The 121,896-nt window shown below is 51.3% G+C and overlaps 4 protein-coding genes across 6 annotated transcripts; 2 read left to right on the top strand and 2 right to left on the bottom strand.

Annotated features, from left to right (window-relative positions):
• Positions 1 to 16,467: 16,467 nt before the first annotated feature.
• On the top strand, positions 16,468 to 26,772 carry HSP90AB1 (heat shock protein 90 alpha family class B member 1). Its single transcript, XM_075925053.1, has 12 exons — positions 16,468 to 16,604; positions 16,771 to 16,917; positions 17,397 to 17,603; positions 17,937 to 18,096; positions 18,558 to 18,691; positions 19,328 to 19,636; positions 20,561 to 20,726; positions 20,978 to 21,168; positions 21,580 to 21,727; positions 24,234 to 24,502; positions 24,940 to 25,273; positions 26,223 to 26,772. Exons 2-12 carry the CDS (start codon positions 16,771 to 16,773, stop codon positions 26,330 to 26,332), a joined length of 2,175 nt encoding a protein of 724 aa, XP_075781168.1. The 5' UTR covers positions 16,468 to 16,604; the 3' UTR covers positions 26,333 to 26,772.
• A 7,467-nt stretch (positions 26,773 to 34,239) lies between these two features.
• SLC35B2 (solute carrier family 35 member B2) lies at positions 34,240 to 44,933 on the bottom strand. Its single transcript, XM_075925054.1, has 4 exons — positions 44,778 to 44,933; positions 38,922 to 39,115; positions 38,181 to 38,341; positions 34,240 to 36,430 (listed from the first exon to the last, which is right to left on the bottom strand). Exons 1-4 carry the CDS (start codon positions 44,828 to 44,830, stop codon positions 35,492 to 35,494), a joined length of 1,347 nt encoding a protein of 448 aa, XP_075781169.1. The 5' UTR covers positions 44,831 to 44,933; the 3' UTR covers positions 34,240 to 35,491.
• Positions 44,934 to 54,815: 9,882 nt separating this feature from the next.
• NFKBIE (NFKB inhibitor epsilon) lies at positions 54,816 to 72,045 on the bottom strand. Its single transcript, XM_006126550.2, has 6 exons — positions 71,218 to 72,045; positions 59,197 to 59,299; positions 58,581 to 58,806; positions 58,268 to 58,356; positions 57,561 to 57,809; positions 54,816 to 57,220 (listed from the first exon to the last, which is right to left on the bottom strand). The coding sequence occupies exons 1-6, from the start codon at positions 71,586 to 71,588 to the stop codon at positions 57,155 to 57,157; spliced, it is 1,104 nt and encodes a 367-aa protein (XP_006126612.2). The 5' UTR covers positions 71,589 to 72,045; the 3' UTR covers positions 54,816 to 57,154.
• A 19,611-nt stretch (positions 72,046 to 91,656) lies between these two features.
• On the top strand, positions 91,657 to 119,736 carry TMEM151B (transmembrane protein 151B). Of its 3 annotated transcripts, none has more exons than XM_075925058.1 (3): positions 91,657 to 92,249; positions 104,489 to 106,616; positions 112,019 to 119,736. In XM_075925058.1, exons 1-2 carry the CDS (start codon positions 92,160 to 92,162, stop codon positions 105,923 to 105,925), a joined length of 1,527 nt encoding a protein of 508 aa, XP_075781173.1. In that variant the 5' UTR covers positions 91,657 to 92,159; the 3' UTR covers positions 105,926 to 106,616; positions 112,019 to 119,736. The 3 variants fall into 3 exon arrangements, with proteins under 3 accessions (XP_075781173.1, XP_075781174.1, XP_075781175.1); XM_075925059.1 differs by lacking the exon at positions 112,019 to 119,736 and adding an exon at positions 111,258 to 112,012; XM_075925060.1 differs by having other exon boundaries at positions 92,246 to 92,385.
• The last annotated feature ends 2,160 nt before the right edge of the window (positions 119,737 to 121,896 follow it).

Genomic DNA, 121,896 nt, shown 5'->3' on the forward strand with positions numbered 1-121,896 from the left:
ACAAGAATACTTGCGCAAGAGGGCCAGTGTAGACAGGCACCTTAATTTTTTGCGCAAGAAAGCCCGATGGCTAAAATAGCCATCGGAGCTTTCTTGCGCAAAAGCGCGTCTATACTGGGCACGGATGCTTTTGCTCTAGACGCTCTTTTGAGGAAATACTTTTAACGGAAAAACTTTTCCGTTAAAAGTATTTCCGCAAAATCATGCCAGTCTAGACGTAGCCATAGCCTAAAAGAAATTGTTGCTGATCATAATTTCACAATCTAGTCCTTATTTCAGGTAAAGTCCTTCTCAGGTCAAAGCTGTTCTTTCTGCCCTGGGCCCAGCAGCTCTTCTCCACCCGTGCTGTTAGAGTGCTTTTGTTGCCAGGTGTTTTCATGTATCCTCTGGGGATAACAAGCAATTTGTGAAGCCAGCTAAAGACCATCATTGTTAACTTCCTCTCCTCTTACATAGATTTCCCTAGGATGAGAAGACTTTGTTCAATTCCCAATGCCCCTGTGGAAAAGTACAAATGTCAAGATGGATTCCAGCACCAGGAGGCTGGCCACAGTTCAGGCTTACAGGCAAACAAGACCATTTGCAGATCATTGTCTTGAGTACCGAGCCCTTAAGTTCCTTGAGTACTGCTAATGGCCTTCACTAGCACATCTGTTTATATATCTATACTTCATAGTTCTAACTTCAGATACAGGAATGACACAGATATATACATTCAGGGGATTACAAGTGCTACAATGGTAGGTTACATGCCATATTTTGCATAAAGCATATTCAAGTTAGGCACATGCATATTCAAACACTTATTTCCATTAAGAATATGGAGGTGCAATTTCACATGGCAAATGACACTTGTTACAATAGGGGTTTATGAAGTTCACCCTGACTGCATGATTCCCAGAGGCTACCAACTAGCCACATAATAGGACTTGCATTAATAAGGCTACGTCTACACTGGCCCCTTTTCCGGAAGGGGCATGTAAATTTCACCTATCGTAGTAGGGAAATCCGCGGGGGATTTAAATATCCCCCACGGCATTTAAATAAAAATGTCCGCCGCTTTTTTCCGGCTTTTAAAAAAGCCGGAAAAGAGCGTCTACACTGGCCCCGATCCTCCGGAAAAAGTGCCCTTTTCCGGAGGATCTTATTCCTACTTTGAAGTAGGAATAAGATCCTCCGGAAAAAGGCACTTTTCCCGGAGGATCGGGGCCAGTGTAGACGCTCTTTTCCGGCTTTTTTAAAAGCCGGAAAAAAGCGGCGGACATTTTTATTTAAATGCCGCGGGGGATATTTAAATCCCCCGCGGATTTCCCTACTACGATAGGTGAAATTTACATGCCCCTTCCGGAAAAGGGGCCAGTGTAGACGTAGCCTAAATGTCCTCAGCTGCTATTCTGCTCACACAGTGCTGTCCATGACCCTGACTCCTGACCTGCAGCCCCCTACCCTTCCAGCCCTGGGGTCCCTCTCCCACAGCTTGTCAGTGCCCTTTACATCAGACCTGGAGTCTGTCCCCTCTGTGCTCTGCATATCCCTGTGTGCATCTGGCACAGCACAGAGCTCGTGCCCATGGCAACAGCCATGTTATCCAGTCATTCTACTCAGGGCCTTGAGTCTTGGAAGACCTGCTGTCTCCCTAAGGCCAGATACCCAGGGCCCTTGTTTTGAGGGGGAGGGGTATACTAGACAGCATACCCCACTAGATAGACCCATTTCCCTTCCAGACCAGGCATCCCATTCCCACCCCTCCCCACCCACCTGTCTCAGGTCACTAGGCACTGTAACCAGGCATTCCATCTGGCGATGGGGTAGCTGAGCTGACAGAGGACCCTCCCAGAGGACTGGCTATGCCCAGGGGTGGGGATGGCTGGGATGTGCTGGCATCAGCCAGGTTCAAATGAGGTTCTCTCTTGGCGGCCAGATGACAGAAGCACCAGGGAGCATCCATTCCAGACGAATGAGGTCACCTCCAACCTGGCCTGCCTTCCCCCCCCAAAAAAACATGCTTATGGTGAGAGAGCTGGGGCGACCCCCCCCCCCACCCGAACAGTAGGGGACTCAGGCTTCCTCACAGACATTTGCTGTATGATTCCAAAGGGCTTGGAGCCCAAATGAAGATCATGTGTGCTCCAATTCCACCCCACTACCTACTGCCTGTTTAGTAAGCTGCACCAGAGCAGCACCTGCCCAATTGCAGAACAGAAACATGGAGGAAAAGGCAGGGGACAGCCATTGGGAGAGACCAAAACCTGAGATGCATGGGGCCTCCCTAACTAAACTCTTTCTCAACTCTCTTTTGGGTTCCTGGAAGAGCCATCACTCCCCACCCCCACAATGGAGTCTCAATCCAGGGGGAGGTTCTCCAGTTTTCCACATCTGAAGGGTCCCACCATCCCTAATCAAAAGCGCTTCCTTCATTCTCTAGGGCTACGTCTAGACTACATCCCTTTTTCGGAAAAGGGATGTAAATTAGACGTATCGCAATTGCTAATGAAGCAGGGATTTAAATCTCCTGCGCTTCATTAGCATAAAAATGGCTGCCGCTTTTTTTCGGCACGGAGCTTTGCCGGAGAAAAGTGCCAGTCTAGACGCTGATCTTTCGGAAAATAAAGCCTTTTCTGAAAGATCCCTTATATCTCTTCAAATGTCCAGTGAGGGTTTGAAGGGGTACAACAGAGCAATGCGTGCCCAGTCATGGGGACCATGGATCTGTCACATTGGGGATTGCATGGTGACTGAAGTGGCTCCCACAATGTGGCCCAGTCAGTGTGGTTGGACCCAAACTGAGTCACAATGGGATCAATCCCTGCCTGGGCTGATCATGGTTACTGTAGTAAGATGAGGGTCTGAGACAGAAGCCCATGTGTTACAGGCCTGGTGTGAAGCCTGAGGCCTACCTAACACTGGTCAAGACTTTGCTAATATAAAGCAAAGCTGTGAGTAAGAAGCAGGTCCCTGCTCACAGAACTTGGCTCAAACAGGGCTGATAGTGTAAAACACTTAATTGGTACAGGGCACAGGTTTAAAGCACATTCCAGAGGGATGGTAACAATGCCTTGTTAAGACACACCTTGTACCCACACACTCCCCAAAGATAACAGGGACATACCAACCCAGATTCAGGACAGGGTCTAAACTGGCAGCATGACAGATAGAGGTTTTGATCGAATCACCTGGTGATTAGTTAACTATCACCCTTCACATTAGTTAACTAATGTCAGAGGCTGGCAATCTGACACATCAGGAGTGATGTGTAACTTGTTTGTACTTGTGTATAAAGCTGTATTGGAGAAGCTATCTCTGTCCAGCATTGGGGGCAGTGGAACCTCCCAATGACTGAGCTGGTCCATTGTCAGGAGGTACATATACGTAGTGGTTCAGTAGAGTCTGCTGACAACAGTACTTCATTTGACAATAAATCTGGCCTGATGCCTCTGATCTTTATCTGATTGTGTAGTTTTTGGGGGCTCTCAGAGTCTGCTGTGTTGACTACTTGTGCAAAGTCAACACAGCACACAGGAGGAGCACATGCATGCCTAGCCGTATCAATCTTGTCAACTGCATGCATTCCTCCCCTTGCTGCCTCTGTATCAGAGGCAGCAGGGGGAGGGACAAGCAGGAGCCAGTGCTGGGGGGAGCTGGTTTAAAAAACGGTTCCCCCAAGCACTGGCTCTGTGGTGCTACTCCCCCATCCCATGCTGTTGTCTCAAAGGGAGGCTGCCACAAAGCTGCAGTCTCTCAGCCCCCCTCCAGCCGCCAGAGGGAGGCCAGGGCAATGTAGACTGTGGTCTCTCAGCCCTGCTCTGTCTCACAACCCTCCCCTGCTGGAGGAGGGCCAAGGCCGAGCCAGCTCCCCTGGTTGCTGGGGAGGGAAGGGGAGAGCTGGCCAGGCCAGGGCAGTAGTGCCCAGGCTGGGAGTGGGTGGGGTTTGTTCCTGTGGACACAAAGTGAAGTGATTATGTCACTCTGTTGTCCCACAGAAAAAGATTTTTCATATGTAGAGAGAGAAACCAAGATTAAGCGGGATAACAAGAATTTTATTGATGCATGAATACATAGAGCTGCCCAAACAAACAAACAAACAAACAAAGTTAACTGCAGCATTTTAGAGCACTTCCTGCAATCCGTTTGGCATATAGACAAGAACAAACTCAGTTTTTACAAGAGCAGGTAACTACCCCCACTCTCCTCTCAGAGCCAGGATAAAAACCTGGTTTATGGGCTCCCAACAGTTTTGACCCATGAAACTACACTCTGCGCTTAGCCAAAAATACACCCTTCTTTCTCAAATATTTTTACATACCAGTATGTTTTCTTTTATATTCTCAGTTTGCTTAAATTGCTTCTGCTGCCTGTACCTTAAAACAACTGTGAGAGTTAATCTCTCTTGGCTCAGGTCTTCCTCAGTTGCTCTTCACCCTCCTTCCCCCACCTGTCCTCACTTTGACTGTCTTTCTGTGTTAAAAGTTATAGTTTTTACAGAACCCTCCAGAAGAGAAAGCAATTGAAAACAAAACCAGAACAAGAAAGAGAAAACAAGGTTAAAACTTTCCTTTAAATAAATTCAATAAATTACTTTAGCCCTTCAAGAATGCAACAATTGGTATTATTCCTAACTTTCTTGAAGATATGGTTGCTAAGAAACAGAAATGCAGACTCTGCTTCTAATCCTAACCACTAACTAATATTTGAAACATGTCCTTTTTTTATCAAATAGAATTTTGAAACAAAGTTAAAGTAACAAAAAACACCTTATGTTACTAAATTAATGCAGCACATTTGGCAAATATGTTTTATTAAAAGTTTTAAATATGTAAAAGGTTGCTCACTTAAATGTTTATTTTTGTTTGCCTCATTTTGATTAATTATGAATAGAATTCTGGCACCATTTGTTTTTTATTATAAGTTTTCCTATATGTCATGTATGTCGTGTCACATGACTACTTTTTATTATTTTTATTTTGTTGCAACAAAAAAGCCAATTTTATACCCTTTTTGGAAAAACAATGTGGTACCACACTATTTTACTATCAATCACATTTGAGGTGTAATCACATTGTTAATACTATTTTTCCTGCAAAGTTCAAAAACATCTTAATTATAAATATGCGTACATATATTTTTGCCTTGATAAATAATGCAACTGCAAACAAAAAGAAATCTCTTAATAATCACAATTTTGTTTTATTTTTTAATTCAAATAAAAATTATAAGGGAAACCTCCATATTAAGGTTAAGGTAATGTTAACAAAATGTCAATTTCTTTCATGCATTTTTATAAACTTGTTTTTATTTTTAAATGTAGTTATAAAAATGGCATAGTAATAATGTTTTGAAATAACCATTTATGCAGCATAAAGCTAATCTATTTCAATGGGTTTCCACTTTGGACTCCCAAACACAACAAAGCATCATGAAAGATTAAATATCCTCAAGGGATTTGTATAGACCTATATTTACGATTGTATTTTAGTTTAATTGTATACTTGGTTTAATTGTATACACTTTATTATGTTATGTTAAAGAGAAGTAGTAGTTGTTAACGTTTGTGCTTCTGAACAGTTAAAAGTGGAAATAATATCACAAGCAAATTAATTCTAAAAAGCTAGGTAAAAATGTTACTAACTCTTATGCTCAAACAGTGTTCAGCAAGGGAAAGCAACATACATACACATGGAAGATTGTGAGCATCTGTTTTAGCAGGTGAGCATGACATCTAATATAAAATATTAGTAATGCATCGCAAGTAAAAATTAATGTCTATACAACAATTGCAAAGGTATGGCTTGTGTTATAAAACACTTGGTCTCTATTACATTATAAACAAACTAAATTAATCTGTGTATTAAGTGTAGGTTACTAAAAACAAGAGAAATGTAAAAAAAAAAAAAAAAACCTCTTTATTAGGCTTACCAATTTAAGCTGTTTAAGTTTGCATCCCACAGACCAAAGACACCAGAAGGTATCACACCACAAAGATACCAGATGATAACAGTATATAGCGAAGAAATGCCCAAGTGTCAGGAAAAGAAAAATGAAGTGCTTTATAAATAAGATACTGGTCAAATATACCTCAATCTGCCATATATGGACAATTAAATTGGCAATCAGCTAGAAATCACTGTTAGTTCTTAAACTTGGCTACCATGTAAAACCAACTGTAGTATTGCTGTATCGTTGTATTATTGCTATATACCATTTACAATCTGCAAAACTTTGCTAAACTGTTCAACCAACACAGGTTAAAAAAAAAAATCAGCACACGAATGGCAGCAAGTAACATTAAGACCAAAAAAAAAAAAAATAGTTACACAGTAACTACAAATTGGGTAAACAAATCCCCTGTCAGTATCAGTCATAATTTTGGTCAGTGACACTGTATCCTAATTTAGGCACATGTCACTCAAAACAATCTTATTTAGTATCTGGATACCAAAACTAAATCCTGACATAACAATATTTGAAAAATTCATCCCTGTCCATTCAGTATCTTATCTGGAAGACAGCATCTATTAAAAAAACAAAACAAAAAAAACACTGGATGTATGTCAGTTACTGGCACTGCAACCAATGGAACAGAGAAGCTAGCCATTCCTGTTTCCTTCCCAGCAAAGCTTATCCCAGAGGGGGACAACCAGAAATAAAGATAACCTATAACATGAATGGACAGTATTGGGTAGTAATTAATTACAAGTCAATTATATATCAAGGCCTCATTTGCAATGTCACTACTCCAGATTTGTTTTATTTTTTATATACATAATTCTGTGGGACACATTGTAACAATGCCTATTCCAGTCCTATTTCAAAACATTCAGCTCACTACCAATAACAATACAGGTAATAACTGTAATGGTTTTAATAGGAGTATGTTGCTATCTGCAGTACCACAAGGGCCAAATCACAACACCAAATTAGAAATTAAATAGTTATAAGGTTGTGTCATATGTACACGTACATACTATTCATTGCGGTCAATCGGGGGGGGTCCTCCCGATGAATTTATGACAGGCTCCGTCAATTATGATAATCGAAAGGCTGCTTGACTGTGTGTTTAATGATGTGTGCCGTATTGACTTATTCAGCAGACTCCAAGAGAGCGCCCCCAAAGACCACAAATTAGATAAGGATTGAAGGTGCCTGGTCAGGTTTATTGTTAAGCAAAGTACAGTAATAGTTAGTAGACTCTACCGAACCACTACACACATGTTCTTGTAACAATGGCCTGAGTTCAACCAGTAGGAAATTCCCACTGCCCCCCGTCTGGACAAAAACTGTCCCCCCAAGACACCACTTTATATACAGGTACAAACAAGTTACACATCACTCCTGGGCTGCGTCTAGACTGGCAAGTTTTTCCGCAAAATCAGCCGCTTTTGCGGAATAACTTGCCAGCTGTCTACACTGGCCGCTTGAATTTCCGCAAAAGCACTGACGATCTCATGTAAGATTGTCAGTGTTTTTGCGGAAATACTATGCTGCTCCCGTTTGGGCAAAAGTCTTTTTCCGAAAAAACTTTTGTGCAAAAGGGCCAGTGTAGACAGCAGAGATTTGTTTTCCGCAAAAAAAGCCCCGATCGCGAAAATGGCGATCGGGGCTTTTTTGCGGAAAAGCACGTCTAGATTGGCCACGGACACTTTTCCGCAAAAAGTGCTTTTGTGGAAAAGCGTCCTGCCAATCTAGATGCGCTTTTCCGAAAATGCTTTTAACAGAAAAGTTTTCCGTTAAAAGCATTTCCAGAAAATCATGCCAGTGTAGACGTAGCCCTGATGTTAAGTTACTACCCTTTGATGTTGTCAGGTTACCACCCATTACCCAGCATCTTGTGGTTTGATTAGATTTTTTTTATTTGGTATGATGTTATTTTAGACCCTTTTCTGAACCTGAGTTTGTATCTGTGGGGAGTGTGGGTACCAAGATTTTTTTAATGAGCTGGTGTTGCCATGTGCTTTCAAGTTATGATGAGTACCAATTACTGTTTTACAGTTTGGTACCTAGCACCAATTACTGTTCTACACCTGGGCCTATTACCAATTAGTGTTTTGCACTCTCAGCCTTGTTTGTGCCAAGTTCTATGAGCTGGGGCCTGCCGCTTGCTCACAGCTTTGCTTTGCTTTATGTTATCCATGTTTTGTTCATTGTTAGCTAGGCCTCAGGCCTCAAACCAGGCCTGTCCTACATGGGCTTATATTTTAGGCCAGTGTTTCTCAACTAGTGGTACGAGTACCTTTAGGGGTACTCGAGAGAAGTCTGGGGGGTACATCAACACAACTGATATTTGGAGGAAACTTAATTTTTGTTTTAAGTTTTACAGCACTTTATTATTTTTGTACTTTTTACACCCAATATTTCATTGCTCGCCCGGCTAGGATTAAGCTGTTTAAACAAATGTGTTGCAATGGTAGAAAATTTTTGTGTGCCTGAAAACTGTAGGTACTGGGGGTACATATAATTTTTTTAAAAAAAGGGTACTCTATAAAAAAAAAGGTGGCGAAACACTGTTTTAGGCCTTCATCTTACTACATACACATATGCCCATATACACTACAAATATATACATCATATCCATATTCATAGATATTGTTTGGGAGGGCTTCTACAGCTCAATTTTAAAAATACATTCCTCAGGCATGGTCCTGGGCCTAACAGTCCCAGGCCCCATAAGGGATTAAACACAATTGGCAAATAAAATCTGTCCCATCAGTCGTACAAAAGAATGTGCAGACTAAGGGACAAATGGGACATGAATCTATGGATAGCAAGGTAAGGTGGTCACATAACAGAGTTTAGCTCACTGGGTCACCTTCAGTCCATATATTATGATTTTCTGGGATGATAGGAAAACATCCTTCTCTGTGATTTCTGACACCCACAATTGCACCCACATCATCCACAGTAGTCAGGCGCCACTGGGTAAAGGCATCTCCACCCACAGTGGAGATGCCTTTACTCAATTGACAGTGTGCAGGAGTGGGGGGACAGAGCAACACCCAGAGATCCCCAGGGCAACCCAATTGCAGGGGCATTGATTGTGTTTCCACTAGCTCATGTACACTCGAACTGGGCTGGCAACACAGCGACTATTAGTGTCCCCTAATGCAAATACCTGTCATAATGGAGATGGGGCACTAAGTCAGGGGTCACAAATTTTTGTGGTCACATTCATATGTTTTTTCCTCAAAAGACTTCATTAGCTTTAGGAAAAGTAAATAAATATGCACATATACATGTACAAATTATATATTCATTGCTACTCATAAATCTGCTGTGAAAAGTCTTATTAACAAACATGCGAGTATCACTTTTCACAGCAGATTTACTCAGCCCGGGCAAGCCTGGGAACAAATTAAACCCTGGATGTGGGTTAGGGAAGGCAGCGAAGATATGGGGTACTGGAGCTGGCTGCTGGAAGAGGCAGTGGGAGGGTAGAGCTGGAAGCCCTATGGCCAAATCCCCAAGGTATGGGGTCTGGGGAGAGCCCAAAACAGTGGCTGAAGAACAAGGCCTGCTACAACATAGCCAGGACCCAGTGCTAGAACCCAAAGCCCCTTGGCCAGAGCTTGCTACACCAGGGCAGAAGCCCAAAGCCAGAGTTTCACCACCCCTGGGAAGGTAGGGAACGCAGCAGCTGACTTCTCCCCCAGTATTGTGCCCCAGATGTTTCAAGAGGAGAAAGGCCCTATTCATTGCTGCTTAGAAATGTGAAAAATTCATCCCCCTGAACAAGCTAAGTTGAGCCAAACCCTGGTGTAGGCAGGGCTAGAATTCCAAAGTCCTCTTCCACATGTGGATTTTCTAGGCCCAAATGGAGACCCCCAATGTCACACATCAAGGGCTGGTCTATTCTCTATTTTTGCACCAATTTAATAAAATCTTCAGAACTTTATACTACTAAAACATTTATATTGGAATAAACGATATTTTCACAACAGATTTCATGGGCTAATACTAGAGGGTTACATTATTTAACAACACTGAATTTTCTTCTGATTTAAGGTTCAAACTATGGGTGTTGTCAACTCAGAAAGATGTAAGTGTATTAGCTTTGACCAGTCTAATGCTCTAACAATAGATGCACTTCCCCAGTGGCACAGATGGTGGGACACAGTCGCTGCCCCAAGTACAATCCTGCCCAGGACTCTTGGTCCATAAGTCGAGGGGCTAACCCATCCCACTGCCAATGCCATGACAACAGTTCTGTTAAGACTGCTGGCATCATCAAAGCTAGCGCACATATCCTACCTCAGAGGATATACCCCCAGTTCCAAGTGTAAGCATATCCCTAATTACATTACTATAAAAGTGAAGTTTCATGGAGCCCTGGGACAGGTTTGCTAACATAGACCAGCCACTCACTTCTCTCAAGAGGAGTAGATAACAGAAAGTCCAACAGCTGAGGTTTAGTTTGTATAACAGGAGAGAGCCCCCTAGGGATGTTAGCGAGTAGTCGACTACCCAATAAACAAGCTTATACGGTAGTCCACTGGAGTATCAACTGCTCATCCCCCCCACCCCACTGCCTCTGAGGCAGCAAGTGGGGAAAAACAAAATCCAGTTCCCCACAGCATTGTCTCTGAAGTGCCATCTGCCCCATCTCTGCTGCCTCTATCAGAGGCAGCATGGGAGGAAGGGAGATAGGGGAGGCTGCTGTGAACCAGCCCCTCTCCACAGGTGTCCCATGGACAGAGGCTGCTGCTGCCAAGCAACTCATGTTCATGCCAAAAAGGAGTGGCCACCACGAACAGGGGCTGCTGGACTCAACACAAGCTGGGACCAAGCAGTCCGGGCTTATGCTGATCTGGGACACTGCGTCTCTGCATTTTAAATGTAGTAAGAGCTTGGCAGCTCTTACTATATTTAAAATGCAAAGCTGCAGTGGCAGGTGGCTCCTGGAGCCAGCACAAACGGGGTCTGCTCAGTCTTGACTGACCACGCAGCCGGTGTAGACGGGCAGCAAGTTTTTGCACAAGAGTGGCCGCTTTTGCGCAAGATCACACCAGTTTAGACACAGCCATGGAGCGTGGCTCAGTGAGAGGGAGAAGGGTAATGGAGAGTTCGGCTCTTCCTTAGCACCATAAAGGACTGAGGGGCTGTTAAGGAAGCAGACAACCCAGTAGTCTGTGTCATGGGTAAATACAGGCATCAGGATGGGGTTGTGCTATGTGCTTGGCTTCAGATACCTGGCTGGGGCATGACCCCCTGTACATTCATCATTCCTGTCCCATTCAGGTGGCAAGCTGCTTTGCAGCATTAAGCTGACTCTCCTGCCCCACTCTGTTTCCCAGGGTGCGATGCAACTGTCCCCCTGCCCCTCGCGCTTGTGTTGAGCTCTGAGAGGTATGAGATGTTCCTGCCTCCCAGCTCACCCCCTGCCGCAGCACGCAGCGTGGGGCCCACCCGCGGTTCCCACTTTAAGCAGCAGGCAGCGTGCAGGCGGCGAAGGGCCCTGCCGGGATCTTTGCAGCCCAGGCTCTCCCGGGGGCTGCTCCCCACAGGCGCGGCCGGAGGGGAGGGGAGGGGAGGGGAGGGGAGGCTGCGAGCGCGCGCCCGGGGGGCTCAGAGACCCGGCTCGGGCTGGGCAGCTTGTGGGGGAGGCTCCCCATTAACTCCCCACCTGGGGCCGCTCGCGGAGGCGGGGGAGCTACCGGCGCCTCCCCGGGGAACCCGATCCCCGCCTGCGGAAGGCGCCTGGGATCCTTCCTCCGCCGCCAGCAGCGCGCTGAGCGGGACGGGCCAGGGGCGCGTGGGGAAACTGAGGCACGGAGCCGCCGGGAGGGGGGGGGGGCGCGAGGCCAGGCCATGCCAGGCGTAGGACGCGGCGCGCGGACGGCAGCGGCGTCCCCTCCCCCGCTTCCGCCCCGCCCCAGGATGTGCAGCGTCACCGCCGCGTGAGTGGGCCGGAGGGGAGGCGCAGCCGCGCCACGTGCCGCCCGAGTGGAGGAGCCGGCGGGACTATTTCCCGAGCTGCTGTGGGAGGTGGCGGAGGGGCACTGGCTGCGCCGCAACTTTCTTCCAGTCGTTTCTACGCAGCGCCGCCCCAGCACGCCCCGCGGCGCTCGCCCCACCCCCGCGGGGAGTCTCCCCTCGCGGCCCGCTCCCTCCGCAGCCACCCCCGGCCCGGGCCTGCCGGGTTCCGGCTCTGCCCCCTGCCGCTGGGCGGGGCGTCTCCCCTTCTGCGCCGCGCGCCTCTTGCTAAAGCACGGAGCGGGGGTGCGCGCCGCTCGAGCCGCCGCCGCCTGGCGCGCGCTGGGTGAAGCGTGGCCCCGCGGGGGGCTGCCCCCTTGCAGGGCCTTGATTCCGAGAGGGGGGAAAAGCCCAGAGCTTCCCCCAGAAAGTGCTGCATAAGCACAGACCCAGCCGTCCTGAGGCCCGCCAGCAGCCCGCCGTGTGCTTGCAGCCTGCCCGTCTCTTTCCCTCATCCCCTCTTTGTTTGCAATCGCCTTAAGCGCCTGTTTCCAAAACAAACAAGAGAAAGGGAGGAGGGGAAAATGAGGCTGATGTCGATCAGCTACCTGACTCCATAAAAACCTCTGGTCCCAGCTCCTTGATGAACCCGTTTGGACCTCTCAGGGTGGCTTGGTGTAAGGGTTGTCTCAGAGCTCTGACTTCCTCCCTCTTTGCCAGCAATACTGCAGGGATCTCCCTCCGGCACCTGATTATAGTTTGTCATGGAATTAAGTTTCATTGGATGCATTGCCTGCAGCTCTGTCCTCCACCCCATGGCACCACTTAGGGCAAATGTGTCCACCAGGGGTTTTTTCTTGTGGCCCCAGCCTCCTGGGCTGGGCTGGAGAGGAAGTGGCTTCTCCCAGTTGCTCCTGGATGTATTGCTTTGGTGTTTGATGGAACCTAGGTCAACCTAACGTTTTAGTGTGGAGCAGGCCCAGTTTGAGCATGAATTACAGTGGTTTACATTACATGTAGCTGCATGAGGGGTTTCCCCAGGTTACCTACCAATTGGTTAGTTATACTGGTGCAAAAAGCCCATGCCTAGGCCATCCCTAAGGCTGCATCTTGGAAATGGGGTGTTGAGAACAATAGGCATTTCCCAGGGCTTCCCCCATTTTAAAACTGTCCCCCATCCTCCCCAGCCCCTGCTGGATAATGGGGAGCAAGAAGATAATGGTGGGTGGAAAGCAGGTGGGTACTGTGAGCTTGCAAACCTACCATAAGCCAAGGGCAAGAAGGCTTTTTTTCTTGCTTCTACTCTGTTTATAATGTTGTCCACGTTAGAAAGGTTGCTCTGATTAAACTCTGTTGGTTTCTAAACCAATAAGATGACAGCAATACAAAAACCCCACAGAGACCAGTCCTAAGTATTATCCCTCAACACAAGCAGGGAGAGTGTGGCTGCTCCCCCCCAAAACATGATAGGGCAATTTGATCCCTTGCATCACTCTGGAATTTCTCTCACTACATGAGTTTCCATGGGGTAAATGCCTGAGAGCTGCCAAGGGCAGGGGAGGGAAAGAACATGGGACAATCATTTCATGGGGTCCGTCCAAACTCTTTTGGGACAATTGCCGCAAGACTTCACAGGTGCAAGGTGGGAGTCCATGGACCAAGTAGGCAACTCTAAAGCTTCATTGTGTAGAAATATTCGCTTAGGCACAGAACTCTTCAGTATTTGTTTTTAATATTAGTCTCTGCCTTTTCCCCAGAACTGTTCACTTAAAAACAAATTGAATGGCTAAAATAAAAAAAAACCACAATGTTATAAATATGCTGCTATTGATTGTTTACCTACCAGGACTTTTTTTTTTCTTTCCTTTCCTTATTTAAAATAAAGACATTTCCAAAACACTCTCATTTTACACTATTTTTTTCTCTGTTATTTCTCCTTTCATCTAGTTTAAAACAAAACACAGCAAAACCCAGATATTTTCCTTTTAAGAGGTAGAAATTAATGGTTCACCCAGTCTGGCATCCTGCCTCTGGCAGTGGCTAATTCCAGATGAGTAAGAAAAAGGTGACAAATTTTCATCAGACCTATGGTTAAGGAAGGTCTCAACATGCAAAGGGACATCAATCTGATTGTGTGAGCAAAGAAATCTGTGCTGGCAGAACTGGGGCCTAAGTATCCCAGCAACAGCAACCAGCCTGGCCACCACACGGCCACAGCCCTGACTCCCGGTGGCAGCAACCCGCCCGCCTGCAGCTCTGATGGCGTAGCAACCCACCTGTCCATGGCCCCAGCCCTTGATAGCAGTAATCCACCCAGCCATGGCCCCAACCCCGGAGGCAGCAAACCATCGACCCACAGAGCTCTAACCCCCAGCGCAGCAACACACCCGTGGTTCTGACCCCTAGAGCAGCAACCCACCCACCTTGTGGCCTTGGCTCTGGCAGCAGCCACCCTCTGATACAGCCCAGGGCCTACCCTGCCACGGGGGCCCCGGTTCTGGGAGCAGCCACACCACTCACCTTCCAGATTCAGCAGGAAGGTGAGTGCTGCTGTACTGCTCTGTGAAGGAGGTGGGTTGGGTTAGAATTGTTTGTGTGCGGTCATGCACTTTAGAGGGAACACTGGTCCAGAGTTACAAATAAATAGCAGAAAAAGAGGGGCTGGGGAGGGAAAGGAAAGGGGGGGAATTATCAATTACAGTGTCTGTGCTAAATGAGGCTAATTGAGTGGGCTATAAATGCCCAATACTTAACTTGTAATGTCATTAGGGTGTTGAATGTAGTGCCCCATCCAAGTAACGTCTTTGTTCAGACCTTGGTTAAAGGTGTCAAAGTTGCAGATGAAGGTGATTTCTGCAGCTTCTCTTTCCAGCTGGTTTTTTAAATTGCTTTGTAACAGGATGGTCACTTTGAGATCTATTAGTGACTGCCTGGTCAGGAAAAAATGTTCCCCAACGGGTTTCTGTATGTTTCCATTTTGAGTATCTGATTCGTGTCCATTAATCCTTTGTCATAGAGACTGTCCAGTTTGGCTAATGTACATGGCAGACAGGCATTGCTGACACAAATCACATTAGTGGATGTGCAGTTGTATGAGCCTCTGATGTGGTGGCTTATGTGGTTAGGTCCTGTGATGATGTTGCTTATCATAGAATCATAGAACCATAGAGCTGGAAGAGACCTCAGAAGGTCAAGTCCACCCCCCTGGTCTAGACAGGACCAATCCCAACTAAATCAACCCAGCCAGGGCTTTGTCAAGCCTTAAACACCTCTAGGGATGGAGACTCCACTACTTCCCTAGGTAAGCCATTCCAGCACTTCACCACTCTCCTAGTGAAATAGTTTTTCCTAATATCCAACCTGGATCTCTCCCACCATAACTTGAGATCATTGCTTCTTGTTCTGCCACCTGTCACTAATGAGAACAGCCTCTCTCCATCCTCTTTGGAACCTCCCTTCAGGAAGTTGAAGGCTGTTATCAAATCCCCCCTCACTCTTCACTTCTGCAGACTAAACAGACCCAACTCCTTCAGCCTCTCCTTATAGGTCATATGCTCCAGCCTCCTAATCATTTTGGTTGCCCTCCGCTGGACCCTCTCCAATGCGTCCACATCCTTTTCGTAGTGGGGGGTCCAGAACTGGACACAATACTCCAGATATGGCTTCACCAGAGCTGAATAAAGGGGAATAATCACATCTCTGGATCTGCTGGCTTGCATAGATGTGTGGACAGAGCTGGCGCTGGAGTTGATTGCAGGGGTGCATTCCTGGATGAGTATGATGGAGGTGTGCTGCGTGGTTACAGGAGAGAATTTGTTTGAGGTTAGGGGGTTGTCTATATTTGAGGACTGGCTTATCCCCCAAGGCCTGTGAGAGTGAGGGGTCATTTTCCAGGATAGGTTGTAGATGGTTGATGATGCGTTGGAGGGGTTTAAGTTGGGGTCTATGGTTTAAATGGTGTCTTGTTTTCTTTGTTGGGTCTATCTTGAAGAAGCCGATGCCTGAGTACTTGTCTGGCTCTGTCAATCTGTTTTTTTCATTTCCCTGGTGGGTATTTCAGTTTTAAGAATGCCTGATAGAGACTCTGTAGGTGTTTGTCTCTGTCTGTGAGATTGGAGCAAATCCAGCTTTATCGTAGGGCCTGGCTGTAAACAGTTGATTGAGAAATGTGTCTTGCATGGAAGTTAGCCTGGTTTAGCAGGACACTCTAATTGACAATTTTCCCCCTTCTCTTTCCCTCCCCATCACCTCTTTTTCTGCTATTTATTTGTACCTCTGGACCCCTTGCTCCATCCATCTGAAGAACTGGGCTGTGCCCACAGCTCCTCTGCATGGTTTGTTAGTCTCTAAGTGCTGCAGGACTATTTGTTGTTTTTTAATTTTTTTCAATAGTGGGATGACATGGTAGCAGGAGATAGCTCAAAAGTAGGGTGACAGAGTAGCGGGGTATAAGGAGCTTCCCGGGTATTGAGGGAACTGGGGAGTATGAGCGCGGTGGGAAAAGAGAAAGTACCAGGATCCACAGCAATCATGGGCCCCGCAAGACCCAGCGTGGCCCTTTTAAGGCGGAGGGATCCAGGGGCCGGGCTCAGCCCCTATATAAGGCTGGCGGAGGGGGTGCCGGCTTCTTTCTCCCGGCCGCACCGCAGCGCCAGTAGCAGGGACTGAGCTCGCTCCTGCCCGAACCCCAGCCCATCACGGTAAAGGCGGGGCGGGCGGGCTCGGCTGGGGAGGGGGGGGGGGCACGTGGCGCCGCCGGGCGCTGCCATGTTGAGCGCGGCGGGGGGGCGGCTCGCGGGGCCGGGCCGCGCGGCCGGTGCCGTTGACCGGTCGGGCGCGCGCTGATGCGGGCTGTCCGCGTTGCAGATGCCGGAAGCCGCGCAGCATGGCGAGGAGGAAGTGGAGACCTTCGCCTTCCAGGCCGAGATCGCGCAGCTCATGTCGCTCATCATCAACACCTTCTACTCCAACAAGGAGATCTTCCTGCGCGAGCTCGTCTCCAACGCCTCCGACGTGAGCCCCCCCCCCCCCCCCCCCCCCGCCTGCCCTTGGGCCAGCCCGGGCCGCGCGCGCTAACGGCCTTCGCCAGCGGCGCCCGCCCTTGGGAATCCCCTCGGCGTCCCTCCCCCGCCAGCCTCCCTGGCGCAGGGGAGCCACAGCCCAGGGCGGGTTTGCCCCGCTGCCCTTGGGGGAGCGGGCATGGAGGCGGCATCCAGCGTCACCCGTTGGTCTGCAGGGATTCTCTCTTCCTGGGGGTGGGGTGGGGTGAGCCCATCTCTGGCCTGTGTGTTGCTCCGATGGGGTATCCACAGTGCTGCTCTCATGCAGGGCCTTGTGTTTTACCCCTTGGAGGGGTTTGAGTGAGCCCAGGCCCTTTGTTGGGGGTGTGTGTCATGCTCCCCTTCCTCTCCAGAGCAGGCAGAGGACGAGATCCAAGGAGCAGGTAGGTGAATAGTAACTGGGCCTTGCAAACCTTCACTCTTCTCCTCCAGGCCCTGGACAAGATCCGTTATGAGAGCCTGACAGATCCCTCAAAGCTAGACAGTGGCAAAGAGCTAAAAATTGACATCATCCCAAACCCCCGGGACCGCACCCTGACTCTGGTAGACACAGGCATCGGTATGACAAAGGCCGACCTCATCAACAACCTGGGCACCATTGCCAAGTCTGGTACTAAAGCCTTCATGGAAGCCCTTCAGGTGAGTAGTCTTGAGTCCGGGCACAAGAGCGTGTGGGCCTGGGCACCTCCTGGGCTCGTGTCCTTCATAGGGCCTTACAGCTTCAACACTCAGTGTTTGCTGGAGGGACAGTCGCCTTCTGGGTCCGCATCCTCCCAGGGAGCAGCATAGAGTGCTCTTGGCTTGCCCACGTGTTTCCCTGCTCCCTCCTGCACATAGAGAAGGTGGCGGGGCCCTGCCCTATCCCTGTCTCTACTGTGCATTGGCCCAGTTCCCTGCTACTGGAACACACCTGACAGACATCGCCGATTTCTGGTGTCCTGATCTTCTCATTCTGTCTCCTTCCCTCTGCAGGCTGGTGCTGACATCTCCATGATTGGGCAGTTTGGTGTGGGCTTCTACTCCGCCTATCTGGTGGCTGAAAAGGTGGTGGTCATCTCCAAGCACAATGATGATGAGCAGTATGCCTGGGAGTCATCAGCTGGGGGCTCCTTCACTGTTAAAACTGATCATGGTATGTACTGTGGAGATGGGGCTTGCAAGGAACCAGCTGCCCCTCTCCTCTCTATCTTCCATGGGGTCCCATGGCTTTGAGAGGGTCGATGATATGGGGGGGGGGGTGAGGTGTTGTAGCCTTAACTGCTACTGGTGGTGAAACAATCACGGGGGGAGAAGGTCGCAGGGTTGTGTGTGAAGGTGAAAGTAACCTGTCATCTTGGGTTAGGTCTCAGGGCTATCCTGTAGGTGCAAGAGGAGAAGGCTACTCTCAATGCTAACCAAAGCCATGGTTTAAGCTTGGTGCAGGCTCAGTACTAGCAGTGCATCTGCCCTACTTTCTCATGACCTTGGCTCCCATTAGAAACACTGTGATGATCCTCCCTTTAGTTTAGCGGTGGGCTGCACCTGCCATTGACATGAGATCTCCAGTGAGCTCTGTCCAGCGGTAATGCCACAGCCTCTCTCCTGGTGCCACAGGTGAGCCCATCGGGCGCGGCACCAAGGTGATCCTGTACTTGAAGGAGGATCAGACAGAGTACCTGGAGGAACGGCGGGTCAAGGAGGTGGTGAAGAAGCACTCACAGTTCATTGGCTACCCCATCACCCTTTACGTACGTATGTGAGATGGCAGGACCCATGAGAAGGACAGATAGAACATGGGAGAGGCCCAGGCTGAGACTGGGGAGAGATTGGTACATTCTGCCTTGAGCCTTCCTATCCCCCCGTGTGTGTATGTAAGAGACTGTGATGGGTGAAGGCAAGAGCTGGGCACTCATCCTGCTGCTAAGGAGTTGGCCAGAAGAATGGTACGAGTGGAAACTAGCTCACTGCCTCTAGGGGGAGGGTATCACAGAAGGGGTATACTGTTCTATCAAACTCACATCCCTAAAATCCATGCCGGTGCTTTGGGCCAGCACCTCCCCTACCTGGTGAGGGGGTGGGGCTGGAATTCCAGCCCTCTGTCTCCTCTTGTTTGGGCCTCTAGTGCATGAGCTATGGGAGGTCTCAACCAGCTGGGGGTGGCCATGGTTCCTTATCCTCTTGGTTGTCCCAGCCACTGAAAGGCACCATTTGCAAAATGTGAACCAGTGCTTTATGTGCCGTGCATCACGGCAATGTTTAGCTTAGTAGGACACCTACCTCCCTTGGGGCTATGGTGTTTGTCACTGCCCTGATCTTCTGCAAATAGGAGGCCCTGAGTAAGCTAGTTGTCTTTGCCACGGCCGTCTTTCTACCTCTTCCTACAGCTGGAGAAAGAGCGGGAAAAGGAAATCAGTGACGATGAGGAAGAGAAGGAGGAGAAAGAGGATGAGGACACAGCCCCCAAGGATGAGAAGCCCAAGATAGAGGACGTGGGCTCAGATGAGGAGGAAGAGGAGGGTGGTAAGGGCAAGAAGAAGAAGACCAAGAAGATCAAGGAGAAATACATTGACCAGGAGGAGCTGAACAAGACAAAGCCCATCTGGACCCGCAACCCTGACGACATCACCCAGGAGGAGTACGGAGAGTTCTACAAGAGCCTCACCAATGATTGGGAGGACCACCTGGCTGTAAAGGTGAATGCAGGGGCTGGCCACACCGCTAGTGGCCAAGGGGCTCCTCCATCTCACAAAGCAGAACAGATTAGCGTATAGGCTCCCCCTTTCTTCATCATGGGTATACTCTAGTATAGAAAGAGAGGGACCCCCCAAAATGTTTCATTAGACTCTGAGATGTGACTGAATTGTAGTTACAGGTTGGACCTCCCTGGCCTGGCACCTTTGGGACCGGTCCTAAACAAGGGGATTTGTCAGGCCAGGAGAGGTCCCCTGTCATTGGCCTCTGAAACCCCTCCCTACTGCTGGCTGCTTTTGGCCCACCCTGCTGGGTTCTTTTCCCTGTCCTGCTGCACTCCTGAGTCGCTGGCCCACCTGCCACACTCCCAGCCTTGCTGGGCTCTGGCCCCTATCCCTCACCCCACTGCCATGGGGCTCCTGCCAAGTTGCCAGCCCCACTGACACACTCCTAGCCTCGCCACCAGATATCCCTCCCCCTGGCCTCAGAGCTGAGCCCATTTGACATACTGCTGTTGGTCCTGAACATGGAGCCTCTCCCCTAGGTGTGGTGCAGGTTTGCTGGCCCTTTCATCAGCATGACCCTCACTCCCAATTCCCTGCTTCATCTAGGTGTGCAGAGGCCATGGCTGCTGCTCTCTGGCATGAGCAAATGGGGATGGGAACTGCTGCTGTGGGGGCCTTAGACCCTGCCCAGCAATCACTGGGGCGTGGGGATGAAGAATCCCAAGTGCTAGGTGTGCTGTCCCACCTGCCTGTCCATTGCATTGTTGTGCGCTTTGCTCCAAGGTAGCCATTCTGCCCCCACCCAATTCCCTCTGGGTGCTCCTGCAGCTGGGCCAAAAGGAAGGGCTCTTTCCCAGGGGAGGGCTAGAGGAACAAAGTCATGGTAGTTTGGTCGTCTCATTCTCGTGTCTCAACGTGCAGCACTTCTCTGTGGAGGGGCAGCTGGAATTCCGAGCTCTGCTCTTCATCCCGCGCCGCGCCCCCTTCGACCTCTTTGAGAACAAGAAGAAGAAGAACAACATCAAGCTGTACGTGAGGCGTGTCTTCATTATGGACAGCTGTGATGAGCTCATCCCAGAGTACCTAAGTAAGAGCCCCCTGTGTTACCCCTCGCCCTTGGGCAGAACTCCCACTCTAACTGGTTTCTGGTTTCTTCCCTGCCGTGTTAGCTGCTTCTTCAAGTTGCACTGCTGCAATACATAACGCTGCCTCGCGGTACTGCTAGGAGGGATACACCGGGGCTTTCTGCTTTGCACTTGTGTGCTCCTGTGTGGAGGAGCATCTCCTGGCTGTTCTCACTCTCTCTGGGTCGTCTTTTCTTCTACCTTCTTTCCTCAGATTTCATCCGGGGCGTGGTGGATTCTGAGGACCTGCCTTTGAACATCTCCCGAGAGATGCTGCAGCAAAGCAAAATCCTCAAGGTGATCCGCAAGAACATCGTCAAGAAGTGCCTGGAGCTCTTCACAGAGCTGGCCGAGGACAAGGAGAACTACAAGAAATTCTATGAAGCCTTTTCCAAGAACCTCAAGGTAGGAGCCTGCCAGCCAGCCCCCCCCATCTGGGAGCAAAGAGGCCGCTACTTTGCCTCGTCTGCCTGTGGATCTTGGAACCTGAAGAGCCAGGCCTATTCTATGACCATAACTTCTCTGGGCTGGGCTTCTGGTTTATACTGCTCTTACTGGCCGGGCTCTGAAGCAGAAGAGCCAAACCATCTGTCATCATAGCTGCCAAGAAGGGCAAGTGCTGCTGATGCAGCTAACTCTGCCCCCCCCTCCCCCGTGCTTGAAATGGAATGCTTCCCTGACTGCCTGTCCCCCCCCACCCTTCCGTGTGGGTGGGGTATTTGCAGGGAGGGTTAGATTTCCAGCTCATGAGGACAGGAGAGTGTTAGTGAAATTCCTCCTGGATCCTGCCTATAAACCCCTTCTCCTACCCCCCAGCTCGGGATCCACGAGGACTCAACCAACCGGAAGCGCCTGTCGGAGCTGCTGCGCTACCACACATCGCAGTCTGGTGATGAGATGGCCTCACTCTCAGAGTATGTCTCCCGCATGAAGGAGACACAGAAGAGCATCTACTACATCACAGGTGAGGGCTGTCAGACAGGAAGGGCCAAACATCTCTCCCATCTCATCACCTGGGCATGATGACTGCTTGGTGGACCTAATCTCCCTCACTGTGCCCCTCCATACTCCCCAGGGAAGGGATTGTCCCTCCAAATGGGAAACAAGAAGACTTTTTATAAATACATTAGAAGCAAGAGGAAGACCAAGGAGAGGGTAGGCCCACTGGTCAGGGAGGAGGGAGAAACAGTACCAGGAAACTTGGAAATGGCAGAGATGCTCAATGACTTTGTTTCGTTCTTCACCGAGAAGTCTGAAGGAATGCCTAACATAGTGAATGCTAGTGGGAAGGGGGTAGTTTTAGGAGGTAACATTAAAAAAACAAGTTAAAAATCACCTAGAAAAGTTAGATGCCTGCAAGTCACCAGGGCCTGATGAAATGCATCCTAGAATACACAAGGAGCTGATAGAGGAGGTATCTGAGCCTCTAGCTATCATCTTTGGAAAATCATGGGAGACAGGAGAGATTCCAGCAGACTGGAAAAGGGCAAATATAGTGCCCATCTAAAAAAGGGGAATAAGAACAACCCAGGAAACTACAGACCAGTCAGTTTAACTTCTGTGCAAGGGAAGATAATGGAGCGAGTAATTAAGGAAATAATCTGTAAACACTTGGAAAGTAGCAAGGTGATAGATAACAGCCAGCATGGATTTGTAAAGAATAAATCATGTCAAACCAATCTAATAGCTTTAATAGGATAATGAGCCTTGTGGATAAGGGAGAAGTGGTAGATTGGTATATCTAGACTTTACTAAGGCATTTGATACAATCTCGCATGATATTCTTATCAATAAACTAGGTAAATACAACTTAGATGGGGCTACTATAAGGTGGGTGCATAACCGGCTGGAAAACCGTACTCAGAGTAGTTATTAATGGTTCACAATCCTGCTGGAAAGGCATAACAAGTGGGGTTCCACAGGGGGTCTGTTTTGGGACCGGCTCTGTTCAATATCTTCAATTTAGATATTGGTATAGAAAGTATGCTTATTAAGTTTGCAGATGATACCAAGCTGGGAGGGGTTGCAACTAATCTGGAGGATAGGGTCATAATTCAAAATGACCTGGACAAATTGGAGAAATGGTCTGAGGTAAAGAGGATGAAGTTTAATTAATAAAGACAAATGTAAAGTGCTCCATTTAAGAAGGAACAATCAGTTTCATACATACAGAATGGGAAGCGACTGGGAAGGAGTACAGCAGAAAGGGATCTAGGGGTTATAGTGGACCACAAGTTGAATATGAGTCAGCAGTGTGACACTGTTGCAAAGAAAGCAAACATGATTCTGGGATGCATTAACAGGTGTGTTGTGAGCAAGACACGAGAAGTCATTCTTCTGCTCTACTCTGCCCTTGTTAGGCCTTAATTGGAATATTGTGTTCAGTTCTGGGTACCACATTTCAAGAAACATGTGGAGAAATTGGAGAGGATCCAGAGAAGAGCAACAAGAATGATTAAAGGTCTAGAGAACATGACCTATGAGGGAAGGCTGAAGGAATTAGATTTCTTTAGTTTAGAAAAGAGAAGATTGAGGAGGGACATGAGAGCAGTTTTCAGATATCTAAAAGGGTGTCATAAGGAGGAGGGCGAAAACTTGTTCTTCTTGGCCTCTGGGGCTAGAACAAGAAGCAATGGGCTTAAACTGCAGCAAGGGAGGTTTAGGTTGGACATTAGGAAAAAGTTCTTAACTGTCAGGGTAATCAAACACTGGAATAAATTGCCCAGGGAGGTTGTAGAATCTCCAACTGTGGAGATATTTAAGAGCAGGTTAGATAAATGTCTCAGGGATGGTCTAGACAGTATTTGTTCCTGCCATGAGGGCAGGGGACTGGACTCGATGACCTCTCGAGGTTCCTTCTAGTCCTAGTACTCTTGATTCTATGATTCCCCAACCTACTGGGTTTGGTACTGCTAATCCAATGTAAAGAGTTAGATTCCAGAATGGGAGTCTTTCACTTGGTTCCTACCTGACTCATCAGGTTGCTGGTGTAATCTGGGGACTTCTGCCAGCTTGCTGCCCCCATATGTCCCTTCTTCTCATGGGATAGGCAGGCTTCACTGAGGGGCCGAGCTGGGTCACTTCCTAAGGGAGCATGAAGCTGGGAGGATTGTGTGGAAAGGTGAGCCTTCTCCCCAGAAAGTCTAACATACATGCATTGTATGACAACATGTTATCATGCTGGACTCCAGCCTAAAATAGGGCCGTTTCCCTACTTCTTCATGTCAGTCAGCACTCTGGGATCCTTGGCTGGGAGGTGTGTGCGCAAGTTCTGTGCTGTCCATTCTCTAAGGGACTGGCCAGGTCTGTGTTTGGCACCATGGGTCTAGCAGATCCTTCTCATCCGATTCTGGTTGAGACGTTGCCCCTAAAGGGGCAGGGGCATGTTGAGGTCTAGCTGGTGCCTACCAGGGGACCCCAGAGCACAGCCAGCTCCGAGCTTTGGTGACCTTTTGTTTCCACTAGCACAGGTGAGAGCAAGGAGCAGGTGGCTAACTCTGCCTTCGTGGAGCGTGTGCGGAAGCGCGGGTTCGAGGTGGTGTACATGACAGAGCCCATCGATGAGTACTGCGTGCAGCAGCTCAAGGAGTTTGATGGCAAGAGCCTGGTGTCGGTCACTAAGGAGGGGCTGGAGCTGCCAGAGGATGAGGATGAGAAGAAGAAGATGGAGGAAAGCAAGGCCAAGTTTGAGAGCCTCTGCAAGCTCATGAAGGAAATCCTGGATAAGAAGGTTGAGAAGGTAAAAGGGAGTAGGGTGAGGATTCCAGCCCAGCCCAGGGCTCAGTGGGGCCCCACTCAATGCAGAGAAGGGTTGGACCCTTGTCTCCATCAGCTGATTCTCTGCTGCAGACTACAGGTCCCAGCATGCATTGCCGCATCTTGCTCTAAACAGCTGGGCTGCAGATGAGGCACACAGACCTTTCTAGGGGGTAGTGCTGTGGGAATGTTCATGGGGCACCAAGAGGTTGGATGAGCTGCCAGTGCTGTCCCAGCTGTGGTCCTGAAGCTGGCTAGGAGAAGTGGAAGTGCGATGGCCAAGGCATGGGAGAGATGCTGTGCTGCAGAGGGCATCCGTGCCCTTCCTGCAGCCAGGGCTCCACTGCTCAGGCTCCATCAAAGCACATTAGACCCTGCTCTGCTTTTGCCTGGTCTGTTAACCCTCTGGTGCCTCCCCAGGTGACCATCTCAAATCGGCTGGTCTCGTCACCATGCTGCATCGTCACCAGCACCTATGGCTGGACAGCCAACATGGAACGTATCATGAAGGCCCAAGCGCTGCGGGACAACTCCACCATGGGCTACATGATGGCCAAGAAGCACCTGGAGATCAACCCTGACCACCCCATTGTGGAGACCCTGCGCCAGAAGGCTGAGGCTGATAAGAACGACAAGGCAGTCAAGGACCTGGTGGTGCTGCTCTTTGAGACGGCCCTGCTCTCCTCCGGCTTCTCCCTGGAAGACCCCCAGACCCACTCCAATCGCATCTACAGGATGATCAAGCTGGGGTTGGGTAAGTGTCCCAGGTGACTGGAAGTCACAAAGTTGGCTTCTGAGCATAGACTCTGGGGAAAGAGCTTTCTCCAGTTGATCAGTGCCAGCAACTCTGCTGCATGGTTGCATACCCTGAAAGTTAGAAGTCAAGCTGCTTCTTTGGCTTGAGCACATAGCAGGCACCTTGCCCCAGTCCAAGGAAAGGAGCACTAACCCCTCAATCCTGGCTTATTCTTTCCTCAGTTCAAGGAAGGAGTAGCCCTAAAGCAAGGCCTGACCAGGCTTGCAGCAGGAAGTGCAGTGAGGGAGGAGAGCTGCAGGAGGTACTGTCTCCTGGCATGAAGCATATCTTGCTCTTATGTAGCAACAGGCGGGTGTAAGATGCCTTATCCTGTGCAAGCTTAGAGTGGTGTGCAACCTATACACCATGCTGGGGCCTGTGCACTAGCCAGCATGTGAGAGGCAAGTGGTGAGTGCTAGCAGCCTGTGGGAGGAGACCAGCTTAGAAGACAGGTTTGAGAACTGTCTCCCACTATGCTCCACTCCCCATTAGCACCTGTGGAGCATCATGGGGTAGGTAATCCCTGGGTGAGTTTGGCCCCGGGAGGAGGATAGGGGCAGGAGAGGACCCCTCCCGGCTGCATTTCTGAACTGAAAGGTGTTTTTAGGCAATGGCTTCTTGACAGTATGTGTTGTGCAGCGAAAGCAGCCATGCTTTGGCACAGAAAAGAGCCTTGATGGAAAGCTGGGTTTCTGCTTTAACTTGATTTGCTGAAAATGTTTTGCCCACCCTCTATGAGAAGGCCTGGGTTTTCTGCTCTTTTTGCTGAGTAGAGGCCTCTTCCTGCCCTCCAAGCGTGCTGCTCTTGGGGCTGCTCTGGCCTCTTTGGAACTCCCCTCACTGCCATGCTAAGTGTGGTCCTGGAAGTGGGCCTCAGTGTGACCCACCTGCATGTCTCCTTCCCCAGGTATTGATGAGGATGAGGTGACCACAGAGGAGCCCAGCGCTGCTGTCCCTGAAGAGATCCCCCCACTAGAGGGAGAGGAAGATGCTTCCCGCATGGAGGAGGTGGACTAAGAAGGGGAGCCATTCCTCATCTCATCTCCAGCACTCTCTCCACCTGGGAAGAGCGGGGCTTGGCCCCTGCAATTGCTACTGACTCCTGGACTCCCCTAGTGTCAATTTTCTCCCTACTTGTTTCCCTGCTGTCAGTAGTGGATGGGATTGCAGGGTCCCAGCCCTGTGTGCTCCATCTTTCTTTCTGCTTGTGTTGAACCAGGTGCTTGAGGAGGTGGGTTGTGCTGATGGGTCTGATTCCTCCTCCCCACCCCCCCATGTAGGGGTTTTGTGCTGCTGGGCACCAAGCACTCACCTCTCTCTCCAAGCACAGCAGGGAGTCCAGTCCCCACCCTGTGGCTGCTGCCTGCATCCTAGGGTAGGATGTTGTATTTTGTTGGCCGTTTGGTTTTTGTTCTACTGGAATTACAGTATCAAATAGAGAATGCGACTTACATGGAGTAGCTGCCTTGTCTGTGCCAGCTCCACATAATGGAGGGAGAGGGGGTGAAGAATTGGAGGCTGGTATTTCCTGTATTCCTAACGGGTGGTGTCCCTGAGAGGCCTAGTGGTGTGCTAGAGGGAGTGCAGGGGAGGCTGTGGCAATAAGCAGTGCTTAGTGGGAAGAGTGCTGCATTCAAAACATTATGATGTTGGCCCTGCTTGCTCTCAAGCAGAACTGTTCCTTTCAGTGGCACCCACACCCACTCAGAGCCAGCACCCTGTGGGGCAGCTTAATGAAAGGCCTGGGGCTTGTGCTACTGTTACCTGCCAAGCAGGGGCATCTGGCTGCTACAGTAGCAATTGCAGGAACCAGGCTGTGCTGCATGCACAGAACTAGACTTGTCCCTTGGAAGGGAAGGGAAGGCAGGGCTGGGGCTACTGTTCTATACTCCTGCTCATTGCCTACCTTCCAGCTCCCACATGGAGGTACCACACCTCTGCCTCTTTCAGTAGAGGGTAAGGCAGTGGTCACCAACCAGTAGATCTTGGAGCCTCTGATAGGTGATCCTGACTGATGTGGCCAGGAACCTATCAAGCGCTGGCCCTTAAGTTGCCCTCCACCCCATCATGCTGCTCTAGCCCTTTGCCTTGGAGCTGCCTCCAAGGCAAACCTCTTGCTTTCTGTGCAGGTTGTGGGAGGAAGAGGAGAGATACTGATGTCAGCGTGTCCTTTCTCTCCCCACTTCTGTACCCATCTCCACACAGAGAAGGGGATGGAGGGAGCTTGGCAATGCAAATCTGTCACTCTCACACTGTTTGTGTCTGTCATTCCCACAAACACACAGGCTGTGTCTACATTAGCATCCCTTTTCCGGAAAAGGGTGCCAATGAGACCAGTCAGAATTGCAAATGCCGTGGGGGATTTAATATCCCCCACAGCATTTGCATGAAGATGGCTGCCGCTTTTTTCCGGTTCGGGGCTTTGCCAGAGAAAAGCACCAGTCTAGATGGGATCTTTTGGAAAATAAAGCTTTTTCCGGAAGATCTTATTCCTCTTAAAATCAGGAATAAGGGATCTTCTGGAAAAGGCTTTATTTTCTGAAAGATCCCGTCTAGAGTGGCGCTTTTCTCCTGCAAAGCCCCGAGCCGGAAAAAAGCGGCAGCCATGTTCATGCAAATGCTGTGGGGGATATTAAATCCCCCACGGCATTTGCAATTCTGACTGGTCTCATTGGCACCCTTTTCTGAAAAAGGGATGCTAATGTAGACACAGCCACACTGTCCTTCCCTCTCATCTCCTGACCCAATACATAGATGGGGGGGTTGTTACTACTTTTACTGCTTGCAACGTGGGTTATTTCATAATTTTCATTTGGCTCTTAACACATTTAATTCTTTGAGTAGTGAGTTCTAAAATACCTAACGTGTTGTGGCTGGAGTAATTAGCCCTGTGGCCATTGCTGCTCCTGGCCTTGGCTGCTATGTCCCTGCAGCCCCTGAAAAGGTAGAGCAGGGGGTCTTACATGCTGTCCTTGCGTACAGATACCACTCTTGCAGCTCCCATTGATCAGTAATGGGGAACTGTGGGCTCAGTGCCTGTAGATGAGGGCAGCACATGGCGCCATGGCTGTCCATGCCAGCTGCTTTCAGGAGTGATGCAGGGCCAGGGCAGGAGTAAGCCTGCCTTAACCCTAGTGCTCCATCACCAGGAAGCCATCTCAGTTAAACAATGCCTTGCCAGAGCCTGCTTCCTGAACCCTTGTCCCAGCCCTGAACTTCTTCCTGCACCCAACCTCCTGCCCCAGATGTGAGGCCCCCTGCAGCCAAATGCCTTCCTAGAGCTTGCACCCTGAAACTCCTCCCAGACCCTGATCCTTGGCCCTGGGCTAAGCCCAGGGCCCCACTCACACTCCAAACTCCTTGGACCAGAGCTTGCACTATGTAGCCCCTACCCCAGCCTGGTGAAAGCAAATGAGATTCAGGGAGGACAGGGAATGGAGTGAGCAGGCTGAGGCCTCAGAAGGGGTGGAGCAAGGGCAGGTCCTCGGGTATGTGGGTTGGAGGTAGCTCTTACATTGCACTTAAAAATGATCTTGTGGTTAAGAAGGTTGGAGACCACTGGGGTAAGGGGTAGCTGCACCACTGTTTTGTGAGGCTAAGGCAGAGTCTTGCTCTGCTGGTGTGTGCCTTACCTCAACAGCTCTAGTTTATGCTGCCCTAGTACCTCCCCTCTACCACAACCTGTGCCCTCAGCTTTCTTGCTCTTGGAGCTTTCACAGGCTCCAATTGCAGTTAGTTTGCACAGTCTGTGGGCAGTGCACAAATGGGGATGTCCTTAAGAGAGCTTTCCTATTGGGCTCTGGGCTGACCAGCATCCCTGAGGTAATGGCTGAGCAGTTACCTCTGCAACTAGTGCCTGTTCTCTCCTGGGCTATCTTGGTTCTGGAACACACGGCACTGGAGAGAAGAGCCAGCTCTGATGTGACTTGCTTCCTGCAGGAGGCCTAGCAGAGTCAGAGTGTGAAGAGTTCAGCCTTTCCCTCCCAGACTTGGCTCAGCTGCCCCTTCCCTCTTATTTTTTTCCCTTCATGTGCAGAATATACTTATGTGCACCCAGGCATGCAGATGTGTATCACTAATAGAAGCACATACTGGGGCCACTGCTAATTAGAGAGGCATTTGAATCTCTGGGGTGCTGCCCCAGTGCACAGCTTACAGGGAGTACTGCTGCTGGGCCACATGGAAGGGGGGAGAGCCGGTCCTGGAGCTGGAGTGTCCCAGTGCTTCTCGGAGGGTAGAAGTGTAGGACTCTCATCTTGCCACAAGGTGGCATATTCCAGCCACTCAAGGCCCATGGAAGCCAGCATGCTACTGGGACATGCAGCTGCTTGCTGTACAGCTGGGCTTTGGTTGCACCACCATGAGCCAGAGCTCTTGCGCAACTGGGGCGGCAGGGCAGGGAGGGGAGGCTAGACCAAGACAGGACCTGAATGCAGAGGGAGGGGGGTGCTCCAGTAGGAGCAGAGCCAGCTTGTTGAAGGTTGGTGGCACATGTTCTGGCCTCCCATGGCTGCTAGCTTAGCATCCTTGGGGCTGCTGGGGAGCAGAGGGTGGTTGTGATAGGCTAATTGTTGCTGCTTGTGCTAAGAAGGGGGACAGCCCTACCCTGCATGGAAGGGGTAGGAGAAGAAGCTTGGCTCATGGCTGGAGGTCACCTGCTCCTCCCATTTCTGTGGCTCTGCTCTCTCTGGCCCAGCTCCCCAGCCAGGTACCACATGCTGTATCTCCAGCACCTATTTGCACCCCACAACCCTCCCCAACATTTTTTCTGGGTTAGGCTCTGATGGCTGTGCTGTACACAGCTGCTGCACTGCCTGCCCTCAGCTTCCTCGGGTGGAAGTCAGGGTGCAATGACCTGTGCTCGGCAGGGAGCTCATCTCATGGATGGTGGGTAAAAGTAGGGATGAGAGGCAAGCCCCCCCCCCCTCATAGCCCTTTGAGAGACAGACCTGCCCCTCACTCAAAGCACAGGGGGCCCACAGCCTTCCCTAGCCATGACACCCCTACCTTCCCAGAGCATGGTCAGCCTTATCCCCTTCTCTGCCCCCATCCCAGCACCAGACACAGAGCAGCCAGTGCAGTGCTGAAACCCAGGTAGCACCAGGAGACTGGGGAAGCCACCCTAAATGGGGGTGGAGGGGGGCAGCCAGGCATTGCTTTCCCATGCCTCTTTTACCTGCTGCCCATGGATGATCCTCAGGGGAGATGGGTGCATGGAAAGGAAATGGAGGTTGGCTACAGCTTCCTACAGGTGTGTTGGAAATGAGCAGGAGTGACCAGGATGTTTCCACCAGGCACTTCTATGGGCCTCTGTGCCCTTATACCCCCATTACAATCCCTACGCTCCTCTAGCAGCCCCATCCATAGGGCTGGAGCATCTGGATCAAATGCTGTGGTGGTTACATGCCCAAAGCTATAGCCTATGATGCACAAGCTCCATTTTCAATGCAAAGGGGCAAAGCCTATACCTCCCAGCATTCCCATGACTGGGGCTTATGAACTGCACTGAATGCTGGGATTTGTAGTTCTGCTTCTGCATGGAGCATGTTCAGACTTTTCCAGGCATGTGCTGAACAGTGCCCCTGGCTGCAGCAAAACAATATGTTGAAACCAAAATTCTTACTTTCTCATTGGGGGAGGGGGGAAATGAAAAATCAAGTGTCACGCTTCCTCTCCGTCTTTCATTTTTGCACCAAGATGGGCAAACCTCACCTCTGTGATTAACTGGTCTCTTGATAGAGAGGACCTGGGGCAGGTAAGTCATTCTCATCTGCACACTCCAAAGACAAGGAAGTGGGATGACATGACAGGCTGAGGAGGAATGCCTCACCTAGCTTCTGGAGGCCATGCTTGGTCTCTCTAGGCATTTCTGCAATAGCACAGTTGTACCTTGCAATCCTTTGCACGCAGTATCTCCCAACCTTCTTGGATCATGCTGGTCACTCAGTTCTGACACCCTCTCATGTTGCTTCATTCTTTGGGAGAACATGTGACTACAAGAGAGCACAGTACCTTAGGGCTACGTCTACATTGGCATGATCTTGCACAAGAACTCTTGCAGAAGAGTTCTTGTGCAAAAACTCCCAGAAGAGAGCGTCTACACTGGCATGTGCTTTTGCGCAAGAGATGTGCTTTTGCACAAGAGCATCCATGCCAGGGTAGATGCGCTCTTGTGCAAGAAAGCTCTGATGGCCATTTTAGCCATAGGACTTTCTTGTACAAGGAATTCATGTTGCCTGTCTACACTGGCCTCTTGCACAAGAACAGTTGTGCAAAAGGGCTTATTCCTGAGCGGGAGTGTCAGTTCTGGCACAAGAAGCCCTGATTTCATACATTAGAACATCAGTTTACTTGTGCAAGAACATGCGGCCAGTGCAGACATGCAGCAAGTTTTTGCACAAGAGCGGCCGCTTTTGCACAAGTTCGCGCCAGTGTAGACACAGCCTAGGAGAAGCACAGCCAAGTACTTTAGGGAACAGCATTCACATATGGGTGGTGGGTGTAATCCTCACTCTCCAGTCCAATGGTTAGGATACTTGCCTGGGTTGTAGGAGATCCTAGTTCAAACCACCAGCTGTCTGTTGAGCAGGATATGCACAGGTTATTTCCTGCTTCCTAGGTAACCATCCTTTGCGGGCAGACCTCCTCGCAGAGCCCCAGCTACACAATTCCTATTTCTGTGTACAGATGGTGGAGTCCCCCCTCAGTGCACCAGAGGTTGCTGCTGGCAGAAGTCAGACCTCTTGGGCTGACTGAGTAGATCCTCTGGCACTTGGCCCAGAGCATGGGGCTCTCCACCCTTCATACTCCCCGGCACGTACTTCAGGAGATGGACACTTTGGTACCTGCTGCTCAGGTTTACCTCACTCAGGTCCTGCAAGAGGGTACACCCTGCCCACCCATCACCTCTGGACCTCCGGACATCTCCACTGGGAGATGGTCCCGTGTGCTTTCCTGACTGCCTCCCCCTCATCACCCAAGCTAGCTGCACGCATTGCAACTGGTTCCCTGTCAAACTGCATCAAAAAATCATCTGTACACACTCCTGCTATGCATCACTTCCCCCCCCCCCCTTGTGTCCAACCCAGATGATAAATGGTGGGACCTCTTATCTCCAAGAGGGTGGGGAGCCCCAGTGGGCCAGCCTTTATGCCACCTTGGTTCCAGGGCCCCCAGCTGGCAAATCCTCCACAGTGCTGTGTACACAGCCGTGTACTTGGCATGGCTCACCCGTTCCTGACACTTGCCCCTTCTGTGGTGTGAGGCCGACCCTGGCCCTCTTTCAGCGCCTCCAGACTCTTTTGTTGAAGTTCTGGCTGCACTTCTCCCTTCACCTATTAATTTATGCGCACCCCATTCATGTCATCACAAAGTGGCAGGATCTCCTGGCTATGCCCAAGATGGCTATTTACAAGACCAGGGAGCAGAGGTTGGCTGAAGGAGGGGGCCTATTTCTGCACCTGTGGCCAGTCACATCCAGACAGCGTCCGCTGGCTCTCTCCAAGCCTTTGAGGAGCAGTGAGCGCTAGCTGGGGTTCTCTGCTCAGTGTCCCCATCCGGCTCCTTTGTTTTAGCCCTTTGACCTGCACCCCTGTCCCTGCTTTCTCTTTATTTGTCCCCCATAATCACTTAACATTCTGGGCTCTGTGGACCCTCCCTGTAGGCCGTGGGGAGGTTCTGTAGCTGTGGACTGGCTTAGCCCCACCCACCTCCCAGAAGCCAATCCCACAGGAATCCATCCTTTGCAGTGAGCCATCCTTGTCCAAACCCCTTCTCTTTCTCCAGAGGCCATTTCCTCTTGTTATGGGGAGGGATTGCAACAGAGCCCTCTCCCCAGGAGGTGGGAGCCCCCAATTCACACCCTTTAAAGGAGCAGGGGCATGCCCTGGGGTCTGCCCCAACCTGCACCCAATGAATATGCACTGCAAGCGGAGCTGCTTCAGCAGACAAGAATACTGAGTTAATACACTATTGACAGAACAGCACGGGCAGTGGGTACTGTAGGCAGGGGGAGGCTGAGCAGCCCCACACAGCCTATTGCAACCCCTCACCTAGGCCAGTGTAGCTCCCGCAGGGAGTCAGGGTTGGACACTGCCTGCCCTGAGCCCTAAGCCTGCGGGCGCTAAAGTTGTGGCACATCAGAGTTGAGGCCTTGCCTCCCTGCCCTCAGCTGAGCAGTGCTAGGTTGTGGCCTGCGGTGGGCACGTTTGGGCTCCTTAGGGGGTGAAGGGGATAGAACAGGAGGGCCACGGGGGGGGGGGGGGAGAGTGGGGCCTGAGACTAGCCTCCCCAGGTGGCCAGGTCACCGGCCATCCATGAGCCTTAGCCTTGAAGGGAGCCTATGCCCTAGTGCTGCTTCAAATAGCTTCCCAGCCTGCCTGTGACGGACCATGCTCGCTACACCCTGCTCTAGGGGGGATGTTATGAAGCTGGGGTTTGGCGCAGGACTTCACCCCTCACGGGCTGTTCCAGCCATGGAGGCTCTGGGTGGCAGGCCTGAGGGTAGCCCCCACCCAGCTTTGGATGGCAGAGGCCCTGGTAGAACTGGCAGGAGGGCTGCCCACAAACAAGATCTATTTACACAGCCAGACCCAGGGCTAACAGCTGCCCTCCCACCCCCACAGAACCCTGCACCAGGAACACAGGGACAGTGACCAGCCAGCAGGAGCAGAGGGCTCAGGCTGGAACACAGTCTGGCCCAATGCCCCGGCCGCGCTGGGCCTACAGCAGCAATATGGCCCTCTGGGTGACCTCAGGCAGCTCCCTGGGGTGCAAAGTGGCCAGTAATGCTCTCCTGTGCGGCCATAAAGTCAGTGTTAGTGTCAGTCAGTCCCAAGGGCAAAGTCCCTAGGCAGAGAGCTCCCGGGTGCCAGGGTCCTTCCCCTCCCCCAAGCACATTCAGATCCCAACATACTGGCCCAGGGCACTGTTTGCAGCATCTTTTTAATTTAATAAAAAGAGAAAAGTAAAAGTACTCGAGCCATTCCCCTAGCAGTTGGGGACAGTTCTGTTCAGTGATGAAAGGGTCACTGGGCCCAACCCGGGCTCCAGAAGCAGAGCCAGGGCAAGTGGCTCCCAGGTCTCCACATCTAGTTTGAGAGCAGCCACATGCAGGGAAAAGGACCGGGGGCTGGGCTTTGTGTCCTGTCCCCAGGACCACTGCATACCACACAGCCCTGCCCAGGCTGCCCCTCCTGCTGGCAGGAAAAGGAGAACCAAGGAGGGATATTTCAGGAACGGGATCTTTGTGCTTTTCTAAACTGTGGGAGCCAATTACAAATCCCTGGAGCCACCGAGCGGAGATCATCTTTAGGTCCTGGGAGTTGCAGTTCAGTCCTACGACGAGGAAATGAAAAGCAGCACGGAACGCGAATGTCAGCCCAGGTGTGTCTCAGCACAGGGGCCAGAAATGGAGAAGGCTCCCAGCAGTGAGTGTAGCGAATGGACCTGCCAAGCCAGTAAGGACACAAAGAAGCACCTGCCACCAGCCCTGCCGGTTACAATGTAGCTCTTTTACTAGCCCTGGAATGGGATGTTCCCCATAGCACCTCCTGCTGGGAAAGGCTGGGACGGGTGGCTCCTGCCATGCTCCCTAAAACACCTCCCACTGGAAGAGGCTGGAGCAGCTGAGATCTTGTCCCCCAGCCTGCGCTCCTGTCCCCGCTCCCTACACCACCTGATACAGGGGCAGACAGAGTGGAGCTTCCCTTGCCACGGTGCATACTTGAAAAGACAAATGAAAAGTAGTGTTTTCTTCCAGGCCTTGTTATCGGCTCTGCAGTGAGGAAAGAAACGGGGAGTGCAGCTGGAGACAAAGGGCCAGGGAAGAAAACTCCCCTGCTCATAAATAATCTTCATGTGGCGCCCCAAATACCAGATGGAGCTAGGGCAGGAGTTAATCCCCTTGCATGCCTGGAAACGAGATCTGCCCCCTGCTCCCTTCTTGGGGCCATCTCAGGAAATTGAAATACTTAGACCTATTAAGGCAATAGGAGAAAGGTGTGGGGCAGCCGGGAAAGCACCGTGCTTCCTCGCTCCAGCTCCTTGTCCAGGAAAAGCAGCTGGCAAAGGGAGTCATCGTGTCTCCCCTCCTCTCTTCCGTAGGTTCAAGGAGAGAAATAAAGTAAGTGCTCTGCAGTGGAAGTGGGGACAAGGGCACAGTCTGTCCCACGGTCCCTAAACCTTCTGCACCGAGGCCTCGCCAACAGGTGGCTTCTTGCTGCGCTTCTTCATGCGGCTGCGGGCATAGACACGCAGGAAGAGTGCCACAAAGACCACGGCCACACCCAGCCCGCCCACCACGGTGATGGCGTGCCCGTAGATGAGACAGGAGAGTAGGATGGCAAAAGCCTGGCGCAGCGTCATGATGATGGTGAAGACGGCCGCCCCAAACTGGTTGATGGTGTAGAAGATGAAGAGCTGGCCGAAGGCGGAGCAGATTGACAGCAGCATGGCGTGGGCGGCGAACTCAGAGTGGCGGGCCATGAAGTGGGCAGACTCCAGCAGGGCGCCCTGCTCCAGCAGCGAGCACATTGTGAAGAGGCAGGAGAAGACATTCACTCCAAACATCATCTGCACCGGGGACATCTTGTACATGAAGAGGGCGTCCTGCCAGTTGGAAGTGAAGCTGTCGAAGACGATGTAGCCAGCCAGGAGGACCACACCAGAGAAGGTGGTGACAGTGGAGAGGTGCTTGTTGGGGGTGCTGGAGAGCAGGAACATGCTGACGCCCACCGAGATGAGCACCGCTGTCAGGTACTCCCAGTACTCGTAGCTCTTGCGCGACACCAGCTTGCCCATCAGCATGACTGGGATCACCTTGGAGGCCTTGGCCAGCACCTGGGTGGGGAAACTGATGTATTTGAGTGCCTCATATTGGCACCAGCTGCTGAGGATGTTGGAGAGCGAGGCAAAGGAATACTTGTACATGGGGGCGCCATGGCGTGGCTGCTTGGTCAGGGCACAGTACAGGCCAGCTACAGTGAAGGCCAGGATCCGGTTCATGAAAACCAGGAACTGGGAGTCTTTGAACTTCTCGCCAGGATCAGTCTCGGTGGCCCCATACGTACGGGTCATGACACGCTCCTGGAGGACACCCCAGGTCAGGTAGGAAGCCTGCAGGGCACAAAGAGCAGAGGGCGAGGGCGGAGTGGAGTTGGCAGCTGGCAAGGAAGAACAGGACTGACTGTGCACCTCTTCACCTAATTGGGATCCAGCACTCTCCTCCCCTGCATACCCCATGTGCCCAGCAAGGTGGGGGTGCCTGCAAGGTGGGAGCAACACACAGGCCTGTCTGGCTACGTCAGCCTCACCCCCTTGGTTCCCAGCAGAGAGGCGGGGAGAAGCCAGTCCCCTGGGCAGCGCTTCATTACTCAAAGACCTGGCGAACACGCTCCACCTGGATGCAGCTCCTCCTCTAGTTAAGGCTGTAAGTACCCAACCAACAATGTGGTCTGGCTCCTGAGATTACAGCCACAGACATCACAGGAAGTGGCAAAGCAAGTGCCCCAGCGCTTGCACTAACTCTGCCCGTGTACGCCCTGTGCAATACAAACAGTTCTACACTCAGCTGCCTGGACAACCAGAAAAACCAGACTAAGCAGCATGACAGAGCCATGACCAAGACCCTGGTGCCAGCAGGAGCTACACGCTGCTGCCCTTTCACTCTGCAGCCATAATGGGGCATTAACACAGTGTTTTGCATTTAGTGTCCGAGGTCATTTCTTAAATTGAAAAAAAACCCCACATTTTAATTGCAAACCCAGAAGAGGAATCCACCCTCTGTGAGGACTGTCGTCTTTGCATCAAGGTTGGGGTGGGGAGCCTCAGGCCCAAGGGCCAGATGCAGCCCCCAACTTGCCTGGATCCAGCCCCCAAGGCTCATGCCCCTCCCTCTAGCATTGGGGAGCCCACACTGGTACTCCAACCCCCCTGATATCTCCCTGGATCACAGCAGGGCTGGAGCTCACAAAATCTACTAGGCTGGGCCGCACCCCAGGCTCTGGTATGCGAGGGGAATGTGGGGAGTGTCTTTCTCCTTCTCAGGTGGGCACCACGTCACTGATGATTTGGTTTTGGTTTTTTGTTTCTCACTTGTGTGTAGCTCACAACTGATTTTTCTGTGGGTGGGTGGCCCCTCGACTCAAAAAAGGTTCCCCACCCTGATCTAGGGTTACATGGCCCTGCTGCTCCTCACAGATATAATGGAGTCATTCTCCTACCTCCCACTGTACCACTGGGAAACTGCCATCCCGAGAGATAAAGCCACCTGTCCTAAATCACATTGCGAGCCTATGACAGAACCAGGAACTGAATGCTGATCTCCTGAATCCCCATCCAGTGCCTTCACTACAAGGCGCCCTTCCTCTCATTGTTCAGGCTGCACTTTGGGCATGTTTCCTGCAGCGGTGACTCAAAGAAGCAGGATCGGTTTCCTCTTTACCTCAGATTAACTTAAACACTGGAAAGATTTTTTTCAATTTCCTAATAAAACCTATGCTCAGGCTCTGCCCATAGGTAGGACATTCCAGCCCCAGAGGGGAGAACATAGGATTAAACTATATACTACTCACGCATGAAGCACAGTGCGGAGGGGTGAGGGACAGACAGACAGTATCTTCCAGCTCACCGGACACTGGCTCACCAAGCCACTCAATGGACCACGCTGGCAACCAGACTGGAGCCAACAAAACGGAGAGAGCCCAGAGACAACATGCCCCTGCATGCAGTGCGACCAGGCAAAACTCCAAGAGAACACTGGATGCTGGGACTCAGTCTTTCAAGGCCTCCAACTGGCAACCTGCATCAGGGCCTCTCTCCATCTCTGCCCCATGGCAGCATGGCTAGGAACACATTGAGGCTCTACCTGGAGGCCAGCAGCACAGAAGAGAAGCTTGAAAACCTGACGGGCTGTTGAAGACTCCATGGTTTCATTCCGGGATGCCAGGGAGCTGTCATCTGGGTGCGCAGACTTGGCCTCGCTGCCAAAGATGCAGGACTTGATGACAGGGAAGCAAATGCCGCGGCCTGGGGGATTGAGAGAACCAGGGAGGCCACATTAACTCAGGAGGGAGTGTTTCTTTTCTCCTAAGCCCCTCTGCCAGTGCTAACCCACCCAACAACCTCCCTGGGCTGCAGGAAGGGAAAGCCTGAGACCTTCTTGTATGGGCTGTATCTATAAATCACTTTCAACTGGCTCATTCACACGCTGCCCAGCCACATTCCCCATCCCCCTTTGCCAACAGGGCCCCTCCCAGCTAAGAACAGAGTAGGCAGGCTCCCAGCGCCAAAAGTTCACCCGTTTGCAGATGCGAGGGGCTCTGCACATTACCCACAGTGCCCTATATCTAAAGGAAACAGTCACAGCGGTCGCAGCTGAGATAAAGCTCTGGAGATGAGCTAGATGAGTTTGGCTGTCTCTGGGTAGCCCTTAGCTGGCTCTGAAACAGCCAGAGAGTTCTGCCAGGGGCTTAGGGCTGGAGCAGCAGAGTGGTAGAGGAGCCGGGGGATGGAACTGAGGCATGATAGTGGAAGTGTGAGGGGAGCCAACACTGAAATAGCCCAAGGGGATGGAGGTTGGAACTGAGGTGCATTGGTTTCCTCTTACCAGTCTCCAGGTAATTCTTTCTCTTGAAGTATTGAATGAGCAGAAACCCTGGCACCATGATGCTTGCATAGCCTGCAGCATTGATGAAGAAACGGAAGAGCCAGAAGTCCCCCCATGAGTCCTGCAGGGCAGCCAATACCTCTTCGCTGGCAGCCATGGCGGGGAGAGCAGCCAGCACGGCTGCCAGGCACCACCTGCCAAGAGATGACGTTCCACCTGATGAGCTACAGGGCGGCTACTAGCCCAGCCAGTAACATCAGGGACGTGCCACAGGACATGGAGCCCGTGGCAGATTTCCCCACCCCTCACACAGCTCTGGAGCCACTGGGCACACTGACAAACGGAGGGAGCAGCTCAGATTTGAGAACATTCCTTCCACTGACTCTCATCCTTCCCAGTCACCAAGTCAGCTGCAAGCTGGGAGAGGAAGATCCCCTCCCCTTTCTTTGGGTGGGAGTTGCTCAGGTGCATCTGCAACATGTGACCCCGAGCAACAGGTGGGCCCAAATGGAACATTGGCGGAAGTTACCAGGGAACGGGAAAATCTCGCAGCCGTTTGAGCTGTGTCCTGGCTAAATTCCATTCAGCCTCCCCACCTCCAACTGGGTCCTGGCATCTTCTTCCCGTCTCCTCCAGTGTTGCTGTCAAGCAGCTATTGCGTCATGCCCTGGAGGTGGCTCTTTGGGGAGTAGGTGAAACAATTCCAGTGCATGGAGCACTTGGAGGTCAATGGCACAAGGGCCACGCATGTTGTCGTCTCTGGTTTTAGGAGCTGGGGTGTTTGCAGCTCTCACCATCCCGACTGCATCAGAATACAGTACTAACGACACAACTCCACACACACCAGCTCCAAATACTTTTCCTCTTTGGTACTCTCACTAGCACGAGTTTAATTTTCAGCCAAAACTTCTAGGGGCGGGGCACAAAGTGGAAGCAGCAGCTCTCACCCTGCGGCTATTTCAGCTCCTTCCTGAAAAGCAAACAGCAGCTGTGGCCCAGGGGAGGGGAAGGGCCCAGCTGGGAACTCCCCCTCAGACATCCTGCTGCAGCAGGAAAAGGGCAGCACAGGGAAGTGGCCATGTGGGGAAAAGGGGAGAGTGGGCGGAGACCTCACCACATGGGGACCAGACCCACGCAGCTTAGAACATGTGAGGCCACTAACCAGAGCTGAGAGGAAATGACCACGGCTCACCCTCAAGGCCGGAGACAGCCTCTGGCTTAGGAAGGAACTTCCCCACAGGCCTATGGGGTGAGGATTTTACCACCGCCCTGTTTTGGAGTATCCAGCCCACTGCTCTGCCAGCATTAACTCAGCATGGGTCCACAAGGACTGACTGGTGTTCTCCCCCCATGGGATAGGCCCAATATCGCCCTGAAGATGCCAAGACCCAACTGGAGGTGGGGAGGCTGAATGGAATTTCACCAGGACACACCTCAAACTGCGGCGAGATTTTCCCGTTCCCTGGTAACTTACGCCAACGTGACATCTCGTATCCTGAGGCAGCCTTACATTACCAGAACTGGAACAAGACCTGTGTGCCAGGTGGGGGTCTGGATCAGCAGATGCTGGGGTTGCTGCAGCCCCAAAATCACTACTTCCTACATAGGCACTCACCCATGGGTCAGAGCCACTTGCTATGTTAGATCAGAACACTGAGGCTGTCAGGATCCCTGGGGGTCTATTCCTGGCAGCCATTGACTTGCTTTGGGCAAGTCCCTTCACCAGCTGGTGCCTCGGTTTCTCTGGATGATGATCTCCTACTGGGGCTGAAAGGTTGAATTAATGTCTCAAGTGCTGTGGGGCCCTTGCATGGAAGGGGTCAGGAAGGGTAAAAGTGTTCATTATAACAAAGGTGTGTCGATGGCCTTTCTAGGGCTGAGGTGTCCAACAAGTTTGGAAGTATAGCCACAACAGTAGCAACGGCTCTAGCCAACTAGCCACACTCAACCGGCCAAATAGCCACATGTGGCTAATGGCTAGCACGCTGGACACCACAGCTCAAGGGGGCCTTCATAGGGGGACCCTGTAGTATCAGGGCTATGCTGATCACGTAACCTGTAGCAGCCTAGAGGCTGTATCAGTAAGGCTGTGTCTACACTGGCAAGTTATTCCGGAAAATCAGCCGCTTTTCCGGAAAAACTTGCCAGCTGTCTACACTGGCCGCTTGAATTTCCGGAAAAGCACTGACAATCTAATGTAAAATCATCAGTGCTTTTCTGGAAAAACTATGCTGCTCCCGTTCGGGCAAAAGTCTTTTTCCAGAAAACTGTTCCGGAAAAGGGCCAGTGTAGACAGCACAGTAGTGTTTTCTGCAAAAAAGCCCCAATCGCGAAAATGACAATCGGAGCCTTTTTGCGGAAAAGCGCGTCTAGATTGGCCACGGACGCTTTTCCGGAAAATGTGCTTTTCCAGAAAAGCATCCTGCCAATCTAGACGTGCTTTTCCGGAAATACTTTTAACGGAAAACCTTTTCCGTTAAAAGCATTTCCGGAAAATCACGCCAGTGTAGATGTAGCCTAACAGGGCATTAAAGACAGGAAAGAAAGTTGCCTTCGGCCACCCCACAACTTCCCTTCCTTCTTGGGGAAAGGTCTGGGGGGCACTTCCCTTTTCCAGACAGCCTTAGGAGGAGACTCCCAAAGGACCTGTTCAAGACAGACACTTCCATCTCTGCAGGAAATTCCCTGATTACCACCAGAAATTCCCAACCGTGAGAGAAGTTCAACTGCTGCTCCTTTCTGGGGAAGAGTCTGAGCCTGGTTTATACGCATGAGCACATGCTGCAACACTGGTGCAGAGGTAGCAGAGGGATGGTTCATTTACCCTGGCTTACCTAAGGAAGAGGCAACATTTCTGTGTAGGCTGGGGTCTTGCTAGCAACATTTAGGGCATCACTGACTTAACTCCATTCCACAGAAATGCCACTTCTGCTCCCTTCATCAGACTCTCTTGCAGCACAGGACACATGCTTGTGTGGTAACCCTTAGGCCCAACCGTAGGTACCGGGGTGAAATGGCAAACACACCCACGCCTGAACTGTCACTGCCCCTCATTCAGAATTCAATCCTCATTTATCACAATGACCTGGTATCCTGGGCTCCAGGGTGAGGGCAGCAGAAGTGCCCCCAGCTTCACTGAGGTCAGATTTTAACTAGCTGTAACTGCAGGAGCAGGCCAGGGCGTGCAGTCATGGTCTATCCCTCCCACCTGATACTTGGACCCACAACTGTGCTGAGAGGAAGCACTGAGGCTAGCCTCCACCTCTGATCATCCCTAGGGCTGGGGAGATTTCAGAGGGACAGAGTGGAGAATGGTTTAGTTATGGAGAGGTGTCTTCTGATGCTTCCCTGGCTTCAGCTGAGCCCCGGTAGGATGAGCAAAATCTCTAGTATCCCAGGCCCACAGCGAAGGGAGGTGGGGTGGGGGGGAGCTGTGCAGCTGGACAAAGGCTGGCTCTGTCCCTGCTGCTAGCAGGCTTGGCCAGACAGTTCCCTGCATCAGGTCCCTCCCCTCTCCAACAGGGCAGCTAGTGTTACAGGTAGCACCATGAAACCACAGCAGTCACCAGGCATGAAAGGAGCTTTCACAGGCTCAGGCCAAGAGGGTATCCAGGAAACGGAGAGGACAAACTCAGCTGCTGATCCTCTTCACAGAGAAGGGGGAAATTTCTGACACACAATCCCTGAGCCAGGGCAGGATGGAGCCCCTGACCCCACCCCCCCTGCAATTTCTAATTTAGCCTTTCTGGCATCTCAGCACTTGATCCCGCACCAAGGGGTCAGGAAAGACCCCTCTGTACAGAGAAAGACCCAGCCCACCTAGCTCAGCTCTAAGATCACAGGGAAGGGGAGAGAGGAACAAACATGGGATCTTCTCGCAGCAATGCTGCTGCTCGGTCTCATCCTGCAGAATCCCCCCCCCCCCGCTATTCTACGCCTGGGTTTCCTCTAACCCGGGCTCTGCCAATGCCCCATAATCCCAACCCACAACCCACTCTGCCCCAGGCTCCCCACAAACAGCTCCACCCATGCCCCTTACTCCTGTCCTGACCTCTCCCTGCCCAACACAGCGGCTGGTGCTATTTAAAGAGACCAAACTAGACGCCAGTCCCAGTTGCAGTGACTTTTCAATTCTTTGGGGAGTGGGATATTACACAACCGGCTATGTTCATCTGCCCAGCGGAAGTTCCCATCCCACCCAATACATGTGCTATGGCTCGTGGATTCTGACAGTACACTGGCCTTAGCACTGCCTGATCTATTACCAGAGTGAGGGGGATGCATGGAATGCACAGGGCTCCAAGTCTCTTCCTCAGCAGCCTTCAGGGCCAGGGTGACCTTGGCAAACCTTATCTAGCCCCATGGGCAGAGTATTACCAGCAGCACGCTACGGGTGTGTGTATGTGTGTGTGTACTGGCTAATTGCAACGTGGAACAGAGGATGTTGACATCGCTCAGTCAACAAGGGAAGGGCCTAGCTCCTGGGGGCTGGGACTTCTCTGGCCCAGGAGAGGGCACTCTGATCTGGGGGGAAGTATTTCTTGCTTCAAAGGTGTTAGGGGCTTGGGGCCCCTTCACCCAGAGCTAACAGCATTCTGTCTTTTTTTATTTGTTTGTTAGATTTTCCGAGAAAGCTCAGTGGGCACCAACAAAGGGCTAGATTTCCAAGAGAACTCAGTGCCCTAGGGAAACTCTGGCTACAAGCATCACAGTGGGAATGGAATGCTACAGAAAGTACACTCCTGACTGGTGCCTCAGCAGGAGCAGAACACATCCCCCTCCTATATAAGCATGCTGAGCTCTTTTGAAAAGAGCTGCCCCTCTGCAGTGACCAGGCCTGGGAGAGTCCTGACCAGTCTAGGGGGACTCTGGGGAACACCCTAGAGAAGAGGAAAAGCTTGGAGACATTAGCTGTGACTGGAAGTGGAGCCCAGGGAAATCTACGTCCAGCTAGCCTGCATCTAGATGTCGCACGCTGTTCTCGGGGGATTCCCTGAATTACTTCTTCCTCCTTCCCAACCTTTTTCTTTCTGAGCCCCCCGCCAACATGCTATAAAAACTCCACAGCCACCTGTGCCTCAGGAGCTGTTTTTCTGCATATAAAAACCAGAACTGGTGTTGGGGGATAGCAAGCAAGGCCATTGCCTGGAGCCCAATACCATAAGGGCATCACAAAGCTAAGGTGCTCAGACTTCAGCTTTAACCCGGGGTAGTGAGGCTTAGGGCCCTGGGATGAAGTCCTGTGTAGTGGGGCTTTGGTTTTCAGCCCTGGATCCTAGCAAGTCCAACTGGCCTCCCTTGGTGGATCCCATAAACTCTACCTGTAGCCCCCCCAAGGGGCCCCAGAGCCCTGGCTGAAAATCACTGCTCCAGCATAGAGACGCCAATTCGTCCAGTGAGAGCCAGACCCTGCAGGCCACACAGCCACCAAACAGCCCTAGAAACATGGCACCTACACCACACAGCCCACAGTGACCGGCCACAGGCAACTGCCGGCGAGGAACCCGTCACTGGCTCGCCCCACCCGCCCCCGGGGGCTCTAGCCCGGCTCGGCCGAAGGCGCCCGCAGGCCAGAGGCAGGCCCCGTGCTGCTTGCAGCATGGCCAGGTCATCACTCAGCTGCCCACTTCCCCTGCGGGCCGGGCTCCAGGAGCGGCCCTGCGCGGCCTCCCGCTGCTTCCCTGTCGGTGCCCGGGCAGGACTCAGCGCGCGCCCGCCCGGCCCCGGGGCTGCACGGCCCCGCCCGCCCCGCCGGCTGGGGACGGGCCGAGCCCCCGCGCCCCCTCTGCCCGCAGCCCACGGGCGGCCCCGGCAGCAGAGGGGAAAGCGGCGGGATCCGCGCTCCGCGGCGCCCACCTGCGGCCCCGGCTGCCGGCCGGGCCGGTGCGCGCGCCTCCGCGCCCACCCATCTGCTGCTCCCCGCGGCGCCTCTATCCCGGCCCCGCGCGGCGCAGACACCGGCCCCGCCAGCCCGCCCCGCGCAGCCGCGCCGCGCCCCACAGCGCCCCCGGCGGCCGGGAGGGGCCCGCAGAGCGCTCCCGCCCCCGAGAGGAGACAGCTGGGCGTGGGGTCCGGTGTATAGGCAAAAAGTGCAGCTCTCCAGTTTTGCGACCGTTGCAGTTTCTGTCATGCACACATGACATTCGGTGTTACTGCTCGGGACTTGCTACCTTCGCTGGCTGCTTGCAAATTCAGAGGCAATGGGGGTTTTGGTCGAAAAAACTCTCAATTTGCTACCTCCTTGCTAACGGACTCAGGGGATAACGGACTCGGGATGCTTCCGTTTTTCCTGTTAATTTGCATTATATATACACAATGCAAATTCTGATAACTATCATTCATATTTTAAAAATTTATTATTTCATAGTATCAACATCTATTTACATATTTTGTCATCTTTATGAAGTAGAACTGCACTATGAACATTTTTGGCACTTGTACTCTGTCTTCTCATCAGTCATCATTCTCATCATTCAAAGACCATGAGCGGTGAGCCCTCTCTGCAGAGGGAGTGAAATGGCACTTTCTCTGGGAGTCCAGTGCAGTGCAGCGAACATCTCTTGTGCTGCCCATTCTGACCAGTGGTGTCTGCATATACTACTCGGTGATGGTGACTCTCAGGGAATTCAGCACTCCTGACTGTGCTGTCATTCAGGCTACATTATCTCTGTTGAAAGGCCTTGTCAATTATGTACTTGATCTTAATGTTCTCATGTACAGTCAACAGTGGGGAAACTTCCTTGATGATGAACTACACAGGAGAAGTGGGTTAGTGAAAGTATCAGAGGTTACGTCTACACTACAGAGCTAATTCGAACTAACTTACTTCAAATTAGTTAATTCGAAGTAAGCTAATTCGAACTAGCGCGTTTAGACTTAAAAACTAGTTCTAAGTAGCGTTTTGCTAATTCGAACTAGCAAGTCCACAAAAAGTACTTCTCCACAAAGCAAATAGTCAACCTGTGGAACTCATTGCTGCTAGAGGCTGTGAAGGCTAGAACTAGGACAGAGTTTAAAGAGAAGGTAGATCAATTCATGGAGGTTGGGTCCATGGAGTGCTATTAGCCAGGGGGTAGGAGTGGTGTCCCTGCCCTAAGTTTGTGGAAGGCTGGAGAGGGATGGCACGAGACAAATGGCTTGGTCATTGTCTTCGGTCCATCCCCTCCAGGGTCCCTAGTGTTGGCCGCTGTCGGCAGACAGGCTACTGGACTAGATGGACCTTTGGTCTGACCCAGTACGGCCATTCTAAGCTCAGGGATGAGGGTCTGGGGTCTCAGTGGACCACCCTGATTTTCATGCAAACCATCTCCTGGTTGGCCAGGCTGGCAGCTATCCTGCCCTAGACAGCCACTTTCCTGTGCCTAGTGTGGAGGTCGTGGATGAGGTCCACGATGTCTGCACTAGACCAGGCAGGCGCCCGCCTCTTGCGGACCTGGGCAGGCTCACGGGAGCTACCAGCCTGGTCACAGGAAGAGGCAGAGGGCTGGCTGGCAGCAGATGGCTGGCTTGAGCCGTGCCAGGTGCAGGGTCTGCTAGCTGGGTGCTGGCAGGCTTGCACCTTTCACGGGCACCGCAGCCAGCCCATGCCCCTGTAAGGTATCCGGGGCCGGGAGGGGGACAGAAGAGTTTCCCTGGTGGTGCACAGAATGGCCAACAGGGCAAGCTGGGGAGGGCTAGCCTCCCACTAGTTCCAATTAAGTGTCTACACAGCCATTAATTCGAACTAGTTAATTCAAACTAGGCGTTAGTCCTCGTAAAATGAGGTTTACGAATTAAGTGCTCCGCTAGTTCAAATTAAGTTCGAACTAGCGGCTCGCGTGTGTAGCGCCTCTCAGAGTTAATTCGAATTAACGTCTCTTAGTTAGGGTACGTCTACACTACAAAGTTATTTCTAAGTCCTTCTTCACACTTAATTTTCCCAGAGAGAAGGTCAGTGTTCTTGTGCAAATACTCAAGGCCAGATAAGAAAAGGGGCGAGATTTTCTGAAAGAGGGGATGCTTTGGAGCAAAATATTGCCAATCTAGAGACTGCTAAATTTTTTTAATTTTTATTAGAACTGTGAAAAGCTCAAAGGAAAATAAAAATGCACTAGAAGGCACATGGTGGGATATCACAACCAGTGTATGAGGAATGCAAGGGAAGTTATTTCTGTTCATCACAAGTCACAGGCCCCATCTCAGGACCTGGCTGTAGTGCGGACATGTTGTGGCTCAGACACGTGTTCTGGCGATGGAAAAATCCTCTCATGCTGCAGCTGGCCTCTTGCCTGAGGGAATCTCACTACACTAGGACCACTGCCCAGTGTCCCCCTGAATGAAACTGGCTCCAGATGGTTCCAGCTCCACCCCTATGACTCATCTCCAGTTTCACTGTTCCTTAGAAATGATTCTAATCTGCGTCTAGTTCCCAGGGATGATTGTCTGGCCACCCTGGCTCTGATTGTTGCAGCTTTGAATACAGCACAAGTATCCTCTGTGGCCTGATTCTGTGACTCTGCTACGAACACTGACATGCTTCCTGTGCTGATTTTGTGGCACCACTCAGATCCACAGCTCATCTCTGAGAAATGCTCTATGTAGGGTTCCCAGGTGTACAGTTTTGAACAGACAGGCAGTCCATTATTTTAACTTTCTATTTTCGAAAACAATTTATAAAGTATTATTGATTCTATAGCACTGTCTTCAGCATGTGTTCAGGACGATGGAATGTCCATTGTGACGTAATGGGAAGTGTGCGCAGTATTGGTGAAAACATGTGGCAAGACTAGCTCTATGCTAAGCTGGGGCCAAATGTGTCTGAACAAGGGTAATCAAGCACACACAGAGGACAGGAAACTAATGGCATCCTTGCTCCATGATTAGCTTGAACACCCTGTTAATGTGGATAGCCTAGACGATTGGACTCTAACCGTTTTTCAAGGCAATGATTTCAGCTTCAACCCTCCACTTTCTGTTGGTGTTGTGAAATAGCCAAGCCAAACACCACAACTGAGTTTTATTAAGGGAAATACAATGGCACTGTGGCAGCAGGCACAGTAACACAGCTGGGTCTGGACCCTCGCCTGTTATCAAGGCTTGGTATTGTGGACAGTGGCCTGGTGAGGTGGTGGGAAGTGAAGGGGGGATGTGCAGTGGGGGAGATAGATCTATGGATGTCAGTGCGCTGTGAAGCGTGGGGGGTCTGAGGAGCACTGCAGTTGTGCTGGTGGGAATATGGGGGGGAACTGAACAGTTAATGAATATGGGCGGGGGATTACGGGGGGGCACAGGGCATAGCGGTCTGTGGGAGGGCAATAGGCATAGTAATTTGTGGGGGTCTCTGGGTGCTGTGGCACTGGGTCTAGGGGGTTAGAGGGGTGCTAGGCAGGGTAGCACAGTGTGGCATGGGCCTGCCCACAATAAGAAGAAGCATGATGGCATCAGCTCAGTGCCAGGAGGGCCACCGTATGTCAGTTTGTAAGCAGTGCCCTTGTACGAGGCTGGGTGGAGCAGGGCTGTACCTGCAGTGACATGACACATTGACCCTGGACAGACAGTCGCTCTGAGGCAGTGGTCACCAACTAGTAGCTAGGGATATACTGGTATATCTTGTAGCCTCTGTCAGGTGATCCTGACTGGTGTGGGCAAGAGGATATAAAGTGCCAGCACTTACATGCCCCTCCCCCCACTGATGTGGATGTCCTGCACTTTGCCGTGCAGCTGATACCACGCCTGGGAGTCTGCTGCTTTTAGTGCACGGCAGGGAAGGAAAAAGAGGGGTGCTGATGTCAGGGTTCAACATATACCATTCTGTATCCTTTCAACACAGGACCAGGGATGGAGTTTTCTTGCAGCTTTAGGGAGTGTTATAGGGCAAGGGCATGGGTGAGCCTGCCTTAGGCACACTCCACCACCATCTAGGAGTCAACAGCAGTGACAAAATGGAGCATACATCACTAACTCCTACCCCTGGCATGAACCCAGTCCTGTATCCAAGCCCTCATCATCGCTCTGAGCACCCATGCATCCAAATACCCTGCCAAAGCCTGCACCTAGAACACCACAGTAAATGCATGCTCCAAGAGCTGCTCAGAGCCCTTCTCACACTCCAGATCCCTTAAGCAAAGATCAGAGCATGCGCACCCAACCGTCTGTCCCAGGCTGATGAAAGAGACTGAGGATGGGCAAGAGAGGGAAGATAGAGGGTGCAGGATCTGGGACTTGGAGAAGGGGTAGGAAGAAAGCGGGAAAAGGATATTTATATATAAGGTACATATTGGATTGCACTTTCAAAACGTTGGAGCCCCCTGCTCTGAGCTCTCTGACCCATGTCCCCATTGACAATGGGAGGAATCACTAAAGTTTCACTTGGCCATGTTGGCGAGGAGTCCTGTGGCACCTTATAGACGAACTGAAGATAGTGCCACAGGACTCCTCAACGATTCTTCAGATTCAGACTAACACGGCTACCCCTCCGATACTTGCCCATGTTTGGTGATCAGGATCTGGGACGGAGTTTGGGTGCATGAGGGGTGCTTGCTAGGGGAAGTTTGGGAGACAGGTGCGGGCTCTGCCATGGGTCAGGGGATTGCAGTACAGGAGAGGGTGTGGATGGGAGGGACTTTAGCACATCAGCATAGTACACAAGAGAAAGGAGATACAGTGACTTCTGATAGACAGAGAAATGAAGAGAAAAATATTAAATACTAAAAAAGTGAGAGGCAGAGTTTGAGACAGGAACTCATCTACACTGGCCCCTTTTCCGGAAGGGGCATGTAAATTTCACCAGTCGTCGTAGGGAAATCCGCGGGTGATTTAAATATCCCCCGCGGCATTTAAATAAAAATGTCTGCCGCTTTTTTCCGGCTTTTTTCCTACTTTGAAGTAGGAATAAGACCCTCCGGAAAAGGGCACTTTTTCCGGAGGATCGGGGCCAGTCTAGACGCTCTTTTCCGGCTTTTTTAAAAGCCGGAAAAAAGCGGCGGACATTTTTATTTAAATGCCGCGGGGGATATTTAAATCCCCCGCGGATTTCCCTACGACGACTGGTGAAATTTACATGCCCCTTCCGGAAAAGGGGCCAGTGTAGACGTAGCCTGTATGTATAATATTTCACACTTGTACACATACAGAGGAACGGTGGTGTCTAAGCATTGACCGTCTAGGAATTGGGAGGCCTGTGCCTTTAAGAACTCAAGCCCAGGAGCCTGCCCCCTGCTCGGGGGCTGACAGGCAGTGTCCAGGGAAAATAAAGAAAAAAAAGACTTTGCAACCATGGAAAACAGATATTTACAAGGACATCAAGTGGCTTGTCCCGCTGGGTGACTGTTCCCACCTTTCCCCCTCCGTAAACGGGGTTTTTGTCAGCGTACAGGGTCTGGCAGTGTGCCCCCGCCTGGGCTTAACCAAGGCTACCACCCCCCATCCCCCGATTTTTCAAATTTCGCCCCTCTTCTGCAGCTAAAAAAAGATCCATGCCTCCAGCCGGTAAATTTCTGCCCCATGCTCAGAACCTGACACCCCCCCCACTGCAATTTGCCCCCTTCATCATTTTAAACATCTCCAAAGAGGAGGAAGCAAATCTGACGAGGCAGTGAGGGCAGAGAGAGGGCAGCGGCCTCAGCAAGGGCTACTGAGTTTGCTCACTTCGGGTGCGCATGCTCAGTGCACCCAAAGTCGCAAATTCAGAGAAGTTTAGTGTTTCTGTCGCTGCACCGGCCTAAGGGACATGGGGGCAGAGCGGGTAGCACAGGGCTGGGGGTGGGGACTGAGGATAGGAGGGACATGGGGGTCAGAGTGGGTAGCAGGGGGCTGCGGGTGGGGACTGAGGAGGGTAGGAGGGTAGGAGGGACATGGGGGGCAGAGCAGGTAGTAGAGGGCTGGGGACTGAGGGGGACAGGAGGGACATGGGGGGCAGAGTAGGTAGCAGAGGGCTGGGGGCTGAGGGAGGGTTGGGGGGCAGAGCAGGTAGTGAAGGGGTGGGGGTGGGGAGTGAGGGGGACAGGACGTACATGGGGGCAGAGCGGGTAGCAGAGGGCTGTGGGTGGGGACTGAGGGGGACAGGAGGGACATGGGGGGCAGAGTGGGTAGCAGGGGGCTGCGGGTGGGGACTGAGGGGGATAGGAGGGACATGGGGGGGCAGAGTGGGTAGCAGAGGACTGGGGACTGAGGGGGACAGGAGGGACGGGGGGGCAGAGCGGGTAGCAGAGGACGGAGCAGAGGCAGATTACAATTAGGGATGTGAAGACTAGTTGAGTAGCCAACTATCTGATAATCAATTGCTTATCCCATAGTGAACACACCACTTGTCTTCCCCCCCCCCTTTACTATCAAAAAGAGGCAGGAAGTGGGGGGAAAGATGAGGGGAATGCTTCAAAATGGCAGCACCATGTGGCACCTGGGGCCAGACGCTGGGCTCCACACAGCGCTACCCCTTTCAAACACCATGTGCACACAGGGCAAGCTGGGGAGTCCATTTCAAAGCAGCAGTACCACATGGAGCCTGGGATCAGTTGGAGACTCCCCTGCTGACTCTGTACGTTGCTGCTGCTTTGAAATGCCGCAGGAGCAAGGGGCGAGTGGGGGATTGCCCCCCCCACTGGCCCCGTGCTCCCTGCAGCACTTTTGCCTTTGAAGTGTAGCAACAGCCTAGGGCTGTTGCTATACTTCAAAGGCGGGGGGAAGGGCACCCTTATAGACTAATTGAATAGTCAATGCAAATTGCATCAACTATTCAATTAGTCAGTTAATCTAAATTTAACATCCCTAATTACAATGTATTGGGCACAAAGAACATCTGAGCATTAATCTGCCCCTGCATAACAACTTGCATACCTGCCCTTTTCTCCCTCTGGGGACCAGCTTCAGGAAAAGCCTCCTGTTGCCACTCAGCTCCTTCCCCCATTTTGGGGTGGGACATTTGGTGCTGCAGGCACTTGGGGCTGGCTAGTGCTGGAGGCCTTACCTCAAGCCCATGTCAGAAGCTGTTGTAGTCAGGCCAAAAGATTGTCACCAGTGTTCCCTGTAAGCCATTCACTTGTGCAGCCACTCACGAGAGATTTAAATAACACCCGACTGATTAGCAGAGCACCCACAGCCAGATTTTGTTTTTCTCTTGGTGGTGCACATTAACATTTATTCCACACACGAATAGACAAGATTAGTGGGACCATTGGCTGTCCCCCTCCCCCGCCCCCTCTTCACTGGCTTTAATACCTTTGCAGCCAAAGTGATCCCTCACGGGCAGAGACTGCTAGTGCCTTCTTTCCCTAGGCCCTCCAGGCAGCACTGAGCCATGCAGGGAACAAGGCGGTATGGTTCAGTCCAGTACCTCCTGCATCAGCCCTGCCCTGAGATTCAGGCTGCAGTTTTCACTGCAGTTCCCTTGGGTCACTTGCAATGGAAACCAAGCCTGGGGCAGGGAGCAGCTCTTGGCTCAGTCAGAGGGCTTCGCCAAGGAGCGGAGCTGCAGGTAATGCTGCACTCCCTCTAGATGGGCTGCCCTCTGCCCTCCAGAAGGCATATGAAACCTTACCCTGGGTACTGCATGGCCTGCACCCAACTTTGGCCCAACAGCCCAGGGCCAATAGATTCAGTAAAGCCACACATTGAAGTAGATTTGCTGTACAGGCAGTCCCCGGGTTACGTACAAGATAGGGACTGTAGGTTTGTTCTTAAGTTGAATTTGTATGTAAGTCGGAACTGGTACATATTGTAGGGGAAACTCTAGCCAAACATTTCTCCAGAGCTCAGTTTTATTCTCCCACACCTCACTTCCCTCAGTCCTTTATTCTCAAGCTGAGGTGTCTGCTGAGAAAAGCCGCTCCGCGTCTCCCTGGTCTGCTGGGGGGGGGGGGGGGGCGCTAGCTTCGCGTCTCCCTGGTCTGCTGGGGGGGGGGGGGGCGCTAGCTTCGCGTCTCCCTGGTCTGCTGGGGGGGCGCAGCTAGTGCAGGGTTGCCTCACCCCATTTGTAAGTAGGGATCCGATGTAAGTCGGATCCATGTAATCCGGGGACTGCCTGTATTTAGAAAGGCACGGGGATCCCTCCCTTCACATGCCAATAGCTCCCTCCACAGCCTAGTGGAACCACTCCCTAAGGGGCAGTCCCAGTCTCTTAGGGGAACAAAGCAAGGTTGCCAGGAATTTGTATCCCACCACTTGCTCCCTCCTCATCCCAGGGCAGAACAGTCCACAATCCACACACACACAACTCATTCTCCCCAGCCCTTCCCCATGGGGGAGAGGGGCCACTCCGCTCCTGGCCTCACTACTGATGCCACCTGTAAGGCGGCGGCCTTTTCTGTCACCATATTGGAAGGCCTAAAGGCCAAGGCCTTCATCTGTAGCCAGACGGAAAGACCAGCAGCCATTAGCTGTAAAGCAGGCAGTCAAGACTCTTTCATTCAATCTAAATTGCATTAAAATAGTGTCATACCAGCCTGTTTAGGAGATAGTGGCACCTACTGTCACCAGATAAAGAAACAGATCTCAAGATGGTTAAAGAAAATGTAAATCAACTAAGGTGGTGGGTACGATTGATTAGGTAGTTCTGATACTGTATGTTACAACTGTAGTAAAATTTTAGTACAATAATTAAGGTACAGCAAAGCAGAATACAAGTGTCACTATAAAAACTGGGGTCTAAGAAGGAGACCAGCAGAAAGGAAAAGCAGGACCAGAAAGGAGGAGGAAAGACCTGGAGGAAGAACTCAACTCCAAGTCACAGCCTAAGACCAGAGTTGCCAAGAATCCTCTGCATGACTCTGGTGTGCAGCAATCAGAATCCAGACAAGACTGACCTTGCCTGGCCAACAGGGGAAGTTCACCTGCTTTGATCAGGATTGGTGAGCAGGGACTGCGTGCTTAGCATGTGTAGCCTGCTTGCTTGGTAAGTGTTAATAGAGAGTAAGGAGATTACAATGGAAGGCTCCCAAGAGAGGGGGGATAGCTCAGTGGTTTGAGCATTGGCCTGCTAAACACAGGGTTGTGAGTTCAATCCTTGTGGAGGCCATTTGGGGCAAAAATTTGTCCGGGGTGGTCAAGACCAATGGTCTAATAGCCCAGAATCATATTTTCCCCAGGTGGCTGGTGCCAAGTGCTTCAGAGGAAAAGAACAGAATAAGTCAATTGTCAAACAATCCATGCAGTCGAAGGCCTAGGGACACCCAGAGCATGAAGTTGTACCTTGCCAGCCAGCGATGGAGTTATCCTTCATAAATTTATCTAGCTTGTGATAGTGTTAACCTTCACAACACACCCTCAACAAGGGCTACATTGCATTGTGAGAAGTACATCCTTTTAAACATGTTTCCTGTTCATTTCTTGGATAAATAACATGTTCTTATTCATTTTATCCACATCACTCATGATATCTCCAGCGTATTTCCCTGCCCCATGTCATCTCTTTTCCAAGCTGCAAACTCCCAGGTGTTTTTAATCTCTCCTCTAATGGAAACCATTCCATACCCTTATTTGTGTTGTCCTTCTCTATACCTTTTCCATTTCTAATATATCTTTGAGGTGGGGCCTGCCGAACTGCACACAGTGCTTGAAGGCTGGGTGTAACAGATGTATACAGGTGTTTTGATTTATTATCTATTCCTTTCGTAATGGTTCCTAACATTATCAGTTTGGACTGCTGGTGCACATTGAGCAGATGTTTTTGGAGAACTATGCACAGTAACTCCAACATCTCTTTCTTGAGTGATAACAGCTAATTTAGACTCCAGCATTGTGTAGGGATTGTTAGGGGTTATGTTTTCCAATATGCATGTCTTTGCATTTGGCAATGATAATTTAATGGGTCCTTCTGTTACGCAGTCTCACAGTTTTGCGAGACACCAGACCACACTGTCCTCCCACAGCTGAGACTCATGCCCAGAAGCTCTGGCAGCCACTGCACGGCCCCTGCTCTCTCCACTTCAGTCCTCTGAGCCCCACAGGGTCCTGCAGAAAGCTGTTTGGAATGATCCAAATGCAGCCCAGCCGACAGACCCCTGCAATGCTGAGGCCAGTTGGTTTGTTTGCCTTTGGGACGTGGCCCTAGTGGCCAGTGCTCCGGCCTGGCACCCAGTAACCTCCAGGCATCTCCCAGTACACTAGTGGTCAGTCTCCACCAACCCGCTCAAGGTACAAGTACTTCCAGAACCACAGCTCTAGCACTGGCAGCAGGACAGTGCCACCACAACTTCACCCCGGCTCCCAGAGTGCCTTCTTGGGGGCTGAGCAGCAGCATCCCCCCTCCCAAGCTGGCTATTCCCCCAGCACAAAGTCATGAGGGCAGAGGAGGAGAGTGGTATCAGCACAGACATCATTTGCTAGAGGATTGATCCATTTATTCTTTAAATAACATTTGAATGCCTCTGATCTACCCACCAGCAACAGGCCAGGCCATCTGTGCTTCCCTAGCACCACACCTGAGGCCCCTCCCCACCGTCCCTGTCACAGGAGTCAGAGCAGCCAGCAAACCGCACCTTGCCAGGGGCTCAGCACAGAGACCCAGCCACACAAGGAACTTGCAGCAGTGTCGAGTTGCAATACCATCAGCGGCCACAAGGTGGCAGCATAGACCAGATTTTCAGAGATGATTCTTTTAAAAGGCTCCCCAGTTGAAAAATAATTTCCCTCCAGTTCTTCTCTCAACCCCCGCCCTCCTGGCACACACTTCTACCCTCAGTCCTGAGCCTCTGCTCCTTCCGCTCGTCCAGTGCTAGGCCTCTCCGGAGCAGACCCAGGAGATCACATCAAAATGAAGACAGCTCTCCCGAGCCACCCCTGAGCCATTGCCACTAGATTTTGACTGAGGCCAGTACATTCAACACATCTTTGACCTCAGCAGGGAGGGAATAAATGCTAAAATGCGGGAGTAAGAAAGAAAAAGAGCAAATGACCTGGAGCAGCCCAGAGGAGCCACAGAGGCTACGCCGAGGCTCCCAAAGAGCTTGCTAAGAAGTTCTGCAGCTTTTCCTGGCAAAACTCCACTGCAGCAGCCCTTCCAAGAACTGGGGAGGAAGGAGCAGGCTCTCCAGCACATCCTGGGTGATTGCGCCATCCAGGACTTGCCCCCATGCAAGAAACAGCCAGGTCGAAGCAGCGAGCTGAGAACACTGCCAGCTTAAATGGGGTCCTGGGCACCCACGGCTCCCCAGTGCTACACTCCCTATGTATACACCTGCCACAGAGCAGCAGCCGCGTTGGGGGTGGGGTGAGGGAAACATAGCCCCAAGAGGGGAACTGACTAATCATCAAGGAGGACCCTTGGCCCCTCTCCAGTCTCTTTCACGGGAGCATCTCCAGGCCCTTTACTGAGCTTGGGAGCAAGTTTTCTACATGCGCATGAGCACTGCTCTGTGTGTTTTACCTTTCAGGGGGGAAACTGAGGTGCAGGGCAAGGCACTTTGCCTCAGGTGACACAGCCACTCAGTAGCAGAACTAAGAATAAAACCCCCGTTTTCCCCGCCCCTCCTGCTGGGAGTCCAGCTACGACTGCAGTGGGGAGTGCAGGTTAGCAGGCTGGAACTGACCCATCATGGGAGCAGCATTAGCTACACTGGGTTCTCGCAGGAAGAGCGACAGGGAATGGGATTTCCTTGGGAACAGGCTAACGGGCCCCGTACTAGGTTCTGTATCTCCCCATCCAACTACATCCCTCCAGACAATGGCGCCTGCTTATCTTCATGTCAGATCTGACCCAGCTTCCCCCTGGTTGGAGAGGGGCTGGTAGGGGTAGGGATCAGTTCTGCCCCTGAGGTGCTGAAGGTTTCAAGCGGCAAGAAGTCAGAGTGCGCAGCCCCTTGCGGTTGCTGGGGAAACCACGAGGCCCAGAACTTGGGCATAAAAATCAAGTGTTTATGTCTCCCTGGGAAGGGTGATGGGAGCCCCCACAACTGCTCCAGCAGTGTTGAGAGGCGTAGGGAAGCAGCACCCCCCCACTGCAGAGTCTGGGATGAGGAAACCCCCTCCCAGCTACTCCTCCATACAATCTGAGACTGGAGCCCCCCGCTGGTTGCTCCCATTGCAGGTGGGGGAGAGAGCAGCAGCAGTCCAGAAGCACCATCAGAGGGTCTCGTGCAGAGCTCAGGGGGCCAGCTTCCTCCAGTTGCCACCTGCTCAGGGCAAGGGTGTTCGGGCAGAGCGCTGGGGACCATGCACACTGCTACGGGGGGAAAAGATCTCCTGCGCTGGCTCCGCTCCTGCCAGCTGTAGTGCCATGGCTGGGTGGGGGCGGCCCCCGCAGTCGGTCAGAGTCTGGGCGCTCAGTCGGCGCACACTACCGGCTTCCCAGAGATCTTCAGGTCATCGAAAGGCAGGAGGGCGAGGAGCTGCCAAGGCAAAGGGCCCAGAGATCAGGTTAGTGCCAGGGAGAGCACACTACTCCCTGCTGGAGCGGGGGCCAACAATGCCCAGCCAGCCCCAGGAGGGGCACCGTGAGTAGTGGGTTAGTACTGACAAGGGATCCCAGGCTATCGCCGTGTCATTGAGTGGGGTGGGGAAAACAGGGCAACTGCATGCTCCTCCCACCCCCCTTGCCCTGAGCCCTACGGCACCCCCTGCTGCACCAGCAGAGGCACTGACTCCAGCACTCCCCTCCCAGGGCCACAGCGAGCTCCCGGGATGCCCCTCCCCACGTTTCCCTGCAGGGGAGAGCAGGGACAGACTCACATCATCGTTGCCGTCGGCCAGGTCCTGGGCAGTCTCATCTTCCATGTTCCTCAGCAGGGTGTCAGCCCCCGAGTGGTACAATATGGCAGCCATGGCAGCATCTTTCCTGCCCACGGCCAGGTGCAGTGGGGTGCAGCCGTTGTACATTGGGGCGTCCACGTGGGCCCCCTTGCTGAGCAGGTACTTAACTGTCCTGCGGTCACGGCTCTCCACTGCCAGGTGCAGGGGTGTCTTCCCACTTGTGCCGTCCTGGAACCAACCATGCACAGGAGTCAGAAGGGGCCCTGCTCTGACCCATTCTCGCCCCCTGCAGCCACCAGCACAGGGCATATGGCCATGGGGCAGAACCCTGATGGGGTGCACAATCTGCATCGCAACGGGCACGTGCCCCCCCCAGCCAGAAGGGAACCTGCTGGCCCTGCCCCTGGTCCCTGCCTACTCCTGGCAGATCTGGAGAGGTTTCTCCTCTCTGCTCCAGGGACTAGGGGCATGGAGCTGGGACCTTCCACCTGGGAGCCTGGTGCCCACAAGGGCCCACGCCCCATCAAATCCACTGCTGCCTAGAGAACCAGTCTTGGCACCATCCAGCATCCCTGACCTGGGAGGCCAGAGGGACTCCTCCGGACACTGACCTGGCAAAGGGGCACAGAGCAGTACAGCTGGCAATGCCAAGGCCAGCTGCCCTCACCCCCCAGCCCATGTCCTACCTGGACGTTGATATCCGCGCCACTGTGCAGTAGCAGTCCCATCAGCTGCTGATTCCCCTTCAAGGTGCTGATGTGCAGACAGGCTAAGCCTGGGGAGCAAAGAGACGCAGAGGCTGCTATTGCTGCACTGTATCCCTGTAGTGCTTGGAGCCCCACCTGCAGACCAGGGCCCCGCTGGACACTGCCAGGCACAATCACCAAAGGATGGTACGTGCCCAGGGCATCTCAGTGTGGAGCGCAGCACCCCACCCCCATGCCTCCCCTGCAGCTACAGAGCTGGGCACTGGATCCACCCCCCCGCCTTGCTCCTTACCTTGCCAGTTCTGGAGCTGCAGGTCCTGCAGGCTCCTTTGAGGCTCCGTGCTCTCCCCGGGGGCTGGCTCCAGAAGCTGCTTGGCACACTGCACGTTCTGCTGCTCGCAGGCCACGTGCAGAGGGGTGTTGCCGTTGCGGTCCTGTAGGGTCAGGCTGACCCCCTTGTGGATCAGTGCCCTTACCACATTGGGCTGCTCCAGGTACACAGCCAGGTGAAGTGGGGTCTGCGGGCAGCAAGACAGCCAGGGTCACGGGCGGCTTTGGGAGGACACAGGGGCCCCACAAGGTGCTCACGATGGCTTGGGATCTCTGCTAACTGGCTGCGTACTGTGCCAGTTTGAGTGCCTGCATTTTTAGAGTCCTCTCTGGGTACCGCACACACCAGCCAAAGGCAGGTACCTGCAGGACTGCTTTGAGTAAAGGCATCCCAAACACCTACAGCTGACCCTGGGGGTGAGAGTGTTTCAGACCCCTGGGAGGTCTAGGCATGGGGTATGTGAGGAGCAAGGTCAGAGTCTGGGGGAATGGGGTATGTGAGGAATAGTCCCTCTGCCGGTCCCTTCCTGAGGGTTAGCATGGACTGGAGCACTCCCCCCTCCTGCCCCAGCACATACCTGAAACAAGTCATTCTGGATCTCTAGCACCTCCCTGGGCAGCTGGGTGATGCAGCAGAATGCCAGTGCTCGCACGCTATGGATGATCGCCAGGTGCAGCAGCCTGCACAGAGGAGGAAGAGGAGATGGGTCAGTGCTGCAGCTCCCACACCACTGCCCCACAGAGAGAAACGTTCCCACGCCCCAGCCCTGGAGCTGGAAGAGGAACCCTTCCATGCCCAGGCTACAGCAGCCCCCAACCCTTTAGCGTCAGCCTGAGACCCAGACCCAGCAACTTAGCCTAGCCTCTCAGAAGCAGGAAGGGCAGAGTTGTTTCTGCCAGGACCCAAACCTGAAGGTCTAGGAAGCCCAGGGACATGCTGCAGCCTAGTGCTGGCCAGCAGCTGCAAGGGGAATTCCACTCTCTCTTTCCCCCCCTCCCCGCCACAGCACTTCTGCTTTCCTGGCTCAAGGGCAGGCAGCACTGCCGTGGGACACAGCAAGGGGAGGGATCTGGGAGATTAGCTGAAGACCACCTGACATTTTCTGGAGTTCCAGACTAGGGCAGCAGCCAGAACTGGATTCTTGGAAATACACCCGCATCCACTGAGGAAGAGTGGGTTGCCCCAGCTCAGACTGGTCTGGGAATGAACTGGGTGAGGGTCGACAGGAGGAGAGATTAAAAACAGAACTGGCTTCCCAGCCCCCACCCTCAGTGCTAAGCTAGGGGGTGCATGGCAGATGAATGGAACCACATCTCCCAGGACTCAGCCCCTACCACTGCCTGCTTAGAGCTGGCTGCCCCACCTGGGCCCAGCTCTCAGCTCCCACAGAAATTTGCACAGAAGATTGAGCCCAGGGCCCCAGACGCCAAGACACGTGTGAGAGCCCACGAGCCGCACTCGTGCGAGTTTCACACTGGTCCTTGTCGCACCCGAGCAGTCAGAACAAGAGTGAGACCTGAAGGGAATTTCCAGTCCTGCACAGAAAGCCTGCTGTTACTTCAGCGCTAAAAGCCACCCCCAAGCAGAGCCATGAACCCCCTTCTGAGCCCCCTCTTGAGCCAGACCTGGCCCCCAGAGCCAGGTGTCTGAGCACCTCCAAGGCACCTAAAGACTGACACACCACCACCACTCTGGCTACAAGGCCCTGCCGGGCCGAGAACTGGGCTGGCACTAGGATGCGTGCGGGGGTGGCTGCATGTATGTGATAGACTAAGTCGGAGGCAAGTTTTGCATTTGTTCTGCTTACAGCAAGGTCTCTTATCTCCTGTGGGAAACAGTTCCAGCCTCAGGCCAGCCCTTCGTGAGCTCAGTCTCCCACACAGAGAGGGATGATTCGCTGTGGGAGCCAGGCCCAACCTCGGGAAGGCTTTGAACACCCCGGCAGGACCCCTGAACTGGACTCTGCATTCCCTGTGGAGCAGAGCACCAGGCTGATGCAGTTATGAGGAAGGGGACTTTGTTAGGCACCTGTAACCGCGCCTGGAGCCCAGCAATGGGCAAGGCAGCATGGCCAGCTTGGAATCTCACTGCCAACGACACAATCTTCTAGCGGGGTGCAGTTGGGAGCAAAGGGGGTGCAAGGGGGGTGCGACCGGGGCACTAACAAGCCCTGAGAGTCCCAAAGCCCTGGAGGTGAGCTCTTCCCCATACTTCCCAGCCCCCGCCAGCCGTGCTCCATTGCGCCTGGGCTCAGCTTCCACCACGTGCCCCTATGGGCCAGACAAGCTGCTGTTCACAGGGGAGATTAGGGGCGCTGCTCACTCACTGGGGGCACCGCGACCCAGCAGCCCCCTCATGGTGGGAGACGACTGTAGGATAAAGGCTAGAGTCCTGGAGGCCCGCAGGGGTAGGGGGAGCAAGAGGTGCCCTGGATGGCACACCAGGCCTGGTGGCCAGTGTGACTGGTAGTCTCTCACAGAGGGGGGGTGGAGGCACAGTGCTACATGGGGCAGTGCTGGACTCTTTCCCGCACCTCACTGCTGAGGAGGGACAGAAGTGCGGATCTGTCTGCAGCCAGGGGACCCTCCCTAAGTTGGGGTGGAAGGAACAGCAGGAAGAGCCAAGCCAAGTGTCTGTGTTGTGCTGTGCTGCACTGCCCCAGGGGAAGCCCCGGGTCACATGGGCACGGGGGAATTCCCCTGCTGCACTGGGGGAAGGAGTGGCCACCCACAGCTTGAGCAACAAATGGGGGTGGGGGAGGGGCCCCCCTGCACAACTACAGCTCCCAGCCTAGGGGGAAGAGCAACTGGCAGCTGCGTGTGTGGGGAGGGGGCATTCAGCCAGGGGAATACCGACTGGAAGCAGCCACTGGTGGTCAGCGGGGAAAGGAGAGAAGCAGAGTTTCCATTGCACAGCGCTGCGCAAAGGGGGGCTGCTGGTCAGGAGAGAGGGGCATTGGCAGAGCTGCATGTAGCTTGATCCACATGGCAGCTAAAGAGCCTGGGCCCCATTTACCCAGCAACTGCACCATTCCCAGCTCCCCAGGAAAATGCCCTGGGAGACTTCCTGCCAAAGCTCAGCACAGACAAGGTCCCTGGTGGCTCCTGCATCTGGGCCACCTTCCCCCATTTACCAGGGACAGCCCCTGTTTCCATGAGGCAGCTCCCACTGTGTCCCTCCCAGTCCCCCTGGGCTCAGCAGGGCTGCAGGCGGGGCCTTGCGCCTCAGCAGGTATGCACACTAGATAAGACGGGACTTTCCAGAGCAATTCTGACTGAACTTTAAACTTCTGCTGCTTTCACTTTCCGGAGCTCAGCAACTCCCAGGGGACTGAGGCCAGGCCGGGCGTGAAAGTACATGGAGCCCCCTGCAATTCCTACCAAGCCGGTCCCCTCACCGGAATCCCCCACCCTCCAATGCACGCTCCACATCATACCCAGAACTGGCGGCCGGGGAAAGGTAGGCCAGTCACATGCTGAAGGCTGAAAACCCAAGTGTGTCAATCCGCCCCCAGCTCTTGGTAGAAAGAGTTTGGTTTGAGGCAGCTGCTCTATGTGACCCTGACCAAGCAAGGGGACTGACTGCGAAATGGAGGGAGTAAAACCACTCCGCCTTTACAGCCCCACAGAGCAATTTGAGATGTGCCATGGAAAGGCACTAGGAATGTGCGCTGGGTTGCCAGTGCTGATCAATGCTTGGGACTTTCACCTGAAAGTCAGTGCCATCTGGGACATGCCTAGCTGAGAGCATTTCCTCTCCCCGGTCTCATTTCCACATTTGTTTCCCCTTGATCACATGGCAGCCAGGCCTCGCCTTCCTGAAACAGGCACAGAGATCCCAACGGTCTCAAGCCCTCAGCGGCATGAGGGGATGGTGCCAGAGTGAGGCATCATAATGATGCAAGCAAGGGCTCAGGATTCTCTTGTGCCAGAGTGGAAACCCCTCTGACCCGACAAAGTATGAGAGAGACCTCAGGCTTACTCCTTCCTAGGTCTCAATATTGTCAGCGATGAGCATACAGAATACCACTGGCCCAGCCAGGTGCCTGGCCCCATGCACCACACTCGGACATGAAGAAGAACTCTAGGTAGCTCTCATCAACAGAGAATGGCCCAGTAAAAGTTACTGCTTCACCCTCCTTATCTTGCTAATAGACTGGGACCAACATGACTCCACCACCATAAAGGCGGCTTCATTGCAAAGCAGCTGAGGTTGCCACACACACACCCACCCACCCACCCACCCAGGGCAAGGAAATGGACAGGCAAGCCACCTAGTAAAATATACCCTCTACTCTAGGGCTGGGGAACCTAAGGCCCAGGGGCTGGATGCGGCTCCCAGCTTACCTGGATCCAGCCCGCCAAGGCTCAGGGCTCCCCCAGCATTGGGGAGCCCACGCTGGTGCTCCAACCCCATCTGCCTCCCCTCCGTAGGGCTGGGCCCCCCTAGGCTCTGTTGAGCAAGGGAAATGTGAGGAGTGTCTTACTTCTTCTCAGTCAGGTGCCACGTCAGTGAGGATTTTGGTTGTTTTTTTTTCTGCTTCTCACTTGAGTGCGGCTCCTGATTTTTCTGTGGGTCAGTGGCCCCCCCACCTAAAAAAAAAAAATCTTCCCTATCCCCATTCTACACCTTCACCTGGAGACTTGCACGGTCTCATTGCCACAGCTACCATACACCACCAGACACACCCTTAACTCTGCCCCCTTTCATCCTTCCACCAGCTTGTTCCCCTCTCCTCCAACACTAGTTATGGCCAAATGGCATAGCAGGTGTGAGAGGAGCTTGGGAAAGGGCAGGGGGGCAGTTAAAGGGGACAATGGGAACTGCAAAGGGTGATGATGCTGTGGGACAGGCCATTTGATTGACATTCAGACCTGCCACTAGCATACTAAGTGCTCTCAGGCAAGGGGATTCCTCCCCTCCCACAGCCTCCATTTCCTCTCACACCATTTATCTCCCATGTCCATTGAAACGGCCTGATCTGTGTTTTTCCTGGGGCACCACTGGGTTAGAACCTAGTCGTCCCAACTGAGATTGTGCCTATTGTAGTAGAAACAACCTTGAAACTAACTAGATAGGCAAAGAGAGACTGCAGATGCAAACATACATGCATCACCACTCTCTGCTGCATGGCATTCAGAGCAGTCAGCTGTGGGTCACAGCATCTACACTGCCCCCCCTCTCTTCCTATGGCCACATGGGGATTCAAACTCATGAACAGCTAATGGGGATTATTTTTAGTTAACTGTATGATCCCCAGCTGGAGCAGGGAGGTCAGAGTTCTCTTCCTAAAAAGCTCCCAGTAGACTCAGCATGCAGCAAAGCCACTGCTGTGACATCTTGGATGGTTCTGGATTCATTACAACACAGCCTGATTTTACACAGAGCACTGGCAGGTTCTGTGCCTTGCTCCAAGCAGCTGAGAGGAAAAAGCAGAGAAGACAAGGACTGAAACTGATTCCATGACAAGCAAAGGGAGGTGGCTGACTTGAGAACGATGGCTTCTATACTCAGGGAATAATCCCAATCACGTGGTAAGAAAAGCTTTAGCCACCCCGCAGACTCATTGCCGTTCGAGTAGGGGAGTGGGATCCAGGTCTCTATTCCCAGCTCTGCCATGGACTTGCCATCAGACCTTGAGGAAGTACTCTGGCTTGTGCCTCAGTCTCTCCTCTGAGAAGTGGGGTTGGCAATACAGATCCTGATCTGGGCTTTGAGATCCCAAATCAGGCAGTGTTGCCTTGCAGTCTCATTTATCCTCACAGCCCACAAGCATCCAGAACAAAGGATTAAACATCGGACATGATTTGTTCTATTGCTGCCCTTCCCTCCCCCACTCGGGCTTCCTGCTCACAGGTTAAAGAGAAAATTCACTCCGCTCCACACTCTCTCCCAGCAAACCCGTGGGAAATCATGCAAATATCAGTGTGGGCAGTAAACACTTGGTTGTTCATGGGAGGAAAGGAGGAAATAGAGCCAGCAGCAAGATGTGGAAAACAGAAAGCACACATTCCTGAGGAAAGCAGCAGGGGAATTCCAGTTATCCTGTTCTCTCAGTTTAGCCTTCTAACCTGCCCTCCTAACACCCGCTTCCTGAAGCAGACCAACAGGAACCTCTGCCACACAACTCCACAAATGCATCTTGCACCTGAACTACACCACCTCTGCTACTGTACCTCCCACTCTGAAGGCCCATCTCACTTCTGACCCATAGCCTCCGCTCTACCCACTATTCCAGTCTTCCCCACATACATCTCTGCCACTGTCCTTCAATCACTAACTTGGAGTTTCAACAGCAGGAGGTGGTTTGGGGGAAGAGAGAAGACAAGCATAGGACACTGGCAAATGGAAAGTTCCCTGCTAGACACAGGGGCCAGGCATAAAAAATCCACTAACTCGCCCAGGAGAGATTCCAGTTTGTCCAAGTGCACTGTATGAACTATAATTAAAAAAGCACCTTGTCAGCTTTTACAGCAATGATCTGAGTGTGACCGATGCAATGACATGTGCAGAGAGACAGCGCCAATGCCGGTTTTAGGAAAGGGGCATTGGCACCCTGGCACCTGGAGCTTAGGGACTAAATTATCTCAGCATCAGGCTCTTCATGTGAGAGTGGGTCCTGGAGAAAAGGCCACTCGCCCCAGTCTCTTCTGCACACTATTTTGAGGCAAGCAACGATCTGATTCACAAGCAGAGGAAACTCAGTCCCCATCTCTCTTGCCATTCAAGCAAAGGGTTCTGTGTGTTTGATGAGGCTACCCAGAATTCACCAGGGTGTGTGTGTTGGGAGATGGCAGCAATTGTTTTTTGGAGGCGTGGCCCTGCCTGGATTGAGTGATTTGGTGATGGATGCAGAGTTCAGACACCTGGGAGACGAGGGATGTAAAAGCCCATGTAATTGGTTATCCAGCTAAACATTACGTTTAACTGGTTAACTGACTAAAGGGGGTGCGGGTGGGGGAGTATGTAAGCATGGGCTGCTTCAGCCCCACCCTGTCCACTGTGTACCCGAGCGTGTCCAAAGCAGCCTCCGCCTGCAACAACTGGAACAACCCCTGTCCTGCGGTAGGAGGGGAGCTGTTCCAGCCCCCACCGGTTAATGACTAACCTTTCATATCCCTAGTGGAGTCTTTGGGCTCTAAGTACCCAATAACCAGGCAGGCGGAGCTGTGGCTTGAAGCACTGATGTATTTCAGCCTGGCTAGTAGACATATTTTTCCAGGCCTGAAGATGGTGCTATGTGAGCTCATACCTTTCCCTGTGGCCTTGTGACCTCTCATTGGGAAGAGCATCTCCAGCTCTGTGCATCCCAGGAAGGAGGAGAAGAGAGTCAGTTAGTGAAATGGAAGCAAGAGGGCTCTATGGTCTTATTATGGGGTGTAGGATCCCTCACTTCTAGCATCCCAAACCCCACAGAGACAGACTTTTCAATACCATTTCAGTCAGTAGGAGAGGGCATATCCCAGAATAATGGAGGAGAAAAGGTGTGCAAATGGATATATAAGCACCACAGTTTGAGACTGGGCTAACCTTACACATACCGAATGGTACCCTAATCCAGAAGCAGCCTCACTGAAATTAACAGGATAACTCAGTGTGAGAACTCCCCAAGGGTGTCAGAATCAGTCCTGGGGAATTTAGAGACAGAGAAGCCCCATAAGTTGCTGGATTGTTCCCTGTTACAGCTATACTAGCATTTTGTTGGATTTTTAGCTTACAGTTGCAAATGTCCCTTCGAAACAAGAGCAGCTGCCCTCCTGAATCCCTTACACACGCAGCCCAGAACATGTAAAGCAGCAGTGGGACGTACAGTCTCATGATTCCATAGATGAATCAGTTAGCCGGATGGTCAGCATCACACAAAAGCACTGTCATGCCTGGCTCCAGACAGCTCGAAACAAAACAAAGTTACATTCACAACGACAAACCCCACCTGAAGGAGACATTCTGCCTTCTGTCTGACTAGCTGAAGAGTCAGGGGCCTAGAACCAGACAGTACAGCTATTTGTCCATCCAGTCCTACAGTGGCTAGGGAAGGAGTGATATATAATGGTCATTTACTACAGTTTGATCTTGAGCTACTGGGGCTTCTAAACTTTTCCTTGGGAGTTGATCACAGCCTAATACATCTCAGTGTCTGGAAGTTTTTGCGGAGAGAGTCAGCTTAAATCTCCATTTGCTATTCGCCCATTCCCTCCTGGGCGGCAACATTCTGCAGTGACTGGCAGATTCACACATCTCCCCCAGTCATCCGCTAGTGAGGCTTCTTATAAGCTTTCCCCATAATTCATAATCCCCCCCCCATCCTTTTTCATTTGCCCTTCTTTAAACTCCATCTAGCTTGCTGGGGGTTCTCCCAGCACCAGTGACTCCTCTTCTCCCTCTTTTGCACATACCGTGGTGTGAAACAGAATGGCAGCGTCAGCACTATAAACGCCTCCTAGAGTGGATGAGTGAGTGGCAGTGTAGGAGCAATGACTTTGAACATGCACAATCTCAGCCACGCTGCTGCAAGAACACTGCTTCAGGACAGCATCATTCAAGGTCAGGAGCTGGTTCCTTGCCTTCAGTCACTATGGGCAGCTGCTGACCTTGCCTGCATCACTGAGACACTCAGTATGAGGCCTAGGCCCAGTGATTACCAGACAGATGCAAGCAGGCCAGAGCCATGTCCCAGGCAAGGCAAAAAAAAAAAGTCCAGTAGCCTTAGCCACTGCCAACGCCAGTCACCTTCGCACCATGCAGAGGAAGACTAAAACAGCATCTCCTCTGGACTGGGACCTGGATTAACTCGTGAATCCACCTAATCCCTGGTTATCAACCCTCCGTCTCCGGCACGTGATTTCTCATCAGCAGGCACGACACTAACCACGCTTCTGAAGAGGGAGGAAGTGAGGCTTCCCCTCCTCCGAGACACCACAGATACTTCGGCGCTACCAAAATAGCTCCAGCCCCATTTCTGTGTGGAGGAACTACCGAGACCGTTTTGCAGGCAGTAGGCTGAGCTGTGGACCCCCGAGCTTTGCCCAAGTAAGGGGCTGCAGACACCTGCTGTAAAAATACACTGCCATCTGCCCCCAGGCTTTCCCACAGAGATGAACCCTGTGAGCACCAGGACTCCCACCATGCAATGAGGCACAGTTACTTAGGGCAATAGGAAGCATTGCATGCTGGGATATGTAGTCTATTCATCCAAATTGACATGGAGATTGCCAATAAAGCCATCGGTGTTGGAGGTATAGGCCTTAGCCTGGGGAATTGCAGGGGCCATGCTTTGGCTGCAGCAGAGTATTAGCCCAAGATGGTGAAAGCAGGAAGAGGAAATACCTTGGACATGGCACACATGGGGGAAGCTGAGGCATAACCTCAATGCTACAGGATCCACTTTGTCTCTACAGGGGTAGGGGAAGCAGTCAGTATCCCCTTGTTGGGAGGGCAGGGTGGAGTGCTCAGAACTGGAATGTGAATGAAAATGCTCTCATCAAAAGTAACTATGGGCAGCCTGCCCCACTGCCACCCCCCTTCTCCAGCTCCTGGGTGAGGGCCTGAGGCCGGGAGTTCCCCTGAGTCACTCCCTGAACAGAGGGTGAGTTCATTAGGAGCCTAGGCCACAAATAAAGCATTACTCTCCGGCCTGCCCAGTGCCAGCAACCAGACCTTTCCCAGGCTGGAAAACCCCTCTCCAGCTTTCACAGAGTCAGTCCACTGGGATCCAATTTAGCAAAGACAGACTAGACTGTCAATTGAACAGGAGAAGCCGGACATTACCAGGCAGAGGCTAATGCCGGAATGCATGTGGGAGCTCACCCACCCAATTCTACCAACATCTGGGAAGAATCCCGATCCACAAATCTCCTTGGTATTCCTCAATCCTGATGGCAGTACCTCTGGGGAGGCCAGTCCTTGAATACCCGTCTCATAACTTTGTTGATCCCTCGCTCCTGACCTGCAACATTGCCGCTGTTCCAGCTCTGCCAGTGTACCTCACTCCTGACCTGCAGGTCCCCCCACCCCCGCTATTCTAGTCCTGGCATCTCCAAACCAGAAATCACCAATTATGAGGCAGAATGTGTAACTCAAACAAATGTGTCCACCGGGGATTAGACAGAGGCTTAACTCGTATCACTTGGGATCACACTCATTTTCTCCAGGATAGGCTGGCTAATACATTAACCCCTGCTGCATCACCAGAGCCCCCCTCATGGTTTCAGAGCAGAGTGAGTCAGTTTTGGCTCAGATGCTCCAATCGACTTTATTTACACGCACTCCTTTGACATAAGTTTCCATGGAAGGCTCTGGATAGGATTTCAAGTGGCTGGTAACAAGCTTATCTCTGAGGACAGAGCTCGCACTGACACAGGCTCTCAGGCAAGCCCACAGGAAAGAGCATTACCGATTGGAAGAATATCATTACAGAGGTGCCACGAAAGGCACTGGGCACTCACAGCACATTCTATCCCAACAAGACCACAGATGGTTTGGCCGCTCAAGATCAGGGACTGAATCAAACACAGACAGCTGAGGAAACAGGAACTACTTGCTCTAAACCCAGGACTTTTGTGTTTTCATAATTAGATGGGTTACAAGGAAGTGATATTGCCCAATGAACCCGCTGAGAAATAATCAGCTTGATGCTAACTCTACCTTGCTGAGTGAATTCAAGCAAAGCACAAGGAGAGACAACTGCAATTCTCTTCACTGCTGCTCCTTGGCAATCTACAAGCAGAAATAGAGGCCTCTTGGGTCATCTAGTCTGCCTCCCTAGAACAACAAAACTGCATGTTGTTCTGGGCTGTCCTCTCATTCATTCATTCAGCCTTGCAAGCATTAGCCTCACTTTATCCACACAGAAAAACTGAATGCAGAGAGGGGCGCTGAGCACTTGACATCTGCCTAGTTCAACTAGAATGGGGAGTGCTCGGCACTTCTGAAACTATCAGGCCCAGCTGCATCAGGAACGACATGCAGGAGTCCAGCCTCACTACTCTAACCACTATAGCACACTTCCTCTAAGAGTTAGAGTTATAACCCAGGAATCTGAACTCTTGGGTTATATCCCTCAGTCCGAATTCCATCCCACTTCTCTAAGCACTAACTCACAAAGGCCTTGCCATAAATAGCAGGCATTTCCCCCCCTCACTCCTTGCAATTTCCTGTTTTAAACAGCACCAGGGGGCAGAGAGGGAGGGCACTTGTGCAGTTGCAGCTGTTTGGACAGTGCAGGAAAGCCTCCTACTATTTGAGGGAGTGAAAAGTGCCACCAAGAGTTAATTGCTTCTCCAGTTAGCTGGAGGCTAATGGTCATGTCAGCATGACAAGCAAGAGCTTCAGTAACCCTATAAAATGGATCCCGATAAAGCAACATAAGGTCTCTCCAACTGACTTCATCTTCTAGACACAGTGGAGAATGATCCCCTGGCACCACTGTGACTTTGTGGCTTGTCTGGATCTTCCATTGACCTAGCACTGTCTATTCCTGGGATTAGGTCAACCTAACTACAGTGCTCAGGACACACATTTTTTCACAGCCCTGTGCAACACCTCAATCTGATTTGCAAATGTAGACGAGGCCTTAGGCTAATAACATCCAAAGCTATAACACACAAGTACAACAGATGCAGGGTTCAACTACTGCCTCAGTAGGGGCACAAAAATCCATTCAGCCAGAGAACCTGCAAAGCTGACAGGTTAGCTGCCTAAGTAATTTTAGGTCGAGGAATATGAGTCACATATTGTGCTGTAGCCAGCTCACCCATGTTCCCCCAACATGGTTCTATCCTGCATCACAGAGGGAACTAAAGTGTTTCATAATCACGTCTTTTCCTACATATCTCATTTGATCATGTGGCTACAACCTAAAACATCCCATGCAGCTGCTATCCAGAGCTTTGTGTTCTCCCAGGTGAAAGGGGAAGATTTTTGTGCATGGACCTTGTCTCCCATTTCCTGACAGACACAAAACAAGAAGAAACCCAGCTTCACACTGGCACATGTATTTCTGTATCATTCTGACTACACGTCCCATCCAGGGCCCTAACTCTGCTGCTCCCACAGCCCAGAACTGAGAAGTAAATGCCAATTTCCTTTTTTCTGTGCTTGTTCTATTTGACCTGGCTTAATTTTAGATGGACTGATAAATGCCCAGTCCATTTCACTGGGCATGTGTGACTATGGAGAAGAAAAAAGGGTGACTCTGGGAGATAGGACATGGAATCTTCCACTGACTGTCCCTCAATTACAGTCTGGCTCCCAGTCTAAAGATTTGCAGCTTCCCATCTTGGTCGAGTCCAGGGGGCAGGCAGGCTAGGGAATGAACACAGATCGCAGACCCCCGCCCCTCTAGTAAGCCACGGGTCAATGTGACTGTAGAAACGCCGGGGCTGGAAATCGTTTGCATTTAATGGCCGTTTGGTGGCCCTGTGCGAGATGAGCGGCTCAGTCTCCAAGGGGTAAGTATCTACACCGCCGAGCAGGACTAACAGGCTCTCTTGCTCTCCCGGCCTAGGGCAGAACTGGGCCACAGAAACTCGGCTCCCCTCCCTGGGGCGTCCCTCCCGCACCTGGGGGAGAGCAGGGCACTAGCCACAGGGTCACTCACGTGTCGCCGTCCTCCGAGATGTAGGTGAGCGCCTCTAGCTGCTGCTGGCTGAGCCCCTCCGCGGCTTCCTCCTCCTCCTCCGGGAACTGCCCCAGCGCGGTCAGGGGCTCGGTGAGGGAGGCCGAGCCATAGGTAGAGTCGACCCTTTCCTCCGCCTCCAGGGCGTCGGTTCCCTCTTTGCCCAGGGGGCCGGAGTCCTTCTCCCGCAGCGTGTCCCCGAGGCCCGGGGGGTGCTCCCCTTCCCCCGGCGGGCCGGGCAGGGAGCGGATGGAGGGGATCGAGTAGATGCCCGAGTCACATTGTCCTTCTTCCAGCTCCGAGCCCTCCTGCTGCGTCTCCTTCTTTCTCTCCGAGCCCCGAGTCCCAGACATGGCGCGGGCTCGCCCCCCAAGAAGCCCCAGCAGGCCGGCGGAGGGGGATCCGGATCGCGGGCAGGGACGGGAGGGGGTCCGGACGAAGGGGAGGAGGGCTCAGGCCGGGGCGCTTAGAGGCCTGGCCGGGACAGGGTCCTTGGCCGGATGGCAAGCGGGGGCCGCGGCGGTCTCATGCCCGGCGAGTGGCTTGGAGCGGCAGCCGAACGCGAACCTCCCACCTCGGTGTGAGTCCACAGCCCCGCCCGCCCTGGCAGGGCGCCGCCCCCAGCCCGCTTGGCCTATGGCCGGGCAGCCTCGCCGCGCCTCGCTGGCGTCTGCAGCCGCCGGGATTCCCCCGCTGCGCTCCGCCCCTGCAGCCCGCCACGCTCCTGCCGCCAGTGCCCCCGGCGTCTGACCCCGCCCCCGGAGCCAGCGGGATCGGCCCCTTTGGGGCTCCCTGCGCTGCCCCCTCCCCCGGCCCATGCGAGGAGCCAAGTTGCTAACATTCCCCAACCCCTCCCTCTTGCAGCGGGGCTGTTTCCATGCGAGATTAAGGGGGGGGGGGAGCATCCTGAGTCAGTCTGTCTGTCCCCGGCTTTGGATGCTCATGGGACTGAGATGTGTGCCCAGTTCCTTGCTGGTGGTCGTGTTTGTTAAGGGGTTCTGGGCCTGCCCCTCCCTCTGGTGATGATTTTGGGCTCTTTCAATCACAGACACGTCTGCGGTAGAAGTGAGCAGGGATCTTGCAACGCTAGGCTGTGTGGGTGACAAAGCACCATAGCTGGTGCCTCCAGGAAATTACACTGAATAGGCCGGTTACCAGTGATGGGAGCAAATGAGATTTGCTTTTCACACATGCACATTTTAACCAAGTTAATCCAATAAGATCTATGGCTGCCTATGTAATAGGACCTGTGGGCCAACATGACACATAGTTGGTGCCACCAGCCCTGCCTATAATCTCTGTCTAGCTTTAGATAATTATCCTAGTCTACAGATAGAGGCTAAAGCACAGAGAGGTGGTGTGATTAACCCAAAGTAATGCATTAGTGATAGTGCTGGAAATAGAACTGCAAATCCTGGTTTTTGAACCTGTGCAGCCTAGACCAGAGCTATAACCACTGCATAATACTGTCTCTCAATGCTGCACATCAGTTTAGGTACAGAGAAGATTTCTATGGTCCAAACTAGGCCATCCCCCTAGCCACAGCCATTAAAGCAGGGGTGAGGGATCTTTTTTGGGTTGGGGGCTGCCGATCCACAGAAAAATCAGTTGGGACCTGCATACAAGTGAGAAGCAAAAAAACCCCCAAACCAAACCTAACCAAAACAACCCCTCACTAACATGCCCCTGACTGAGAAGGAGGACACTCCCCACATGCCCTTTGCACACCAGAGACTAGGGGGGCCCAGGCTAGTAGATTTTGTGTGCTCCAGCCCCACAAGGGTGGCAGGAGGGGCTGGAGTATCAGTGTGAGCGCCCCAATACTTCGGGGGTGGGGAGCCCAGAGCCTCAGGGGTTGGATCCAGGCAAGCTGGAGGCCACATCTGGCCCCTGGGCCTTAGTTTCCCCACCCCTGCATTGCAGGATTGTTCCCTATCATGGATTTGCCCAGAGTTTGTCTGGTTACATATTCAAGGTTCCAAACAATGAGGTTTCCACCCCTTTCCTTGGAAGAGAGTTGGTCTTATCACTAAAACAGTTCCCTGGAAATTCAGCCTGTTTTGTTTTTCTCAGAAGCCTCCATAAATCCTAGTTCCTCTGTCTTGGATGCATCACTTTCCTTTCTGAGGGTTTACACCCTTCTGATGCCCATTGGCAGTTAATGCCAAAAGGAAAGCATGGGACCTAACATGGAAGAGGGAAAAGCTAATGACACCTGAAACCCACTTGGAAGATCTCTATGCCAGTCTAATTTTCCTGGGAAGCACTTGGGCCCAGAGCCTGAAAGATATTTAGGCTTCTAATTTCCATCAGTCAATCAAGGGAAGCCAATGTAAATTAGGAGCCTAAATACTTTTGAAGATCTGGTTCCTAGATACCATAGTGAGGGGTGCTAGGGAAACCCTAGATTAGATTGCTTACAAAACTCTAGCAACTTCCCTCTACCATCCTGCAGCTGTTGCATTAGGTCGATGAGAGCCTGTGTTACAGTAATTCATACCAGCCAGTCAGGCATTTACTTCCAGAACCCACAATGTATAAACAAATGTAGAAAGAGCACGCAAAGAGGGGGTGGAGGGAGAAGGGGAGGGCGGAGGGCAAGTGCAGGAAGTCACTGGAACTGTCAGTAATTTAAGGTCAAAGTTTTCCTCTAGCTTGTGATCAATTTCACTCTCTGGATCACTGTCTCTGCCCTTTAGACTGTTCTGTCCTTTTACATCCTGGTTCTGCTTGGATGTGTCTGCAGCTGACATTCCTCTCACCTTGGGTGCATGGGGAGACAATCTTGATGTCCCAGCTCTGGGACACAGCCTTGCTGAGCTCTTGACTACAGCCTGGATTGTCAATCCTCAACGAGGAGCAGCCTGTGCAAGCTCCTCTCACCATCATGTCCAGCAAATCCTGCAGCATAGCAGTGGATGAGCCAACTGGTTCGAGGAATGGCCAGATGGCAGAAGAACAGGAAATTCTGGGATCTTAAGAGTGTGCTGTCTCCCACTGTCTGATGCAGTAACTGGGAATTCCTACCTTCCTCTGCCGCAGCCAACAGCACATGCCCAGGCCTTTCAGGGGATTCTCATTACTGGTGTCTTCCAGAGCATGGCTTCCAATCACTGAGCACAAGGGGAGCTTCCTAAGAAGCTCTTGGGAAATCCGATCCATGAGTCAATAAGTCCAATAAATGCACAAGGGTGACCTCCTTTTCCCTCCTGCCCCTGAATTTATACGCTAATAGGCGTTCCCTATTGGCTCTGGTCACTCACCTCCTCAAGTGTCCTTGCTTTGTGCAATTCCCCTGTACCAAGTGCTAGCCCCACTGTGGTGGATGACATTGTGTTGCTGGAATCTACTCTCCTGAGTGCTGAGAGTTGGCTAAGGCCCCAAATGTGTGCATATGATTCACGATGGGAAGCAAACCCATAGCTTGCAGTCTTGTCTTAAAAAGCACCTCAACCAGCCCAGTTCTGGATTGATTTATGGCTCGACTTTAGTAGTGATGAGAGAGACTGGACAGTCAGCCCCTGAGGGCTGATGGCTTCTATTGATCCCTTTAAAGACAGAGCTCAGACATATGAACTCCCCACTAAGCATACACACACTACAGGAACCCACTCCACCCAGCAAGATGTTCCATTCTTGACCTGGCAGGACCCATTCTGACATGTGTGGAGAATTAGATCTCTATCTCCTATCTGCTCCTTGGCTTTTACTCCACCTAGAGACAAAGTTAACAATGGGTTTTGCTAGGTAGACACTTTTCCATCCACAAACTCATTGCACACATGGGCCGTCCAACAGCTACTGGAGGATAACATTCCTCCACTGCTAGCCTGAGCTCAGCTGGAACCAGAAACCTCAGAGCCTTCCTACGACCAATCCACTGAGCTTGTCAGCATTTGCCTTTGGCTATCAGTGTGGTTGATCTTCTGCAGCATCTCTGTTTCTGGTTGACTGTTGTGCCAAATTTAACTCCCTTGTCTCACCCTTGTTCTGCAGAACAAAGTGAGACTGGTGGGCTATCAAACCCACACAGTCTGGCCAGGACCAGCCACACAACTGTGACCACCTGTCTCAAGGACCTTTCATTCTCAGGTCACTTGTTTGTGTTAGCCCAGGCAGACAGTGACATGAGGTATCAAATGTGGCTGGGGTGGCGGGATGTGCCTCAGTCCATTTCAGACAAGGTATCCACATCCTAGAGCACACCGCCACAGCTGAGGGACTGGCAGCAAAGCCAAGAACTGAACAGGCCTTAAAGATGGAAATCCCCTCCCACTCTGCAGGTCAGCGTTGAACACAGCCCACACACTGCCTCTGCTGATCAGCACCTGCCACTGGTGCTAGCTTCACCCTGTATGACTAAACAGCTCCCTGGTAGGATGTCAGTCCCAGACGTGCCTGGTTCAGTGAACGGGGCCAATTAACCATGTGATTGGATTGTTGAAGCCAACTGGGAGAGGTGCTGTGGCAGTCATAAAGACACAAAGCTTTTGGTAAAAGAAAGCTGCAGGTGGGAACTCTGCAGTCATTCCTTAGGGACAGAGGACTTGACAACTGGCAAAGGGAGAGTCAGCCCTGAGATCCTGCCTTGGGATACACACACTGGCAAAAACCTGAGAGTGACAAGCTAGCTATAGGGAGCAGAGGAAGCTCCACTGTTAACCTAAAGAGAGGATGGAAAGGTAGGGATTTGCCCAGGGAAGCGTGTGAACCCTGGGCACAGGGTCTGTGGCCTGGAGGATGCTGGAGTAGAAGACGAACCCACATTCCCCTACCTGCCACTGGGGAAAACTATAGTCATGTAGCCAGAGGGCAAAGCCATTAATAGGGATTAACTTGACCCCAGAGAGAGACCATCCCCAGGTGAGAAACCAAACGAGTTGAGTAGGCATCAGGCTGGTCCTGAGCTAATTCCTGGATGGGTCACAAGGCAGCTCCACAGCAAAGCAAATCCTGTGACAAGCCCCCCAACCTCACCTCAAGTTATTAATGTTTGTTGTAGTGACCCCTGTCAGGATTGGGGACCTACTTGGCTGGGCCCTGTACAAACACAGACTGCCCCAGAGAGCTTATGCTCTAGGACTGAGCCAGAACCCTTTAGCTCTTCAAGCGGATGCTCTTTAAACTCAGCTACTTCTTTGCTTTCAGCTCGGGGGCTGCCAGACCTCTCTGGGCTCAGTGGGCCAAACAAGGAAGACGAGTGCTGGTTTGGTTCCCTCTCAGCCATAAGGGAATCTCCCAGCTTGGCTTGTACAACAATGGGATTTCCCAAGAATAGGGCTCAGCCCTAGGACCAGGCAGTAAAGGCTCAGAGTGTGGAATGCTGCTCCCTTTGCACCATCCTGCTCACCTTGCGAGGCAGCAGCAATTACGACCCTAGCCGTGGGCTAGAAGGGAAGAAGGAGGGAGAGGATCTGGCTGGGAGTTGTAGGCTGGGGACTGAGAGCAGACCAGAATGTTGGCAACTCAGTCTCTCCAAGGGTCTCAGCATCAATTTGCTTTGCAGCCATGACAGGATTCTTCCAGCTGATCGACTGAACAGTGAGCCCCCTCCTGGTGCTGTCTGTTCTGCCTGCTGGGATTTGCTGGGATTCTCAGGCTTTGGGAGGGTGTGATCTTTTAAGAACCTTGACCAGCTAGGGGTTCTGTCATTGCCTGCCCTCCAACTCTGAGGGCCTTTCTGCTGTGCAGATCCCTGACCCCAGGAGAGAGCCAATAAGGACCAAGGTTACCCACTTAGTTACTCTTTGCGGCATGACACCAACAGTTCACCCAGTCCTGGGGCTTCTCACATCCTTCCTGAGTTCTTAATTACCAGACTCTTGGACTGTGCATCACTTCCCACAGGTCCCCTTATCAGCTGTCTCTGGTGCCTTTACTCCACACAGTCTGTACACCAGAGACCTGCCTGGGGTAAAAATACATCTGCCACAGAAAAACCACAGACTGAAAGGTAGACTAGTGAAGGAGACATGCCAGTTATGCAGAAAATAATTATGAAGACTTGGCCTAAGGCTTTACACTTCTGTGTTAGATAAAAGGCCCTTTTCTAATGAAAGTTACCCATTACCTTAAAAGCGATCCCCAGTATGTCCAGTCTCTATAGGAGGGATCTAGTGTTCATGGATAGCCTCCTTCCTCAAGTGTCCCCCAAGTTGTTGGTGATCTTCAGTTCAAACCCTTTCCATTTTAAAAAAGATATGCAGTTTTTTCTATCCGTCGCAATAGATATTAAATGTGGGGGAAATTCCCTCCCTGTCTTAGTTTTTGAAAACCTTGTATTCCCCAGCTTCATGCTGTGCCTTTGATGGTGCCTCGTTAATTTTTTTTTTCTGGATTGGCCAGTGACTTGGTGCTTCAAGCCAGTCTCATCTGGTTGGGGAGGTAGCCCCTGCTTGCTTGCTTGCTTCCCTGCCCTCTTGTGAGGCGATGCTAAAGTCCCATGGTCTCTACTCAGTGGTCACCACAGTAGATCAGGATCTACTGGTAGATCCTGGAGCCTCTGACAGGTGATCCTGACTGGTTTGGCTGGGAAGCTATTTTCAGCTGTGTCTCGCCCCGCTGCTCCTGCCCTCTGTCTTGGAACTGCCCCCAGGAACTTCGTGCTTGCTGTGCAGGGTGGAAGAAGTGGAAGAATGGGGTGCTGATGTCAGGATGTCATCCTCCCCCTTTTCATGTTCCCCATCTCCACAGAGTGAGCAGGGCGGAGCCTCAGAGAAGGGGTAGTGTAGGTGCAGTGCCCCAGGGAAAGAGGCAGGGCAGGGATTTTTGGAGTTGAGGTAGATCCTGGATTGACTTAAATTCAAAAAGTGATCTTGTGCTTAAAAAGGTTGGAGACCCCTGCTCTACATAAACTGTATATACAGTATATGCACACACAGACATGCATTCATAAGCATAACCCGTGTGCATAGCTCCTAATGACTGCTATGAGCAGCGCATCACACATTTCTATAAAAGATATTACCTGAAAAACTCATATACAGCAAAATAACATGGTATGCTGACAGTTGGTTTAACTCCGTATTTTGGGGAGTTTAAGCTATTTGTTCTCCCCTTCTGGTGTCTGGTCCCTCATTGTCACAGAAGGAGTGTAGTTTGTTATAGAAGGGGCCTGGGAGTCAGGAGAACTGGCTTCCTTTACTGATTTTTCCACTGACTCATGATCTTGGGTACATTCCTTCCTCTTTCCATGCCTCAGTTTCCCCTGCTGTAACAGTGGGGTAATGCTTTCACTTTCCTGTTCATCTCCCAAGGGGTTATATAGGTTGCGCAATTAACAGGTGTAAAAATCATCTGAGAGCCTTGAATAGAGATTTCTAAAAAGAGTGAAAGGGGGAAACAGACAAAGTCATCCAGTGAATCAGGAATAGAACCCAGGAATTCTGGCTCCTAATCCCCTGTTCTAACTATTACAGTCCCACACATGGGACACTGTCAAGATCAACAGTAGAGGAAGTTTTTTGTATGTGTTTCTCTTATCTCTTTAGAGGATGCAGAGGGAAGAGCTTTAACCATGAACATTGCTCACCCTCTCCAGCTGTTTAATTGCCTTTTTGCCATTCACTGAACTATTTACAGGGGTTAATTTCCCTTTCTTTTCCTGGCTAGTTGCATTTTCCAGTCCCCAGACTATGGTATATTTGTGTTCCAGCATTTCAGCAGAATGTTTCAATCCAGATCAAGCAACATTTAAAAAAAACCAGGGAAATATTTCTATTTTTTTTATAGATTTAAACCAACCAACCCCAAATCCTAGTTCTGGGCCAAAAAAATGCTTTCAGCTTCTTTTACAAATGACGGAGCTAGTATTTCTAGTACAAACAGCCAGGGAAAATTCTCCTGTCTAGACGCTAGGGGTCAGTATCACTACACACTGCTGCTATCTAGCCTGTAATGTGAATACACAGCGTTGCTGGTCGCTGGGGAGTAGAAACTTCATGGTTTGGGTCCATTATGCCAGAAATGTGCAAGAAGCTTAGATTATCCTCCCAACTCAGGGAGGAGATTTCACAATTTAACTGACTGCTCAGCACCAGCACTAGGAGAAGATCAAGTGGCTACTTAACCTTGTGGATCACAAACCTCTGCCATTCCCTTGTGGATTTGAACTTTAATAAAGTGCTATCCTACCCTTGCATTCATGGACCCTACCTCAGTCCACACCCCTTAGCATTCCATAAACTGGTCTTATAATTACACATTGGCTGTGGCTATATGTTCAGTAGAATGGGGGACTAGCTGACTCCAGGGACTGGAAATGGCCTATGGAGCCTCTCAGCACAGTGAAGGAGATGGCTTGGCTGGATCTCAGTCCAATTCCCATGTCACAGCAGCGACTAGCACTAGTAGATACTAAGTGGCCCACTGTCTCTCAGTAGGTGAGCTGGGAATTGGAGAAGCCAGAGGGGCAGAGCTCTGCTCTCGTGGTAGGTGCAGAGGGCGAGGTGTAGTAGTGTAATGGGAAAGGGAGTTTACACTCAATCTGTAGTTGATCTGGAGACAAATAGAGACTTTCAATAAACAGATCATCCTTCACTTTTAACTTGCACTAGATTGGCCCCAGGGAAGATTGTAAGGAAGAGGAAAAGGAGTGATAGATTCATGCAGCACTCTCCTCTCAGGGATGGTAACTGCTATCTCCTGGCTAGGCTGCTCTTAGATCTGTACTACAGCCAGAGGAGAAGGGTGGCCCTCCTATGCTGTAGGGGAGTACAAACACACTGGGAAGTTGGCAAGGGCTGGGGTCCCAGGAGAAATGCACCGCTCCCCAGAGGTGAATCGGGAGTGCAAATTGTTTGGACTGAGCAAAATCACAGGACCACTCCAAATCAACTTCAGGAAGGTGTTGAGAAGAAATTATGTTGGCTGCTGAGCACAAGACTTGCTTTGCCTTCATCCCCCTCCATAGTTACCCATCCTATTGTCTTGGCCTGCTCTCAGGGTGAACTCCCTCAGGGTCAGCATAAAGCCTACACACCACTTAAGTCCCACTCAAGCACAGAACTGTTATGCTCTCTAGAGTGTGGGGTCTTCCCCCTCCTCCACCTTTATCTGCACAACTGGAGGCACAAGCCAGCCCTGACGAAGAGATTCCACTGACTCAGTGGAAGAGGCCCCTAAAATTCAGTTAGTCAGAGGAAGGGAGCCCCTCACTTGAGATGAACAGAGGGCTTCTGATACCATTAGAACTGTCTCAACTATCTCCCTACACACAAGCTCCAGCCCAGACCTCTGTTCTACCAGGTTCTGGCTGGGATCTGAGGCCCAAGGTACCATAGGAGAGGCTTTTTTATGGGATTTTTAGCTGGGCCGTGTCACATCTCACCAGATACCAGAGTTCTGGTCTGAATTCCACACCACAGAGGTTGAGATAAGCCCCTGGAGTAAGGTAGGAATATAGGTTCAAAAGGACAGATTCCTTAAAGATGCTCAGCCCCCATTCCAAGGGCCAGACTTCCAAAGGAGCTCATCAGATTGGGTGCTGACTGAGCTCTTTTGAAAATCTGGCTGAGAGTCCTGGTAGAATCTTGTGGTCGCTCTAATGATCTGCTACTTAGTACAGGAAATACCACTTGGCTTATATTACTCAGAATACTTCGCAGGAGACTGGGGGTGTCTGCAGTTGAGGAGAGGAAAATGAAGATGGTGCATTATTAGCAAAGCTCACCATCTTGACAAAAGAGGTCATCCCAAACGTGTGCAATGTACCACAGAGGACAAAGGAGCTTATCTAAGCCATGTAACTCATGAATTAAAAAAAAAATCCAGTGGAAATATTGGTCTCGGTTCTCCCCTCACATCAGTGTGATTCTATTGACTTCAACGGGGTTATCCCCAAAGGAGAATTGGGCTCAGAGCTTTTTAAACAACTGCCAACCAAACACTGGCATGTGGGACAGTGCCTGAGAACCTGAAACTAACTAGAAACCAAAGGGAAACTGACCATTCTGTTTTCACTGTTCATGAGAAGAAAAACAGGGAGGATGAACAAACATCATGAAAGGGGAAAAGGAAATGCAATTTTTAAGACTTTTTCAGACATAGGCCCTAGTCCTGTAAGAGGATCCAGGCAAACACAGCTCTGCACCTCTGAGGAGCCATATGTGTTTGCTGGTGGCCCACCCATTCAGATCCTAAAAATGGGATCAGGATCTTGATGATCTCAAGTGTTGTTCATGTTATAGGAGACCAGCTTTTTTAAAAACCTGGCCATGTCTTTTTAAGAAGAGTTTCTTTTTGACTGTGGAACAGAGGTAAGTGCAAGGTGCATTTATTATTGACTATTATTATTTATTTATTATCTGTTATACAGAAATTGTCCAGAGCTAAAAGGGAAATTTGGCAGGGATTGGTGGCCCATGATCACAGGATGGAAAAAAGCATTCGTGGTCCAGTCACACATAGGGTATGTCTAGACTACATGTCTCTGTTTCATGAGGCATAAGGGAGCGGTTGACAAAGGCTTCCCTTGTCGACTGATCCGTGTCTTGGCTCGCGCACTGTGCCGACGATCAGCTGAGCCGGCACAGCGCGCAGCCATTTTTATGTTGGGTATTCTAATTTACATGCCTCTGCTGACAGAGGCATGTAGTCTAGACATACCCCAGATACATTCAGGCTATGTCTACACTATGGAGTTTTTTTCTGGGATACCAGAGGCATCCTGAAAAAACTCCACCGTATCCAGGGAACACGTCTGCTCTTCCGATATTTTTTGTGGAAGAGCAGACATGCTTTTTTGGAAGCCCTGTAAACCTCGTTTCACGAGGAAGAAGGGCTTTCCCAAAAGAGGAGGTTTTTCCAAAATTTGGTCCAGTGTAGAGGCCCAGAAAAGCCTCTTCTGAAAAAACAATCAGAAAAAGGTACGCAAATTGCAGAGTACATTTTACGTACCTTTTTCCCAAAAAGAAGTGTAGAGTAGACATAGCCTCAGGTAGCAAAGAGCTCTTTGCTCTGCACCCACCACCAGATTTTGGGACTGGGAGTCATCTTCCCAGAAGTACCAGTTAGAAGGGATTGGCCCATCTTTGGCCTTGATTCCTTGGCTTCTTGCTACTCCCTCCTTACACACATAGGAGGAGGGAACACCCAAAGCCTGGCCAGCCCAGCTCCTTTTAGCTCCTCCCCCTGGGTGAATTTGGTTCTTACACAAGTGAGGCACTGATATTAGGCAGGAGATGTACAAGATCCCCACACACAGCTCTGTCCATGCCCCTCGCTCTACACCCCCAGCTATTCTAGCCCTTTGTTTCTCCTGAGCTCAGGTGCTGGCATATGTAGTGACCTCTTCCCAACCCTAAAATAAGAATAGATATCAATTCAGCCCTGTGACAAACTAGACAGGTGTCTAGTTAGTTGTATGGGATTGACTGTGGTAAAACATCTATTAAGCCTGTGAACTGCTAGTGTAAATTAGGGTCTGGATTCTCCTCTTTATTCCAGCAGTGTAAACTGGGAGTAACCTTGGTGGACACCATCGAGGAATCACACTGGGGTAAGTGAGAGCAGAGAGTCCTTAGTTGCTTCCAGAAGTCCAAACAGACTCAGGCTGAGCTGAGCACTTGCACAATTAATAACAGTGCTGACCTTTCTCCCCTGCAAAATCTGCCTTCTTACTGCCCAGTAAACTTCACAGACACTGGTTCTGCTCTGAGTATAACTGGATCCACCCCACCCTTTTGCGTGGATTCCTTGGGTTAACGTACAAGCAGCTCAATCCTGGGGGTTAGAAAAGGGTTAATAGACACAGGGAATGTGGGAAGAGCTGGATCTGGGCTTCAGTGACTAGTGGGTGGGTGAGCAAATGTTTCTCCTGTTAAAATATTCAGCTGATGGGCAGGAGAGAGGAGCTATGCAAAGGGCAGGTGGCTCTACCTAGGGAAGAGGGGGCAGGGTGAAAGAGGGGGCAGGGTCCAGTGCTTCATGAATAACTAATGAGCAGGGCTGCGTTACTCAGGTAACCAGCTGCTGATCACGTGTAATGTCCGTCTGCACTCAGGGTTAATTCCCTGGCATGTCCTCCCCGCTGCCCACACCAGCAGGTTCAATGGCGCAGTGGCAACAGTAACGCGGGCAGATGGAAAGAGGCCAGACACGGCCGAGTCTTTATCCCTTTCCCTCTTCTCCCTACCTGGACGGCTTTTTCCTTCAGGAGAGCTAGCTCAGTGAGGGATACTCACCTTGGTCCTGCTGGCCCAGCCTTGGGAGGTGACTCCAGATCAATATGGCTCCTACCAGGCAAGTCTCAGTGAAGCCTTCTTCCTCCCAGCCTCCTATAGGGGAAACAATTGGTGTTCAATTCTGACTCCAACTGGCTCGGTCAGGAAGAGGTGACTCCCAGACTGAACGCAAGTCAGCTCCCATCCAGAAGCTAAGTCCCCTGGGGTGCATGGTCCCGTCTGTTCCCCCCATTAATTCCCATCAGGGAATGCTGGGCCCAGTGGCACTGCCAGAAGGTGAAGAGGAGGTATTTGGCTCAGATACTAGGCATGTGTGCGAGGTGCTATAACCACGTGATTTATGAGGGAAGTTGCTTATTAACAGTCAAAAGGCAATCTGCACCAGCCAGTGCCCGTGACTCGCACCGGTGAAGCTGGGGAACTGTGTGAAGGTACCAGAAGGCCATGTGAGGCCTGGACTACTGCAAAGAGGGACCAGACTGAACTGTAACTTGAGCCAGAGAGAGCAGTGGAACCAGGGAAATGAATACAATGATGATATCTTGGGCTCTCACATGACCCATTTGGGTATATCTACACTGCAGCGCTATTTCAGGATACTTCTGGTATCCCAAAATAACTATTCCGCATTTTTTGAGCAAGCCTGCTATTTTGAAATATAACCAGCTTGCTAATCCGACGTCCCTGTAAACCTCGTTCCACAAGGAGTAAGGGACATTTTGGAATTGCACTTTATTTTGAAATTAACTCGAAATAAGTTACGCAATTTGTGCAGCTCAAGTTGCGTAGCTTATTTTGAGCTACGGGTGCAGCGTAGATGCTCCTTTTCAGAGCAAGCAGATAGTGCCCGTGGCACCATATTGGAAAGAGAAGGATCAGAGGAGGTAAGAGTTTCCAACTGTCAGAATGTCCTAATATGCCCCATGTGCCTGACAGCATCAGCCACGACACTGGCTGTGTGACAAAAGCCACCATTGGGTACGGCAACTGCAATGCAAATAGCTTCAGAGCAGCAAATAGAACCAATGACCTGCCTCGCCATGGAATGACTTAAAAAGCTTGTTGCTATAAAAACTGCAGATGTGTGCACAGAGGTCCTGATTCTTCCCTGGCCTGGCACCTTGTAGAGTCTTTACAGCACTGAAAAGTCAGTGTAAAGCACTACTGTTCTGCTCTGAGAGTACTTTACATCTGCTCTCTGAGGGTGTGACTCCACAAGGTGCTATCCTTGGGGAACCAGGCACAGTGTGCTTGGAAAGAGATGATCACACAGATACCTCAGTAAGAGGCTGCCTTCATCCAAGCTTCCATGTTTCCTTAAAAGCTCCCCCTGCCCAAGCATCTGATGCTAGAGAAAGTTGGGGCCATTTTACTACACCTGGTACCCACCTGATACTCCAGGACAGCACCCTCATCCTTCTCTAAATCCTACAGAAAGGCAATTACTAGGTGTTAATGGATATTAAGGCAAAGATGTCACTGCTTGTTGTCTTCTGTGATGCCGTCAAGAGAGGCTGCATGGTTAGTGGTTAGGACAGGGACTGGACATTAGGACTATGTCTATACTCGTGGCTTCTTGCGCGAGAAATATGCAAATGAGGCTAAGCGTGGAATATCGCTGAGCCTCATTTGCATACCTAATGAGCCGCCATTTTTGCAGAAGAGGCTCTTGCACCAGAAGGAGCTGACTACACTGCCTCTTCTTGTGCAAAAAAACCCCTTTTGCGCAATGCCGTTATTCCTGAAAATAATTGGCGTAATGGCATTGCACAAGAGGGTTTTTCTTGCACAAGAAGGGGCAGTGTAGACAGCTCCTTCTGGCACAAGAGCCTCTTCTGCAAAATGGCAGCTCATTAGGTATGCAAATGAGGCTCAGCGATATTCCACACTTAGCCTCATTTGCATATTTCTTGCGCAAGAAGCTGTGAATGTAAACATAGCCTAGGATTCCTGGATTCTCTCCTTGGCTCTGCAACTGATTCAGAGTGCAGACTCGGACAAGTCACTTCCTGTCTCTGTTCCTCAGTCTTTCCTGTGCAATTATCCATGGGAAGTATCACAACACCACAGCCACTTGTAATTGTCCCTGGGAAGTATCACAACATCACAGCTGCTAACACGGGACTATGTGGAAGTCCAGGATCCCTGCAGCTTGTATAGGATTTCTGAATGCTGGGGCCACAGTGATGCAAGGAATTACCAGCTGAGCCAGCAGGTATGACAGCTTTAGAGGATAACATTTACATCTCGAAAGGGGAGAACATTTAAAATCAATGAATCTAAGCAACCTGGGAAAAGTCCTTGTAGCCCTATCAAATGTAATGTATCCTGTACTAGAGCAGGGGTGGCCAACCCGTTAGAGACGAAGAGCCAAAAAAGCGGTGGATAGAGTGTGAAGAGCCATGTAGTATATATTTATTTTTATATATCTATCTTTATAGGTGCTGGTACTCTGGGGGGAAAGTTGTGGAGAGAAAAAAAAAGGGGAGTGGGAATGAGGGATCTGGGTGTGGGAAGGGGTGAGAGGTGCAAGTTCAGGGGGGGGGGAATTTGGCTGCAGGAGAAAGCAGAGAAGGGGATGCTAGCTCAGGGAAGGGTCTACAGGTTGGAGAGTGTTGGGGTCAGGTGGAGGGTTGGGGGTGCTGAGCACAGCTTGTGGCTGTGAGGGTGCAGGAATTTGGGCTGGGTTGCATGAGGGGCTAGGGCAGGGAAGCTGGCAGTATGATGGGCTCAGGACACAGATTTGCAGTGTGTGGATGGTGCAGGAGTGTTGTGGCAGAAGACAGGGGATGTGGGGGTGCAGGAGTTTCAGGATGAGAGGGGTTCCAGTGTATGATAGGCTCAGGTTTGGAGTCTGGGGGGGTGCAGGAGTGTTATAATGCTGTGGCCAGATGACGGATTGGTCCCAACTGGGGGATTGTTGGCCAGGCTTCATTTTTAAATAAAATATTATGTCAAACACAACGTTTCAGCATTGTCTTTATTTATGAGAGGGGCAGGGAACTTGTTTTGAGTCGGGGTCACTAACCCACAGAAAAGTTAGTTAGTGCCACACAAGTGAGATGCAAAAAAACAACCCCTCCAGCTCCCACCAAGCCCCAACTGTGCTGGTGGGGGCAGGGAACAGGGTGCTGAGGCAGGGGGCAGGGTGATGGTGGGTGCTGGGGCAGGGGACAGGGTGCTGGTGGGGGGGGAGTCTGGCCAGGGGGAGGGGACAGGGACAGCTCAGCCAATACCTGGGAATCCTGGGTCTCTGGAAGCATGCTCTTCCTCTGCTCCCCACGACAGCTGCATGCTTCCTGAGAAGCTGGAGCTGCCATGCCGTTCCCGGATTCCTACTCCTTCCCCCTCCCCGCTCTAACCCAATCCCCATTCCCTCCCCTTCCCCAGAGCCAGGCACCCCCCCCCACTCTAACCCAATCCGTCTCCCCCCCAACCTAATGCCCAGGTCCAGGAGCTGCCGCTGCTACTGCCATGCACGTCTCCCTCCAGGCGCTGGGGCCCATACTCTGAGTAGTCGGCCTTGAGCACATGTTGACTGGGATGCCATGCGCACCCCCCAACCCAATTCCCCTCCCCTTCCCTTCCCCAGAGCCAGGCACCTCCCCCCCTGCTCCAACCCAACCCCCGCTCTCCCAACCTTATGCCTGGGTCCTGGAGCTGGAGCTGCTGCCACCGCTGCTACTACCACGTGTGTCTCCCTCTAGGTGCTGGGCACGCGTGCTGAGCAGCCGGCCTTGAGCATGTGCTGGCTGGGGTGCGTGCACTGAGTGGCCTGGCCATGAGCTTGCGCTGGAATGTAACAGAGCGGCCCAGCTGTAAGTAGGCACTGGGGTGCCTTGCGCACAGTGCTTGAGCTGAGCGGTACTTGCAGGAGCCACATTTTTGTAATCAAAGAGCCACATGCAGCTCGTGAGCCACAGGTTGGCTCCCCTCTACTAGAGGATTTACCAGGCATTGCTCAGGTCCTTGTGGGGGCATAAGGCAGGGGGTGGAGGTTGAAGGAATCCAGTCATGGGTTTGGCAGATATGGGAGGGGCGGGCAGGACAAGGTGTAAGGATGCTGGAGTCAGGGTAGGGGGTAGGATTCAGAAATCAGGGCAAGGGTTCAGAGGTGTGGGGGGTGCTCAGGGCAGATAGTTGGGAGGTGTGTGGGGAGCTCAGGGCAGCCCTGAGGCTGGCCAGAGCTGCATTGCTGGCTAGCAGCTGGTGTCTGGGGGGGGGGCATTGGTAGTGGGGGCTAAGCTTCCTGGATTCAGCCAATGGCTACTCCCTGGGACGGCCAGCACTGTGCTGGCAGCTGCTCCTGGGGGCGGGGTGGGGGCTGTGCTGCCTGGCCCCAGCCAGGCGCTGCTCCTCGGGCTGGCTGGGATGGTGCTGTCTGGCTGGCAGCTGGGTCTGGGAGGGGGCCATAGTGGTGGGGGGGGCTGTACTGCTTGGCCCCTGCTGGTGGCTGCTCCCTGTGGGGGTCTGCAGTGGTAGGGCTGCTGGCCAGCAAGGCTCCTCCCCCAATGTCTGGCACTGGGGCTGAGGGCTGGAGGGGGGAATGGTTTGAGCTTCAGCTTTGGGGCAGGAGGCCACTTACTGTGACCGGTGGCTGGCAACATGCAGAGGCCTGCTCCTAGTCAGCCACTCTGTTGCAGATGCAGCTACCCCCCAAAAGTCACTCTGTGGTATAATTATCCCCTGCACTTGTTGCCCCCTGTGGTCATTCTGGAGCATAACTGTCCCTGCTATTAGTCCTCTTTCTGTGCTATGGAAAACAACTGGATTCCAGGTACATCCCATTGTCCTGGCATAACCAAACCCTGACCTTGTTTTAAGCTGTGATAAGAAGAAGCTGCATGCCAAATTTTGTGGTCCTAGCTTTTACCAGTTAGGAGGAGTTTTTGAACAAATGGACTCACAGATGGACAGACAGTCAGACAAACACACAGAGTTTGTAAAATATATAGTATGACAGTGTGCTTGCATTTGGCAGGTCTATCACCCATTCCTGCATCACTGTGAAAATGTCACACATTTCTATCAGAAAGAGACATTCCCCCTCATCCCTGTGCTCAGGAAACAGTTGTTAGTCTAGGGGTAGAGGTGGGGAACCTTTTTTGGGTTGGGGCCACTGACCCACAGAAAAATCAGTCGAGGGCCACATGCAAAAACCCCTCACTGATGTGGCGCCCGACTGAGAAGGAGAAAGACACTCCCCACAGTGTCCTCACACACTAGAGCCTGGGGGGGGGGGGCAGCCTAGTATATTTTGTGCTCTCCAGCCCTGTGGTGGGGCAGCGGGGTGGCTAGAGCACCAGCACAGGCTCCCCAATGTAGGGGGAGGCCCTGAGCATAGAGGGCCAGATCTAGGCAAGCCAGAAGCCACATCTGCCCCCAGGGCCTGAGGTTCCCCACCCCGGTCTAGAGGAAGGTGCACTGAACTGTAGGAAGCCATGCTCTTCCACTGTCTAGTGTTAATTTTTCTGTGCACTTCCCAACACTGATTATTAACCAATGCGGCAGTGTTTTACCTTAGGGGAGATACGCACCATTGACCCATTTTACAGATGGCTGAAGCTTTGGGCTAGGTCACTTCAGGCTGAGTTGGGTATAAAGACACCAGCTTGTTTCCCCTTGCTACACTTTCAGAAGGAATAGGACAAATTAGGAGATGTTCTCTCTAGCCCTACAGAAAACTCTGCACCAGAGGATAACAGGATGTTGCTATCACTGTTAGTCCTTTATCTTAAAAGGTCTGTGCTATAGATGTGTTGGTTCAAGCCCCGTTGCTAACCTTGTGAGAGATTCCCTCTTAAATCAGTCCAAGGATGCTGGAATAATCTGAATTCTCCTCTGCTCAGTCCCCCTATTGTACCTCTGCCCTGTGTGTTTTTGCTTTGTCCTTTTTGATTGGCCCTTCCCTCTTTGTGGGAGACTAATAGGGTTCCTAGAGGAAGTCCAAGGTGGAGCCACCTCTGCCCCAAATGAGGTCAAAGAGGAGGCTACCAGCATTAGACCTACACCATTTCAAAAGTGGAAATGGATGGAAAATATTTGCAAATATGCAAATTAGCCAATTGGAATTTGCCTACACAATCACACATGGAACTGCAGAAAGCTAGGCAGCTATGCCCTTCATGGCTGTCTATACTGCTCAGCTTTGGGCTGTGTGTAATTGATTTCTCCTGCGGGGGACAGGATTTGCCTTTTTGGGGGTGTTCTGAAGGCTGTGGGGTCCCAAATCTGCCTTCAGGGGAGAAGGGAATCGGCTGAGTAGCAGACAGTGAGATTCACAATAGAGGTGCCTGCTTGCTGCTGTTCCCATGGAAACACTAGGAAAGAAGAGAGGAAATCCAACTCCAGCCTCTTTGGAGATGAACTTCCCCAGCCTTACCTCACCAGCCACCACACTTGTTTTCATTCAAGCCTGCAGGTCCCTCAGAGGCATTTCCCTGGGAGAGGCTCATGAACTCTGTGAAGTGGTGTTTCTCCAGCAGCTCCCAGGGATGGGAAGAGCTGGTGCAGAGAAGAACCAACCCAAATTCACCCTATGCTAAAGGCCAAGTGCCAGAGCTCAGAGAAAATCTATTTGATTTCCAACAGGATCTGCATGTTCTGCTTTTGCCCCCATCTGGATGGCTCCAGGAGGTGCTAGAAATCTGTTTTTCTAAGGCCTTCAGCAGAGCTGGGCCCAAACTGTGAAATCCAGATCTGGACTGGCGTTCCAAGAAACAGATGTATATGGGTCAGTATCTCAGACCTGTTCAAATCCAAGGGTTTTAGTTCTGTCCCATCTCTAGAGGTTTGGAGTTTTGGGGCCTCCAGTCAGGCTGCAGAACACAGCTGAACAGCAGTCAAATCTGAAATGACTGGTTGTGCAGACCCACTGGAGAACGTGAAAGGTTGCTTGGGGTAGAGTCCAGGCCAACACTGCTTAGCTTGGGAGAACTTTAAGGACTACAGTACAACATGGGGTTTGGCTGCCAGCACTAGATCCCCCTGGAAAGAGAATCTTTTCTCCAGAGTCTACTTGGAGAAGCAGAAAAGTATGGCCTTTTTAATGCAAACTGCTCTTAATCCTCTGAGCTCCATGATTTGAACTTGAGGAGGAAGCCTTGAAATCTAATTGGCTCCTGCAGTGACCAGAGTGCAAATGTGAAAAATTGGGATGGCACTGTGGATGGGTAAGAAATGCCTATAACAACAAAGCCCCTGTTCGGACTGTCTCTGTAAAATTGGGCCATCTGGTCACCCTATTGGCTCCTGTGGTGACAGAGTTCTGGCTGCCATCAGAGGGAATGAATGTGGATGATGAACTGGGTATATTCATTCTCCTGAGCTGAGAAGAAAGAACCCTGCAACCTGAGCCTTGATGCCTCTTGGGCTTTAACTTTGGCCCAAGGTGGTGCAACTTGGGCTTCAGCAAGTCTAAGCCAACCCTGGCGACCCCATTCAAATGAGATCATGACCCACTTTGGGGCCCATCCCACAGACTGAGAACTGCTGTTCTAGACCTACATAGCCTTACTTCAACGGGCAGATTTGCATACATGCCTAAAATAATGTATTACTATAATACCTTTATCTGTCTGTGGGGAGCCCGGGTGCCCCAGGAGCCAGAAACTAGCAGCAGCCACAGCCCCCACTTGGGGGCTGGGAGCCAGCAGTGCCAGTCCCAGCCATAAGGCTGGGAGCCAGCAGCCCCAGGAAGGGCAGGGAGCAGAGAGCAGGGATGGAGCAGTCCTCTGCCAGGGTGTTGCTTAATGGGTTAACCAGTTAAAAGTTAGGTCAACCTTACAGTTAACTGATTAGCTGGGATTTTACATCCCTAGTGGATACCCATGGATATAAAGCGAATATTCGAAAATTTGCAGGGTTCTAGATAGGAAATATCTGCATGGGCATCTGCGGGGGATATCCGCTCGGGATATAAAGCAGAGATCCCCAGATTTGCAGGGCTCTACTAATGGGGTTTGTGATCTGAACACCCGGGCTGAGACCTAACCAGCTCATTGCCGACTCCGTGGGCTCAGCAGGGACAACAGCGGGAATGGCCTGGAGGAGCTCCCGCACGCACTAGGGGCGGGAGCTAGAGCAGGGGCTTTGCCCCCTCGGGCTCCGAGCCACCCCGCCCAGCCCCCAACTGCAGGCGCGGGGGCACGAGGAGAACGCCAGCGCGGGGCCGGACGCAGGCAGCAGCCGGGGTCCCCCTGCGCCCGCCCTAGCAGCCGCCGCGCGGAGGGGCTGGGCGGGCTGCGGCGAGCTCGCGCGCTCGGCGCTGGGAGGAGAGGAGGGGAGGGGGCGGCGCGCGGGGAAGGGGGCTCCCGCGGGCACTGCGAGCTCGGCGCACAAAGGGAGGGAGGGAGGCAGCTGCCGCCTCAAGGTCACACTTCTCCCAGCAGAGGGAGAGAGAGGAGCGAGGGCAGCCGCGCTCTCCGCCCCTGCCCCCTCCTCCCACTATCCCCCCCGGCTCCCCGCCCCCCCTCCCTACCCCCCGCTCGGCCTCGGGGGCTGCGGCAACGGCGGCTCCCCCGGCCAGGCCATGGACTAGCCCCGCGACTGGAGCGGCCCGCGCTGGCCATGGTGGGGCTGCCGCCCGCCCGCCCAGCGCCTCGGGGCTTCGGGGCCATGCCGGGCACGGCGGCGGCGGCTCCCCGGGCCCCGCGCCGCTCGGCAAGCGCCGGGCTGCTGGCGGGATAATGCGCCTGCTGGGCGCCAGCGGGGAGGCACCGCGCCGGGGGGCCGCCCGCCACCATGTCCCCCCCAGCCTCGGCGGCCGCGACCGGCGAGAGAGGCAGCAGCACCTCGGTGCCGGCGGAGGAGGCGGAGGGGGGCCGAGAGGAGGTGAGGACGGCGCGGCCCGCCAGGCGGCTGCATGCGGGCGGCTTTGCATGGCACGGCACGGGCATGGCAGCGCGCTTGAGGCTCCGCTCCGCGGGGTTAGACCCCGGCACTGGCCGGGCCGGGGCTGGGCATCCAGGTAGGGCACCTTCCGCTCGCGGGCCGGCTCGGGCGCCCCGGGGCAGGCAAGCGCACCCCGCAGGCAGCTGGTTCGGGCATTCCCAAGGGCCGCTGGCAGGGGGAGGGGAAGCCGCTCTGCGGTGCCGGGAGCGCTGGGAGAGCAGCCCCCGGTGGGTGCCGAGGCCCCGGCTGAGACCTAGGGAGGCCGGAGTGCAAGCGAACAAAGGGAAGGGTAGGCTGGGTGGGCCGTGCTGGGGAACCCTCCGTCCCCCCGCCCCTGGCCGCGGGCCATGAGCTCCAGGGCTGCCTTAGGGAATAGATGGGGTAGACATGAGGGGACCTACAGGATTTCCCTGGATCCAGCTTGTGTGGTGCAGTGGGTAGGAGATAGGTAAGACTGGTCAGCGGCAGGGAGCAAATTTTTCACTGCCCTAAGCATGTCCAAGTAGACTGCAGGTAATGGAGACCTGTGTCAAATTTAGGCCGATGGGATGTCTAAGGGACTGTGCCAGTGCTGAATTGCCACAGCGAGGGAAAACCTTTGTCTGGCGGCTGATCCCCCTTCAGCTAGTTATCTCATACCTGACAGGGCAGATTTAGCCAGCGTGGGTGTGAGAGGATCCAGCTACCTAATTACCATCCATAGGAATGATCTAGCTGTTTCCTTACTTACAAGCTATACATCCCTCTCTCCCTTCTCACTCTTGTTTCATTCTGTGCTTATCACCATGGTAGCTGAGCCTTTACTGCTCAGAGCTGGAGCAGTCATACATACTCAGGGACTGAAAAGCTCCCCCCGGGCAGGAGATCTGGATGTGAGGGGAACATGCATGGGATAGCGTGGAAAGGTTGAATGTTTTGGGAGGCAGAAAGCACAGATGGTTTATTGTTCCTGCCTGGGGGAAAGCACTGGGCATTGACCTGAAAAGTGTTGGCTTACTGCATTAAAAGGAATTCTTGCTGTGGTGCCGAGTAAGAATATGGGAAACCCTCTTGGCAGCATGTCAGGGGCCAGCACAGGTTCATGATTACCCCTGAAGGAAGATGGATTGGCAGAGTGGAGGGTTGATTAGCAGAAGACAGAGTGTCCCCAGCTGATGTAGAAAACAGAGAGATTCCCCAGCTGATGCTCCATGGGACACATCAGGATTTTGGCATGCCAGGAAGATGGAGCTGCTCTTTGTGGGCTTTTACGGGCGAGGGGGTTGAATGCTGAGGAGGCACGAAGTGCAGACTAGGTTAGGCTAGGAGCCACGTGCTCCCTGGCTCCAGGAATAGAGCTGCACTGTGAGCATCTTGATGGACATGCTTGTAGACTCCAAGCCTCAGACATGGAACAGCAAGGAGCTGTATGTGCTACAGGCAGCCAGAGGCATGTAGGACGGGGGGGAAGGCAGTCCTTATGTTTACCAGAGAGATGCAGGATCACTGATTAGGATCCCCCAGGGAATAAAGCAGCATTGACCAAGATGACCCACCAGTGATCTGTGAGGCAGTGCTGCGCTGTGAGCACCCGCCCAGAATGTGTTTAATTGTGAACACTTTTGTGGAAGACTTGAACACCATCTGGAGCACGAGAAAAAGAAGGGAAGGACAGGGAAGTTGTGCAAATGTTGCACACGCAGCTATCCTGCTGACCCTCACTCCTGACTTGTCCCCTCTTCCCTGCAGTTCCAGTCCTGGGCTCTCACACACAGCTGTCCTGCTGATCCACACTCCTCTTAACTGCCTTGCCCCAAACCCATTCCATGACCAATAGTCTCCTGAGTCCAGGGCTTCTCTTGAGCAGATGCTGACAATTAGCGCCAAATTGCAGGGTGATTTTGTATTGCAGGAAGGTGCCCATTGTAGACTGGGACAAGGCCCCTCACCTCTTTCAACCTGAACAGGCAGGTCTATAGTGGGGAAGGCTGAGTGTGATGCTGCCTCAGAGAACTGAGTGCCTAGCTGATAGGGGGTGTCTTTGTTTTAATGAGTGTTATTTTCATGGAACTCTAAGTCCTGGCTTGGAGTGCCCTGAGTGCCCACACTAGGCACATCACAGCACTCGGCCATCAGCCCGTCTGCACTTGCCGCAGGCTGCCATCCGGAGGGGTGGTCAAACAAGGGGCTTCAGGAGAGCTTCCACCCCGAGAAGCCCACAGAGCCACCCCAGTCCTCCCCATCGGGGGCTCATACCCCATTCCTCTCTCACCTCCTTCCACTTACCCCTCCCTAGCCCCCCTTCCTGATGTACAAAATAAAGGACATGTGTGTTCAAAAATAGAAACTCTCTTTATTGAACAAAACTCGGGGAAACTGGGAAAAGGAGATGGGAGAGGGGAAGAGAGAGGGTGGGAGAGGGGAGGGCAACTAAAATGATCAGGGGTTTGGAACAGGTCCCATATGAAGAGAGGCTAAAGAGAGTGGGACTTCTCAGCTTAGAAAAGAGGAGACTGAGGGGGGATATGATAGAGGTCTATAAAAGCATGAGTGATGTGGAGAGGGTGCATAAAGAAAAGTTCTTCATTAGTTCCCATAATAGAAGGACTAGAGGACACCAAATGAAATGAATGGGTAGCAGGCTTCAAACTAATAACAGAAAGTTCTTCTTCACAAAGCAAATAGTCAACCTGTGGAACTCCTTGCTGCAGGAGGCTGTGAAGGCTAGAACTATAAGAGAGTTTAAAGAGAAGTTAGATAAAGTCATGTAGGTTGGGTCCATGGAGTGCTATTAGCCAGGGGGTGGAAATGGTGTCCCTGGCCTCTGTTTGTGGAAGGCTGGAGATGGATGGCACGAGACAAATGGCTTGGTCATTGTTTCAGTCCATCCCCTCCAGGGTCCCTAGTGTTGGCCACTGTTGGCAGACAGGCTACTGGACTAGATGGACCTTTGGTCTGACCCAGTACGGCCATTCTAAGCTCAGGGCTCAGGGTCGGGGGTCTCAGTGGACCACCTTGATTTTCATGCAAACCTGCTCCCGGGTGGCCTGTCCTAGACGGCCACTCTCCTGTGCCTAGTGTGGAGGTCGTAGATGAGGTCCGCCTCTTGCGGACCCGGGCAGGCTCCCGGGAGCCGCCAGCCTGGACCCGGGAAGAGGCGGAGGGCTGGGTGGCAGTGGATGACTGCCTCGAGCCATGCCAGGTGCAGGGTCTGCTGGCTGGGTGCTGGCAGGCTTGCACCTGGCATGGGCACCGTAGCCAGCCTGTGCCCCTTTAAGGGCTCCGGGGCTGGGAGAGGGGCAGACGAGTTTCCCTGGTGGTGCCCAGAGTGGCCACCAGGGAAAGCTGGGGAGGGCTAGCCTCCCACTAGTTCGAATTAAGTGGCTACACAGCCCTTAATTCGAACTAGCTAATTCGAATTAGGCGCTAGTCCTCGTAAAATGAGGTTTACCTAGTTCGAATTAAGTTTGAACTAGCGGAGCGCCTATCAAAGTTAATTCGAACTAACATCTGTTAGTTCGAATTAACTTTGTAGTGTAGACATACCCTATGGGGTTTCCCAGGTGTGGCACCCTCCAGATATGTCTAGACTACAGGGTTTTTTCGAAAAGAGTGGCCTTTTTTTGAAAAAACTTCTCCTGCATCTAGGCTGCTGCCGCATTCTTTTGAAAGTAAATTGAAAGAATGTGGCAGTTTTTTCGACCACGGAAAACCTCATTTTATGAGGAAGAACGCCTTTTTTCGAAAGTGCTCTTTTGAAGAAAGGCGCGATGTAATGTAAACTGTGCTTTTTCGAAAGAGAGCATTCGAAAGAGAGCATCCAGACTGCCTGGGTGCTGTCTTTTGAAAAAGCGCCTCGTTTTTTCAAAAGTACTGGTTGTAGTCTAGATGCTCTTTTTCAGATGAGGCTTTTTCAAAAGTATCTTTCGAAAGAGGCTTGCAGTCTAGATGTAGCCTCCAAGTCTTGTTTTAGGGATTGGCTGCTGCAGGACAGGCATAAGGCTTATTACTTTCTTATCTGATGTAAGCAATCTGCAAGGTGGAGCTATGGAAACTGCTGCTAATGACTCCCAGCAGGTTAATCTGCAATTTACTGCCCCTTTGTTCTACGCAGAGGCCACCTGAACCTCACTCTGTTGCCTTGGGGCTCATGACATCAGCATGTTGGAGCTCTGCCTGTGGGACACATGGGACCTTTCAACCCCCTGGCCAGTCCCTACTTGGATGACACTGGAAAGCTGAGTGCTACAAGGCCGTGGAGATGGGTTGGGGAGCAGGTGTGTGTTCAGAATTCAAGGGTGTTCTTAATAGATGTGATCAGCTTCTCCTAATCTGACTATCACCTAGGGGTAGGGGGGAGTGTGTGCGTGCACTCGTGTGTGTGTATGTACGTGTGTGCAGAGTTGGGCATGGGCTGGGTCCATTTAGGGGAGAGTGCAGCAGCCCAGATGTCTAGGAACAGCTTAGGTCACTTGTTAAATAAAGGGGTCACAGATGTAGGCAAGGTGGGATTGTTTGGAAAGAGATCTGACCAGAGCAGTAAGTCACCTAGAGAGCCCTAAGGGATGTCGATTTGCTTGTTATTAAAAGTTGAAGCAGCAGCAAAGATATAGAAAAGGGTCAATTAGTCCATCCACCTGGTCTCCTAGAGGCAAGGTTGCCCCATACAGCCCATTCTGCTGTTCTTCAGATTCTCCCATGTGCTGGAGGAGGGGATTCCCCAGATCTCATGATCAGAGAGCCTTTCAAAGAGTTTAGTTTAAACAATGACTGGGTGATTTTCTTCCTCCACCTCCTACCCTCCACGCTTCTTTGAGTTGCATGAACTCACTTCACTGCCAGGTAGAAGTTCTGTTCCTTTCAGCCCTGCAGCAGCCAGTCCAGTTGGAGGAGAGTAAAATAGGGTTCACTCTGCCTCCGGCATCAGTAATAACATTGACTGCTTGTGGTGGGTTTCAGCATCTTTAATCTTGGTGATGTCAGAAGTAGAACCTGGGTGAAGTAGTTATTGTTGTGTTAGGGCATGCAAACTGAAAATAGTAATGTTACCCTTTACCTTTCCCATCTGAGTACCTCAAAGCACTTCACAAACATTTGGGGACTCAGCCTACTGTGCTCAGGAGTATTATTCCTACATAGAGTGGGAAACTGAGGCACAAACATGAAGAGACTTGATCAAGGTCATGTGGTGAGCCAGTGTCAGAGCCAGGGCTGGAAGCCAGAAGGACTGACTCCTGCTCCTGTCTGTCAGCAGCAGAAGAATCTGTACTCGCGGAGGTTCAGGTGTTAAAACCAGATTTCCTGAATAGAAGACAGACTGTGGCTGGCAGTGAACTCAGCTAGAGGGAAACCCTGTTTACAACGAAGTAGGACAAACTTCTCGCCTCATTTCATAGGGCTGTAGTGGGCAGATCACACTTGCAGTGCACTCTCCACTGCTGAGAGAGAAGCTGTTCTGGCAGGAAAGGGATTTCCCTTATGCCGGTTGCTTTGATGTTCTGGGCTTCTCCATGTCTCCGGTTCTCTTCCTTGAAGCCAGAGGCCCAGAGAAAGGGCTCTCCTTCCTGGGTAGCCACTGGGGGTGATAGCTTTGGAGTTGTTGGTCTCTCACAGAGAGTAAATTCACAGCCCCAGGAGAGGAGTGTGTGTGTGTGTGCACAATTTGTTGCAGGGTTCCTGTGACCCTGTAAAGCGCTGCAGTATTTCAATGCTGCATAGTCTCAGGAGGAGGCTGATGCATGGACTAGAGCTCTACTGAACCCAGCTCCTACGATAAAGGGTTTGCCTGCAGCACTTCCTCATGCCCTGGATAGGTAACTGCAAAGGCCCTTGGACCAGTCACAGGGCTACCTGGAAGTTATAGCAAGTGGTGTCTGTCGCCTAAGCAGGGCAGGCCAGTGGGCACGTCACCCTGCACTGGCCACCAGGTGAAATTTGAGGTTCTGCTTATTATTCCTAAAGCCCTACAGGTCCTGGGGCCCATCTCCCTTCTGGACTGATGCCCCCAGCCCAATCTGCCAATAATACAGCACATTGAATTATTTGATTGATTCCTTTTGCCTGTTTGTGAGTTACTGCAAATACGGCCTGCTTTCTGCATGCTCGTCACTCCCCATTGGCCAGTGAACTCGACATGTACTCACCTGAGGTTGGTATGGGCCTTAAGGATTTGACAGAGGCCTGTTCCAGGGCCTCCTGTGCTTGGCTGCCCTTTAGCATTGCAGGAATTCTGCTGCTGCACCACAAAGCAGACTTCGGACTGCTAAGTCAGGGCTGCGCCCCATGAGTTGTAAGGGGGAAGCTAGAGAATACCTCTTTGATGGTCCCTCTCTGTATAGGGATGTAAGCAACTAGTCAACTAGTCCCTTGACTAGTTGCTTCCCCCAGCCTTGCTGATTCCCTTTTCCAGCTCCCCAGCAAGGCATCCATTGGTGCCTCATAGCCAGGGTGTTCTGCACCACTCACTGCCTAAGAGTACCTCTTTCTGGAGGAGATTTCACAGTACAGAGATAGAGATGTTAAATTTAGTCCCTCCCTTCTATGTGCCTCAGTTTCCCTGTGGTGACCCCCGTACTGACCTAGCTTTGCCATTGGAGTGGTTCTAAGGCTGAATTCATTAGTGTCTATAACAGGGGTGGGCAATAAAAAACAGCAGACCGCAGGGCTAGTCCCTGGAAGACCATCGCTGCTATGTTGACTGCACCTCTGCAGGTATCGGAAGATCATAGCTCTGGTTGGCCGCAAATCACTGTTCATGGCCAAGCAGAGCTGCGATCCTCCAATACCTGCGGAGGTGCAAGTGAACATGGAGGTGGGGGCCCCTAGGGGCTAACCCTGTGGACCAGATCTGGCTTGCAGGCCAGAATTTGCTCACCCTTGGTCTATAAAATACTTTGGGATCTTTGGATGGAAAGGAGCCAGAGGTGGGCTGTTATTGAAAGAACAGGGCATTAAGTGTGCATGCCCATTAAGTTTGTATGCACACTGGGGATAGTACATTCATTCATTGTGCACCAAGACAGGAAACACCTCAGGGTAAAAAGCACAGGTAACATTTCCAGTCAGTAAAGCTTCTACACAGGGGGAGGGACAGCTCAGTGGTTTGAGCATTGGCCTGGTAAACTTAGGGTTATGAGTTCAATCTTCAATAGGGCCAGCTAGGGATCTGGGGCAGATGTGTCAGGGATGGTCCTTGGTACTGCTGTGAGGGCAGGGGCCTGGACTAGACTCAATGACCTCTCAAGGTCCCTTCCAGCTCTATATTACATAGAGTGAGCTCAGCAGGGTGCCTGGAGAGCTGTTGAAGTTAAGAGCATTGGCATTTCTGTTTTTTTTTTTTTTTTTAAATGATGGAAGATGGCCATCCCCTGTACACCTCCTCCTGGCACAGCATAGCACTATAGCCATACTTAGCCTGTTTCCCCCACAGAATTTCCTCCTAGCTCCAGTGGCTTACATGTCTGAGCCTGCTGGCCAGCTCACTGCAAAAGTCCAGCACCCCTCTGGTGTAGCAGAGTCTAAAGTAACAGTCCGAAACAAATGCCAGCTAAAGGAATCTTTGCACCAGCTGAACTTGTTTCTGAACCCCTATAGGGTTATTTGTTTATCCCCCCAACCCACTGCACGTCTGGCGAGGCTCCCCTTGCCATGACCTGGCTTAACAACCATCATCAGGTCCCAGGTATACCCAAATAGTCCCACATCAGGTCTACCTTCCCTCCGGGGAAATGCTGACAAACTGCAGTGTCGTTCAGTGCCTCCCTCTAGCTACTGTTCCTTCCCCAACTGAAAGCTGTTCTGTTCTCCCAACCAGGCAGCCCCTAACTGAGCCAGCTCTCCTTTTTAGCCCTTTCCTTCAGGCCTGACATCAACTACAGGAGTAGCAGGAGGGGCTGACTGAGATTCTAACAGCTTGTTAACCCTTTCCAGGTCTGCGTGGGGCTTGTCAGCCCCTTCATAGGAGTTACAAAATAATTTTTAAATGCAAAATTTCTGATTCTAGATAAAGTTTATCAGAGACCCAAACAGATAACAGCAATATTGGTGGATGAGTATATTGATATCATCATGTGGGCCAATTCTGTCTCATTAGTTCCTTGTACTCCCCTATCTATAGAATCAGAGAACACTAGAACTGAAGGGACCTTGAGAGGTCATTGAGTCCAGTCCCTTGCCCTCATGGCAGGACCCAGCACCATCTATACTATCCCTGATAGATGTTTGTCTAACCTGCTCTTAAATATTGCCAGAGTTGGAGATTCTACAACCTCCCTAGGCAACTTATTCCAGTGTTTAACTACCCTAACAGGCAGCAAGTTTTTCCTAATGTTTAACCTAAACCTCCCTTGCTGCAGTTTAAGCCCATTGCTTCTTGTCCTATTCTCAGAGGCAAAGGAGAACAATTTTTCTCCCTCCTTCTTGTGACACCCTTTTAGATACCTGAAAACTGCTAGCATGTCCCCTGTCAGTCTTCTCCTATGTGTGTATCCATCTTCTATCTCTTGTCTGATACACAGTTCAGCAGCTGGGATAGGGACCATCATTTTGTTTTGTGTTTGTACAGTGCCTAGCTCAGCAGAGTCCATGACTCAGGTTCCTGTATCCTATGGCAATACAGCACAATACAAAAATAATAATAATGGGAAAGGTTTATCTAGAAGCAGCTGCTTGCTTCAGGTTAGTGCAGAAGAATTAGGGAGTGAAACGAGCCACTCTAGAAAGATTCAGGGACACAAGCCAAGAGAAGCATGCATATTGAACAGACAGCATCAGTGCAGCCAAGTCAAGTTTCTGTCCATTTCAGTAGCCTCAAGTGCTGTCAGTAATGCAGAGAAAGCGTGGAATCATATATGGGATTATTATTTTGACTGTGTGACTGTAAATAATATATTCGATTCCTGTCACATTCTGCAGCCCAAAACACTTAACGGATTGGGCACATGAAGGGACTGCTCCCCTTTCTGCTGAAATGCAGCCACCTCAGGGATAGGATGTCACAACTGCATTCAACCAACACTGTATTTTATAGGAGGGAAAGTGAGTGACAACACCATTGTACATTTACAGGGCTGCATATCAGTCAATCTGCAAAGTACAGGGGATAGGGCACCATTGAAGATGTTGAGAAGGAGGCAACAGGAGGAGGAACCGCAGTTCTCACAAGTGTGGTCTTTGCCATCCCTGCAGCTCATTTGGTGTCATGTTTCTTAGGGTCTCATCCAAAAACACAGTTATTTACATATACTATCAATTGCAGGGGGCTCAGCTTCCCTATCATGGACAAACAACAACAGAGAATTGTGGCATCTGTTCAGCCCAGTGGTCCACTTAGCCAGCCCAGTACGGTGGCTAATGTAAGCTGCTTCAGAGGAAGCTGCAAGAAATGCTGCAGAGGTGTGTTAAGAAATGACCTGCCCCCAGGAGAAATAGCCTCCTGTCACTATCCATTAGTTACTGATGCATGAAAGCAGGAGGGTTTCTATCCCTTTTTTGTTTCCTCTCTAATGTAACCCTGGATGTTTTCATTATTCACATAAATGTGTCATTCTGCTAAGCTCTTGGCTTGAACGTCATGTCTTGTGGCAATGAGTTCCAGAGGTTAATTGTGCTTTGGGTATAAAACCTGAGGTGATGTCTATACAATGAAGCCTATGCCAGCATAACCCACTAGTGCAGAGATAATGTATGCCATCAGAAGCTTTTCCTGTTAGTGTAGCTTTTCCTCCCCGAATGACATTGGCTACGCTGACTGAAGCTCTTTTGCATCAGCATAGCTGCATCTACATTGGGCTTTTTGTCAGGCTAGCTATGTCATTTTTTTTCATACCCCTGACCAATATTGCTATGTTGGTATAAGTTTGAAATGTTCACTGCTATGGTGCCTAAAATACACAGAAGACAAAGAGAATCACAGTTATTCACACATTGTAATACCAACGGAGAATGCATCTAAGCATCTCTTCTTGCTTAAGCTAGAGAGATGTGTCTACACATCAGGGCTTAACTCAAAATAAGCTACACACATTGAGCTATATCAATTGCATAGCTCAGTGGTTCCCAATCTTTTTGATACTGGGGACCAGTAAACCCATTAACAAGCTTTTGGAGGACCGGTAACATTAAGCAAATGATGAATATACAAATAAATTGTATCGCTGGCCCTACCTGTCTGGCAGGTTGTTCCACACACTCCACCTTCCCCTCCCCTGGTCCCAATCTCGGCCGCTTTATTGGCCGGCACTGGCTCCCCCAGCTGTGGGCATTCTGCCTCGGTGTGCACAGTGGCACGGCCTTCTCCCTGGGTCCTAGCACCTGCCAGATCTAGCCCTGCCGCCTGGGCATCCTGGCAGAGACGCTGCAGCAGCAGGCTCTCCCAAGAGAGACGCGCTCGGCTGTGCGGGGTGCTGCTACCCTGTCACACAAATTAATAGGATTGTGCGTGATAATTTTTCTAAGGACCAGCACTGGGCCGCAGACCACACTTTGGGAAACGCTGGCATAGCTTATTTTGAAATTGAAATTGGGAGCGTCTACACAGCACTTATTTCGAAACAGAGCACTCTTCCTCCAACTTCCCTTATTCCTCGTACTGTGAGGGTTACAGGAGTGGGAGTAAGAAGTCCTCCAGCTTGACAGTATTTTGACATTTCGAAATAACTGCTTGCTGTGTAGATGCGGACTAAATTATTTCGAAATAATGTTGCTGTGTAGACATACCCAAGGAGAATAGCAAATCTAAGGTCCCAATGCCTCTTAACGACTGCTTTACTAGCAGCTCAAAGCTGGAGGGGGTATTATGTTCACGAGACGTCTGCCTGCACATTGCTGTGTTATTTGATGTGCATAGATTCCTATTGTGGCTTGCTGCACAGTAATGCACCGTATGAACAGTCCCCAAACAGGGTTAGTTTGGACCAGTGCTTTTGAATGGGACATCTTTCAGGAAGTGGCGTGGGTTTTTCATTGGGAGGAGCTCTTCCGGAGTCATTACCAAATCCTTTGTATCGTAGCATTATGGGTTGCTGTAGTACAGACGCTGTGTTTTAGATGAGGGGTAGAACTAGTATCCTGTCCACTCCTGTGCATTAAAGGCCCCAAAGCAATTTTCTCCAGAAGGTTTTTCACCCCAGTGTCATAGCCAGTTCTGCAGTGCTTGAGAGGGGGTGGAGATGGGGGAGTTGCACACTAAAGGTCGCTGCTGCATTGAGGGGGCGTCGGGAACATGCATGGGGGCAGTTGCTGTCACAGTGCTGGAGGGTGCATGTGAGAGGTCACTGCTTAGGGCGGGGGCGTTTGCGCGCCAACGGTCACTGGGGGGTAGGGAACTTGCACGCTAGAGCAGGGTTCCATGTGCAGTGCTATTTGTCTCGGATATTGATGGAGCCATTGGAGGACCAACCCAGTGCAGCTCTCCTGCAGAAGGGCCTTTAGTGCACCTGGCAGGGTAACGTCTGGACTGTCGTTCATGCACAGCTGCCCGGCAAGCGGCATTGCGGCGCAGGGGAGCACCTCGCTGATTCATGCTTATGGCAGGCAACCAGGCATTGGCAAGGCAGCCGCTGAGCCTGGGGCTGTAGCCGACAGTGAATCATGGCACAGGCTTGCAGACGACCTGACCCGGGAATGACCGTTCCCAGTCGGGGTGGGATTGCCCTTGCCAAGATGTCCTGGAGGTCACGGCTTTTGTCTTTAAGCACCAGAGGGGGAGGGCTCCTGACTGCTCTACTCTGGTGTTGGTTGGTGAATGGAGCAGTGTGACCACAGTCAGTCTGGAGGGCAGGGTCATACGTCCACGTCTGCCAAGCATGGGCAGCATGGCCCGTTCATGTCTCCTGGCAGAGGAGGGCAGGTGGCAGCCCTGGCATGGCAGGAAGTGGGTACTGACTCCCAGTGCCGTATCCAGAGGATGCACAATGTAGGAGTGGGGCGCCAGTCACAGGAGCATTATCCCCAGACAGAGCGCAAGCCTCTGGCTCCTCTCGCCTGCCAGCCGAGAGGATTATCCCCGAGGAGTAGCCTCTGAATGGGATCTGTTGCCTTTGAGGTCAACAGTCTGTGATTCATTCTCTAGCCAGCTAATTGCTGGAGCTAATCAAGGTGCTGGTCAGCAGGCTGGCTTTCCCCTTTCCGCTGCAGGCTATTAACGTCTCCTCCTGTTCTCTCTCCCCCTCTTCCCTGCTTCCCCCGGGCACATGGAGCAGCAGCGGCCAGTGAAACAGTCCCTCAGTAAGTCCCTCTGCAGAGAATCCCACTGGAAATGCCTGCTCCTGTCCCTTCTCATGTACGGCTGCATGGGAGCTATGACCTGGTGCCACGTGACCAAGGTCACCCGCCTGACCTTTGACAGTGCCTACAAGGGCAAGTCCATGATGTATCACGATAGCCCCTGCTCCAACGGCTACGTTTACATCCCCCTGGCCTTCCTCGTCATGCTCTATGTGGTCTACCTGGTGGAATGCTGGCACTGTTACACTCGCAACGAGCTCCAGTACAAGGTGGATGTGGAGAGCGTGCATGAGCGGGTGCAGAGAATGCAGCAGGCCACCCCATGCATCTGGTGGAAAGCCATCAGCTACCACTATGTCCGGAGGACCCGACAGGTCACTCGCTACCGCAACGGGGATGCTTACACCACCACGCAGGTGTATCACGAGAGGGTTAACACCCATGTGGCAGAGGCCGAGTTTGACTACTCCAACTGTGGGGTCAAGGACATCTCCAAGGATCTGATGGACCTCGAGAGCTACCCAGCTACTCGGCTCCGTTTCACCAAATGCTTCAGCTTCGCTAACGTGGAGTCCGAGAACTCTTACCTGACCCAGCGCGCTCGCTTCTTCACGGAGAACGAGGGGCTGGACGACTACATGGAGGCCAGGGAGGGGATGCACCTCAAGAATGTGGACTTCAAAGAGTACATGGTGGCCTTTTCAGACCCAGACAACCTGCCCTGGTACGTGTCCCACTATGTCTTTTGGGTGGCTGCCCTGCTGACCCTCTCCTGGCCCCTGCGAGTGCTGAATGAGTACCGCACCTCCTATGTCCACTACCACGTGGAGAAGCTCTTTGGGTTTGATTACATGGCAGCAACACCAGCTGAGGAACGCTCCTTCTGCAGGAGGATGCCGCGTGTCAACACGGTGGACAGCACTGAGCTGGAGTGGCACATCCGGTCCAACCAGCAGCTCGTACCCAGCTACTCAGAGGCCGTCCTGATGGACTTGGTGGGGCTTTCCAGCTGCACCAGCTACTCTGCCTGCAGGTATGGGGGCTACCGGCAGAACTGCGAGCGGTGCCACAGGACTATAAGCAGCTCATCCATCTTCTCCCGCAGTGCCCTGAGCATCTGCAATGGCAGCCCCAGGATCCCTTTCAGCAGCAGCCGCTTCTCGCTGGGCCGCCTCTACGGCTCCCGGCGCAGCTGCCTCTGGCAGAGCCGGAGCGGGAGCCTGAACGAGCAGAGCTGCCCAACCGAGCAAACCCGCCTCTCCAGCCAGGTCACCGTGGAAGAGGAGGACCCGCCTGCTTACCAGGACGCCCTCTACTTCCCCGTCCTTATTGTGCACCGCAACGAGGGATGCCTCAACCATGACCACCGCCACCTCCATCGGAACGGGTCCTGCATGGAGACCTCACTGTGAGCGCAGGGCGGCAAGGGTCTCCCACCATGGAGCCAGACACAGACACTTGGGAAGGGAGGGGATAGCCAGGAAAAAGAGGCTCTGGTGCCCCACTCAGCCTGTGGGATGGAGAGGTCACTGTCTCCTGAGCTCAGAGGATAGGCTCAGCAGCTGCCGCGTTTTCTCCCAGCCACACAGCCCCTTGGTTGTCATGGAGGAGGGGGTGGCAGTCTGTGGCATGGTGCAAAATGACAGGACCAATCACAACATGTAAAAAAAAGACAGAAAAGGAGGGCGGGAGCGAGGTGCTGCGTTTCCCAGCTCCGTCTCCAGAGGCCCCGGCTGGCTGGAATCGTGCTAAATGCCCTGCTGCACCTGTGATCTTCGCCCTGCCCGCCAGCGCTGCGGTCTTACTCTCCTGCAGAGGGTACATGGTGGTCTGAGCGGAACAAAGACTGGCAGCACATTCCCTTTGGGAGTGGCGATTAACTGCTCATGCGCCAAAGATCCTGCGACACCTGGGCCCACAGAGCTGAAGGGCAGAAGTAGAGGAAATGCTCAGAACCACCAGGCCAACACTTTCCCCCGTTTTTGAGACTGTGCGCCGACTGTTACACTGTTCTCAGCTGCTGGGATGGGCATCACCGCCAGAGAGTCCCGGGGATGAGTCCTTCGCCTCAGCTCACCAGGGCCAAGAATCGGCATTCCCTAGGTAACGCTTAAAGCATTCTAAGTACTTTCCTGGTGTGGGGTAGCAAGGAGCAGGAAGCAACAGGGAACATACTGAGGAAGGGTTGGAGCCGGCAGAGCCGGGCAGTCACAGCATGAAGCCGGTAGGTCTGGCAGGATAAGGCCCGGCTGGCAAAGCAAACCAAGGTGCCTGTTGTGTGCGGAGAGTCTCCTGAAAGTCAAAGATTCCCTGTGGGGAAGGGATGAGTTGGGGAAATGGGGCCCCCGCTCTTTGAAGTGAGCAAGGTCTAATAATTAATTCAGCCGAGCGAGGAGTCTGGCACCCAGGGAGGTTCTGTCAGGTTCAACTGCAGTTTACTTATTCACAGTAGAAGAGCAGGTTGGTGGGTCTTGGGAAGGGGAAGTGTTATGTGGGGTCAAGCTGGCTCCAGTCACTAGTCAAGGGAAGCTGGGTTTGCCCTCAGAGCTCTGCATCAAGGAGGGGCTGGAGATGAGAGGGATGGTGATGTAGAAAGGCCCAGAGTTTCTGCTGTCCCTGCTGGTGAAGGGAAGGGCTGCTAATCTAAAACAGTGCAACCCCCTTGGCCTATGTGGTTACAAGAGGGCTCCTCTCAGCATGATCCTCAGCTCTTGCATCCCACATTGCTCTCTGATGGGTTTACCCAAGCTCTTCAGGGGACTACTGTATACAACTTGCCCAGCAACCTCTTTAGGGTGCCTCTCTCCTAGCACAGACCATTGGGGTGGAACCTCTAGCAGGCTGAACAGTAAATGGAAATCACCACATTCAAAGTACTCTGCAGAGGCCATGCTCCCAGATTCTGTACAGTCTGCAAGCAGGTTCACAGGAGGTAAGAGACCTGAGGGCAGTAGCCAGCTCCCAGGGAGCACGTAAACACCAGCAGAGGCAGCATGACTGGCAGCTCTCTGCCCCGCTTTGGGTGCTGGGAGGAAACAGAACCTTCAGATAAGGTGTCTGCCGCAGAGAAAACAGTTCCTCTTTCAGGTCCCAATCCTGTGATGGGATTCATGTAAGTGGCCCCCGCATCAACACAGAGTCTCATTGGTCAGAGAGGGTCCACCTGTTCCATACAAAAGCATAGCAGGATCAGGGCCGAAAGGGTGATGACCGTGTGCTTGACGTCTCCTGCCAGGTTAGGCTTGTGGGTGAGGCCTTTCAGGAGCTGACACTACAAACTCATGCTCCTGAAAATGACCCTTAGAGAGATATGAGTAGTCACTGGAAATCAGTGGTTCTGCTCACCCCTGGTCATGGGGGCAGGATCGGGTCCTCAGAGAGCAGCAGGAATGGCCATATGAGGCATTTCTTCTTTGCTAAACTGCAGAGAGTGGTTAGAAAAGAGGGGATCATTTTGGAAAGTGTTCAAGGAAATCCCTGATGGCCCATTACCTGGCTGCAGAGAGTGGCCTTTGCCCCACAGCCATGTCACACTGGAATCTGAACACTTTTTGAAACAGGCTGACGGTGGTTGCCACCCTTTCACCTCTTCATACACACATGCGTAGAGGGATCGGCGTTTCAGCATGTTCCTAGTATTCCAAGCCCTTGCGCGTGTGAGGAGTCCTAACTCACTGGAGGCAGTGAGGCGCCTCCATACAATAGGATTTGCAGGATCGGGCCCGTAAATTCTTGGTGAAGGGAGGGGAGAAGGAAAAGTATTTGCTGGTCTGCCCATTTCTCAAGGAAAGTAATGGGCTGTATTTTTACAGAGTTCTTTCAAAGCCTATGCTAGGGTGTGAGAAAGAGGTGATGAGATAATGTCTCTTGAGGCCCACAAGCTCGGTCTCTACTGCCTTCTGCATTAGAATATCATGGCATCTCTTGAACTCATTATAGGCTCAACAGTTTTCCTAAGGCCCCCTTTCCCCACTTTGGGTGCGTCTACACAGCAAGGCTTAACTCCAAATAAACTACGCAAATTGAGCTACATCAATTGCATAGCTTATTTTGAAACTGGGAGCGTCTACACAGCACTTATTTCAAAATAGAGCACACTTCCTCCAGCTGTCCTCACTCGTACAACGAGCGTTACAGGAGTCGGAATAAGAAGTCCTCCAGCTTGACAATATTTCAAAATAACTGCCTGCTGTGTAGACGTGGACTAAGTTATTTCAAAATAATGTTGCTGTGTAGACGTATCCTTTGAGAGGAAGGCAAATAACAGCCTTATTTTCCCTGAGAATCCACCCTTTACCTACCAGAGCTGGCAGCGCACATTGGGCACCAGATGCTAGAATACAGGGGGGGAAGCTTGTGCCATGAGGGGGAGGGATGGTAAGCACTGACAGATAAACACCTGTCTCATGTGAAAAGGACAGACTCAGTTTGTGCTTGCACATGTCTGTGTGACCACACACAATAAAGCCACTAACTAACTTGGCTCTGCAGCCCAACTGCCTCCTCCCTGCTCTCCTGATGTTAGCCCATTAATAAATCCAGCTGTCCACCTGAATTAAGATTCTCCTTCCCATCAGATAAGTGAGATTCTCACCATGTAGCGGAGGAGTCCCCTGGGCTGAGGGAAGGAAATGCTGAGATCAGACACGCCAGTGGCCAATTAATCCCTTCAGAATCCAGCAGCTTTTTTCTAAGCACTGGCCTAAGACAGAGCGTAGCATGCAGGGCCAGCACTCCAGGGTGTCCCTCCTCCACCCTTGCCTCCTTCCTGTGTCCTTTTGCACTTGCTGAGATTCTGCTGAGGGGAGCAGTGCAGCTGCAAGCCTAGGCATTGGTACACACCGATGGGAACAGTCACCCAGCTCTGGTCCCTAGGAGGATAGCTCAGAGCTGCCCCAACTATATGGGACTGTGTCTCACCTGACTTTCCTGCCCCCTAGGAGAATTCAGGTTAGACACCAGGGAACATGAGATCGTGAGATGAGCAGACGGGCAATCAAACAAACTGACAAAGGACTCGCCAGTACGGATGTAGTTGAGATCAGACTAGGACTAGACTAGGATAGGAGGGGAGGCTCTATCTGCCTCTCTGGTTCCCTCCTCCTCAGTCCTGAGTTACAATGGAGCCAGGCATGTGAGACAATCCCTTTCAGTCCACACATTTCCCCTCCCTGGGCTGGGATAAGCCGTGCTTATGCAGACCTGGTGGCCAGCTCGAATCGCAGAGTGGATTTGGGGCTCTGCCACATGTGGACATGGAGCTCTTAATATATTTAAAAGGCTGACGGGCAGTGGGGGAGACCAGGCACGAGCTGGCAATCAATTATCCCAGCTCGCACCTGGTACCCCCACTGCGCTTCTGCTTTTTAAATATATTAAGAGCCTGCTGGCTCTTAATGCATTTAAAGAGAAGAGATGCGGCATCTGGGACTGGGCACAAGCCGGGAATCAGCTGATTCCCAGCTCGCGCCATTCCTCTGCTATGCCTCTGCCTCCCCATCCCCCCACGGAGATGGTGCTGGGGGGAACCGGCTTTTAAGCTGTCTTCCCCCCAGCACCGGCTCCTGCTCCCTCCCTCTTGCTGCAGTAAGGGGACAGGGGAGTAGAGGCAGTAAGGGGACGGGGGAGTGACCAGTTGAGTCACTACTCAACTATCTGATAAGCTTATGGGATAGTCGACTAGTCAGTTAGGGTACGTCTACACTAGCTCGTTAGTTCAAGTTAGGTAGGGTAATTAGGGCAAGCGGAATTGCAAATGAAGCCTGAGATTTAAATATCCCGGGCTTCATTTGCATGTTCCCTTCCTCATTCGGAGTAACGGTAGTTCGAATTAGGATCTTTAATTGAACTACCTACTCCGTGCCGCGTGTAGCCGCGGGCACAGGGGTCGGACTAAGGGGGATTTAAAAATGGCGGCGCCCGGGAACATGCAAATGAAGCCCGGGATATTTAAATCCTGGGCTTCATTTGCAACTCCGCTTGCCCTAATTACCCTACCTAACTCGAACTAACGAGCTAGTGTAGACGTTCCCTCTCATACTTAGTTTAATTCTCCATGGGATGCAAGTTATCAATGCTGTCAGCACAATGTCCCAGTCATCCAGTGTGTGAAGCAATAATCGCCACTAGCATTTCACCCTTTCCCTGGTGATGGGGAACTGAGCGACACCCCTGCCCCCACGTGACTATGGGTTTAGCAGCATTGTCTCAACAGCCTGGGTCTCCAGGCTCCCTGCAGCCTAGTGTCTGATCTCAGCTACATCTGTGCTAGTGATGGTGATTCCTTTGGCAGCTTGTTCCATTTCCCGTCTGCTCATCTCATGAGAGCCTGTTCCCTGATATCTAACCTGAATTCTCCCTGCTTTTTCTTAATCCCGTTACTTCTCCTCCATTGACTAATGAGAGTAATTGGCCCTGCTTCTCTCTGGAACATCTTCTCTGCATGAGCAGCTATGTAGCCTCTCTCTTCAGCCTTCTCTTCTGCAGAGCCAGAGTGCCCACTCTCTTCCATGTTCTTATTATACACAGACACTTGATTGCTGGACTATGCAACTTTTTCCTGGCCAGAGATTCATTCCCTGTGTCCTAATTTCAGCCATGATGAAACCCAGTTTAGGAGAGGGGAAGGGAGCAAAGCATTAATGGGCCATTATCCTGCAAGCTGAGGCTCATCTGAGGAGTGATTGCTCCTCTCTGGACAGCTCTGCAGATCTCTTATGGGTAATTTTATTCTCCCTGTTGTAGGTACATGGAGCGGTTCTCCCTATATATGTGGAGAACAGAATTATGAAGGTATGAGCCTGCTGGAGCTAGGTTGCAAAGGGAGAGGAGAAGGGTTAACCTTTTTTTTCATTCTCAGCCCATTATTGCTGTCCCCTATACTAGGGTTTGTTCTTAGCACAATGCTTGACACAGCAGGCTTTTACTCACGTAGCACGATGCACTGGACAGCAGCCAGGCCCCTTCCCATCCCAGCACACGGAGGGGTGAATACATCCTTCATAGAGGATAAGGCTGACTAATGCTCTTCAGCCACATTGTATTCCCTCTAGCTGCCAACATACTTGCTCTGCAAGAGACAGTCAAGTGTAGGCCCCAAGGTTTGGTGTTGCTAATTAAAAGAGGTGTGTGTGAGTGGGGCCTAATCTATTCCCATCGATTTAATCATATTTCAGTGCAGCATTTTTGCCTTTCAACCTTGCCCAGCAGTGTTGGATTCCCAACTGCTTTGCTAGTGCAGTGCAAGGAAATGAAAGTTACCACCCTAGTCTCATTCCCTGCAGTGCCAAATACCAAACAACCAGCAGTAATGAGGGCAGCAGGTGAACTTCCATAATATTCTTTCAGGGTTAACAAGGGCAGGCACTGCTGATGAGTCTGCCTTTTCTGTGTAGCCAACCCCAAGCATTAAAAAATTCATCAGGCCCACCAAATGCAGAGACTGGTTTAAACTGATGGGGCTTTACAAGATTAATACATTGGGGGTTCTTTTTATCTGCCTTTAGGTCTTTGAGCCACATTTTCAAGCTCTTCTCCCTGACCACAAGGACTTAGAACTTCCTTTTTTCTGAAGCTGAAAGTTCTGACTCTCGCCACATAACATGACTCCCAAGAGTTGGAGCTTGAAGAGGAACACCAACCATCACAGGAGCTGACAGCCCTGTTTTTAAGACCTGATTCTTACCTGGACAATCCAGGGCTGTGCTAACAGCCATCAGATTTTCACTACTCAAAATGTAGAAGCTACTGTTTCTTAATTTAAAACAACAACAAACCCACAACCCTCTTTGCACTTAATACTCACAATCCAGAGAAATAGTCCTTTCCTGCCCTTTGTTTCCCCAATAGTTCACTTTTCTCATCTTTCCCCTGGGTTCTGATTAGGCTGAAGTAGCAATCGGGCACAGGGGCTTTTGCTGTACTAAGGGAAGAGCACTGCATGTGCTCAACAGAAATACCCTTTAAGAAGAGCATGATGGCTGTCTCTGCCCACTTCAGTGGCCTTTACGTACAGGAATGGTCCCCTGCACCGGGGCAGAATTCCCTGAGGGCCTTCCTGTGGGGAATCAACTGTAGGATTGGGACCATAATAGTTAAGATGACAAAAGGGAAATAAGCTAAGTAGCAGTTGGTTTCAGGGGCAGTAACAGTAAAATGTCACCCCTGTAATTCAAATATTACTTCAGTGGTGAGTCTGCCTTTTCTGTGTAGCCAACCCCAAGCATTAAAAAATCCTTAGCCTCTTGTTCCAGCCATTCTGATTACAGCCCTAGTCATTTCTGGTTAATTATCACACAAGTGACATTTTACAGCTGTCACTCTGATAGTGGGCTGCATTCTATGGTGAGAAATGCAGTATTTGTGGTGGAGATCCGAAATATTACAGCTCCAACCAGAATTCATATTATAAAACTACGGGCAGCCATAGATCTCCTTACAGAATGTTTTTAGAAATGGAGTTAGGTCTTCATTGAAGAAAATAAAATATATGGCTTCCTAGCTCCATGCTATCCAATACATGGCCTGTGATTTACACATCAGGCCAGTTGCATATTCCACCCAAAACATGCACAGTCCTATAGCCTGGATGTGTGATATACAGTTTGGAATACAGGGCTGTTGTTTTTTCTTCTCTCCCCTGTTGGGCACTGCTAACTTCAGTGGCTATAATGGGCATTTTGGAAAGAAGGGAAAAGGGCACAGAGAAGCCAGTGGAGCTACACAAGAGTGAATTTGGCTCATCTTCTCCACTGCTTCCTTGCCCTTTAATCTAGACTAATCAATCTGTTACAATATTTATTTTATGCCTGGAATTCACACTGGGATCTTGCAGAATAAATCACCTTCTAGAACCTACCTGCCCTTCAGAAACAGGGTCGTAAGATCCAGGACTCCCTGTGGTCAATCCGTTGTCAGAAGGCTCTGCTCTCCTTGCTTTATCATGGAACCTAGAGTGACACTTTGAAGGGGATTGTCAGCTGTGTTGAAACAAACAAGTTGACCACTGCCACAAAGGGCCAGGAGCTGCCTTCCTCCAAACTCCAACTTTTCCCAGCCAAGACACAGCATTTTCCACAGCCTTCCTGTCTACATGGGGAAAGAAGTGTCAAGGTCTAAACTAAACTTGAAGGAAGACTCATGTACTTTCCCCTTCTCCTAATGTCTGGTTTGTCTTGGGGCAATGTCTGTGTGAAGTCCAAGGACATTATCTTCCTGCAATTCACAGCCAGTCTCTACCAGCAGGTATATTCACCCACCTATGCAACACATTCAGAAAACCGCTGATGCTGCAGGCATGCGTCCCAGCAGTGTGTGCTTTGGCACAGAAGGAAAACACAGCTGCCCTTGGAAAGCAACTTGTGGTTGGTGGTGGTGTTTTGCTTTTTTAAGACTTAAGACTTTTAATGGGGAAAATGAAACTTTATGGGAAAACATGTGCCCTTCCAGAAACATTGCCGGTGCTTGGAACTTTGGGGATTGTGTAGATCTCCCACTGTGATTAGACTTTAGTGGACTTTGCAGAGTAAACGCACAGACACACACACATACAAATCGCTCACTCTCCATCAGTGCAGGCTGCTGCTGCAATCTTAGCTGTTCACTTAGTGAAACACAACATAGCTACAATGTGTCAAGATTATTTAGTATTTGTATCAGTCACATGATTCTAGTGTCTATTAGCTGCACTGTCAGCTGACATCTAATGAGTTCTGACTTTAGAAGCAATCAGGGTGAAAAGGATCCAAAACCCAGGCCTAAGAATACAAACAAGATGCCAAAAGCAAGAGCAGAGGCATGAGCTCAGGTGATGATAGATGGATTCTTCCTGTTCAAGTTCAGGAGGGAGTTTTTTGATCAGTTCTCTTCTGGAGAACAATTGGTCCTGAGAGATGAGATTGGATGTAGGGACTGGGAGGAGTAGGTGGAAGAATGACCTAATAGATTCTGGGCAAGTCTAGGCTACAGTTCTATATGAGCACAGCTGCAACAATGCCGCTGCACCGCTGTAACGCACCTGGTGAACACATACTATGCTGCTGGGAAAGACTCCCATAGGCATATTCACAGCACCTCAGTGAGAAGTGAAAGCTATGTCAGCAAAAGAGCAGCTTCCGCTGACGTGGCGCCAGAGTGGACAGCACAAAACTTGTGTGGCTCCAGGAAGGTTTTTTCACACCCCTGAGCAATGCAAGTTTGATCAACCTACCTGGTAATGTAGTCTTGCCCTCTGAGAGAGACATGGTGGGTGAGAAAATACCTTTTAATGGGTCAACTTCTGTTGAGGAAAGAGGCAAGCTTTCTAGAAGAGTTCATGGAGCTTAAAAGCTCATCTCACCCACCGAATTTGGTTTAATAAAATATATTGCCTCGCCCACCTTGACTCTCTCATGTCCTGGGACCAACCCATCTACAACAGCACTGCAAACTAATGGATTTTATAGGTCTATGAAGCTTCACTCTCTACATTGCAGAGTTGGTTGAAAAAAAAATGTGTTACAGGAATCTCTCAAAAGTCGTTCCTTTTTTTTAAAATAGAGCTTCAGAAAAAAAAATCTTGAAAACTTTTTGGTGAAGGGTTTTTTCTTTTATGCATGAAAATTCACTTTTTGATGAAAAATAGATTCAAACCCCTCATGGTTTGAAAAATTTCAGCTAGTTCTACTAAATAGGCAAGTCTTAAGAAAAAGGAAAGGAAAGGAGGATAAAATTGCTATATCCATAGCATTCCAGAGGGGTCAAGTGATCCAAAATAGATGCAGGTGTCTGAAGTTCTCCTCTGCAGTCATCTAGGATCTGAAACAGTCACAGACATATTCTATCAAAACAAAACTGGCCTGGTGCGTATGCAGTGCTAGTAGGGTGGAGTCCTACACAGAAATTAGTGAAGCTGTGGTTTTAGCTCAGAGTAACCCATTATTTCCTGCAGCAGTTCAGCCAGGGACAAAATGGTGCCTGTTTCTTAGGAAAGAAAGCAGCTGACGTATGGCCATGGTTGTGTGAAGGTGGTTATGGACTTTCACGTTTGCTGCAGTCAGTATATGAGTAGTGAAGGGCAGTGATAGGAGGATGGTGCCAATAAGCATGTGATAAGAATTGTTTTAGAGCTTCCTAGTCCCCATCTCTGACTGGTATTGGAGAGCCACTGGATTATTCTCCCAATCTGATACCAGACATAACTCCATCCAGTCCTAGCACACCCCATTCAGTCCCCCGGACATACTCCCATTGGTATGACCAAAGCCTGAGTCAGTATCCCCCTCGGTCCCCTGGGATCAAGATGGAGTGCTGGGATTTGGAGTATACTGCCCCTATGTTATGGCAGTCACAGGCCATGTTGTCAACTTCCTTTGGCCACAGTTTTTCCCCTGAGGGCTGCACAAGTTTGTCATTTCTAGGGCCACTCACATGGCCACTTCTGTGCTCTGTGATGTGACTTGGACCCATGAGGGATGGCCTTTATTCCCGAAATCACTACAGTACAGTTGTCACTCCTTAGATCAGGCTGGTTGCTACCCTCATAAAAATCTTTCCCATTTTTTCCTTCACCCTTGCATGTATATAGACAGATACATCAGAGATGTAAATAGATTTCAGAAGAAACGGTCTCAAAAGATCATGACACCAGAGTGTGAAAAGCCCTGGCACTTTGGTTTTCCTGAGTCAGTACTCAGCAGCTAAGAGACACCTGCTTTCCCTGAGCAGAGGGGCTCCATGCACATTGCGTAGGCACAAGAGCCTTGCATGCTCAACATAACAAATATTGTACACAGAGACACATCTACAGGGCCCTTTTTAAACACGACCCACTCCAGCTGCTGCTGCTGCTGAGGTTGAAGGAAGTTTTGCCATTGCTTTCAGGATGTGCAGTATCCAATACAGAGAGGCAGTTCTCTGCTCTGAGGTGCTTCCAAGCTGGACAGAGGTCAGATAAAAAACTGACTCAGCTGGCCAGAATACAGGGAGCGTTCAGCAGGGATGTTTTCAAGTGGGAATGGCAGGCATGCTGTTGTCTTGTTACATGGCATCTGTGAGTCTTTGGAAAGTGGTGGCTATTCAGAGTGTGGGGAGGTTGGCTGAAAAGAAGGAAGGAGCCTCAGGCGTTGGGATAGGGATGCCATTACAGGACAGCTGATGCCCTGGGAGAAGACAGGAGTGGAAGAAGGAGTCCAAGAGAATGGCAAAGTAGAGAGAAAGGGACATAGACTGCAATGGCCATGCTGAAAGGAGAAGTCTCCTTTGCTAAGGAAACAGCTGTGTGAATAACTCCCAGTGACACTGCAAGACCTGAGATGCCTTAACTTATCAGAGCAGTGAATAGATGTCTGTACTAAACCTCAAGGGATAGTGTAGCCAGAGTCTCCATTGTATAGTTGTCACTAACAACTAAATTGCCTTGCGCCTCTAGAGAGACTAATCCATCAATGTTGGGGTGGATGGTGTTGGTAGGATCTGGCTAGCACTTGCTTTCTTAGGCCTGGCTAGTGTGAATAAAGCTCTTCATTCTCTAGCTAGGCTCTCAAGCCTAATGTAAGCATTTGCAGGCAGTGTCTCTACACGACCTCATACCACCTCTGCTGCCTACAACTCTCCCCATGAAGGGCACAAGTGAAATGAGTTTAGATGGTTTCGTTCTTACTCCACTAAGGACAAAAATACTGTTCTGCAGGGAGCCAAGAGTAGAAGTACAAGTTTTGCAGATTAAGAGTGAGATACGTCGGCAAAGCTGTGTGGGCCTGAAGGCCAAACGAGATGTGGGGGTGGGGAGAGGGCTGTGGGAACGAGGACGTGGGAATCCTTGGATGAGGCAAGAGGTCAGGACTGAGGGGCATTGGCAAAGAGATGTTGAAGGCACAGGGCTGGACTAGCTGGGGAGAGGGTTGACAGGGGAAACTACCTGGCAGAAAAGGGTTAGCAAGGAGGACTCCTGCTAGCACTGTGCATGGTTCAGACCAGTCCTGTGTTCCTCATTTTATGAACATCACATTCATTTGCTAATAGCTTACAGAAATCCGTCAGAGAAGGTTGCAAGCCATTCTGAGTCTGGGCACACGAGGCTCTGCCCAGCTACTCAGATCTTTTCAGCTGCCATGGAAATGCCTGGTCATGCTCTGCTATCTCCTGCTGAAACACAAACCCACCAGGACTCATCTTCCCAGCCTGCCTCCAGATTGCCATTCTCCAGCACCTCTTGGTGTCTGGCTGGCGTAACGCACAAAAGGCAGACTAGGCAGCTGCAGAGATGCTTCTCCACCCCTGCTTGCCCTGGCAACAAATAGAGGAAGCTCAGTGTGAGCAGGGGGGCTGACTGAAATAAGGAGATCTGTGCCTACCCACCCTTCCCCAAAGTAAGTCCATTTCCCAGCTAGGGCTGGTTATTTCATGAGACATTTCTGAAGGTGTCCAGACAGTAATTACCCCACTTGCTTATAGCAGAAGCTGTGTGATTTGGGCAGCCAGCCACAGAGATATGGCCTTTCCATCGTATGCATTCAAATCTGACAAGCAGAAGTCCCGCTTGCCATCTGCTACTTTAAGGAACCAGCTTTCCGCCTGTCCAGCTCAAGTGGAGGCATTTATTTGCACATTTAAAGCAAAAGCTCTAGTGTTGTTCCTAAGAATTCAAAATTTGAGGAGGCACTTTTTAAACACCCCTCCCGCTGCACACAAAGAAATGCTGTCTCATCTGAGTGGCTCTCCCTGCTTTTGGCTCTTTGCGCTGCTGGATAGGGCACAAGCATCATTTGAGGCTCCTCAACATACAGCCAACTGGAGCAGAAATTGCTCTTAGACTTAGGAGCTGAAGATCATTCCTTTGGCTTTGCAATGAGGTCTCAAAATTGACCTACTCCTTCATGTCTCATAGCATTGATGATCTCCCCTAGCACTAGGTGAGCTATTGGCGGTCTATGAATTGGCCCCTATTTGTGTTACTGAATGCCCATGGCCACGCCTGGTGTTTTACTAAATGGTTTGTTTGAAATTGTCCAAAGATGTGTCTACTAATATGTTATTCACTTCCTGAATCCATGTTTGGCAGGCTGTGGTGGGACAGCCAAGTCACATGGTTTTGTGTCTGCTCTCTGGCTGGGCAGCAAACTTTTATATGTCAGAAAAGGGAAGTTAGAGAGATTTCAGTCTGAATGGATATTCCCCATGAGTTTCCACACTGACATGCATTTGTAAGATACATACACTACTTCAGCTGCTTGCACAATTTCCTCTGATTGTTTATAGGAATAAGGTTGTGAATGCCTGGAAGGCTATTTAATACAATGTTTATTATAATATTCACAACCCCTTTTTTGCCGTGTTTGCCTACTTCTAACCACTTCTCAGGGCAGATGCTGCTGAATAAAGTATGTGTGCATTTGCTGCAAGGTGGTTTAGGATATATTTTGGGAACACAGCTACAGCCCACGTTGAACTTTTATTTTCACTGCATCACTCTGCTCTCTGGGAAGTGAGCTGCACTAGTAATTTACGGAGTTGTTCTTGGATCGTATCTATCCCTGTTGTAACTGGTCCAACAACATTGTTGGGAACAGAGCCTGCCCTGCATGGCTGAATCTGGTCCTTGGGCTTTTCCAAGGTTACTAAACAAAATCTTGTCTACTTCAGCTGTGTCACTTCTTTAAGAAAATGTTTTGTAAACTTAAAAAACCCCTCTCCCACCTTAACATGAAGTGCTAAGCAGTGGGTAATGAGTAGCTGATGTTCTGGAGATGTCTTGAAAGATTTTTTTATAGCTGCCGTGGTTAACTTCTCTTATGTTGGTGATAGCTCCTGCCAGTGCAAGTTCCCAGAGTGTTCATGTGTGGCTTGGAAGGGAGCAAATATGTTGATTTGCAATGGTTTTAGGGCAGTGCTACTGACACACCTTGAAGGCGGCCTTTGCTGCCAGTGATGACCTCACACCATATCCTGTCTGATCTATAAATCCATTGCATCCAGTAGCTAAAGGCCCCATTGACCTGGGGTGTGCAGGCAGCAGAGCCACGCGGGTTTGTAGCCGTTGTGTGGAGTGAGGCACTGGCGGGGATCTAACAAACTCTTTAGCGAGCATTGGGAACAGTTTTTACTTTTAAATATGTCAATATGATCTAGCTCTGTCTGTATTTATGTACAAACAGTATATCACAATGTTGCCTTTTTGTTGGAAATATCAAAAGTACAAAGATTGTAAACCAAATCGGTGTAATAAAAGTTCCAGATGATTCACTGACTCTGGGCTCAGCTTTGGGTTTGTGTGTGTCAGAGGCTAGGGCACTTGCAGATTACTCTATAATGTTATTCATAGGTCGTGAACATCGGACTAGCTGAGTAAGGCCAGACCGCCCCAAATACACAGAGGCAAAAGGACATTATCTTGTGAGGCCTCTCATGGGCCAGCCCTCATGCAGGAGGGATCTAAAGACCTGGGGAGTCAATCTAGTGGCCCTTTTCCCATCTCATCACCTTCTTCAGGTAGCCAGTAGACTGGACTCAACAAGTATTTTCCCTTCCAGGGAAAGGGAGTGTAAATGAGGAGACAAAGCCTAGCCCACTTCTTATTTTTATGCCTCAACTCCTTTGTTTCCCTTCCTCTGAATGCAGGGGAATTAACTCTGTTTTCAAGAAGACAGCCTGGCTTTTCTGCTGAACAGCATCTACAGGGCAAACAAAGCTGCATGGGATGTCACAGCTCCTCCCAACTCCAAGGCTAAAGAAAGGTTTGTACCCTCCCTAGAGGAGTGTCCTATTCAAAATGAACCTCCCATGCTCCCAAAGCAGTGCAGTGAGGACCAAAGGCAGGAGATCTATTATTAATGGAACATAGCTCTTTAGCTTCATCACACAGCTGTCTAGAATGCTAGGCAGTGTGTAAAAATATATTCAAAGCCTCAGCTGGGTCAACAATCAGAGAAAAGCTTCTGACCCACAAACAAGCAACATTCACCCCCTACCAGCTTCTCTGCACCGTGTTTAATCCACCATCCAGGGAAAGCCTGAAATAGCAGCACCACCTGAAGGTCAGCTCTAGATCAGACCACTTAGTGCAGGAGCTTCCACATGGGGGACAAAAGGCTGTTGCTTGGTCTCACTCTCTTCAACAGTCTTGGCTTGAGCTTGTTACTGGAATGCGTCCCAAAACCTGAATAGCACCACAGGAATCATAATGAGGCCTCAAGCACTGTGGGGGTTTGAATTCAGAGGCAAGTTGCCTCCATAAAGCCACAGAAGTCACATCAAACCCAATTACTGCCACACATTAACACACACCCCAGGATGATGTCATAATGCAGTGTGTTTTGTAGTTACACATGAGAGAAGTTACCAATCTGCCACAAATTAGTTCTAGAACGGTAAAGTTTACATAATCTTCTGCAAAACTATGACTGAAAATAAAGACAAGATACAGAAATATGGGCATCTGGGTGGACTAGAATTTTCTCTACCACTCACAAATACTCCATATGCAAGCCATTCATGTTACCTAAAGATCTGACATTCCTCTGCAGCTGGAAATAAAGTGTTGCCAGAGCTGTTATCTAACTGTCCAAAACAATACTCACCTAGTTACATGGTTTGTAGAAAGCCCCATTATATACAATCGTTGTGTTCCAGGTCAAAGCTGATTTCTGGCAATGGCACGTACCTCAAACTCTCTCCAGTTCCATTTTCACTGGGGCTCTGCAAAGTTAACAGCCTCACTGAGTGCTAAATTGATGCAATCAAAATGCTTGGCCTTAGAGAAGAAAAAGCTTCCTAAATTTATGACTAGATAATGCAAAACTCATGTTTGACACCTGAACTGGATATTTTGTAAAGCTCATTTACTATTTATAAGGACACCAGACCAAGTTATAAGCAGCAGGATTCACTTGCTCATAACTTTGAGGGTTAATACTTGTTGCACAGAACCAGGACTATCCAAATGTAACTATAAGTGTAGGCTCATAAAGGAGTAACCAACCGGGATGAGTTCATCCCACTTGAAAATGCTTTCAAGTTAGTGCAGGTATACCAGGGATGAATTTGGCACAAGAATAATCTTCTTCTATATAATAGTGGTATCAGGTATGTAATGCATGAACTATTCCATGACTATGAACTCTTCCCTCCTACTTCTGAACTATCCGGTCTACATGGGATTCTCAACTCTGTTCATAGCACAACCCGCATTTTTAATACAGAGACTGTGTGGGTTTCTCCTTTCCTATTCACAGTCACATAACATCCAAACAGCAATTGTCATTGCTCATCTGGAGAGGAAACATTTAGGTCAGTACTGAATGTGGTTTGAGTTTCTTTTAATGCCATTTAGCAGCTGGAAACAAAGAAGGCTCCAGTACTATGTGACGACAGCTGGAAACAAAGGGAGACCCAGTATCAGGTGACAGCT

The sequence above is a fragment of the Pelodiscus sinensis genome, chromosome 3 (assembly GCF_049634645.1).
Source record: "Pelodiscus sinensis isolate JC-2024 chromosome 3, ASM4963464v1, whole genome shotgun sequence".
Lineage (NCBI taxonomy): Eukaryota > Metazoa > Chordata > Testudines > Trionychidae > Pelodiscus > Pelodiscus sinensis.

Bases quoted from the DNA above. Each gene is read 5' to 3' on its own strand.
- HSP90AB1 (XM_075925053.1), top strand. From the start codon at position 16,771: ATGCCGGAAGCCGCGCAGCATGGCGAGGAGGAAGTGGAGACCTTCGCC. The intron at 21,728-24,233 runs GTGAGGGCTGTC...CCACTAGCACAG, and splicing joins GAGCATCTACTACATCACAG to GTGAGAGCAAGGAGCAGGTG. The intron at 24,503-24,939 runs GTAAAAGGGAGT...GTGCCTCCCCAG, and splicing joins TGGATAAGAAGGTTGAGAAG to GTGACCATCTCAAATCGGCT.
- SLC35B2 (XM_075925054.1), bottom strand. From the start codon at position 44,830: ATGGGTGGGCGCGGAGGCGCGCGCACCGGCCCGGCCGGCAGCCGGGGC. The intron at 39,116-44,777 runs GTGGGCGCCGCG...ATCTCTTGGCAG, and splicing joins GCCGGCAGCCGGGGCCGCAG to GTGGTGCCTGGCAGCCGTGC. The intron at 36,431-38,180 runs GTAGAGCCTCAA...TGTGCCCTGCAG, and splicing joins TCTGTGCTGCTGGCCTCCAG to GCTTCCTACCTGACCTGGGG.
- NFKBIE (XM_006126550.2), bottom strand. From the start codon at position 71,588: ATGTCTGGGACTCGGGGCTCGGAGAGAAAGAAGGAGACGCAGCAGGAG. The intron at 59,300-71,217 runs GTGAGTGACCCT...TCCTCTGTGCAG, and splicing joins ATCTCGGAGGACGGCGACAC to GCTGCTGCACCTGGCGATCA. The intron at 57,810-58,267 runs GTAGGACATGGG...GGTTGGTTCCAG, and splicing joins GCGCGGATATCAACGTCCAG to GACGGCACAAGTGGGAAGAC.
- TMEM151B (XM_075925058.1), top strand. From the start codon at position 92,160: ATGTCCCCCCCAGCCTCGGCGGCCGCGACCGGCGAGAGAGGCAGCAGC. The intron at 92,250-104,488 runs GTGAGGACGGCG...CACATGGAGCAG, and splicing joins CGGAGGGGGGCCGAGAGGAG to CAGCGGCCAGTGAAACAGTC.